Source organism: Apteryx mantelli, chromosome 1, assembly GCF_036417845.1.
Source record: "Apteryx mantelli isolate bAptMan1 chromosome 1, bAptMan1.hap1, whole genome shotgun sequence".
NCBI lineage: Eukaryota > Metazoa > Chordata > Aves > Apterygiformes > Apterygidae > Apteryx > Apteryx mantelli.
The window spans coordinates 215,875,377-216,019,555 of NC_089978.1; the positions used below are offsets into that span (position 1 = coordinate 215,875,377).

General features: G+C 39.4%; 1 protein-coding gene across 2 annotated transcripts; it reads left to right on the plus strand.

Moving 5' to 3' along the window:
• The first annotated feature begins 1,895 nt into the window (after positions 1–1,895).
• On the plus strand, positions 1,896–120,734 carry USP6NL (USP6 N-terminal like). 2 transcript variants are annotated; one of them, XM_013943705.2, is made up of 15 exons: positions 1,896–2,002; positions 6,884–6,973; positions 56,393–56,466; positions 56,992–57,074; positions 75,974–76,013; positions 80,932–81,012; positions 88,917–89,024; positions 91,998–92,107; positions 94,856–94,904; positions 96,404–96,524; positions 101,919–102,013; positions 104,302–104,367; positions 104,457–104,556; positions 106,833–106,985; positions 117,346–120,734. In XM_013943705.2, the coding sequence occupies exons 2-15, from the start codon at positions 6,970–6,972 to the stop codon at positions 118,785–118,787; spliced, it is 2,526 nt and encodes an 841-aa protein (XP_013799159.2). In that variant the 5' UTR covers positions 1,896–2,002; positions 6,884–6,969; the 3' UTR covers positions 118,788–120,734. The 2 variants fall into 2 exon arrangements, with proteins under 2 accessions (XP_013799159.2, XP_067173410.1); XM_067317309.1 differs by lacking the exon at positions 106,833–106,985.
• The last annotated feature ends 23,445 nt before the right edge of the window (positions 120,735–144,179 follow it).

Below are 144,179 nucleotides of genomic sequence, written 5' to 3' on the forward strand. Positions count from 1 at the left end.
TATAAATAACAATGACTGCATGTCCTTTCTTAGGCTAAGAACTGCAATAAAAATGAACCATTGGTAGAAATGTTATTGCAGAATTTGTGTGTAGGAGTAGTGATAAAAAAAGTATGCTGTCACTGTCAGCCACTTGGAAAGCTGTGATTTTAAAACTGTTCCACATCCTAGTTATAGTATTACAACAGAAAACAATGAGCATATGGGACAAAAATGATGATATATGGTTGGAGAATGTATGAAATAGAGAAGAGATGGTTTAGATGAAGTAGAGAGCTCCTTGTGGAAGACATTTATCTTAACTAATTAGCCATTTTGGGAGGGAACAAATCCCTTGCTTGAAGAAAGCTAAGTATGTTTTTATATTCCAGCAGCTTCTAAAATTTTAAAAAAGACAATTAAGACTTTAAACTGGAAGGAGTCAGATCAGACCACAGTATGCCTGTTGGGATTTATGGGGTACTGAGAGCCCAGTTAATCACAATTACTTTATGAAATGTATTGGAAAGCAATAAATGATTTCTGTTTTCTACTATTACACTTCCTCTGTTTGTGCAAGAAGAGAGAAAACATTTAGACAAAACTGATCCAAGCTGCTACTGTCTTACTGCTTTTAGCCATTTCTCCTACATGTCAAATGCGACATGCTCATGCACAGCTATTCAGATTTGCTAGATTCTCAGAAGCTGTGAGATGTGTTGGCATGGGTATTTGCCATGTTAGAGATGCCATCTTCGGTTTTTCCAGAAATAACACTATTCAGGGTCTCTCTCCTGTGGAATGAGAGAACTCTGAGGACAGGAAGTCTATTAAAAAAATGTAGTACCTGAGCAAGATTTACTATCTCAGGTTAACCAGTCAATAATTATTCAGCTCACCTGACCTACCGTTGTAATTCTGGAACACTGCTTTTTCCAAATGGTCAGGAAAAGTCCTTGTATCACAAGATTTATTAAAAATTAATATTGAAAGTTGAGAACCCCACAACTCATAGTCCAAGTAATGTGGAAATACTGATTTTAAAGAGTTTAGTAGAGTGCACTAAACTCCTTTGTTACTATTTGAGAGTATTTAGACAGAATTATTGAATGCAGGATTGTTCAAAACACTCAATACATTTACTGAACATTACACTCTTTTTGTATTATCATTGGATGTCTTTTAGTAAGATATGTTAATTACTGTTTACTATAGTCTGTTTTTAATGTAAAATTGTATTTTATTGCTACTTTAACTTCCCTTTTAACTACGATGGTCTTCTTTGCATACCAAAGTAGCCCCTTCTGCTAGTGACATACATCACTATGGCATCTGAGATGCCCAACAGTCTCAAATGGCCCTTTGCCACGTTTCCACGCTCCTTCCCTTCCAGTTTTGCTCCTAACATGGTTTGCTGCCCCATGCAAAGCACCCATACGCGTGGGTTATGTGTGCACAGGGCGCGGGAGCGCTCCACCACGCGAGGCCGCGTAGGGTAGAGGCAGGGCGGCCATCAAAGCCTCCCTCCTCGAGGCGTGCGTGATGCCAGGAGCGGTGCGATGGGCACTCACCCTGGCCCACTTTATCGATTTTCAAATATCAGCTTGTGACGGTCAACCAAAATGCTGTATTTCAACCTCCCCCCTTCGGCCCCGGGACACCTGCCCGCGCCGCCGGGCACTGGCGCCTCCGCGGGGCTCCCGCGCCTCGTTACGGGCGCAAGATGGCGGCGGCTGGGGCGGCCGGGGCGGCGGGGTCCGCCACCCCCGCGCCTCGTTGTGAGTCCAAGATGGCGGCGGGCGCCGGTTAGCCCTGCGCGACGGCGCCGGGCCGCGGCCGCGGCCGGGGCCGGCGGGGGAGGGGGAGGGGAAGGGGGCGGGGAGGGTTTCCATAGCTGCGGCAGCCGGTGTCACGCCAGGGCACTTCCTGGTTGGAGGCCGCTGGTCCCGGGGCAGCAAGCAGGGAAGCGCCGCTGGGGAGGAGGCGGACGGAGGCCCCGGGAGGAGGAGGAAGCCGAGCAAAGGTAGGGGCGCGCCGGCCATTGTGTGACCCCCCGTTCCCCGGGGTGGGCGCCGCTCGTTGCGGCGGGGTGGCCGGCCGGACCCTTCCATTCCTGGGGCGGGGGGTGGGGCGCGCCGGAGTTCCCCACTGCGGCGGGCGGGGTGGGACGCGCGCCCTGTTCCTAGAGAGCGGAGGGGAGGCGGGTACTACCATCCTCCCCCGGGGGGGAGCGCGGGGCTGGGCACCTCCACCCGCGGGGCTGGGAGGTGGAAGAGGCGGGAGTCGGTTCCCTGAGGGTATTGGGGCGCTTCGGACTGTTCCATTCCAAACGGGGGTGGGGGGACCGGAGGGACCCTACTATCGCTGTCGGGGAGGGGCAGCGTGTGGGGAGCTCGGCGGGGGGAGGCCGCGGCGGAGATGCCCCCGGGTCCCTTCGCGAGGTTTGGGCGCCGTGGGGCAGAGCCCGGGGGCCGGGAGCCCCCGGCAGCAGGGGCCCCCCGGGAGGAGGGGGGGGAGGCGGCGCTTCCCCGGCGGCGCAGCGAGGGGCTGCAGGGCCGTGGCGGTGTCGGGGCCGAGGGTCGCGCGTGGCCCGAGGCCGCTGGGCCCGACCCGCCTGCCGGGGGGGGGCGCGGATCCCCGGGAGGCCGCTGGGAGCGGGGAGGTCTGGGGGCGCCGGGCCCCGCTGCTGGCCGCTCTCGGTACCCGCCGCCCGCTCCGCTTGCGGCGACGCTGCAGGTGCGCGGCGCGGCGGGGCGCTGCCCGGGCCCCTGGGCTCCCCCGGCCCCGCAGCGCGGGCCCGTGGCCGCGTTTGGTGGCTCCGGGGATGCCGCTCTCCTGTGCCGGTCATTCGCCCCGAAGTGCTTCGGAATAACTTTCTCTGCGCGGTTTTCCGCTCGGGGCGGGCAGGCGCCCGGGGAGCGGGCTGCTGGGGTAGCCGGTTCCGCGCTCCCGCGGGGAGTTACAGGGGGAGGCGATCCGCCCTGCGGACAGCAAACCTGTCCTGTGCGGGGCCGGTCTGGCTCCAGTGTTTCGATTAAACCACGGGGCGTGTGCGGTTAGCGAGTCTGATGCGCGCTCTGTAATGCGGAGCGGCTCGGGGACGATCGAAACTCCAACTTCGCCGAGCGGGCGCGTGTCGAGCAGAGCGGCCAATCGGCGGTGCCTGAAACCAAAAGCAATTTGCTGAGCGCTTGGTAGTGCAAATACCCTGCCGTGAACAAAGCGCAGGGTGCGCCGCCGCGCCGGTTTCACCCGTGCTTCCCTGTGCTCCCTCGCCCGTGGCCAGCCAGCGACTCCGTGTAGGTTCCTGAGCAGCAGTAGCCTTATTTTGTTGTGAATTTTATGTTTCCGCTGTCCTGAGCTAGGCCACTGGGAAGCTGGACAGTACGTTGGGAGCTTTTGTTGTGTTCTTCTTAATAGCCGTGCTCTTCGTTGACTTCGTTTAGCTTCTTCGTAACTTCTGCTGTTGCTGGTTATAACTTCAGAGTTAATTCAGCTTGGTTGCACTGTAAAATAAGCCTTTAAAGAAGCTGTTCTTTTGCCCTCTGATTATATAGCGGAGAAACCAATAATTCCGGACTCAATGTTTTGCCAGCCAGCAAAACTTTAAAATGCACGCTTCTGAAATCTCTGCATCTGTTTCCTTTGAGGGGCAATAACATTTTGGTTTAAAGAAGAAAGTAAATGACAGTAAAATACTGCTTTGTGCAAGCAGGCTCTGTTTAGACTATTTTGTCTTCTTGTGTGTGTGTATGTGTCATAAAACAGTGCAGTTGCATGCTGCTTCTGTGATTCCTTATCCTTGGAGACTGGGATCATAAATTCTTAGTGTTAACTTCTTAGCATTGAAGTTAAACAGAAACTAGAATAAGTACAGGCAGAATAGACCTGAATCTTTAATAGTTGTCAACTTCAAGGGATCTCTTTGTCTCTGGATAGAAACATAGTGCAGTGAATTATAATAAGCTGTAATTTACTTGCAAATCTGGTTCATATTCCTTTTAGACAGAAAATTTGGTAAAAAGGAGATCTGGCACTAGGTGTGGAAACATGTAATTGGGTGTATTATCAGCGTGCTTGAATTTGAAGTTGTAAAGAGCTTCTCCCACTTCAGATACTCCTTTCAAACCAAACTTTAACATTTCACAGCTATATGAGTTGAATACCACCGAGGGCTAGTAAATGTGTCTTATTGCTAAGAAAATTCTGGATGGGATAGAAGGGTTAGTGCTTCAGTAAAGAAAAGGGTAAACTGTGTGTGTGTGTGTGTTTTATAACCTTGTTAATTGTAAGAGAAAGCGTAAAGGGCTTCAGCTACTATCTTGAATTAAAAGACAGTTTTTCCAAGATGATATTTGTACAGCAAGACACTCAACAAGTGACATTCTTTCTTTCCTCTGTTGTATAACATGTGGTAATGCTTGTGTGTAGGAGAGAAGAGTACAAGCATTGAAATAAATCAGGTCATTGGTTAAGACAGCTAATGCCAACAATTTAGTTTCCTAACACACATCCTTAGGAAGAGCATCACTATTGCAATGCAACAGTAAACGCAGACTTTCTGATATGTGGCAATATTGACCTTTCCTTGTTTTCCGATACTGCTTGCTATTGCTGTGCTCCAAATTGTAAATACAATATGAAACTTTAACTTTTTTTTAATGGAGGAATAAGTACGCCCTTTTGAAGAGTCCAATTAAACAGCCTTCAGCAAATGTAGTGATAAAGTTATGAACACAGGGAAAAATTATAATCTGCATATGCAGCACTATTTCAAGGAACAAAACCTGAATTTTATCAGAAGTATATACTGACTAGTAAGCAGATATTAGTAATACCCAAACAAAATATTTACATACAGAAAGCAAGATAACAAACAGATTTCATATGTGAAAGTCGAAGTTCAGGTTGCTATGCTGTACTGAAACATTCACTTTTCATTGATATTAAACGTGTTTTAGGTAGTATATAGCTACTATATTCTCCACTACTCATTTCCTTGCTTTTACATGACGAGATTTTATGAATGATATGATGGATAATTATGCTATTATTAGCGTTAAGTGGTTTTCAAAACCAATGCTTGGTTTTTGCCTAATGAGCAGCATTTTCCTGAACATACAAACAGCAAAGTGTCATGTAATGTCTCTGAGGCAAAGTACTGTTAGTTCGTGTTTATGAAAATAAGGAGAGGCTGTACCCTTGGAGAATGCGACAGAGGAGGAGGCTTCAGTCTTCCAGCTGTCTCTGTATAACTTTGTGGAGCGACTGAGGCCTAAAGGTAGCGTGGCGCTGCAGTCCAAAGTGTCTGGACCGGAGCTGCGTGCCGCCCGTATGACTCATTGCATGGTCTAACATAATAACTGTAATTAGTCCAGTAAATGATTAAACATCGTGGAAGTTGCATTTGCTAATTTTGACATTGGTAATCAAAAGAAAACCGACAAGACTGTAGTTCTAATGATACGTTTTAACCAGACTCTTCATTTTTGATTAGGCTGTGTGTGCTTAAATGTTTAATTTAGCAGCCACTCACAGAGAATTGACAGGACCCGCAATTCAAAAAGTGCAGTCAGTGGAAAACAACAATCTAACGGCTTTGTGTTCTTGTGGTTTTTAATATGTTTGCATACATATTTCTGCCGCACAATACCATTTTCTTCACCTATTAAGCCTCTTCTCCACCTTACTCTTTCAATGTAAAAAAGTTCATTGTAATTTTCAGTCTCTACAGTCTGTAGCATCACTGTAGGTTTTCTTTTAGATTTTTTTTTGTTTTGTTTTTTGCTTTTGCAGTTGATTCGGGAGCTGTGCTGCGAATGCAGTGCTATGCTAGTTCCTCTGCTGCTTCAGTGTGTGCTGTAAATCTGGAAATGTTATGCTAAGTCACACTTTAAAGAAAGTTAGATCTCTTGCTTTGCTTCTTTGTCTTCTTTTTAAGCCCTTAGGAGATCAGGAGAGTTGAGGCTTGACATCTGGGTCAGCGCAAGGTATTATCTGGCTCGGCTAGCGCAGGTGGCCGGGTTCAGCACCTTCTAATTGGCTATGAAAAGAGGGCATAAATCACGTTATATTTCTTCCTTTACAGAAGCTCTGTCTTTGTGCAGGTATTCGAAGAAAAATTTACAGCTTTATGTATATTATCTCGGCTATGAGGTGAAGTTACTTTCATTCAACTATCGCAGATTTGTGTAAACTTGCTTATGGCAGCAGGATGGAGATTATATAATAAATGTTCTAAAACGTAGTTGCTGTGCCATCGTTGTTGAAGATTAAGTCCTGTATATTTAGCTTTGGAGAAAGCCAGGCATATTGTTAGTGAATCCACATCTGCCCTGCCTGGATATCTCTTTCTGATGTCAGTCGTGTGTTTGACAGGTCAGATAGATAGTTTACACTCACCAGAAGTTGTAGCTTTTTCAGGTTTTATTTCTGGGAGGAAGTCTTGGCCGTTAGTGCCAACCCATGTTTATTTAGTAAATTTGCTCGTGGTCATAGTGTTTCAAAGAAATATTGTGTTATTGCATCTTCTTGCTAGCTGAGCTTGCTGAAGGAAAGTATTACTCTGATCCTATTTTCAGTTATGATATCCCTATTATAGTCCTGTACTTTTCCTTTCTTAAAGAATGTTTATTACCCTTTGGGAAAAGTTACATTTTATGAACTAGTCTGTGCAAGCAGTTTTATAATATGGATGATAGAAAGTACACGTTTTGAGTTGCTAAGCTTCAAAATATATCCGTAAGCAGTAAAGTCCCTCAGTCATAACAAATACATCCTTGTATTCCTTTTTTTAACAAGGAGGATGAAAAGTTGATAGGAAAAACAATTTATATTAAAAAAAATCAGTTATTTTTAAGTTGAAAAAATGATATATGTATTTTTTTTATCCTATTACCATCAGGACATGTATACCTCTGAGAAACCTTCTCCAACAAGACACCTTGCTTCACGACCTGTCTTGGATTATATGCAAAGAAGTCTCCAGTCATGAGTGAGTAGATTCTTTTATTGTGCCATGTCTTGTAATATTCAGCACCAAAAACAAGAATCTCTTAAAAAAGAAACCCTTAGTTTTCAGTTTAGAAGAAATGTACTTCTGTATTGGGTTTTGGAAGGTTCTTCTTCCTCAAAAATGTTCACACTGAGTTTCGTCTTTCCAGTCCCTTACAACTAACCACATAAAGCCAAGTTTGGCAGATGCTATTCTTTACCTGCAAAATTTTGATGAATGTATGCTCTGTAATACTTCTGTGTTGGTAGTCTTGTATCTTTTTCAAGAAGGTAAGTTCTGAAACAAGTTGATGTTTGTTTTTTTCCATTTAAATAAAACATGCAACTCTGAGGGGAAAATGTCTTGGGTTTGCTAAAGACTCCAAAATATGCGAATGCCCACTAAATTAAAATCGTTGGTAAAAATCCAATAGAAAATGAATGGACTTCATTTTATGGAGAAAAAAATAAATATATTACTTAAATTCCCCTATAGAGGTCTGATCCCAAAGGAATTTTGGCATGTTTTGAAAAGATCTTGAGCTTCAGAATACTGTGACTTTAAGATCTGTTTTCACAAAAAAAAGATGAAAGACACTAGAAGTTTTTTGATTAAGACAGTCTCTTTTCAGAAAACAGTTTTGAGTATATAAACGTCTTTCATAAGTTTTGCTTAATGTGAGTCTTCTGCTTGACAGCAGCATTACTTAGTCTTGCATCATGCAGAAATAACAATATAACTTCTGATGCACAACAACTGTATTTATAATGTAGTTTAGTTTCAACACAACTGTACTAAATCTTTTTAAAAAATGAGCATCTAGTTCATAGGATAATTATATCTTTTGCCAGTAAAATAAGTCCATTTCATTTTCTGAGAGGAAGTGACTAAAGAAAATTGTTGGTTAAATTTCATGTCAAACTAAATGAAAAATGATTGTTCTTTTCATCTAAAAGAAAGAAAATTGGTGGAGGAAATACTTGCTAATTGCAGCAAAAAAGAACTGCACCAAAAAAATAAGATTGAAAGATTTTTCTGAACTTGAAGCTTCATGCTTAATGTCAATGGAACTATTTTAGTATTCATGTACGTTATTTCCCATTTGTTGAGTTTCTGACATTTAAAGTATTTGCAATTTTGAATAACTGCCTGAAAAGTTGTCATTTATTCCATGTACCTGAATATCCTGACTTCTCAAACACTACTGTATTAATCTTCATGTGTTTTATAGAGCATCTCCTGTGCTGTCATTGCCTAATGGATAGTCTTGAACATAACAAATATCTACAAGTCTTGTTAGCTTTTGAATCATAGTTGCTGTGTCTGTGTGACTCACTAAAGTGTTGCTGCGATGATTTTTAAATGTTGTTAGTTTGAGTACAGCAAATGTTGTCATGACTTGAGCAATATACCACTGATTTTGGTGAGAATCTGAAATGATTCCAGACTGGAGGGTTTAGCTTTATATTACAAAGAATGTAGAGGCTTATTCAAATGACAGATAACACTTGGGCAATGTTTTTTGTGGTGCTTAATAATAATGTTACTCAAAGTACAGCCTTGTGTTTGCAGGAAGAACACCACATTCCTGTATTAGACATTGATACTCAAGTCTTTGCTGAGCCATGGGTTTCACGGGCACAATGGAAAAAATCTGCTTTTAAAAAAATATAAATTAGAGAACATTCTGTTTTTATACTGAGTTGCTTTTGGACTTGTTAGTTTACTGTTTGCTTTAGTGAAACGCGAACTACGAGCTTGCTCTATGAAGTTTAGGCAGCTCTGCACTAAATACCTCAGTCTATGAGGTATTTATCATCTTATGCAGATATATTTATTTGTATACTTTTGTATGTGTAAACTTAATCACAAAAGCTTCATGCACCTAGAATAGCTAAATATGTTAATGTGGTCAGGGTTTCTTATATTCTGATATTCCAGACTTGTGCATCTGCTGGTGCCATTCAAAATTAAAATCTAATATAACATGGAGGAAAGTCAGACTAAAAAGGTACCTTCTTGGTTCATAAATTCAGACTGCTGTTCTAAGCAAACTACATTATTTCTTTGTTTACATTAGTTACTATTTTATTGTGGTACATTTGACTCAGTATGTATTTCCGCTACAGTTTGTGAAAGACTGTTCTGGTATCTTAGTCCTAAAATGATTAAATCCCTTTTCTGATGTCTGTCCTAATCTCAGGCAATTCATATCTATTTGTCTCTTTGTCAGCCTTATTCATTAGCTTAAAAAGCCATTTTTTCCTTTCATTGCATTTGTCATTTGAGGAGTTTGTCACATACGGCACATTCTTTTATCAAAACAACTTGCATAAGTAAACCTCTAATATCTTGGTACTTAAACACACACAAGCTTATTTTTAAGGAAGTGATCAGTTGTGTATTTTCAGAAAGCGAGCAGGGGAACTACTGCTGATGTATAGCTTTTAATTATTATCATGTGTGCAAGTAGGGCTTTTGGATCCTGTTCACTCAAGAGGAGAATATTGATAGGGTTGCAAAGTCTGGCTTTCATGGAAAGTTCTCCCCTGCTTGGGTGGTGCAGAGAATCTGTAAACATGTTAAAACGGAGGCAGTTTCTATTAAGGCTTTTATTTCTGTGTAATGCCTTATAAATGTCTGTTTTTGTAAATGTGAATAAGACAAATGGAGATTTCAAATTGTGCTGTGAAATTGCGTGCACCGTAGGACAGTGGGATCATGTGCTTAAAGGGTGGTTAACAGTATACAGTGTAGGTAAGTTACATTGAACTTGATTTATTTTACATTTAAAGATAACTTGTCACAGAAATCGTGGCTATATGCAACCTGCCTAAATGTCACACCATGGAAAAAGTTGGTTTAATCTGTAAAAAAATTTTTTTCAGTTATTGATGTTTAGCTGCTGGAAAATGTGTAGTATCATGAGAAATTCTTATGATTATAAACTGTGCTCTTTATATTTGAGAGTTTTCCTATGATTCCTCCTTTGCAGAAGGAGTAGGTCAGTGCAGTGAACTTATTTAAGCTTCTAGAATAAACTCGGTTGGGAAACAATTTAACTAAATGTTGGTATACACTGTTGTACTAAATACTATCCTTCTTGAAACAAGCTGCTGACATCTTCGGGTTTTTTCTAAAAGCAGAGTATACAGTGCCAACTTTTTTTTTTTTTTTTTTTTTTTAGTTCTGCTGCCGTAATAAATTGTACAAAATAATTCTTTCCTGGCTTTGTCTTTTTGCTTTTAGTTTTGTTTCCCACCCCTTAAAAGCTTATATTGCATGCAGTTGGGAAATTAGCCTGCTGTTCTTCATGCTTCGGTATTATCTGTTTAGATTTTCTTTGTGATCTCCTGAGAGGTTTGGAGTGCATTTTGTGTGTTTGGAGAGATGCTATGCAATGTAATCTTATATTTTGGAATTGTGTGTTGTGGCCTGGTAATGAGGTGGGAAGCTTTTTGCCTCACCGGTTCAAATCAAGACTACTCGGGTGTGATTAAAGGCTGCTTCTGTTTGATGGTTGGTTATTTATCTTGACCTCTCATTACAGCTGGCTTTCTAGTTTGTGTTCAGAGATGAACCTTAGGTTTTGTGATTTCTTTTTTTTTTTTGAGTTCCTGTAGTGTGTATAAAGAAGTAGATTTAGCTATCAGTTTATCTGTTCATGAGCAGTAAACTTGGGAATTAAAAAACCAAGCCAATGTGTTTATATTCTTACATTTGCAACTGAAAAAAAAAGTTTGTTCGGGGCTTTTATAAAGCTTTCTGGGCTTAGAAAGCTCTGTTTTGTTAAGGCTGGCTCAATTTCTCCCCTCACCTCTGATCTGCCCTCCTTGTATGCCAGATTGAATTTATAGTGAATTGAGGACTAAGTCAGTGTGTTCATAAACTTAGTGATAGAAAAATATCTGTTTCCCACAATTTATTTTAGGTTTGTTGTACACTTTTTTGTGTTTTGCGTAGTGTTGCAAATAATTCTAAACATGGTTGATGTAGGTTAAGAGCCTTTATAGTCATTACTGTTGCTTTCAATGAGCTGAAATACAGTATCACAAAAGAAAAAGGCTAAATTCTTCTGATCTATACAGAAAATTGCATGCTGAGGAAGGAAAACTGAAAAGTAAGCGAAATTTCTTTTTAACAAAACATAATAATGATCAGCTAAAGGAGGTCAGGTTTACATTATTATGTGCTGAGTTTTTGTTTTAATTTTTGAACCATGAATTCTTAACACTGAACTTTCTGTATCTTCAAGCCTCTATTTTGTATATGAAATATTTTCTGCGATTTTTCTCCTGATTTCACAGCATAATGTATATTTATCAATGATAGTATTTCTAAGGATTAGAAAGATAAAGAAGCTATTGTGTCCTAGGTCATCTTTACTGAAATTTGAAATAGTAATTCTTTATGAAAAATGTCAATATGAAGGTCTGAATGATAAAGAACTGTTGGAAGACTTGGGATGTGTTCAAAACATTTTTAGAGTTAAATGATAAAAAACACCCTGCACTTCAAAAATCTGGATAAGAATGAAATCGCAAAATACTTTTTATTTAGTAACCTTCTGTGCCTTGCTGACTCCTAAAAGTTATTTAATTGACAGCCTGAGTATTTGTCTTACTTATCCTTGCTCTGCTCTTCTGTGAACCTGGCAGGGGAATTTGCTGGTGTGCGTTACTGTACTGACACATGAGTTCTTGGATTGGAGGAAGAAGAAGAAGAAATAGTGTAGTAACTTTTTTTCGTAGTGGGAAGCTGAAGCGTAAAAAGTGCATGTCCACTAAGTTGATGGGCTCCTGAGCCTAGCCCTGTCAGGAGAAGTGCTGCTGTTCTTCATCGTGCTTCGTCATTACTTTTCTGTATTGTCTTAGTTTTTCACTTCTTCTTTCTTCAGATCGAAATAGTTAATGCTGCGTCAGCTGGCTGTCCTCTCTGCACGGCGTGGTTAGTACTCAAGGGAGGCTGTCGGAAACTGTGCTGGAGGTGGTCTTTGGACTTGAAATGCAGAGCAGGCATTGGGAGGTTGGAGTTAATGAGCTACAGGAGCTTTTATGGACTTGCAGAAAAAGCTTCTGATGAAGCAGAGCTTCGTTAGAAATGTCTCGCATGTAGAGAGCGCCGAGATTGAACTGAGGGTCTTTAAAATGTCATGAGCCACTTAAGTGTTTCCATGTCAGTAGTGGTGGTGGTGTCCTTCTGCAGCCCCTAGCGTTGAGCTCCTGCGCTCTTCATTGTCGCACAAACCTTCGTGAGCCTGGGTGGGTTTCGAACTGGGTGGGTTCCCTGATCTCTTCACCACACAGCTGCCTGAATGGTTGTACTGCTGCAAGGAGGAGAGAGCACACAGCAGCGAGAATAAGCGGCTGGTCGGTGCAACTGTGTTCCTTTCAGTGGTAATGCTGTTTTTCCCTTGCTTGAGGTGTGCATGGATTTTAGTAATCCTAGGTTTCCTTTATAGTAAGTGAGGAGAGACATCTCCAGCGGGCTGATCAGATCTCAGATGATCCAGTTTCTCACCAGTGCTGCGATTAAACCTCCCCTCTAAATACAGAGGGTGCATTAGAATAAAATGTATACCAGAATACTTTACGTACACACCACTGATACATCCCCCTTAGAAAACGTAGGCATGTTTGTAGAAACTTACTTAGCTTTTTCATATTCACATTTTACGATGTTGAACTTCTTATTTACATAAATTGACATAATGACATAACTTCTGAGACCCCATGACTCTTTTCTTTGGATGGTAGTACAGTTTAGGTCATTTATGAAACAGTAAATTAGTAATTATTTTAAATGTGTCAGAACACAAGTGAAAGTGTTTGTTTTGGATTTTTTTTTTTTTGAAATCTGTCTGCATTTAGCTGACTTTTCAGATTAAAATTTTCCTAATTCTTCCTTTATTTTATATCATCTTGGGATATTTAGGGCTGGTAGGTTGTGGCTTTCCTTGCACATAGACTTTATTTTTAGATTGGAAGAGGAAAACAAGTATTTTTGCATTTGCAGGGTTCTCTTGTTCTCGGTCACTTTAAGTGGACAGAATACATGGTGACCTGGATAGACTGAAATGAAGTCTGTTTCTTCTCTGAAACTTTGCAGGAGGTTGCAGCTATCAAAAATACATTTATCATGTTCAGAAACTGTGCTTTCAGGTGACGTATCCAAGTTCAGTAACCTTACTTTTTATAAGACTTTGTTAACAAACAGGTATTCCTTGGTGTTTGCTGTTTTATTTAAATTAGTCAATAAGGTATAGTAAAGCTATGTGTAAAAACCCAAACAGAACAACACCCTTTACATTTATTATTTACAATTATTTTTTTTTGTTAATGTTGCCATTAAACCTGACTTCCTTCAGCTGAGCTTTCTCCCTGTAGCTTAAAATTGGTGGTCAGGTTGATAGGGCTACTGTAAATAAGTTAGTGTAACATGACACCTGCATTTAAACCAATGTAATTTCTGTTTGTAAACCAAGATGTTAGTACTGGCAGAAAGCTGTCGTTAGTTCTGAGCTGACAGGAGAGCTGTGGCAGAAAAGCTACCATTATGCATGTTACTGGAGGACCAGTGTTTTAGTATAGCCCAATTGTTACTCCCTGAACATCTTGTTTTAAGAGGAGGTCATTGCATTTCACATATATCTTCTGTCACGCTTGCAATGAAGATTAAGCATGGGTTATTTAAAAATTATTTATTTTATGGCACTTCAACTCTGTGTGTGTGTTCTAAAAATGGCAATGGTAATTCTTTTAATGCTATATGTGGATATATGTATTTGCAAAAAGAAAAATATATATGTATACACACACACATTCTTTTATGTGTGCATGTATATATAGAGAGAGTCCTCTTTCTAAATCTATCTGCCTCTCATTATTTTGATTTATCAGTAAGGACTGCTGAATCGAGCATTATGTCTGATCACTGTACACAGAAGTACGTGTCTTTGGCAAGGTAATACTCTCCCTGTCACAGGTTTCTTCTTTAAGTCTTAGTTGCTGGGACCATCTCCGTACTCCTCTATATTGAACATTGCACAGTAAAGCCTCTGTTGGGGATTTTTCTACTGCAGGAGAACTTAACAATAAGTAGCGAAGAACAGTTTAACCTTGTTCCCTGGAGCGAATATCAAGTATCCACCACTATGTGAGCTATTCATATTTCTGGGATCCTGTTCATCCTGTGATAAGTTGAATGTGGCATTCAAGTACATTCCAAAGATGAAGGGTGCAGAAACTCGCAGCTAAAATGCCCATGAAAACCAGAAGCCTTTCCTTACCTGTTGGGTTACGTTCTGTGTGCGATTTCTGCGCGATTGAGTAATAGGCACTGCTGTGTTGGAAATGGGAAACTGTTGCTGCTCGGTGGTGGGACGTACCCCAGATAAGAGAAAGAAGTGCGCTGTTCCTTAAAGTTGTGTGTTTTTTCTCCCTTGTTCGTATTCAAGAAACAAAATATCTGATTTACAAGATATGCAGTTATTTTAAGCTAAATTGACTGTGTTTCAAGAAAAACTCCTCTGACATTCTTTATGTGATTTTTTTGATAGGAGACAACTTCTTTGATTTGTAGCGCGGATGGAAAATACTTGGGGTTGTTGCCATAAATGGGGTTATGCAAGTAATCCCAGCAGGATTACTGGCTCCATGGCTGGCTCTGTATTTGTTTAAATTTAAGATCTTTTCTTTACTTAAACTATCCAATCTGTTGTCCCTTCAATGTTTAGAGGATGTTTGCAAATGTTTGTATAAACAAAGTAGCTGTACTTAGGTGATATCCTATCTAGCAGCTGGTTATAAGTGGGGTTTTTTTGTTTGTTTGTTTGTTTTTAATCTGTCATTGCAGACGAACCCCTGTATAAGTAAGAGATTTTCTTTCTCAAAATTGTGTGGGGGACTGACAAGACTGCACTGGAGTTTTTTCAAAGCTATTGATCCTCCTGTACTTACCCTGTTATCCAAAATTTCTAATGTAAGCAGGAGACTCTGCAGGCCTTCAAGGCTAGTTTCGGAAGCTGATGGCATGTTTTTTTTCCTCCTGTTTTATGGCACGCAACATAATCGATTAAGGTCTGCACTAGAAGGCGTACCAGCACACTGTGGAATCGCCCCTGCTTTTGGCCTGTGCAGTCATTAAGCTAATAGATCCCTCATATAAAAGAGCCCTTTGTTTTATTAAAGCACTCCGGTTTGCCATACCAGAGGTTTCTTGAACGCGGTCTTTTTGATTGAGGCTTGAAAAGCCCTTTGAAAATCTGCCTCATTCCCGGGCGGCCTGCTGAAAGGCTCGCGCAGAGCCCCCTCCTTGCACTGCTGTCGGACTGCCCGGGAGTGTGGGAGATGCGGAGAAAGAGGAGGCTCTCGCCAGAATGCCATTTGTTGCGGTCGCGATAAAGCCTTTTCTCTCTCTCTCTTTTTTTTCTTTTTTTGGTAGTAGTAGAATTTTGTATGATGTTTTACGAGCAATATTATTTGTGGCGCTTCTCTTTGGGATATACAAATGGTGCAACACCGTAACCCTCCTTCCCCACCCTCTCCCCAGACTTGCTTTTTGGCAGTGAAACTTGTCAGCTGCAGGGATCTCGCATCAGCGATGCTGTGTGTGCCACAGCTGTACTTTGTAGCCAGATCCTGCTTCCCTTACATCCTTAGGAGAGGTTGCGTTTTATATTACTCCTATCTAGTTGTAAAAACTAGACAAGCTTTTAGCTTCTCTCTTTTTTCTTCCTTTTTTTCCCCCTCTTTCCATTTACATCAAGTCACTGTAAAAAATATTTGAAGAGTATTGGGGTTGGTCTCGGGGGATGGGAAAGAAAGAATTAGGGTTACAGTTAGCCTTGAAAAGATTAGGCTCAAACTGGGAAATGCCACTTTTGTTTTTTATTCTCCATCTCCTCTCCCGCGCTGCTTCCTTCCCCCCTTCCCCCTGCCATGCTCTTTTCTGTGCCAGAAACAGTGACAAAAATGTCCAGAGCCTGCACTTTAAATAAGTGGTAGGAAAATATTTATATTTAGAGCAAAGGCTAATGAGTTACTTTTTAGTAACATTTCAATATTTATTTATGCCCCATGCATTAAAATAAACAAAAAGAAACAATATTTGTGTGACATTCACTGTGAAGCTCTTTGTTTTCTTTCTGTTAAGTGGAGCATCCATTTTGAAGAACTAACCCTTAATTTATGTTTTTCTTTGGTGCTTTATATTCAGTGGACCTACTAGATGGTGTGTGAAGTCCACGTTTGACGTCTGTGTGGTGTCCGATGAAACCTAACAGATGAGGTGCAAGCATAAATCTGCTGCAGATGGAGGACGATGGCACTACTTTTTCTGTTCTTCTAGCGCTGGTATAGTACCACTGGAAGCTATAGGGTATCAAAATACCTGAGTCTGATATTGGGTAGAGTGATGCAGTTCAGTTCCTTCTTGTCCACACCATGGACAATCACTGGCTGAAACTTGGCGTGGTTTTAGATTCTCTAAAGCTGCAGAGAGTTTCTGGAGAATAACAAATATACTGCCGTCTTCTGTCTGCTAAGATGAGACTGAAGCGCTGGGGCACGTCTGATTCCTCCGTCTTTGCTCTGTAACAGGTAGCGAACAGTTCTTCAGTTGGGTGGTTCGGTTGTCTTGAAATAAAGCTGAATGCGGGTGCCTGTTTCACACTGCTGCTGCTCCTGCCTCTGGGTAGCACTAGCGCAGCTCATCTGCAAGCCGTGTGGTAAAGATGCCCGCGTGTTTTCCTCAAGTTTTTTCACTGATGGGGAAATAGGAGAACTCTTTGTTAATAGCTGAGCTGTGTCTGTGCTTCATAGGAAAAAGGTTCGCATTTGAAGCAAGCGAAACACGCTAGTTATAGTGCACTACTACTAAATAAATCCATTCTTAAGACAGAGGCCAAACAGAGATAGCTAGTTGTTATCTTTATGGTTACTTACCAGAATACATATTCCAAACACCACTCTAGGATTAATCATAAGTAATCATGGTTAACATGACTCTCATATTCAACTGTGATACTAAGCTGGGATTTTTAAATACAATAGTTAAAATATGTTTTGAAAAACGATGCTTTTTATGAGTGAAGGACAAGGAACAGAATCTTAGAGCAGAAGCAGAAGTCTGAAAACGAACAGTGAGCGGCGTCTCCCATTAAAACACAACTGCAGTAACTAGACAGACCCAGAAAACACCTTTGCCTACAAAGGAAGGTGGATCGCTTTGGATCTGTGTGACCTTTGAGCTAATTTTATCCAGTTACTTCTGAAGCAGTAAAATCTTTCTTCCCTATCATCTATTTATTTATAACAGTTTTGTCATCAATGGGAAAACTGATTTCCCATGAATAGATATTTCTTTAGGGTGAAGACTAGCTTATTGCAAAGTTTTCAAAAACACCTTTTATTTAAATATTTTGAATTTATTGCCAAGAGAAAGTCGTACCGTAATATTTTTATTCAGCCTACCAATTTGCTTTGTGTAGCGAATAATGTTTGTATTTTGCAATGGACTAATAAAGTCTGATGTTCTTCCTGGTAGCTCTGGACAGCTGCATCTTACTTCTCATCAACACAGAAGTGTTACATGCAATAGAGGATTTAATCCTGCTAACAAATAGCCATGCACCAGAATTGTATAGTTTTTCTTTGCTTCAGGGAGGTCAGAGATTATTAATCGTGTTGATATCCTTTTCCACAGGAAACTAAATAAAGGTTTTAGTTAAAAGCAAACTTTTTTTTTTCCCTTGAATTGAGCACACGCTCATTTTTCTCAGGTTTAGCCAGATGAAATTAATGAATTTGCTTTGACTTCAGCATTGACATCTGTAGGGTAGTAATAATTTTGATTTTTTTTAATATTGTAAAAAATCTATTTTAATCACTAGTATGGTTTCTTTTCATAAATTTAGATTTGACGTAATATTCTTAATATTATCCTTTAGCTTGAAGATACATTTGTAGATGAATATTACAGCTGTGACCCAAATCCAGGAAATGTAAAACATAGAGCAAAAAGCTGCACCTTCTGTTTGGAATAGCCTTTTTGAACTTGTCTGCTACAGTGTTTGCAGTTTCGTAAATGTTTGGTTTCTATTTGAGACTTCTAGTATGGAATTTTTACCTCAAAATTATGATGATATGCAGCTAAAAGTGTGTAAAGATTAGGATATAATGGGAGGGAGACTGTGAAATTCTGTGATGTGTGTATGTTCACTGAGATGAGATCTTTTACTAACTCTTTTTCTTCTTCCCTTTTTAAAAATCAGATTCCATCACATATTTAAAATAGGCTACGTGGATATATCGTTTAGGAAAAACAATTCATTTTGTTGGTGCTTTCCTTAAGTTACTCTACCAAATAACGTGGCCTTTTGCCTCTTGAAGGACATGAGGCTGGGGGAGAGGAGGAAGATATTATGATAATGAGTAACTCTAGAACTGTAGATCCTTATTATGGGTCTCCAAAACATTTGTTGTATTCTTCTATCTTGCTTGTTGAACACAATTGTAATCTCTTAGTTCCAAAATAAGCAAATAAACTTCTGTATCATATCTAATGAGTTCAGCATTACAGCCTAAAATACCCTTTTTGACAAATTTTACACGTTGAATATCCAGGGAGTTTTGGGAGTCTCTTAAACTGTTGTCAAACTGTGTAGTTCAGTTGAGTAAAGATGTTGCACAAGTAATAAATTCACTTGCACGTTTAAATATGATGGTACAGTTTCACAGTACATACATAACCAAAGACGAACTAATGCCCTTATTTTGCTGGGAGAGTTGATAAGTATAAAACATGTCTGTCAAGATTTATTTATTTTTATTTATTTATTTTATGGAGCAGTGCATCAAGACATATTTGAACAGAAAGTTCTGATATAGAGCTCCATTAGTATCTAGTATCATCAGCAGGATGATAAAAGTGATATATGCAGGTGGTTCCCTTGTCTTCATTGTGGTTCTCTGGGAAAGCTGCCGTCTGTCTCGTTGTCTAGATCCACATGCAGAAGATGTGTTGTAGCAAGAGCCGGCGGGGGGAAAAAAGAGCATGAGTAACAGGAAAAAAGTGAGAGTATTATGCAGCTATAGAATTTTGCAATGTGTAGTTTCCTTAAAACTTCAAATAATGTGTAATAATGGCTGTCTAACTTAGCTACATATGTATTTTCTCTCTCCCCTTAGCTCTTACTATTTATCTTTATTTTTCTTTTTTGGCTTGATAATTTTTTGCCTGGAACATGTGGAATGAATGTTATTGACCCTTTGTTGAAGTCTGAGTAATGGTTCTGAATGGAATGAACAGCACTCTTGTATGTTTAAAGTGTAAAGAAAAACAGACATTAAAAAAAGTGAACAAATGCCTCTCATTATCTTTAATCAAACTTTGCTTAGACAGTTTCCTGCTACCATTATTTATTACTTCTCCAGCCTTCTAGATCAAACATCTTTCTGCTCCCAGTAAGACTTCTTCTAAAAGGGGGTCATGTATCTAGATCTGTTTATTTAAAAGCTGTAGCCATTCTTTCATGCTTTAAAAGTGGGGTCAAAAATGCCAGAAATGCAAACGAGAATTGTCTAAGTGAATTACAATGCCGTTGAAATATGCAGTTACTGACTCTGTAGGATCATTCAGAAGACTCTCTGGATTTTTTTTTTTTTTTTAATGGAGGCTGTTTTGAAGTTTGCAAAACACATACCCCAAAGCAGTTTTCTTTAAAAAATGAATACCTTGAATGTTAAACTGGGATATATCACCAGTGCCAACAGTTTCCCAGCAAAGGCTGCCAGAATTCCAGGTATGATTTCTTGAGGGCATTAGGTTTTCTTTTCTTTTATGTTTTTCATCATCCACTTTAATGCATTGCAGCCCAAGAATAGTCTGTGGAAAATACTGAAAATCAGAATTTAAGTTCCAGAGATTTATGGGGTGCTTTAGTTATTGCTGTGCAGCTCCAGAATTCTGCTTTTCCAGCTACAGGGGATTATTTGAAATTTAATGAATGAAAACTGTAGGCTTTGTTTCACAGATTGAAAAATTAATTCAAAATATTAAAGAGAAAAGGTAGATGACCTGCTTTATAGCTGCTTCTAATGGTAATTTGTATCATGATGTATTGCCTGTCTTGGAGCTCAATGCCTGTTTATTTTGAGGCATTCCTTTGAAGACCAATTGTGACAAGAAAAGTCGGAGAGGACTATTGTAAAACAAAATGTTTCTATTGAGACTTAACCTTTTTTCTTTTTTGGCAGTAAGCCAATGACTTCATTGCTAGCTATACTGTATCTGTATTTATATTTCTTTTGCAAGAAAAGGTATAGTATTTACTGTGGACTTGCTATGCAAATGTTTTTACAATATGTTGTTCCTCATATTTCCCATTTAAAGAGTCTTTTCCGAAGTCACGTGCCTCACTTGTGTTTCCTTAATCCTTTAAAACTAACATAATGCTGAAAACTTTTTCCTGCTTGAAAAATACTTATTGCTCCTGGTAAGAACATCTGCTTCATTTTCCAAGTGAAAATCTCTTGCTAAGACAGGAGGGAAGCTGAAGCAGTGCTGCTCTGTGTGGTTTTGGAAACTGGAGCTTTTAAGTCAGACATTCAAATTGGTCATTAAGAACAGCTGCCTCTGCTGTTGCTGGTACTTGACTTTTTATAGCCCTTGTTATGAATAGTCCTACTGGCTTTGTAATGTGTTTAAGCTCTGTCTGCGTTTTATGGATGTAGAAAGAAGAGGCCAAAGAGCAAGTGGAACCGTGCTCTCGTAAATCCCCTTCCGCTGCTCCTAACGTCAGACTTTGCTCTTTCACAGAACTAAACAAATATCAGGAGGAGTCTTGCATACGTGATACTGTACTTACCTGCTTTCTGGATAGTAACGGCGAGACTCGCAGCTTGATCCTGCTTCCCTTGAAATCCCTTGAATTCCCTTGGATCTCTGGCTGATGTCTTGTCGTGGTTGCTTCCCCTGGATTTCTCTTTGGCCATTGCATTCCGGGCTTTCAGTTTCTTTGGGTTTGTCAGGTCTTAAGCTTGGGTGTCCTAACTATTTTTTAGAGTGTAGTAGGTAGGAAAAAGGACATTAATAATTCTGCCCTCTTTTTTGGGGAGCACAAGGTAAAATTATGAAGGTAGATCGGACCTGTGTGTGACCTGAATTCTAGCCAGCTGATGGAAGAAGAATGTCACAATAACTTTGCATCTAAAAAAAATAACTAAAAAGGCTTGAGGGCATTCATTCATATGAACAATAGGCCTGCACAATTTTTTTTATGTCTTCCTTTCTGTAAATGAGGGCGCAACAAACAGGTACTTTTTTGGGTAGCTGTAATGCTGCCTGCGATTACTCTAATGAGGGTTCTTGGTGTTTTTTTTAAAAGCCTGGCTATAGCGTCATGAATATATAAATGTTTCAGATCATAAGAGGAATAAGGAGAAAATATTGCTGAGATTTTCTGAAACTTAAATTCTGATCTCTTTGTTCGTTTGTTTTCTTGCAAGTGGTATTTGACAAATATTCCACTGACCCATAGATCTGCAGTGTCTTTTGTGCTGTATGTTGCCTTCTGGCAATACACTTTATGAAAAATTACTGCTTTCAAAGACGAGCTAATTGTAATTACGTTAATGGAAGCATTCTTGGTTTTGAGTGATGGCAGTTGACTAGTCAGGATAGAAGTCATTTGTTTTATTATGGTTTGGAGAGCTCAAGAGCTGCACGCAATGATCCATAAAATCCCTTACTGGTTAACTGCTTCTTCTCATACCAACTTGTTTCATCGAGCCGATAACCTATGCATGATTTCTGTATTCTCTTCACTCCTGAAGTTAAGGAAGTAAAGCAAAATGCAACAACACCATGAAGTGCATATTCCTTAGCTAACTAGCTAAACTTGCCTGGTGCACACTGAGTATCTAACACTACCTTTCTCCTTGACCAGAATCCCGTTAAACTGTTGCACTTCTAAAGATGCGACTCTTCTTCTTCTTCCTGGTTTTACCTTGTGCATCTGTGTCAGAATCGCTGTGAACTTTTGATCCGTGAATATCCTCGCTCACTGCTTGGGTTTTGTTAGGAGAGTGTGTTCTGGGAGTGGGCAGTTATAGTGCCGGATTACCTGGAAATAGCTATTCGTTTTCATGATTCCAAGGTGAGCAAGTGTAAGCTATACCCATGTTACCGCTCCTGAGGGAAGGATGAAGATGTGTGGTTTGGCTAGTTAGTTGTATTTTGTTTCTTGAAGTTTTTTTTTTTTTTTTTTTTCTGTAGCAAAAATGACAAAATCTAGGGAGCTGTCTTTTAAAGCAGGAGTCATGGGTTAATATTATTGTCCTGGTAGGTGTACAAATGGATTTGAAGAAAATGAAATACAGCCACGAAGCTTGCACTTTGGTTCTTCAAAAGTTGAGTGATTTGTCCAAATTATTCCTTATGGTGTTTATCAAGAACAGAATGGCCCTGCTTCAGACTTGCTCTCTTTTCTTCCTTTACGTGCCCTTTGCAAACAGGGTGTTCAGTGAATGCGGTTTCCTAAGATCACTTTAAAGCTTTGTGTGTTGTGTTCCCCCCCCCCCCCCCACAGTAGAATTCCTCTAATGAAGAAGAGGGGGAAACTATGTTACACCTTTGCAGATTATTGCATGCCGGGGGAGGCAGGTGTAAGTGGAAACGCTTTCTGGTTCTGAAGTTCTTGTGCATCTCCCTTCAGAGCTCAGAGCAGGCTTCAGCTATCTTAAATATTCTTACACTGGTGGAGAGAGGTGGACTGCTGACCATGGGCTAAAAGCCTTTTTAATGGCTTTTCTCCAACTGTAATAAGTACTGCTTTTGCATTCTCTTCATAATCCAGCAAGCCTGCAAATCATCTAAGAATCCTCTTCCAGGTTGTCATTTTTGTTAACAGCAAGACCAGGAATTTCTAAGAAAAGGGAGCAGTTTCTCTTTTTGCAATAGAGAATAACCTTTCCTAGATGTTCATTCATAGCTACTGAAGTGCAACACTTATTTTTTACTATCTGTGTGGCTCATTCGCCAGAGTAGGGAAATAATTTTGAAACAAAAGCAAGCACAAAGCATGCCTTCTATTCCCCTCTGTCTTTGTGTCTTCGCCTATGTTGCTCTTTGACAGTCCACCATCCTCTCCTTATTCCAACATTTGAGAGACTTGGAAATGAGATTAGTTTAATTAAAAATGACCTTCACAATCTGCAAGGTATACTCATGCATTAGTTGGCTAAGTGTGTGTTGTTATTACTGTAGGCTTTATCCTACCTTATTTCTTCCCATTTTTTTTCTTTTCTATCCTAACATTTTTATATAAAAGACCATAAAAATTTTAGTAGTGCTGTAAAAATAGAGTTCTTCTGTGAACCATAAACTTAGTCAACTTTTAGAGTAAATTTCTAATGCAATTAAGCTGTAAATAAAGATGTTCCTTAGAGTTAAGATATAACTTGAAGATAACTTGTTTGATATCCCAGCTTAAAGAAAGAAAGAATGCGTTGTGGAAAGGTAATGGTGAAAGAGCTCTTACAGCAAGAATTCGGAGATCCAAATAATTAACAAGTGAAGAACTTTACTAGACGAGCCTGTATTCTGCATCTTAAATGGTTTGAGTTTATAGTTGGGGGAGGCAGATCACAGAAAATTATATTACATTTCTGATAACTTAAGCGTGTTTTTTTTTTTTTTTTTTAATATAAAGTCATTTGCCTGAAACCTGGAATTTAAGGTTATGTACAGGAGTTAGAAATTACTGTTAATATAGAGGGTTATGAGCTCAATTTCAAACAACTTGAGGAAGCCTTTTTCAGGAAGGGATAAAGTACAGTTGCACAGTAATAACCTCTAAGCTTCCTATTGAGTAAACGCTTGAGTATTTGCTGGGTGGGAGAAGAAATCAGACAGCTTGTCAGAGGTAATGATTTCAGTCATCTCTGTTTTGCCAAGCCAAATATGATCGTACTCTGGAATATTATTACTTCTGGCAGAGGTGGATTAACAGGCAGAGCGGAAATGAGACTAATATAATAAAGCAGTTTGTTGTGCCGACACTGTATGCGTTTCAAGAGACCGATGTGCATGTGGATAAGCACACCAGCAAATCCAGAATCCAAGATGCTTGTGATCTGCAGCTGGAAATGGAAAGAGATGACCTCTCTCCCCCCAGCTAACACTTAAGCGATGGGAACAGAAGGTCTAAAGGCCAGAGAGTGCGTCTTGCTGTGCCTCGGTTGCAGCCTGCGGTTTGCTCTAATGTTATGGTTTTCCTGGAAAATGTAGTTGGCTTCCTAAATTGCGCTCTTTGGGTCGACAAGGCCTCGCCATCCTTTGTAGGAATTCGGTTTCCGAAAGCATTCACAGAAGGTCTTCAGGGCTGACAGTTATTTAACACAACTGGATAAAACACGATTTCTCATGGTTTTTTTTGCTAGCTCTGCAGCATACTTTGACAGAAGGGATTTCTGCAGTGTCTTTGTACATCTTCCAAATGGCATTAAAAATGCTGTTGGGCACATACTGCAATTCGTTTGTTGAAATTACCTGCCAGAGGTAATGATAATACCTGAGTTGAAACTGTTCTCTGCACCTCTGGCGGCGAGCGAGAGAAGAACGCCTGCAACACTCCTAGCGTTTCCGGCATCCATCCCGGGGTGCGAGAATGCTGGGCACGTACAGGAGTGTCGGAGGTGTGTGTTTGAAGGGCAGGAAAAGCAATGAATGCCTCTTTGCAGCAGGTGCTTGCACATGCCTGGTGGAGTTGAGCAGGCTGGATTTATTTTTGGTTCTGCTAGTAGATTTAACAGTCGTTCTGCTCTGCGCCGGCAGCTCTCTTAAAACATTACATAGAAATTCCTCGGTTGATACATGCTTTAAAATAAGATGCAGACATGCTTCTTGAGCCCTAAGCCTAGGGGATGATGTTGTTTCCGTCAACTTGCATTTCAGGAGGTGTTTTCTTCAGTCACTTTGTGGTGCAAATCTTTCCTTTACACTTAGAGAAATCAGTATGCGTTCTCCTCAGTAAACGGTTTGAAAAGGTTCTGTAGAAATACACCTAGGACTGCTTGTGGGTTGTTTTTTTTTGTTTTTTGTCTCCATGTGCTGAAGTCACTTTAAATCCATCACCCTGGTCTGCAGAGTCGCCAGGCAGAAATCTCTCTCTGCAAGGTAGAGGAGTTGTCCTTGCATCAGTTTTGCTCGAGCCTATTGAAGACGGCCATGTAATAACGTGCCGTAATGAAACCTGTTGGAATTTTCGAGGAGGATCTCGTCCCTTTGATCTTGCGACGGAGCAATGATTCAAGTGCTACAGATTGTAAAGGATCTGGTGTCACCAGCGAGACGGAGAGCAGATGCTGCTAAGAAAGGTAGGCGCAGCGCTGGGATGAATTCAGCGTTCCGAGTGACTTGCTGTAAATCAGAAATATTCTGCAGTTTGATTATAGTTCAATTGAGTGCATACTCGATACTTAATGTTCTCTGTTGTGGTGTATACAGCTACCGTAATTGGGCTTTGAACTCTATTGAGCCCAATTATTATCGTTTTGCCACTGCAGCTTTCCTGACGAGGAGCCTGGTGACATTTATTATGCTGAAGCTGGAGTTTGTGTCAGCATTTGTAACTGCTGCGATGCTTCTAAAGATCTTTTTTCTCTCCTTTTCTGCGCTAAAAAGATGTTTCTTGTCTGGGTAGCTGTGGCTGTGAAAGTAGCATCCATACGCTGTGTAATCCCATCAGAATAGTTTTTCAAATCTTTAAGTATTCTGAATGAGAGTAAGAGTAAAAATAGGCTCCTTCAGTACTTATGGAAATGAGAGACTGAAAATACACAGCTGCACTGCTGTTTCGGTTTTACAATTAGATTATTTCTAGATTACAACTAACTTCAGAATCCGAAATGGCTCTTGCATGTGTACGAAACAGTTGAAATACTTGGTCATTGTTTGAAATTAATTGATGTTAAATGCTTTGCTTGTTCTCTTCAGGCTGTTGAATGCTTGTTGTGTTTTCTTCTCTAAAGTAGTGCCCTCCTTTGTGGTATCTGGCATATTTATCTAATTAGGAACTTGTTAAACACTTTCTTTTTTCACAGTTCATTTTTACTTTTAAATATTTTCAGTTGCCGAACATGTAGTTTGTAAGGGGAATAAAATAATTTATTAAGATGTTCTAAAAACTGCATTTATTTCTTACCGGAATTAATTTTTTGGGACCGCTTTCTTTTGTATTGAATAGATCATGAATAATTTAGGACCTGTAGCATCTGTGTCTGCCTGTTACTATGTCAGTGTTCTCTTCTTCCCTTATGTGTCATCTGCGGCAAAAGGCGAGTACCTTTATTTTAAATCGCTCATCTAATAACGTCAGGCTACTGTAATTCGACTGAATCAGTTAACAAAACACCCCTGTAAAAACAAAGGGAGCAAAGGTAGAATTGGGCTCCGCTTTTATCCTCCTATTTTGAAAAGAAGCATGCATTTCATAAAACCAAGCTTCCTAATTGCTTCCTTAGCTTTTGTAATGATTTGGTCGAACATCCCACTTGGCAATTTTATTGCATAACTTCATCAGCGTGAATTTCTTGATTTCAATTCTCCGTTCATTTTCTTTTTTTGATTTGTGCACTTGGGCTTCACTTGTTACACAGAAGAGTTAAGGCGGGGGACAGCAGTTCTGTTTGTCTGTTTTGAGTGTGGCCAGCTAATGAGGCTCGACTTTCATAGAATTAGTATAAGGACTGGTTTTAAATAGATCTTTTTATAGGTTTGGGGTGGTTATCTTTTATTATTGAAACTGATTCCACTGAATTGGAAGTGAAAGCTGGAAAAACATAAGGAAATACTCATTTTCTCAGTTCTAAAGCTTTGAGGTTTTGTTTTTTTTTTCTTCTTTCTCTCTTGTTAAAAGACTAATTTTTGGTTGTCGTTCAGCTGATGTTCTCAAGCTGCTGGTAACCGAGCTAATTAGATGTTGATTCTTATAGAATTTGGTAGTACGTTTTTTATGAGCAATGTTAAGATCTTGACATTTTGTAAATGTTTTCTTCAGAATGTTCTGAATTTTTTTTGAAAGATGCAAAATGCTGACAGACTTCTGCGATAAATACAGCCATCTGAGTAGGCATTAGTTTAATTTCACTGCGGCAGCATTAGGCATCTGGTGTATGTGAAGGACTGTATTCTGGAGAAATGACTCATTCTCATTATTGTTTTCAGTAAATGGAAAAATGTGTTTGTAAAGGAAGAGCTGCTAGGAAGCCCAGTGTGAATGCGAGGTGATTTCACTGAGACGTGATGGATGATATGTGAAGTGTTTACCAACGTGCTTTCAAATAGTTGGTCAGTGTTAAAGGGTTTTAACCTCGTTCTTCAGGTGCATCCTCTTCTTCCCTTTAAAAAGCGTGTTTGTCACGAGAAGGTGATTTATTGGGTAAAAGTCTGAAGTTCATTGTTCTCGACATGTGCGAATAAAACTCGGTGAAAAATCTCTGTCCCTTATCGTGAAAATCAGGAACTCAAGGAACTGAAATTGGAAGTGTCTGAGCAGATGTTCCAGAAGTGGGCACAGCGCAGGGGCAGCGGAGGAGCGTATCCTGCAGCGGGTGCTCAACTCGCGCTCAGGAGCGAGAGGTTACAAACTAAAATAAGGTATTAATTGTGTATTTCATGTGTCGTACCTGGTTTAAACTTTTTCCTCTTTAAAACTGAATGAATGTCTGCCACAACATCATAATTTTTGTAAATACTGTGGGGGGGGGAGGGGAGGGAAGGGAAGGATTTCCCCCTCCCTCCAGTTTCCCCAAAGCTTATTTTCCTGCTGAGGCCTAGAAACGCAGTTATTAGCCAAGAGCCTGTTTCTTGCATCCATGGTTCAGTAATAGGCTTTAAAACAAGCTTCTGCGGTAAGCATAGCTGCTGTAGAGAGGAAGATTTGGTCCTTGCAGAAGGAAGACTTGCAGAATGTTACTTAAAGAGAACCAATTCTTAATGTTTTGTGGCTGAGATGGGGTTTTGGTGGTGTAGCTGAACACTCACCAAAGCTGCTCGGTCTAATTGTTTACTACTAACATAGGCCAGAGTTGGTTTTTGTTCTGGCTGTGACTCATGCCGCTAGTCAGATTAGATTTCATTTGCTCTATCATGAGAGTGTGACTAAAATAAATGGTTTACAAATATAAGATTAAATCCTGCAACTAGTTAAGCAGTGTGAGTATAAGCACCCATCCTGTCTCCCAGTTGCACGTTCTTTGGTTATGGTTTTGTCGTCTTCATGCGTTGAGCAGGCTGGTATCAGAAAATCCTTCTGTAGCCCTGTTGGGTTTTTGCCTAGTGATGCATGCAGTGAACTAAATAATAAGTTTTCTAATGTCTAATATAATGTTTTCATACTTTTTTCCATAATGTTCTGCTTAAAACCTGAATCCCAAGATTTAAAAAAAAGAGAGAGAAAAAAAAAAACAAGAGACAAAGAATTGTTACTGTGTTTCATGATCTTCCAGTTTCAATGAAAAGGGTTTTTTAGCAGTATTTGGAAACTCCAAACCCTTACTGCATTTATATAATGTTAAGTCAGTTAAAAATGAAATTGCCTCTAGGTGTGACACTTTATGCTCACTTCCAAATTTACAGAACGTGTAGAGTTGTGAAGAAGGCAAGGAGATTTTATAAGGTTGTCATTATTTTAATTCATAAAGCTTGACTTTCTTAAACAATTTATAACCATGAAAGACTGGCTTTGAATCAAGTCCCAAATTATGCCAGTATAAAAAACTCTCTTGATAAGCATTCTAATTCCAGGCCAGGTATTTCACAAGATATGAAACATTTCTGAATTTTTAAAAATAGTTCTAATGTTATTTCTCTTAGAGAAATCCTTGTAGAGTATGAATCTATTAATTATTTTCCTTTTTCCATCACTGAAGTTCTGGGTTGAAATCCAAATTGTCAAAATAATAATGAAATATTCTTTCTAACCTCTTTCCCACTCCTTCCTTTTACAGATGGCCACGGCAAGGCATAATTGGCAACATCACTTTGATGTTAGAATATGAAAAGGATGTTTTGTCAAAATGCTTCTAAGGCTAGACAACTAAACTCAAAATCACAGAATTGCAAAGGCATGCAGTGTTTGAGCGTAAGACACGTCTTAATACCTAAGAGAAAATTCTTTGACTTTTTTACAGTTTGCAAGAGAGAACTTATATTTGGTTGCTGCAGTGTTTGGGCCATAAGTCAAAGACGATGGTTTTCAGGAAAGCCCTATAGTTCTTTGGGCATTTTACTGTATCTCAGCCATTGATATTTCAAACAAAGCTTACGAGTATCTTCAGTTTCAGAGAGAGTTTTCCTTCTGGAAATGTGGGCTTATAAGGTACGTAAAAGTTGGGCCAGGCGAAGATAACCATGTTTAGACGCGCCAGTAATAGCTCATGCTTCAGAAGTTGCTGCCTGAATTCACTTGCAGATGGTATGGTGGTAGAGCCTTATATTCCAGACTTAGACTTGGCAGGAAATCTGCAGTCTTTCTGTTGGTCCATTTTCTTTTGGAGAACATGGAATAACTTGTGGAAAAAAACAAACTTGTGAAGGGGAAAAAAAAAAAGTTCCCACAGGTGGTACACATGGTATTTTCTTGTTAACCTTTGGTGATGGTACAGGAAAAGTATAATGAAATGTTACCTCAAGGTAACTAGTGAAACAGCAGAAACTCTCTTGATAGCCTTCTGTTTTTTCCTATTTGTCATAATTTCCTTGATGCACAAGATGCTGAGAGTTTTGCCTCTTATGGGGTCTTCAGGGTTAAATGAATTTCTGGTTTTTTTTCCTTCCTGCTTTTCTTCAGAAAGCATTATATACTTTTGCTTCCCTTTCTACTTCTTAGTCAATACTTCTTTTTATTTAGGATTGTATTCTTAACTGGACTATCTATTTTACATTTGGGATAATGTGTTGTAGTAGTGTGTTTGTTTTTACTTTTCTGTGTCTGCTCGTATTAAATTTGCTTCACCGCTTTAGGATTTCCCTTCTTTTAAATACTCTGCAATGAACGCTGTATAGGAAATGTCTGTATTAAAAAAAAAAAAAAAAAAAAAAAAAAAAAAGGACATCCTGATTTTTGCGTTGGAATCTTTTAGAGCAGTTCTGTTTGCCAGTGCAGTTTGCTTTCAAGTAATATTTCGTAGGACTACACAGGAACTGATTCGATGCAGCATGCGTCCTAAAGGTTAAAAAATTCATGAGAAATTTCTGGGACAAATACCTGTCCATCATTGCCCAACATCTGCTCGGTGCTAAGATTGGCCAAATGTTTGTGGTTTTGGTGTACATCATAGGCCATTGTAAATCTTCCTCAAATCAAAGTGATAAAAGATCCCGATTACATTGAATTTACAAGAGAATCTCTTGTTCTTTTCGCTGAGCTCTGGGTCAGTCCCACAGAGGACTGCTGAATGTAATAACTTGTATAACTGTAATGATAACTGATATTCTTATATAGTTGGATTGAAAAATGACACCATGAAAGCACACTTTCTGATACAAACCAACAAGTAGCAGCCTTTTTTATTTTTTTTTGAAGAAAACTTTCTTGTACCTCTTTTCTCTGTGCCAGAACCTAAATATTAAATGAATCAGTAACATTTCCTAAGGTTAGGTTTCTTCAGGAATATAAAAAAATACACTGGCTTTTCACCTGTCTCTCTTCAGTGCCAACTTCTTATATCAGATTTTTTTTTTTTCTTGTAGTCTTGATCTTGCACCTTTCTTCATAGGCTTGTCATCTGCTGTATTCCAGTGGGCTTGATACCTTTGACCGTACACACAAGCCTGTGCGCATAAATAAAACAAAAGTAACAGCAAGATTGTGGATAGCGTCTTAAGACTATTTCTTTTTAAATTTGTTAATGAAACCTGAATATGTTCTACATAAAAAGGGTAGGTGGAAATGGTTCCTTCGTGTGTTTTTAAAAAGCATCAGATAGAATTCAGATTTTTTTAAACATTTTTTTTCCCTGGATCTGCTTCAAGAATCCTTCCAGTTCCTATGATTTCATTATACAAAGAGTCTTTCTCAATCTTTTGTTTGAAAAACAAACACTTCTCATACCCTGCAGTATCTTCTGACTGACAAAAATATTGATTAGTGGTATTTTAGCCTGAAAAGACTGTCACGCCATCATTCTGCAGTCCTGTTAACTCTTCACTCGCTCGTCAAGGACCCTAAGAGAAACCTGAGCTTCTTCAAACCATATCTACGGGATATAAAATAAATCTTCTCATTCAAGTGTAATGTTAAGTTCCTGAAAAAGCTGGTGTGAAAAATTGACCATATGTAAAGAATAGAAGAGACTATGATAATGTAGTATGACCTCTTGCCTTAAGACAAACTATTGGGAATAGCAGTTCCTCCATCAAACTTCTAACCTGTGGATGACCTTATATCCAGTGATGACACAGCTGACGTGGATGTGAATGAAAATCGAGGAGTCATAGGCATCATATTGTTGAAGAAATACTGTTGCAAGTCAGGATGGGTTTAACTGAGTAATGCTGGATAGAGCTAGAGGTCTTCTACACCTGTACACCTGCTTTCTAATTATTATGGTTTTTAGAGGTAGCATGGACGGGGAGAAGGAAGAGGATCTCGTAAGGTCAGAAGGTGGACTAATATAAATTTTAATTTGATTTTTTTTTTTTAAATAAAAATGAATGCGGCAATTTGTTCGATGACCAGATAAGCAGTTTGTTTCTTTGTTTTTGTCATTAGCTATGAAATCTGCCCAAAGCAGTCCAGGTAGTTTTTCTGCAGCTCACCAATACACATACACAACTTTTATTTGTCATAGCTAAGGTTCTGCCAATAGGACAAAATTTAACTGTATTTCAGCAGGCTTACTGACATTATTGAATTTGTACTGAAGATAGGCCTTTAGGCTGGGGCTTTATGGATGTTTAATGCCAGCATAAATGGCTCCTCTGAAGAAGCCGTCCTGCCTCGCTTCTGCTGCTCGTTCAGTCGCTTCGTCCCTTCCTTCCCCGTGCTTCACCAGCATTTTTATAGGCACATAGAGGTTTGAATTGGGAAACTTCTGAGTTAAACTATAATTTTCTTCCTTGCTGAGTTGGTTTTAATCTTGATCAGCTTTCCCAGGCTGGTTTCTGATGCAGCTTCATAAACATGCACGCCAGCTCAACGGAGGAGACAGCACTGAAGTGTGAATAAATATGAGGGGGTGGGCTGCTTCTGGTGGAAATGCTGGCTTGTGCTCGGTTAAAGTGCTCCTGAAATTTAGCACACAAGTGCAGGAGCTTGAGGGATTTCACCACAGAACAATACATACACGAGCAAGCAATTAATAATAAGATTGGGTCATGGAACAACTGGCCGCATTGCCACTCATCGTTAGTATTTTTATCTAAAAGTGTTTTATTTTTCTGCAGCTGGCATTTACTATCTCTCACTTTAAATAGTGATAACTCTTATGCGATATGCGTGCATTACTGCTTTGCTATGGCATTTCTTATCCTCCCAATTTAGTTCCATTTTATTAAAAAAAAAAAAAAGAATGTTGCTTAAAATATTTCATTCTTGTCACTTGTGTAGTGCCAGGTGCAGTCATTTAAGAAAGGTCATAGTGCTGCTTAGCCGTATGTAGCTGTTAATGACCGACTTTAGTGGCTTGTTTACTTGGTATTTGATTATTAGGTATGTAGCATCATTTAACAAAGTACTTAGATGTTGTGTCTTGGGAATGGATCTGTGGCTTAACATCATTGATTCATATATCTTGAATTTGATTTTAGCTATAAAGGAACTGCAGAAAAATGAGGTACTTTGTGTTCTTTATTTATGCAATAACGTTAGTCAACTGAAATGAGCTAATTTACGGGAAGAAAATCACAATAAAGAAAACTGCTCTTCAGATTCATGTCATGATGTGTTATTCCAGTGTTGTTTTTTGTGGGGGGAGACTCCAAACCCATGAATGGCTAACTACAGTAAATTGGTTACTTAATTTAAATCTCTGCAGGCAACATGCAAACTATGTTTTCATGTAGGTCTTACCGTAGGCAAAGCGGGAAAATAAATATAAATTCAGCTGATAATCCTCCTTGTGCTTATTCAGTAGACTCTTCATTTGAAAAACAGTTTACCCCTTCTTACTTTTACACAGATCCTCTGATATGGTCAATGTTACCAAATAAAAACAAATAGAGTGGGAACTTGGAAACTGCAGAATAGTTGTGAGTGTAAATGCATTTTATTCGTTATCCTTTCTCTATCCTTTCTTTCACCTCTTGCTTAACTTGTTTCAAAGAGGTGTTTTGTACTGTTTACTTCCCAGCTCCTAGCATAACAGGCAATCCGAATGAGGAAGGGAATTTAGTCCCTACTGCCGTAAGAATAACTGTAATAGCCTAAATAATCTGGAAATACCACTGTAGGTTTCTTCTTATATCATATGGGAAACATGATTTAACATAAAATATTCCCATGGTGCTATAAGAAAGGAGGTTTGGAAAACAGTGAAGAGTAAGGAATGGTGCAGTGGGAAAAACACAACAGGTTCCCAATGATGATTGTACTAGATGGGACAGAAACTCAGGCTGGTATAATTCAGCACAACTGCGTTGGCTTCAGTGAAGCTACTCTGACTTGCTGTCTTAAAAAAAAAAAAAAAAAAAAAAAAAAAGCCAGAAAAAAGAATTGTTTCTTTAGAGTGAGTGTGTGTGTGTGTATATATAACTTCAGAGTTTGTATTCTTGTCCTGTAGCTTCAGTATCCCTTGAAAGTATTAGAAAGGAGTTAAAAAAGCCCTATTACTTGTTATACATTTAGTTCAGTGCTTACAACAAGATGCTTGACCCTGCTTTTAGAGCAACATATACTACATATAATTATTTTTGGCTTGAGACGCTAGCAAAAGCTAGTGTCTGTGCAGGCTGCACGGCTGTGCTCCCTTTTCTTCCTTTATTCCCCCAAAGATGCGTGAAGGCTGTTTGAGGGTTAAGTTCCACAGCTCTCGATGCACATGAAGAAATATAATCTTTCTGTAGCTGTAAGGCCACGAGATGGGAGAAAAAAACCCAACCCCTATTATTTTGCTGACAAGCAATATTATAATCTTGCATGAGTTTAATTCTAGTCCTTTTTGGAGTGAGCTGCAGGAAGCTGACTTCTGCGGTTGCGCTGGCTGCTCTTGGGCTTGGAACAAGTTTCACCAATGATTAAAACTGGCTACTGTGACAAGCAGACAAACTGCATTCAGAGTTTTGATAATGGTTCACTTGCTGTCATTGCTGACTGCTCTGATTTTCCAATTTGTTGTTCTGTAATATATCTAGGGCAATCACATGTAAAGTAATAGTGAGCTGCGAGCCTTGAACTGTTTTCGTTTAAGTAGCAAGAGTCCAAATGAACCTCTTTCAGCTAATGTCAAAATTCTTGCATGTAAATATAGCTTTGGTTAAAAGCTTTACTGACACAAAACTATGGAGGAAAAAAAAGCAAGCAACATGCAAGCTATGAAGAATGCATGATTATATATTACTGTAAACTGCTATTTATCCTCTTCTGATAACAGGCCATCTTGCGGTTTTAAGTGATGTGGGCCGTGGGATGCTTGTCTGTGTCCTTCAGAGCTTTTTGCAGTTCAAACTCATTGGTTTGGTCCTAGCTGCTGGCTGAGCTGAAAAAGGCAAGTGAAGCCCTCTTAAATCTTTTAATATTGAGAATCAGTTTAATCTTTACCTGCTGAAGTATGGATGTATGCAATTAAATCTGCCCAACTAGGCTTTTTTGGTTGTGTGGAGCATGGGACTGTTAGTGCCCCACGGCAGCAGTACTTGCACAAACCCTCCTCCGTGATTTTGGCACGGCAGAGGGAACCTGGCAGCCGGGTGCAAGCACCAGCTGAAAACAAGGTGGCTTTCTTGGGTTTCTTGCAAGAAGAGGGCAGCTGTGTTTGGGGAGTTAGTGATTTATTCAAGTATTTGCTTAACATTTTGGAAGGTTAATGGGTTGCATAGTTCTGAGCTGGAGCTGGTTGGATGAATGTGTTTGGATTCCTGGTTTTAGTGATCCTGCAGCTGGGCCCGGAGCTCTGTTTCGCCTGTTTATTCAGTACAAGTCTGTATGTTTTAGTCTTGAAGTGTGGAGAAGGCTGTGAAATCTGTGTCAGGTCCTCCCTCTGCATGAAGAATCTAGGAAAAACAAACTTAATTTTGCTGACTTATATTTTTATATTTTGGGTGAACGTATCTTTCCCAAACCAAGGTCAGAAAAAATCATGGCAATTGTGCATGTGTTATTTTAATGTATGTGCAGTTTTTCTTGTGGACCCTCAAAATATAATGATGTAATAAACATTTTTCTTTTTATTTGACCCTCTAAAGCATGTAATTTTTTCTTAAAGAAAAACTTGTGCTGTTGAGATGTGTACACTTAAAACACCTGGAGATGACCTAATTTTTTTACCTTAAATTGTTCAGTTTCCAGTATTTTAGACTTGTGCTTATGAAGTTTGGAATCTGATGTTAAATATCAATACTAGCTTCCACCTTTATTAATAGTGAAATTTATACAGAATTTGTTTTATCCATTTATAGCTGAAGAAGGTGACAATTCTATTTGTTAAATTGCTGTGGGCAGGAATAAGCAATAGTGCAGAAATAAATGCTAATAAGTTTGCCTGTTTGTTTTTAATAACTTAAAATGTGGTGAATGTTTCAAAGTGATAAGGTCTCAGCCGGACACTTTCTACAGCAGATAATTGTAGCAGTCTGATGGCTTAGATAATGTTTTAGTGTATAGCCACAACTTACAGCTTTCCTAGACGTTTTATCTAGTTTCTCCAAAGTATTTTTATATGTTCTCTTGGGTTTCTATATTTTTTGGTATAGCTCATAAGCAAAATATCCAGACTTCTCAAACCAGATGGCCATAACTTACTGAAAAAATGGGTATGTTAACAGTAAATAAAAATACAGCTTTTTCATTGGAATAGGTTCCCCTCCTTCGTCCCTCTCATTGCAAGTCCAAGCAGCTTCTTCTGACAGATTTTACCAGTGTTAGCATTAAACTATCCATAAAAATGTTAATTTGAACTGAATTTCCAGATCAAACAGAAAACTTTAATTAATGTCAGTTAATTAAATTCTTGGTGGAAATGAGAAAATCAGTACACAGATGTCCAAGACTGCTGCTGTCTCTGCTAATAAAGCATCTAACGAAGCAGTTTGTAGCTGTACCTGGAGGGGGCCGGTCCTCGGTGGGAATGATTTCCTCAAGGAACAAGTCCTGCCACCTCCTGCATCAAATCCCAAGTGAGGCAGGTTTCTTTTTGCTACTGTTATCTTCCTGAAATTTTATATGGCAACTTATTCCCAAACAAATAAAACAAAAGCGTATGTGAGGCCACTTGATTGCACACTCGCCTCTCCAGGAGGGGAGGAGGAGACCCTGTTACCAGACGTCGTGGTGGTTAGTTGCGGTCACTCAGCTCTTCACTGGAGGCCATAGGGATGAGTGTGGTGTAAATCTTAAAACCTGTCAGCTACCAGGGTGCTGCGTGGGCTTCATTTGTCGGTAAGATCAGACTCGCTACCCACGGCTCGTGGGCATAGGCTCCGTCCGTATGGAGAAGCTCATCGACATTCAGCCTGTTGAGCTCTTTCAACGCTCTTGTTGGCCAAGCGCCGCTGCGGTACCTCCGCTGGATTGCAGCTGGTTTCTGCTGCCACTTGGAAGTAGCTTGGGTGTATGCTTGCAGGTTGAGCAAAGACTGTGCAAGCCTTGTTTTTTTTTTTTTTAAAGTCATATAAGATTTTTATTGTGCCCTTATTCTCAAGAGCTAGCAAACCCCAATGTCTTCAGAACACCCTGAGACAGGCGTGATCTTCATGCATGAAGTTGAGACCAGTTGTCCTTGGGGTGTTAAAATTGCAGGCAGGAGTCAATATTTCCCCCTCCCTTCTCACTGACTTACTTGTGGCAGGGTGTTATTTTTTTATTTTTTTTTAAACCACTTAAAACATTTCTCATACTTTACATGGCGTTGTTTTGCTTTTCAGAGGGCCGCATTATCAAAATACAGATACTCCATTACTATTGCACCTTAGCAGAGAGTCTTGACTATATATAATAGTAGTCTAGTGTCAGTTTAAATGAAACATTATAAATGGGTTGGTAGGAAATGAAATCTCTTCGTTACTCTGTTTTAATTCTTTGTTGAAAAATAGCTTGCTGTATAAGAATATCAAAATCTGTTTTCTCTCCGAATTTATGTCATAGTGCTTTAAATGATATCTTTATCTTCATTTTATTGCACCCATACAGACATCAGTTATCTGAACATAGTGATCAAACTTCAAAAAAAAATTGAACTATGTTTACAAAATTCTTGTACAAACGTGCTGATTGTGGTGCTAGCACTACTTGGTCTTGCCTTTGATTCATATAGTCCTGTTCCTCAGAGGAATCTGTAATTCCTGGTGCAGCTCGTGGGAAGAACGCCTGCCATCGGCAGTGGCTCTATGTTTTTGTATGAGGAGAGGAAATCTGTGTAACAGTAAATCTCAAGAACTGTAGTTCCTGTCAGTCGCCTCTTATTTTTAGTACTTCAGCAGAACAGAAATCTATAAATACATAATACAATGCTATTGGTATGTTGTGTGCTTATCCGTTCTGGGAACGGAAAAATATCATTAACAGAAAAAGGTGTTATCTAAATCTACAGGGTGCTTTATATAATCGTGTAACTTATATCTGTACCTAAATCTTATTTTATATAAATTTATCAATATATAGCTAAAGAACATATATTCACACCATAATGGTTGATAATTGGCTACACTGCCGGTCATCAGCTTTTGGGATTTGAAGTGTATATACTTACCCTGAATCATAGTGCTGCTTTACTTTCTTTGAAAGCCTCTTTGTGACAATTCTCAATTCTTACAGTATCTCAAGACTGGAATTATTGCAAGAGAACTGCAGATGGCAACATGACCGTAGCGTCCTCCAGCTGAGCCTTGTGAATTGTGCGTCTGCGTACGTCGTCGCTCCCCACGGACGCAAGCAGGGAGAGGGGCCGGTGTGTGTGTGGCAGGGGTGGGAAGGGGAAAGGGGCTCCCAGGGCTCCCCACTGTGGCATATGCAGTTGATTTTAGGGGTTGCACTTTGCTACCTGATAGATGAATGGCTGCACAGTTGGTCTGCATGCTCATTTTTCTCCCTTAAAAAAAAGAATGTCCTTTTTTTCTTGATGACAGCTGTACACTGAAAGGACTTTAACATGTTTTGAAAAATTTCCTCATCTATGCTGCAGCTGCATCAAGTCATGGAGACATAATATCTCCTCAGTCAATAGAAGAAGGTGTTATGTTCACAGACCATTGTGTGGAATATGTCTTAGACAAGATCAGTAAAAATATGTTTTTATTGCTTCTGTGCTGTGAATTAGTACCATGCTTAGGTTTTAAAATATATGGGATGAATGCTATTTCAGAGTTTGCCAAGTCTCTATGTAACTCCAAGCAACTTCATACTAAACAGCCCCACACAGATTCACGTTCTCATTACTACTTACAGGCGTTGGAATGACCTTCTAAAATGTGCAGTGATAATTGCCTATTTTACATTATGTATAAAGCTGCACGGGAGAATCTTCATAGTGATGGAACATGTATTAAAAATCGGTGTCGGGAAACTAATAGGAATGTAAAGCCATCCTATAAATAGTTCAGCTAGGCTCCGAAGGGAATAATGAGAGATGGATATAGAGAGGAAAAGAAGTGGTGCTGAGGCCCTAACATCTGCAGTATGTTTCAAAACCTTGTTTTCAGACTAGCCGAAACCTTGTCCTTGTTCTTTGGGCAGGGCATCCATTGGAGTTAGGAGTGCATCTTGCAGATGAGTTTCATCTCAAGGGAATCAAGTCTGCATACTTCTGTACTGCTCCCTAGCCCAAAGTGAAGGGCAATAAATAGGGATGATCCGGAGACTTGCTCCAAAAGCATGCTTCTGAGCTAAACTAAAACACTATTTACAGAATTGCATGGAACATCAGTAGTTTTTTTACTTCATATTTATGAACTTGACATTGGGTAAAATATGTTAATGAGTTCTTTAGGAATAAGTAGAAGGTCTAATAAGGTTGATGTTTCAGGAGCAGGAAGGCGATCAAGAAATTGTCCATTAATGTATCGAAGACCATAATTTATAACTTGTTTATACACACTGTCTCAAGATTAAGTGCAAAATTCATGGAAAAATTCTTAGTTGGCTACCCTGAGGGTGTGAGCAAACTTAAACTTTGCTGATGTGTGTGTTCCTGTGAGTTCTCTCCAGAGAGAGAACTGTCAATGATGGTGGCGTGAACTAATTTACCAGTTGTGTTTTTGTGCTGAGGACTGCGGTGCGGTGCATTCGCCTGATCCTGTTTGCGAACCCAGCTGAGATGAGTGCTGAAGAAATGGAGCGTTGACGTGTTCAACCAACACTGTAAATCCAGAATGGGATGCCTCAATCATGTCCTGCTACATTTTCTTTTATACTTAGTATGCTACTACATTCAAGCGGTTCATGTTTAAAAAAAAAAAAAAAAAAGGCTTGTCCAAAAACCTTAAAATTTCCAACTACCAGTCTGTAGCAATTAGTTTTGAAACAGTATTTATTGATATTCCAGCTCATTTTTGAGCAATTTTTAGCTAGTAAGTGGTAAAACTATTGAAGTCATTAGTGCCATCAGGAAATACAACAGATGATATCTCTAGCATCCTAGCTACAAAAATGACGTGATGTAGGAAGCTTTCAGAAGAGATGATGGGATTAGGATTAATGGGAATGTACTCAAATGTGACTTTTTGACAAAGTTTGAGATACACATCTCAAATTCCTGCTGCTGTAGAACTGTTACTTAATAGTGATTTGTTTTTGGCTCTAAGATGCCATTCTCTTCAATCTCTGATTCCTTTTTAATGTAGAATATCTTTCCTGCATTTTTTTTTATTTTGCATTAGTTTCTCCTCCCCAACCTCTCATTTGCCTTCCTTTTATCTGCCATGCAGCTTTTGTCAGTTGAGTTTATAGGTTTCTTATTAGCAGGAAAACAGTTGTTCCCAATTAAAAAATTTCCTTGAGTTTTGCTTTAAGCTTTTGATTACTTCATTTCAGCACTGTTTATGTGTGCAAGGAGATATAGAGCACTTCTGATCTAATATGCAGGTGTAGATGATGAAAATGGGTGCAAGGCAATAGGAAATTGGTACTCAAAGCTGATGGAATTAGTTGTAGAACAAGATGGTAAAAATGTAGAGCAGCTCATTAATTTATTAGTGTATTCAATTTAATTTGTAGGTTGCTTGCCTGTAGTTTTGTGCATTAAAATGCCTGTGATGCATGGTATAATTTTAAAATCCCTTTCTGTTTGCTTTAAGTTCCTTATTCCTTAGTGATGTCCTCTGCATACCTTAACTTAACAGCCAGTTGTGTCCCGGTAGTTTTGTACCTCATCCACTTAAACTACATTTTCCTAAATAACACATAACATTCTGGGGCTTTTTGTGCACTTCTCTTTTTCACTTCACGTCTCTTTTCATATCTCTCACATTTGTGCTTTTCATTAGGCATGACTTTTAAATTGTCAGCTCTTCTGCTTTTCTAGTCTTGCAATGTGTTGTATTACCAGAAAGTAATTATACAGGTCATTGACTATTTACAGAGCGTTGGGCCTCGGCGTGCTGATTGCAGCATCTGAGCCAAGCCGCAGCGCGTAGGTTGTGCTTCCATCAGCCCTGGAAGTCTGGCTGCTGTGGCTCTGTTATATAGCCTTCGCTCGCGTCCGGATCATCCGAACGGATTTGGATCATTAGGAATAGTAGCAGTGCTTTATTACATTCTTCCCAGGAGTTTCTGACTTAGTAAAACCTGATTAGTTGGGTTGCAAATCCATGTGCTTGTCTTACACGTTCTCTTAAACTCCTCGAAGATAGGTTCATTTATCTGAACAAAATATCATTTAGTTTGTTTTCAAATCACTGTGATTCAGTGAACCGCCACCTCGGCTCAGGAGAAGCTGGGGAATAATAGCTGTTTGCGATACTGTTTTAATAAGAGAGTATAACTTCCCCCAGGATGTGCGCTCCGTTCATTTTTCAGAGAAAAGTGTAAACAATGTGTTTCTGAGATGGCTTGAATGTTAGCCGGGGATCAAACAACCTATTGTACTTTCAGGTATATAGTACTCAGACGCTTGATATTTTTTTCTACTTTTTCGTAGCGCATATTATCACAAAAATGTGAACTGTTGGTCCTTATTGTTGATTTTTAGGCTTGATATGCACTTCTGAAAAACAGCTGGCGTTAGCAAATAAAGACTGTATGGGAGTAACTTAATAATGTTGATTGGTTTTATTCATATATATGTATATATATATAATATATATATTTTTCTCTGTACTGTTGAAGAAAGCAAAGTAGGGAAGGAGAGCTCTCTTAAAAAGTGAACTAACATTCTAGAATAAATGCAGTGAAGTCTGTACTTGCAGCTCCTATGAGCCAAGAAGTGATCTTTTTTTAGTGTGGATTATATTAAAATAAATTTCCCTCCCTCTTCTCCCAGCGTTAAATTAGACCGAGTTCTTTGTAAATTCCCTCAAGAACTTTCGCTCATAACAAAAAGTTTGCAAAAAGTTACCCAGTTTGGGAAAATATTCTGAAACAGAAGAAACATGGCAATTTTCACTCATGTTCGGACCTCTCTCTCTGTTTGAAGGCACATGACAGCTTTGCTTTTGCTGAAGAGGGAAAAATTGAGGAAAGGCTTTTCATCAAGTTTGGAGCTGCTGAGGTGGTAACTCTTAATCCTTTCAAAGTGCTATAAGCAGAACACAGCACATATTGTTTAACCTGTTCATTTCCTGCCCTGTTGTTGCATCTCTTGGGAATAGCTTTACAGAGCTGATGCCTTGGCTTACTGCGTTACGGTTACCTCTTTCAAGGAGAGACTTTGACTGTATTTATAGTAACATCAGAAATGCACAGCTTGGAGTTTAATGTGCACTGAAGGAATGTCTTCAGTGGTAAGACTAGAAGGGAACCAAAGTTTATAACCAAAATATTTTAACCCTCCCCCGATTATTTTGGATTTGTTTAACTTTACTGATGAAAAATTCAGACTTGAACTTGTTTAACATTCACGTGACATTAATGAATTTCAAAATAAGTGTTAAGGCTCGGGGGAAGTTTTCTGACCTCCTTGACTAAGTCTATCTTAGGAGTCAAAAAGAGGATTTGAAAGCAATTTAGGCATACCAAGTGCTTTGACCAGCATGCTTGCTTCTTGCAGCTGCTGGCTGTGGTTGGAGCTCAGAGCTCTGTTCTTAGGAGTAGTTGAGTGCTGGTATTTTGTCGGTGTCTGGGCCACCATTCAGCCCTGTTGTGCCTGGTTTGTCCAGGCTGCATAAATGAGAGCTTGAGCCCTTGTTGAACTGCTGAATATCCTGATGTGGGTGAATCTGCACTTGGACTTGTTCTTTGCAAGATGCAGACCTGCTCTTCCCCTACTTCTCTGAGTGAGAGGACTACCTGTGTACGCTTTTCTTTTTAGGAGGATTTGCAGTTTGTTTTTTCCCTTTAGACTCTGCTCTTGCCAGGTTCCCAAATATTTGTTTGCCAGACGCAACTGAACAGGTTTGGCCAAGTCCTGAGTCTTGCTATAGGTTTTGATTCTTTGAGAGAGATGAAACTTCCAGAGGCTGAGAGCAATCTGTTTGGAGTGAAATAGCTTACAGAGCAGGATTGAAATGTGTAAAAGGCTTTATTTATGTATTATCTTAGCTAATCCTTGCAAATCTGAATAGAGTTGCCTAAATAGTGCATCGTTTTGGGACTGGGTGAAGAAGACTTTCTTCTCTTTACTGAGTTCCAAAATCCTTTGTACCCATTTCAGGTCCTTCTCTGCTCAGATATAAGAGTCCACAAAAAATGGTCAGATTTTTGTGATTTTTTTTTTTAATTTTATTTATTTATTTATTTATTTATAGAGAATAGTGGTAAGAGATGGATCTTCGTTACTAGATTTACTGCATCATTGACTTCAAAACTAACAAGTAAACTGATTCTTTGCTTGATATCTGTGCACAAGGCCTGAAATAAAATTAACCTCTTGTTTGTGGTGTAACAAAGTTATTAAGGTTTTTGCAGTTTCTGTTTGTAGCTCTTCGTCTTGCAGCAGTACTGAGATAGAAGTATTGATTTTGAGGGAAATAGTATTAAAAACTTGATGGTAAATTTATAAGTATCATAAAGTGTGTCACTGTTTATAATCTTCCTGTAAACCAGTGAAAAGAAAGTATTAATGTTATAGATAAATCTTTGTGCACTGATTATTAAAGTAATTGTTTCTGTGAGACAGAAGAATAAATTAATAATTGGCTTCTTAAATGAACACCAGGCCTTTGTAAAATGTTTTCAGAATATCCAAAGAATTAATCAGTGATACATCTGGCTGTGTTCTTTGATCTGTATGGTACTTCCTTGAAGAAGTAGGAGAGATGTATAATCTCTGTGGAGAATGCTGTTCTGATTCACCTGTGTTATCCTTCAAATGCTTTTGGAAATCCTTATTTCATTTTAGTTTTGTGGTCCTGCATCACTTCAGCTCCATGCTTGCCTCTGAGTAAAAGCACACTGGTATGGGAGCTCGTTGGCTGTGCTTACCTGATGTCTCTTTGATGGTTCCTTAGACATATGTTGGGGAAAAAATAGCTTTTTTCTTTTTGTTTTTGTTTTTTGTTTTGTTTTGCCAGGCTGTCCTAAGGTGTATTCAATCTAAAATCTAATCAAGTGTCATATGTAACAAAACTCAAATCAAAACTGAACTGAAATAAAGGCGATGGATCGAATGCAGCAGGAAGGTTTGCCTTACTGGTGCTGTATTTCATGGATAAACAGCTACAAAGTTTCTGAGGGATTAATCAAATGTTCCTTTGTGCTGATTTAACCAAACTGTGCAATTGTCCTATAACAATTAAACCTGTTAGCTGATGCATGCCGAATGGCTGCAAACAAAGTTATGGTAGTGTTACTAACTACCAGCGTCAATGCCATCTTCAGTTTGGTAGGTAGGCAGCGCAGGCTTTCTTGCAGTCGGTCTGCTATGTTTGCCTTAAGCTTGATGCTGGGACCCAAAGATTATAAGCCAGCTTTCAAGGACTGCCTTCGTGCCTTGAATGGGAAATTCCCTGGCCGGGTGGTTAGTTTGTTTACCAGTCCTCCATAAGCGAGTGTGGAAACAACAGAAACTTGATGGCTGTCGCTGACTTCCTTTTCTTGTATCCAGGATGAAGAAACTGGTCACGTTTTCTTTCCCAATTCTGCTGCTGTTTAACAAACTTGTTTACCCCTCATTCGGCTGTCTTGTTATTCTTCTAGCCCTTCCTATACCACTTTATAAACGTAAAAAGCGTGAATCTAGTACTGCATGACACTTGAGATAATTTCAACTGTTTAAAGAGGATTTTAATCCCTTTTGCGCCCCCAAATCTCATTTTAATTTTTAATTAAGTGGACGACAGATTTTAAGTATCTGATTACTCAGATTTTCAAAGCAACTTGGTGCTGTGTAGACACGACTGATTTATAAGCAGGCAGTTATCTAAATTTGCCTTGATGTCTTTCTGCAGACTTATCCAAACTTATCTTGAAGTCGCCAAGAGTAGATTTAGTGTCATAGAAGCTTCTTGATGCCATTCAAACTTTTCCATAGGATTTACTTAAAGGATCCTAGCTGTACTTCGGGTATTACTGCAGTTAAAATGTTTATCTACTCAAAGATGAATAGGTCAGAAGCAGAGTTGCTAAAGAAAGCTGTTCAGCTATGGTGAAGAGCCGTTATAACGGCAGCGTGCAACTCTCTCAATTTTAACTTGGTGATTTTATGGAAACACTTTTAATGTGTTGAGGATGATCATAATCACAGTTGCATCCAGAAGGGCCTTGCAGCTCCCGTGTAACCAGCGCTGTGATTGCTAACGGTTCCATTGGTATATTATAGGAGGTGGAGGACCGCTTTAAATTGACACCATATGGCTGTGGGTCACAACAGGCTGCCCAAGAGCCTACAGTAACTGGAGTGTGATGTGCTCTTGCTGAAATTCAGCAAGAGATTGCTTTCCATCTTGCCAAATCTCTTACCGTATTTAAGGCTTTATTTTCCTGTTGCATATTGGTGTGAAACAACCTAAAGCAACAGCGAAACAAATCCTGAGATGCCGACATGCAAAGGTCTGCCCTGAATAGGCAGAGCACTTGTTCAGTACATGGCAGACGGAAGTTCAAGTATTTGCAGGGACTGAAAGTTGCGTTTCTCATGCTTTTGGGGAAGGATAAATCACTAGAAACCTTGTGATGTCTTTTTTTCCTCCCTTCTCCTGGAACTGACATGTGCAATCAGTAAGTGAAAGCGGAGATGCAGTAACATCAGGAACTGCTCTGCTGTAATTGTGTGAATGCTTCCCGTTCTGCGTAGTGCGAGGTCAAACAAGGTTTCAGCTGCTGGGTGTAATGGGGAGTGAGAATGTAACTTCAGCTATGAGGTAAAGTCAGGTGTCAAAGCAGAAGTGCTTGTGGTCCCTGGGCAGCTTGGGAGGAGTTCCCTCTTCTGCCCCATGATCCGGCTAACGTCTTGCTCCTGCCACCTTGGGCCAACCCTGGTGCTTGTCTGAGCTGGCTTTGAGCCTGTTAGAATAGTATGTACTACATCAACCAAACCAACCAACCCTTTTTCTTCTTGTTTTAATAAGTTAAATTGTATGTGTAATCAAATGATGAGGTGGGCTGTATTTCAGAGAATACTCAAAGATCGTCTTTGTAGAGGAACAAAACTTTATATTTTAGCCAGCAAAATGATACAAATACAGATGAAACTTTTTTCTACAACTACAGCCACCTCTCGTGAAGAAATCGAGCATAGCTTCTTGTAATAGCCCCCTTCAAAAATTCCTTCCAGAGTATTCGTGAGCGTTGTTTTGATCGTGTTTTAAGCTAGGAATAGACTTCTCATCATTAACAATGAATGTTAAAATGGTATTATTGTTTGCTCCATTAATTTTGACTAATGTTGAGATAAAAATGATTAATTGAGAGATTTAACATAATTAGTGCAGTGTGGCATCTGACTGCTTCTATTTAAGTTTGTTAATGTGGTAAGATAACTCTTATGAAATGTTCAGGCTTGTGTCAGAAACTAAAATATTATAACCATTTTACAGTTACTGTTTAAACTGATTACTGCAAATCTCAATGCTGTTAAAACATTCACAGTCTATTACTATTTAAATGTACAATACAGGAAATCTGAAATTATATCAGCTAGAAAAATTAGATAAATTATTTAAAATGTTCTATTGATTTTTATTAGTGGGGAAGATGATTTTTATATGTCAACCTAATGTATGGCATTGGGAAAACCAAGAGGAAATATATTGTGGAGAACTGTTCTACTTCACCTTGCTGAAAGGTCATTTTGCTTTTATATTTAGTAACCTATCAAGGGTTAAAATAGTTTCAATAATAGTTGAATGAATAGTTTCAATGTGCAGAAGGGATGTTTTGGTTTTCAAAAAACTCTGGGGATTGAAGACATAATATGCTTTTATCTTAAGGTGTGAGGGATCAAAACAGTTGGAATTTCCAGCTATATTTCTTTATAAAGTCATAACTGATACCTGAAAAGAAATTAGTGGGGAAAGGATGACTTGACTTACACAAAGTTGAGGGTGAAATTCCTGAAATATTCTGCTATTCTATCTGTCAATACTACTTCTGTAGAAATGTGTCTGATCTCACCGTCTAACAGCAGTTGACTTGCAGAATGTTTTATTAAAACATGAGTTATAAAGACTAGGAGTAGAGCTGGGAAAGGTCATGAATTTCAATTGTATGTGTGGGGTATGCGAATAATCTGCATGGCTTGTAGCTGAAGCAGAATACATGTTATAACTGCGTCAATTCTAGCTGGAGCAGGAGTTGCAGGAAATTTAATCCTTCGTGAAAGACTGTAAAATGTCAGCCATGTCGCCGAAAACCTCCTATGTTCTTCCACAAAGACTCTATCTTTCTAGTTTTGCTGCTGCTGGTCAAAACGTGTTAGAGGAACAAGGCTTTCTCTGTGTTACTGAGCAGTGAGAATGCAGATGTGCTTTGATCACCACTCGCACAGCTGCTCGTAGGGTTGACGTTCCTTTAGGCAGAGTAGCATCTACGTCTCCTTGAAGATGAAACGCGTAAGTGATACTTGACCGTTTCATCGCAATCCTAATGCCATCCTTTCAGAGCAGCGAGGAAAGAGAAGAATAACAGTGTGCTGTTGAAAAGGCCAGATACCAACTACACGCTTGGGAAGAAGGAGAACAAAAGATGACTTAATCTTAGACATAAGACACTAGCTGGTTGTTGCACAGGTCAAACCAGTCTGTCACTGGCAAGCCCAAAATTACACCCAGCCCAGGTCTTGAAGTTTCTGTCTCTTAAGAGTTGCCATGAAATGTGTCAGGCTGTATTGACAGAGTCCTGGGCAGGAGGGTGGTTTTTTCTTTTCTTCCTTTTTTTTTTTTTTTTCCTTTCAAGAAGAGAGTATTGTTCAAAACTTGGCTTCCTCTTTTCAGTGTAGCTTGTTACAAATTAGCAATTATGGTTTCTTTTGGCTTTGCAGCTGACTGTGTTGGCCTTTAGCAAATTAATTATCTTGTGCTCATGAGTGCACATACAACACTGCATAAATTGGAATTGCAATTGAACCTTGCCGGTTCCTGTCACTCCACTTTGCACCCCATGTGGCGACATTCATAAAATTTAATAGTAAGGTGACGTAGTGAGCATTCAAACTACACCTTCAAACTGGATTAGCTACTTGTAGCCATGGTTGATGGAGGTGATGTAATTTTAAGGTGTACTTATTTATGTGAAACAAAAATAATTGCAAGTTAAGACCAAATAAATGACCAAGATTCATTTTGCTAGATCATATTCTTTTTCTTTTTCTGTTTTCTTGTTTGTTTGTTCTGAATTTTTTCTTTCAACGCTCTTTTAACTATATGTATTAGCAGGGATTTGTTAGTAAAAACTTAGCCCTGGACATATTGCAATAATTGATTAATATCTGTAGAGCTCCTGTAAGTCTTTCATTAAATTGCTGCTTAAAAACAAGATAGTAATAATAGTTGATTTAAATTCTTGACAATATAAATCAGACTCTTAAATTCTAATTTTAGCTTTGACACAGGCTGCCTTTGTGGAATATCGTTCAACAGCGCTGCCTTGGTTTCCCTGCTCTTGCTTTGACTCCTTTGAGGATTGTTTTTAAAATTGCTTTGAGATGGCTTGTAGTAGCAGTTAATTCTGTTGCTCATGAAGCCTCATTTCCAAAGTGACCATCTGCCACTGGTGACTGTGCAGAAGCTCGTAGGGGATCTTGCAGAATTGCAAATACTCTACTGTGATGGAACTTGTTCTTTTATTGAGAAGAGTTCACTCTTGTTCCTTCAGACAAGTTAAATCCTTCCTTTCATATCTTCCCCTTGTTCCTCCTCATACGGTACAGCTAAAATCCTACTCTGAAGAAGTGATTTTGGGGTGGTGGTGGGGCATGTCATTTTCTGCAGTTGGAAGGTGTTTTCAGTGCAGAACATAGCTGCATAGTTTGACTCTTAAAATAATTTTACTCCATGTTTAGTTTTTGTTTGTTTTTTTTTTTTGCCTCTGAATAGAGAAAACTTCTTTCTAGCCAAAAAGTTTAAGTCTTTACTTTAAAACACACACAACAATATACATACTAAACTTAAAAAAAACTCAAACAAATCCCCCCCCCCAAAACCCCAGAAGAATACAACTCTTAAACTATTGCTACCTGAGAGTAGGGTGTGGTAGAAGAGTACCAGGATTATTAAGAACAGCCGTGTTACCAGTGATTAATGTATCTGTTGAAACAGCGTTGCTCTGGATTGAGAGCATGTGGCCATTGTGGGCAAGTTCGTTTCCCCACAAAAATGCTCATAAAAATGCTTCATAAAAATGAAAGACAATTCTTGTATAGCAAGAGGATTGCTACTATGTGTGTGAGCGTGTCGGCAACAAGAAAACGTAGCTTTTGAGACAAATGTGCTCAGCAGTAGAGACCACACTAAATTCCCGCTATATCAGTAGATGAAAACATAAGTGGCTTCAGTTTGGGTAGGAGTCGTATGTAGTAACCGATGTTAAAGACAAGGAGCTATTGCTTGTTTCCAGGTGCAGTGCTCTGCTGACCAACACGAGGAGGAAGCTTAAAACAATTGAAGAAACTTTTTTTTAGTGGGAGCTGTCCCTTGGGGGGGGAAAAAACAGTCCAGTGCACTTGATCTGGTCTACTATCCCTTGCATTTGAGCGCTTGTCAAGGAAACCAGTGGTGGTGTTTCTGTTGGCTCCATGAGGAGCTAGGTAAGGTGCCCAGAAGTCCTCTGAGGCAGGTTGCAGAGGGCGTGCAGGGATTGCGGAGGTCCAGGAGTGGAAGCTGGTGCCCCAGGCAGGGTCCTGGCTGTAACCATTGCATGGGAACTGACATTTTGCTTGAGAAGACAAAGGTATAAAGACTAAAATCTATGTAGAAGAACTGCTTGATGTGCGTGTCCTTGAGTATTTGACATGGAGAATTTTTTTTTCCAGTTTTGAGGATGCTGACTGTGTTCCAGCTTTCAGAAAGCAGACAAGTTCTGCTCATATTTAATCTTGAATTTTTACTACTTTTAGGAAAAGATTCCTATCAACTCCTAACATCCTAGATATTTCAGGTTCTGAAGGTATCCTTAACCATAAAGTAGATCTAAATAGAAAATATGCAAAGTCTGGGTCCTGTTACTAGGGAACCCTGCACAGTTATGGAAATCTAAATCATATTTTCACAGGGTGTCTTCATTTCATGGTTTCTTAAGCAGTAAGTCAGATATAGGGTACTTTAAGCCATGTTTCTAGTAAGTTTTTTTTTTTTTTTTTTAAAGATGCTTTTGATCCAGTCCTTGGTAAATACGGATGCGAATTCTTACCCAAGAGCGCAGCAGGGCTGGGGGACAGGAGCAGCGTCTTGTGAGGCTGCTTGTTCAAATCCTCTTGTTCATTATAAGCAGGAATGCTGGGCTGGAGGCTGCTGTGGGTCACGCTAGCGTGTCGCCTGGATGACACTTCCCGCTAACAAATGGCATCTTTGTCCGAACATTTGTAGTTCGTGTGGCCGTAGAGCGGCCATTGCTTGAAAAAGAAAGAGCCCATGTCGAGCAGCTTGGTTACGTGGACGGTTTTTCCAAGCGGAGGAGGAGAACTTTCCCCCGTTGTTTCTGATTAAAGCGATTTAGAATATGAGCTAGAAGTAAACAGGCTTACTTCATGAAGACTAAAACTGACTTTTACAAGGACCGGGCAGAAAATCAAAACCTAAATACTGGTAAAATGTTTTTTAAATGTATATATTCACCTTTTAATTGTTAAGCTTTCTGGATATATTGTTTGCTATTTTACTTTTTGTTTTCACTTATCAGAAATTAAAGCTTTAAATATGTAACACTATTAAGTTATATTATTACATTTAATGGTGGAAGAAATGTAGATCACTTAACTTCTGATAATATTGATTCCTGAAAAAGTATTGTTATGTAAAAGGGATCGTTTTTCTTACTGTAACTGTTTAATGTTTGTTTTCACTGCCTAAAAATGACCTGCATGAAGAGGAAAAATAGATTGAAATATAGTAAGTGATGTTTAGTCTTTTTTGTTTGGAGCGAGTTTAATATCTGGGTGCAAGTATTTAGGAGTTTTTTTTCCTTTTAAACATCAGCTGCCCACACCAAAATACTATTTAAATGTACACGATGGCTTTTATTTCATTGTCTGTGGGAGTGGGGTGGAAGGGAGAATGAATAGCGTTGATATTAAAGGGACTTTCTGATATGCCCAGAGATGTTTTAAAAAAAAAAAAAAGAAAAAGGTTTGTTTATTGCTGGGAAATGTGCTTTGGACGCGCAGCTGCGGAGCAGCTGTTGGTAGCGCCTGCAGCCGGGACTCTGCGCCGGGGCGGCTCTGTGCACTGGGACGCGTAATGTGCAAACCGGCAGGAATCGCAGTGAAGTAATGGGAAATAAATCGGCACGTTCCGAGGCTTTTTGGGTTTTAGGTTCCTCTGCGGTTGAGGAGGCAGTGATGATGCCGCAAATAACCAAACGGAGAGAAACCCCCTTTCCAAAATTTGCGATCAGTTTGCACTGCACGGTAATAGTATATTGGCTGTTGTCCAAACAGAAAGAGGCATTGCTTAAATTTATGGCACATCTGTAAGAAACCGTTCATCGTGCCACTGATAACACTTAAGCGCTGTAACGTACCTTGTATCTACATGTCCCCTGAAACGTATGGGATGTTGCGAGGCTCTAGGTGGGGTGGCTCGTTTTGTGCTGCCTCGATGGCGTGGTTCGTGCTCTGCTGTTAGTTACCTTGTCACAGGTGAGATGCGGTGGCTGACAGAGCGTTTTCAGCCTGCTTGCGGGAGAAGTCTAACGAGCGAGTGTGGATCGCCTCGGAGATCGTTCACCTTGGCTTGGTTGATTTCTTGTGCATGGAGATGGGTGGAGATGTGTGCTCAGCAGAGCACAGGTGAAAACTGCTTTTTAAGATGCTGTGCTTTGGGTTTTTTTTGGTTTTTTTTTGATTGTTTGTTTTACAGTCCCATAGCTTACAGTTTATTTTCTTTAAACTTTGGAAGGGCACATCATTTCCCTGTCCCGCAGCAGCTCAGCTGCTCCAGGCTGCAGGCCAAGAAGCAGCGGTACCTGCGGGCCCTCAGCATTACAGTCACCGCCGAGCCGCTGCCAGGCTGCTGCAGGCTGCTCGGCAGCTCCTTGACGGCTGGGAACGTGCAAGATTGTGCTGCCTCTTTTCACTCCTGTATTTTGGAGAACGGAGTTACTGCTGGGAGCCCAAGAGAGACCTGCAATGTTTAGCTTTGTCATTTGAATGAATGCAAGACCACATTATTGCAAATTTTAGTTCTTCTTTTCTTTTTTGCCCTTTTGCCCCTTTTAAAAAAGTTACGTTTTAGGTGGGTGATGGTGGGACATCATATTGAGGGTTCTCTGCTCTCTGCAGACAAATTAGGATCGTGTACTTTTGGTAGGGCTAGCTTATTTTTTTGTCCTTGCCATTGACGACTTTACACTTTTTGCATACCATCGCCTTGCCCTGTTCCTGAAGAAATTCTGTTTTTATAAATTCCTGGAAAATTGGTGAGGTAAGGAGATACTCTTACTAGGGTGACAAAGGAGTAAAGCTTGTACTTGATGCTAAGTCATGGTGTTTTGTTTTTTTTTTTTCTTGCTCTGTAGGGTTGATAGCAACCCACCAATGTCTAATTTATCAAGCCTGACACATCATCAGTTTAAACTCAGTTGCAGAAGGAGACCACCTCTAGTCCTATTCTGAATTATCACCGCAGATTGTTTCTCTACTAACCACAAAATTTAGGTCACAACTGTATCCAATTTTGAAGCTTTTATAATAACAATAAAACTACCAGAGGAAATGGAAGATGAATAATTGATATTGAATGTGAAGGGTTTTGATTACCTTTATTAGTTCAGATGTGGTACAGTCAATTATGTTGTACCTTGAAGCCGTCTACAACAGACTGGCATTTCAGAACTTTAGAAACACTGTAATCATACCTGATCTATTGAAATGACAAATACTGATTAAACTATATATATATATATATTTAATGAATACGTGCCAAGTTTTTTACTTGCTTATGTGTTTGCTATGGTAAACAGAAAAATGACTGTTTAAAGAAAATTTCTTTAATGACAATAGAATATATTCTAATCAGAAAAATTGGGTGACTGTAAGAAATTTAACAATGCAGTATAGCAACTTTTATCTAAACTGTAGGCACTTTGCAGCACCAGGTGTAAAATTAGCTGGGGTTTGGAGGCCAGGGTCTGATGGATAAACAAACACACCTGAATGCTTTGAACCTGTACCAGCACTGTTAGGTTTGGTAAAGAATTAGAATTTTTTCAACTTCCATTCCATTATTACAGATAATCTTCTATTGCACACAAAAGTGACTTCTTTTTTAAATAATACAATTAGTGAGAGACCATGAGGGATGGTGAAGAAAAATAATCCCCTATATATATGGGGGGCTGAGAGGTCAGCGTGATGTATAGGAGTAAGGAGGGGAAGATGCTCTAACGGGGAGTGTTATGTAGCGTATCAGGCCACTCGACTCTGAATAATTTGTTCCTGGCCTTCCTTTTTATGACTTACCTTTTCGTCTTATGATGTACCTTTGCGTGACGCTGCTGGTGGTGTTGTTTTAGGTGCAGGCATTTACTTGTGCTCATCGTTCCCGGGAATTGTGACCAGTTATGTTAGGGACTTAAACGCACTGTTTATTGTACCATCATCTGCAGATTTTGTCACCATTGATTATATCATTTCTGGCTTGCTGGTAATATATTTGCTCATTTTTTAGTCAGAAACAGATCTGTCTAATAGTTCATTGACTATATATTTTCAGCCTTGTCTGAGATTGTATTGTTTGCTTTATAATGGGATGTTGATCATCTGTAATGCCAATCTTTAATTAGAAAATCTAATCATATCTGTTTTCATTCAGATAAGACAGTATTTAGAGTATCTATTACTTGTTCCTAATTTCATGTAATGTGGAAATGTTTTTTTCTGCCTAGGGAGATATGTCACAAAGAATTCTTTCTGTTTCCTTACTTAGTTTTTACCTGATCGTGAATCATTGTGTAACTTCTAACTTGGAGATACTTAAATAATTCCTTTTATAAGAAAAATCGTATTTTATTCTTATCTCCTGAAATATAATGTCTTGTCCCCATTTCAAGCTGTTTTCTGAGTTTTCAGCATGGATGGATTAACATAACGTTAAACTATCCCAGTGCAGCTAGAAGGTTAAGATGATTCTGGCGGGAAGTGAAGAGGATTACTTTAAAGGCAATGAATATGATAATTTCCACACTGAATGTGATTGAATTGTCATGAGGCATAGAACATGCCAAACTTTGATTCATATGTTACTTATGTAGAGGAAAAGAAGGTAAGCCATGGACATAAATGGTTTCAGCATAAATCAGGACATAGTTTCTAGCGCAAATACAGTTTTTAATTCCTTTAATCAAAGGTTTAAACTGTGTTTCAATTTCTGCTACTTTTTCCATCCATGGTGTCGTTGAACAGTCTATGTCCTTTTCAGTACGTTTTCCCTAAATACAAGTAGCAATGTACTTACGAGTTCTATTAATTGAAAAATATTGCCGTATCTACCGTTTACTAGCTGATCTGATGCATTCTCATATCAAATCTAATCCCTCTTTGACTTGAAAAATAGCGATAGGAATTTTTCCCCCTTCCTTCAAGCCCAGTAGGAATCATATTTCAAACCTGTAGGCTTTCCCCAAACATATCCATTGGAGAAGTAAAGATTAAGATTGCCTGGTGCTTGGGTTGTCTCGTCCCGTGCAACGTCAGATTTCTAAGCAAGCATCAAGTTTACTTTTAAAGTCGTATGGTTGGTCTTCCGTAAGGAGTTATAGTAAACACAGACCTGTTTGTGTCTTGAAAAAGAAAACGCAATTTAATTTTGCTTATGGTCATTTTAGCTTCTCGCTTTTGAAGTAACACTAGGCTTCGTGTGCTGCTTCATGGTGTACATTTGCTAGGCTTTAGTGGCTGTTGTCAGTTTAGGAGGCACAGCACGTCCACTGGTGAAGGAGGAACAAAAAGGATTGTTATGATTGTATAGGCAACATCTAGTTCTTAAATATGCTCGGGGTAGCTTAGGATTCAGTTTGTGCCCTCACTGTGTGACAACGTGAGGGAGGCGATGCTCAGGTGATGGTGTGTAAGAGAAGTGGTCCCCTGGTCAGCATTCAGACTGGTAGTTAGGGTACCAGGGTCCCCAATAACTGTAAATCTGTGTCAAACAAAAACAGACTTGCAACCAAGCTGCTTTGCGTCTTGCAGTCCTCTTTAAGCAAAGGCAGACCCCAGTGGACTAGAAACTAGGAATCGAGGTGGATATGGCACCTAAAGAGCCAGCGCAACAGCATGCTGCATGGGCAGCACCAAGGGCTGGGCAATAGGGAATGAATCCACTCCCCTCTTCCCTTACAAAGAGTAAATTGTTTATCAGTGCCGCAGCACAGAGCTGCGTAGCTTCAAAATGAAGCAGATGCAGTTCTTAAATTACTTTTTCTCCTCAAATAATTGCATAAATACATGACTGCTGGTTCTTGGCACGCACTGGCAAAAATGACAAAGACCTGTGTCCTCACTAATGAACGGGAGTAGCATGGTTGGCAAACAGTGGTGACAAGCAGAAGGGAACCAGAATGGGACGAACAAAGAATAGCTTCAGGAGATGGTAAGTGAAAGCTCCAAAGAAGGAGTTGCAGTTTCCCTTAGGGGAAATTTGGGACAAGCATTTTGCTGCCATGGTGCTTGCATCTCTGCGAGGACGTTCCTGGCTTCCATGTGTGCTCTCCTGGAGAAACTGTGAGGAAAGCATGGACAAGAACAGACTAAGTCTAGTCTAGCAGGCAGATGAGAAGGCCACCTTAGCACAACTACTTTTTTAAGTATCTGAGAAATATGTTAGTAAATTTTTATTAAAGAAATACTGTGTTTGCACAAATAAGCATGTTAATAATTTCATACAACAGAAAACTATGATACCAGCTCTATTTTTCTCTTTCTCAACCCGAATGCTTGAAATGTTGTCATATTCTGACACTTACTCCGTCTCTGGGTTGCCCAAGCTGCAGTTCTGTTATACCATCGCCTCCTCTGTTTTCTCAGAAATAAGCTGAGAAGTTGACTAAAAGTTAAGTCATGCAGTGTTTCTTGGACAGTCCTCAGTCTTCTAATCCCTCTATGTGAATCTTGTAAATAGTTGAAACTTTTGTTTTAAACTAGTAGTGTATATTTCAGATTTCTTTGCTATTTATGAATGTTTGTTGAATTAGCAATGAGTAGACTTTACTGCTTTGTTCAGGTTTCTAGTTTGTGGGTTGTGGAATTGTGGTTTGTTTTTTTTTTAACTTTCAATAGTTATTTTGATAGAAAATGGGGAACACTCTAAATTCAGCAGTTAGGATATTATCCAATAATTATATTTTACTCTAAACATTATTAAGATGTCACTTCCGTGTGCGAAGGTCATATTTTGCTTTACTATGATTACTTTGGCATTTCTGCACCAAACAGTCTCTCTTGAGATTTATTTTCCAAGTACTTAGCTGCTGTTCAGTGTTCACAAGGGAGGGAATCTCAGTAGCTTTATTTTAATCCTCAACAGGTGCAGATGCCGAGCAGGATGCTGCTATCAAACTTGCCCAAGAACGAGCAGAGATAGTTGCCAAGTATGACAGAGTAAGTAAACCCACTAATAATTTAAAGACATTTTGTAATTAATCTTAGTAACGTTTCTGTTCTAAAAAATAAACTATGGTTTTCCACTAGCTTTTGTTTAAAATATTGCGTAGAACTCATCTGGTGGTTTCATTATACAGTGGCCTGTAGGTCAGTAAATCCCTCAGTGGGAGTATTCTGGGTAACATCTCAATCAACTCATTTTTTGGTGTGGAGGACTTTGCTGCACTGCTGGGGAGAAAGAGGAAAAGCGTGAGATTATTACAAATCTATGGGTGAAATCTGTTGTTGAAATCTACTCTGTGTTAGCAGTGACCAAAAGTTGTTTCCTGTGATTAAAATACTTTTCCTAGTGGGTGGGAGAGGTGTGCTACTTTTCCTGTTCTTGGCTGGTAAGCTTAGGACCCCTGTCTCTGCCCCCCAGAGTACCCCAAAGATTACGCTTGAAGTGGCTGAATCATGCCTTTATTTTTTAGCTTACTGTGTCGTTAAACTTCACTGGCTCTTTTTTCCCCTCCCTTTTAGGGACGAGAGGGTGCACAGATTGAACCATGGGAAGATGCTGACTATCGTCTTTACAAAGTCACAGATAGATTTGGGTTTCTACAGTAAGTAGCTAGCTTGAAAAGAAAATAAAATTAAGCATTTGCTTTAATTATGCTTTTTTTTTTTTTAATTGGATTGCCTGCTTGGTGAAAGCATTGATTGTTTCTTTTAATAGATCTCTTGGGAGTTCTGTTTGCTGTGTAAATTTTGAATGGTCTTTAATTGTGCTTTTCAGTTCTATTTCTAGCTTTTTTTTAGTTCTGTAGCTTAATCTAGTGTCAGGAGTGAAATGTTTTTGAAAATTTTACTTGGGATGATAATTGATGATATAAAAACCTGATTTTTTTGAGCTGAGTTAAAAGGCAGATAAATTTTTATGTATAACAAATACTTAAACAAAAACTTCAGTCTCCTCAAAACAATTTTTAAAAATTTTATTATAATATTGATCTTTTAAAAACTGTAGGATTACACACTAGCTGTATGTGAACAATTACGTGACTCAATCCTTTAAAGTTAAATCTCATTTGACTTCATGTATTTAGTAACCCTATTGAAGTCTCTACAGATTTAGGATGTAATATTGCATCAATATGTAAAGCCAGAAAATGCCAGAATCCAGAACAAGTTCACAAATACCTCTTGGTAGGAAACAGTCTCTGTCATTTTGGCAAATAAAAGGTAATAGTATTAAATTGTGTTAGAAGTTCTGTGGTCGGCAAATAGAAATACTTCGGAAATACCAACTTGCAGAAATGGAATACAAGCTGAATTGCTACTTCTTATAATGTCCAGTCAAGACTCTTAATATATTCAAACATAAATGTCAAATACTAAAAATGGTGAAGTGTAGTTAGGCTATCCAGAAAAGTCTGTGATTAGTGGAGAAATGTACTTTTGTAGTGTTCAGGATTTTTGGTTTTTTGAGTTTTTTTTTTTCCTTCCTCCTATAATGTAATGTCATTGTTTTCATAACCTGTTAATTAAACAGTCATCTTTACCTGTGAACTGGCTTCACTTCATTAGGAGTCAGAACAGTCCAGAAGTCTTGCACAAAACTGTTTTACACATAGAAATCTTTGTACTGGTAACCTGCAGCTCTAGCACGTTGTGTTTGGGTTACGGGGAAGAAAACAAAAGCATTCTTAATGGAGGATGGATGTCAGGATTATTTCTTGTGCAAAAATAATTGAAGCCACTGCTGAGTTCGCCACTGACTTCAGTGGGAACTGAGTCAAGCTCCCTCAGGGTTGCGAGGGAATTCTTGATTTAGGTACCTATATGAACTTCTGAACTTTTCTTGTTACTTGAATTGTGATCTTTGCTTTTTTTGATATATTGAGCATGGAAGAATGTTTTTAATGTCTGCTACAGCTGCTATTGCAGTCAGTCAGTTCTGGGGAATCTCGGATGCTGTAGCTCCAGTGCCACCGCCTGTCTGAGGTGCAGCTCTGGAGGTGCTTCTTGGCAAGTTGGCCTGTGCCAGCTTCCAGGCTGCTGCAGCTGGACTGCTGTAGCTGCTAAGGCAGTTAGCTTAAAGCTACTGTGGGCATCCGTATATGACACTAAGGTCATTTCTGCAGTGTGGCAGGGGAGGTGTAGCCTGATCATTGGGCTGCACTTCCTTTCTAGTAATGCCGTTAGTCACTGATGCAAAGTCCATGCAGGGTTTGTGCTCTGTAGAGTCAACTTCAAGGGATGAAATCTGAAAGATATGTAAAACATGAGCACTGCATAAGTTAACAATGTTTGTAGATGCTCCATCTCGTCATTACTTGTGTGGTACTCTCTGCTTATATGCTAATCTGTGTCTCTCTGTAAGGCAGAGTTCGCTTGAGAGTATCATCCAGGCTGCTTTATGGTTCTTCAAAGGAAATTCATTGTAAATGACACTTTCATTTTCATGAGAAGGAAAATCTCTCCTGATGTAAGAACTGTAATTAGAATAGGCATATCAAATGTCTTTTCAGGGAGAGACAATTTATATTGCACTACAGATTATAATTATGGTCTGGGATTCACTTATGCTGCAATACTGAGCCTACAGAATCTACTCTTCCTGAAAGAAAGAAACTCCTGTTTCTAAGATGATTTAAAAAGGTAAACAGCACAAATGCAATGTGTACGAAAAGCCTCAAACGGTGGCTTGAATGGGTATGATCCACCCCGTTCACTGAAACCTTCAAGGTGGTAGGTCAGCATGGCAATGAGCAATCAGTGACAGAGTTAAAATCTTCAGTCCTTGTTGCTGCATCTTGCCAGCTATTCCTTTCTGAGCTGCCAAGGCCAGTAATTCCCCGTGACCGATCCGTCGTGTATTTACAGTGTGAATTAACAATCTAACGCACATTGAAAACTAAAAATGCGGGGACAGTATCAAGCTTACTGTAATCTCGTTAAGATGTCTGCGATGATTAGGTAATTGTTCTGTTTACATCCACAGCTTAAAATACGGAATAACTGGAAAATGTCTTTTGTATCAGAATGCTGCTAGATGTGGGGAACCTGTCAAAAATTCAAGTCTTGCTTGCTCAAGTACAGTAGGCTTTGATTGCCATCAGTAGTTTATAGTTTTAAACTTCTCTTTCACCTTGGCTGTGTCCTGTTTGCAGCTTTCCTTGGCTCTGTGAACATGTTTAGGACCATCTTTATCTAATGCACTGTCTTAATTTTAATAGCTACTGCCTTAGGAAAACGAATTGTTTGCCATGGTACCATTTTCTATTTTGTAAATCAGCAAATGAATCTGGAAGTTCTATTTGGCTTCAGGTATTAAAAGGAATTTGGTGTGGCCAGGTTATTTTAATAACTTTGCAAAGTGCAAAAGCATTATAATAGTGAGGATTAATTGTTTGAAATGAATAATGGGAGATTTTAAAGTTGGATATGAGAAACTTAGCAAACATGCTAAGCTATGAAGTAACTCCCTGGGGAGCCGAAGGGAATCTCTGTCTTGGCATGCTTAAGACCAGACTGGAGAAAACAGAACAAAATATAGGAGCATTGTCAGTGGGATGGGCGAAATCGTAAAAGGATTGTTTTCAGTAGCTTATAATTTATAAGCTGAGCCCTGCACGAACCAGCAGGAGTTAAAATCTTATTATTGGATAAAATGTAAAAAACTTGTCCTTACCGATTGCCTTTGTTGCAAGGCTGCAAAGAAGTGATAGTGATTGTGCTTTATTTAAGCTATATAGTGTTGGGGGCAAAGCAGTCTTGACTCGGGGAATTTTTGTCATTTAGTTTACTGGCAATTAGCACAAACTTTTGATTGCTGATTTGGATACCTGTGTGTGTGTTTGTATGTATATGTGTATATATATAGTATATATCTCTGTGTGTGTATGTATATCTCAATATATTTGGATATCTGTGTGTGTGTATCTCTCTCTCATCCACCCACCCACCCCAGGGGTGGGGAGGAGAAGACAATTCAGCAGACACTTAGGGAAGCACCTTTCCTCGCCCTTCCCAGGCGCAGCCTCAGTCGAACATCTCACACCTGCTATACGCCAGGAAACCTGTCCCCTCTGCATGCAGAGTCAACCAGTGGCAACTCAGTTGTGAGGATGATGACTGAGACAGTCCTAGGAGGAAATTCTGTTGGTTATTTTTGTCCTTTATTATCTTGGGGATAGCCTTAGTTCTGCTTAGCTCGTTGCCAAGAGGACAAAAAAAAAAAAAAAAAGCAGCCCTCAGTCTTGGTTTCTAGATATGTTGGTACTTTCAGTGCACTTTTTTCCCCAAGGGAGAAAGGCTTGTTCAGAGTCCAGCGTTCTCACGTGATTGTAAGGGCACAGATGGCGTCTGAAGCAGCTGAACTTGGGATGCTGATGTGCCTTCTTAAAGCAGAGAAAATGCTGCGTGCCTGCGCTTCGACTCAGTTGACAGCGGTTCGTGCTTTACAGTGCAGCATTTCCAATCCTGTTACACTAATTTCAACTTCATCTGGTGCATGTGGAGTAGTGCCTATTAAAGTTTTACTCTTCTAGCAGAAGTCCTTCTTAGGGAGCTCATCTTGCTCACGAACACAAGAGTCTTGAGAGGACAGATCAGTACATTTCTCAGGTGCAAGATGGTTACCTATAATCTCATAACTAACTGTTTCAGCCCTTTTTGGAAAGGGATAAGGTAGAATGTGTTTGGTGTTCATAGCAAAAGTATGGCTGTTCTTGTGTCCTGGATATGTTCTGTCCTTTGCTTCAACCATGCGTCAAGAGACACATGATTTAATCAAAAATTCTAATTTCATATTGAAAGTACACAAAAGAGAAGGGCCAGTATGTTGCCAAAAACAAACAAAAAACAAACTCCAAACACCCTGCATCCAGGAAAAAAGGAGTTTCTCTCTTTTATGTTGAGACCTGGCTAAATTTTCAAGTAAGGGTTCTAAAACTTTTCACTGTGGTCTGCACTTTCCTGGGATCTTTGCATTGTGGATGCTGCTGGTTGCAGTTTTTCTTGCAGCAATCATTTACAAGGGAATAACTTTAGGAAAGAACATAAGTGAACTTCTGAATGCCTTGAAGTTCATAGCAGGCATTCCAATAATGCCTTGGGATCTAGGATTTCCCCACTTGAATTCTTCAGTTGATTTGTTACTGCTTTGGATGGTTTAAAAAAAACTAGGAGAACTAATCTGGTATTCCCTGAGGCAACTGCAAGTCCTCTGCTACTCCTTGGAACATCTTGAAAGATTTTTTCATTTCTTTTTAAGCCTATGTAGTTTTTATGTTGAAAAGTGGCCATTTAGTGATTTTTTTAAATAAAAATAACCAGTTTTAAAAAGTTGGAAATCAGTAAAAGAATTAAACAAATCTAAGTCAAATTTTTGTAGAGAAATATGCATTTAAGTTTTCACGAAGATTACGAAGGTGAATGTTTAAAGATATATGTTGGTGACTATTCTTTTGTCTAGCTAGAAGGACAGATAGCTTTAGTCTGCTGCTTTTTCCTGTATAATGTCAAGGTTGAATGGTCACGTGTGCATTAGCTGACTTGGGTTTGCAAAACAGCCTAAACTTTGTACGCGCTCCCAAAATAGGATCGAAGCTGGAAGCGTGTTGCAGCTCTAAAGGTCAGCACCGGTTTCAGGCGGTGGCTTGTTCTCTTTTGGGCCTTTTCAGCATGAGGCCAGAAGTCAGCGAGCAGGATGAGCGTGACAGCCTCAGCGGCTTCCTAGGATGCCATGGGAAACTCCTGCTCCCTGTTTGTGGGCAAATCCCACCTGCCAGAAGGCACCTTCCTTGGCCGGGGGCTCCGCACGGGTGATGCCCTGCTTAGGCTGCCAGGTTCCGGGATCCTTTGCCCTGGAGTCACTAAGTCATCGGGCAACGTTCCCCTCGCAGGAGCGGACTGGATCACACAGCAGCTTGGATCGCTCCTTTGATACCCATTGGAAGTAATGGTTTCTATCCTTCCTCAGATTGTGACAAAGCAAAATGTGTAAAAAAGGTTCCTTGGCTTTCCTTTTTAACTAGCAATTATGATTTATATCATCCACTCTTTTATTAGCAGTGCTCGTGTGCATGTTCTCTTTGGATTCTTTTATCTATCTGTATAGCACTGTCAGCTGCGAGGGAGGTATACCATTTCCCTTTGTAAAAAAAAAAAGCTCTTTAAAATTAGGGTTGTGCAAAGAAAAATAATTGTAGTTATTTTTTTGAATTTGGGGCAGACACAACTCAAGGCTGTTTTTGACTAATCTGTGCTGGAAAACTTAATGACTAATACACATTGACTAATATATTGTGAAAAGCACAATAGTTGATTAGGCCTTAATACACATGGAATGCAAATAATAAACAGAAAACTCACAGAATCACAGAATCACTGAGGTTGGAAGGGACCTCTGGAGATCATCTAGTCCAACCCCCCTGCTCAAGCAGGGTCACCTAGAGCACATTGCACAGGATTGCATCCAGGTGCGTTTTGAATATCTCCAGAGAAGGAGACTCCACAACCTCTCGGGGCAACCTGTTCCAGTGCTCTGTCACCCTCACAGTGAAAAAGTTTTTCCTCATGTTCAGATGGAAGTGTCTGTGTTTCAGTTTGTGCCCGTTGCCTCGCGTCCTGTCGCTCGGCACCACTGAAGAGAGTCTGGTCCCATCCTCTCGACATCCTCCCTTCAGATACTTGTACACGTTGATAAGATCTCCTCTCAGCCTTCTCTTCTCCAAGCTAAACAGGCCAAGCTCTCTCAGCCTTTCCTCATAAGAGAGATGCTCCAGTCCCCTAATCATCTTTGTAGCCCTTCGCTGGACTTGCTCCAGTAGTGCCACATCCCTCTTGTACTGGGGAGCCCAGAACTGGACGCAGTACTCCAGATGTGGCCTCACCAGGGCTGAGTAGAGGGGGAGGATCACCTCCCTCGACCTGCTGGCAACACTCTTCCTGATGCAGCCCAGGATACCATTGGCCTTCTTGGCCACAAGGGCACATTGCTGCCTCATGCTTAACTTGGTGTCCACCAGCACTCCCAGGTCCTTCTCTGCAGAGCTGCTTTCCAGCAGGTCAACCCCCAACCTGTCCTGGTGCATGGGGTTATTCCTGCCCAGGTGCAGGACCCTGCACTTGCCTTTGTTGAACTTCATGAGGTTCCTCTCTGCCCACCTCTCCAGCCTGTCCAAGTCTCTTTGAATGGCAGCACAGCCCTCTGGCGTATCAGCCACTCCTCCCAGTTTGGTATCGTCAGCAAACTTGCTGAGGGTGCACTCTGTCCCTTCATGCAGGTCATTGATGAAGAAGTTGAACAAGACTGGACCCAGTACTGACCCCTGGGGGACACCGCTAGCTACAGGCCTCCAACTAGACTCTGTGCCACTGATCACAACCCTCTGAGCTCTGCCATTCAGCCAGGTCTCAATCCACCTCACTGTCCACTCATCTAACCCACACTTCCCGAGCTTGTCTATGAGGATGTTATGGGAGACAGTGTCAAAAGCCTTGCTGAAGTCTAGGTAGACAACATCCACTGCTCTCCCCTCATCTACCCAGGCAGTCATTCCATCATAGAAGGCTATCAGATTGGTTAAGCATGATTTCCCCTTGGTGAAGCCATGCTGACTACTCCTGATCACCTTCTTTTCCTCCACATGCTTGGAGATGGCTTCCAGGATGAGCTGCTCCATCACCTTTCCAGGGATGGAGGTGAGGCTGACTGGCCTGTAGTTCCCTGGGTCCTCCTTCTTGCCCTTTTTGAAGACTGGGGTGACATTGGCTTTCTTCCAGTCCTCAGGCACCTCTCCTGTCCTCCATGACCTTTCAAAGATGATGGAGAGTGGCTTAGCAATAATGTCCGCCAGCTCCCTCAGCACTCGTGGGTGCATCCCATCAGGGCCCATGGATTTGCGGGTGTCAAGTTTGCTTAAATGATCTCTAACCCACTCCTCCTCCACCAAGGGAAAGTCTTCCTCTCTCCAGACTTGCCTCCAGGATCTGGGGTTCCTGAGGGCTGGCCTGAGCAGTAAAGACTGAAGCAAAGAAGGCATTCAGTAACTCTGCCTTCTCTGCATCCTTCGTCACCAGGGCACCCACCCCATTCAGCAAAGGGCCCACATTTTCCCTAGTCTTCCTCTTGCTGCTGATGTATTTGAAGAAGCCCTTCTTGCTGTCCTTGACATGCCTTGCCAGATTTAATTCCAAACGGGCCTTAGCCTTCCTCGTTGCATCCCTGCATACTCTGACAACGTTCCTATATTCCTCCCAAGTGGCCTGTCCCCCTTTCCACTTTCTGTATACTTCCTTCTTCTGGTTGAGTTTTGCCAGGAGCTCCTTGCTCATCCATGCAGGTCTCCTGCCTCCTTTGCTTGACTTCCTACTCATAGGGATGCATTGCTCTTGAGCCTGGAGGAAGTGATGTTTGAATATTAACCAGCTCTCTTGAACACTCCTTCCTTCCAGGGCCCTCACCCATGGGATTCCTCCAAGTAGGTCCCTGAAGAGGCCAAAGTTTGCTCTCTTCACAATTTACTTTTGTAGCTTTTCAGTAGCTTTTTTTCTTTCCGCCACTTGTTGATGGATGCCATCAACTGAATTGTCCTGAGCTGTGAAAAGCATAAGCTGCCTTGAGACAATTAAAAAAAAAATTTTTTTTTCAAGACTATTGTATTTTTCTCCACCCACACAATTTGAATTCTTTTCAGATATTAACTTGTTAACAAGTTTTGTGTTAACTTGTATTAATAACAATGTATTATTGTCTTGTGCTGTTCTTATCTTGAGTACAGGTTCTGTGGTCTAACTTGGGTGATTCAACTTGAACATTTTTCTTATTTTTGTTTATTTTTATTATCTCTTCAGGAAAGAGAAACTGAGGATGTACATGCATCCTGATGGACACTGCAGTGTTGATATCCAGGAATCAGCATAGGGAGGCTGGGCAGATTTGATGGTTATTCTGCAAGCTTTTTGTTGTTGTTTTTTTGTTTTTTTCCAAGGAAAAATATGTACAATCAAACTACCAGTGGTAGAAAATACAATTTATTTATTTTATTTTTTTTCAGCAGCCCTGAGTTTCTTTAAAAAGTTGGATTAGGTTCTCGCACTCTAACTTTTAGAGTAGTTCCACACTGATTTTGATGGAATTGTACTGATTTACAGCAGCTGAGAGTCTGACTCATACTTTTATTCTCTTTATCCCATCAGTATTAGAGTAGTGAACATGCTTTTTGAATAGCTTGCTAATGCTGGAGATTACTGTGTTGCCTGAAGCATATTTCAAATAGTAGAGTTTTATTCTTCAGTTTGCTAAGATACTGTGGCTTACCTGCTCTTTTTTCTGTCGAACTTTATTCTTTAGATGCATAGCATTTTTATTAGCTCTGCAATGCATTTTTACAGTGTGCTGCAAAAATGAAAATACTGGAGCAAAGGAACGGAGAGCTCAGGCAAGAATTGTGAGATACTTCGTGAAGCTTTTCTATTTATTTATTTTACCCCTAACTTTTTGAATAGGGAGCAATATGATAACAAGTTATTCTTGCATTCTTTCTCTTGCTTTGTAATTTATAGTGTATCTTGCTGGAAAACAGTCCTTAATTTCTAAAATATTCTTTTGTGCATTCCTTAACACTTTTTACAATACACCTGCGGAGTCGCATCTTCAAGGACACTAGTTCTTACTTAAGCAGCTAACCTGCCTGATTTGAGTAGGTACTCAGGTGAAGTCTGCTCAGGTAAGAGGTTTAAAGACCAGTCTCTGTTCTTGGGAGCGAAAGAAGTTACACTGAGACAGACAAAGATTTAGTAATAGAAATTAAAGAGAAGCAAGGTGGCTGTGATTTTTGTAATAATCAAAATAAAAATCCCTGTTTCTTGACTAATTTTAATTTCAAATTTCTATTAGAAAAAGTCTACACAGCAAAGCTTAAGGAAAGAACACTAAGGTTACTAAGGAAGTTGAAAAGCTATTGTTCGTGGTGACACCCAGCTAATATCCTTATTTTTCTAGGCACAGTAAGTATTCCCAAACTCATTAAGTGACAGGAAGATGTGCTAAAAGATCAGTGAAATGTTTATTCTTAACACGCTAGCTCTAAATGTAAATCGTATTACATTTTGGATATCGCGGTCATTCGTAGAGATTTGCTGTCATTTTCTCCTCCCCATCCTTTCCGCTCAGCTTTGGGAGACAGGGTCAGCACTCTCTGTCGGGAGAGTGGCCTTACTCTTCCCTCCCTCGGGAAGCAAGTGTGCTAGTTTCAGCCTCTTCCAGCTGCCAAAGATCAGTCTTTTAAAAAAAACAAACAAAAAAACCCACCCCAAAACAGATCTCAGATGTTAGAGACTTGTGTTTCTCTTATTTCCCTTCTGTACCAAATACATGAATATGCCTCATTTTGACTGGGTAGGTTTTTTTTTGTTTGTTTTGTTTTTCAAATGTGGTATTTCTTGCTCCTGAGAATAAAGATTTACTATGAAAATGCTGCTGTAGTCTTCCATAGTGTACTATAGAGTCTGTCCTATAATGTGTGATGCATTTCCCTAGACTGATTTTGCTCTGAAATATTCATTGCTAATCAACATATTGAGGAACTGCTGTTTAAAAAAAACCAAATCTCAACTCTAATTAACCTTCTTTCCTTCTGCCCTAATGTACACTGAGGATATTATTATTTTTATTTAAGTGAAGAAATGGAAGTTTTCTTGGATTAGTGATTGAGATTCAAAGTGCTTTCTTAGATTCGTCTTACTAGCATTAGACAACACCCTTTTTTTTCTTGCTTGCTGTCACAGAGAGCTGCTTTGAAAATAATATTTTTATTGCATTACAAAGCATGGTATGAAAATGTGACAGCAATGTAGTAATTACTAATGGGGAGGCTGTCAAAATTTTGGGGACCTGAAATCATCCATCAGTGTAAGAACTCCTGATAAGCTGAAAGTGATGGGGCTAAGTTTCAGGCACCTTGGTAAATAGTTTTATTTAAACATAACTGACACCAGAACAATATATTTGAGCTGTCTGTAAATTTTATTTAGTTGTTATCCAGTCTAACCCTTCAGTTTACAACCCTGCTTCCACAATAGAGAATGAACTTTGATCCCTGCATTCGTGTCCATTTACGGTGGTGGGTGCCTTGTAGTCCTTTTCTTTGCATTGATGCATTTGAACTTATTTCTAGAAGTATGGGGTGTGTATAGCATTTTGCAATGGCAATGCATTGACTCCTAAAATTGGTGTTTTGTTCTGCAGTAACATATGCGGTCAGAAATGTTGCTTTAGAACGTGCTTTAGTTTTGGGGTACTCTGAGGAACTCTTCAATGCTTTTGCTGTTTACTTTTTCCTCAAACTTATTTTTTAAACTTTGAGTCTTTTTTGCTCAAGTATCTAGTCATCTATTCGATAACAGTCCAGTGAAAAATATATATAACAGACCTGGGGAATAGGAGGGGAAAGCAGACTTTCTCTCTCAGCTCATCACCTGTGAGCTACAGAACCGTGTATGATCTTCGGTAGTCACACACCACTTGTGTTCTCAGTGATATAACTTCAGTCGGAGAAGCAGGAAGTGCCCTACTCCAGGTTGACTTCTGGTTTTGGCCAAATCATTGTCCTCAACAGAGAGAGCTGATTTTGAACCTCATCAAACAAAGGAAGATATTTGAACCCTAAATCAACTCATTATATCAAAGGCTCTTTAGGTCCTGTTTGAAGAGAAGAGGAGCCAACCACCCATAATTTGAACAACAGCTAAAGCGACTAACTTCTGGATTGGTATTTGTAGCCCCAAAAGCAGAACAGTGGGATTTCAGATGTATCCTTCTCAGCTGTATTTTTGTTGTCTAGTTAATTTTGGTTTCCATTGGAAAATAAGGAACTTTGTCTATGCACTGGGCTCTCATGATTTCAACTATTTCTCAATCTGAGTCTAGAAGTTACCAATCAATTCTTCTGTGGTTTTGGACTACTGTTTTCATTTCTTTTACAAAAGCATTTAAAATGTTCTTCTTTTTTTTAAATTGTTTTGTTCATTTTAGTGAAAGGTTTTTGTTGTTTTTTTCCTTCTCTTACACTAGATTATCACCATGATAATGTATGGTTCTTCTACTACTTTTCTTTCATGTGGGTTCCTCCCATGCAAGAAAGGAAAGGTTTGCAGTTGTTCTGGCTTTCAGAATTTCTTAAGCTTACTCTTAGTACTAGAATTGAAACTTGAATTTTAAATCCATTCTTTCAATTGAGTTAGTTCAGGCTGTCAATTCTTGGTGTATCTGCAGAGGACTGTTGAAGTGAGGTGAATCCAGTTGTGCAGATCTGATTGCAAACACAAAAGTAAGCTGGGGAATAATTATGCTAATTGGGGGCAAATACTGTGTTTTTGTTAACAGCTGCAATTTCTTGATGCAGGTTGTAGATCACCCACAGTGTGCTAGGAGTTCATGAGCCATTTCCTTTCATGAAAAGAGCTATTAGGTAGCAGAACAGAGCAAATGACTGAATATGGTAAAAATATGATTTAATTAGTACAATACAGATATAATAAACTGATACACATCAGCTTTCTTGAGTCTGGTTTTAGGTTACTGCTTAAGCTCTAAAATGTAAAGATTTAACAAAATCATTATTTCCTACTATATTTAGCATTTATAGAAGATTAAAGTAGTTGAATGTAAGGAGTGATCAGAGTAAGCTTTGCTGACACTGATTAGTAAGAGTGCTGAAAGAGGGCTCGGGGGACAATTTTGGAAACACAAAGGTGCTTCTGCTATGGACTGGACCCAAGTGAAAGACCCACCAAATTAGAATTTTAGCCTGCGGAAGATTATTTCATAAAAGAAGCAGTTGTAGGTAGATAAAGCATTGCACTTCAGCAGTTAACAAATTTGTTGCTGAAACATTTTATCCTAGTTAATTTATGTTGGAATATACTTTGTGTAGGACATGAATTTTTATACAGATGAAGCTACCAGCGTATAAATCCAGGATTGCTGCTATTGTACAGTGCAAATGATCTGTACAGTATCTACTCTTTAAGCACTACTTAAAAGCAATCTATATGTATGGTTAAGAAAAAAAATCTTCTTTAGACTTTTATGTATTGAAAGTAAATCAGAAGCAAGGCAAAGAGGTTCATTCTTCTTAGTTTGTCTCTTTGCTGCTTTAGGGTTTTAAGGTAGCTTGGGCACATAACTGATTTTTTTTTTTCCCTTTCTTTTTAAAAGATACTTGGATACTTTTTAACCTTGATGTTTGTGTATATTCAGTCAAAGTGACTTCAGAAATCATTAGAAATGCTGCTGTGCTTATTTATGCAGATTATAGATTTCCTCAATGGTCTTCTGATTCCAGTCTAGAAAAACTTTAAAGTTTGCATACAGATCATGTGTTTTGCTAAAAATGCAAGGAAGCTTGTATTTCGGTATGTGGCAGTGGAAATACAAGTATACTTTGCTATGAATTTCTCAATCTTTGTTTATATCAGAAGTAAAAACGTTATGGTTAAGTCATCTTCTCCAAAGCAGGAAAGTACTCACCACTTTGATATTTAATTGAATTTGATAAGTCTTTTAATTTTGTTTCCTCTCTGACAGTGTGTATTACTTCAAGTTCTTTGGGCAGGGACCATATATTCATGGAATTGTGCTGTGCATATTGGCAGCAACAGGATCCACAAATAGTTGTAACTAAAAATCTAGTCATAAAATCACATATGATCCAATCCTTTGCCAGTACTAAATTTTTTCTTGCAACATATTTCCTGATAATTATTTTGTGGAATATCACATTGGCTTATCCTGTATGTTAATTAATTGGCTTTGGCTTGCTTATGAATTTTAACAAAACTTCTGAAAGCTGTTTTTTAATCTGCTGTAGTCACTACCCACATACTGTGCAAAGGTTATTTGGTGAAATTCAAAGTGGATGATTACAGGAGCAGAGCCTCAATTATTTTGATAGGCACACAATCAAAATTGTGAGTTATATAGATAAAATATGCAAGGGAAGGAAGAAGGAAATGATCAGTGGAATTTTATTTCTGGAAAATCCATCGTTTAGTTTAAAAACCAGTTTTCTTATTTGCTCCTTAATATTCTCAAAAAGCTTTTCCATGTATCATTAGTTTTGAAAAGGACACTGTAGCCTTTAATTGCCATTCAAAGGTTGGAAGATAAAGCAAGAGCTCATAATCAGGATTCTTCAGAAAATTAATTTGTTTGGACTGAAAGATCTGAATTCAACACTGTCTGAACACTTAGATTTGTGCTTTAAAAAGTAGAGCATAAAATTGAAATATTGTTTTGCTTGTACTTATGGTTAATTAGGTTCTTTCAGTTGACTTCAGAAAACAGTTTGCTTTGTGGTGCATTTTCTGACAGTAGTTTAACGCAAACATAAAAATAATCATTGCAAGTAACAACGTTGTGTGTCCTGTGAATTATGGAATTAGTTTATCTTCCCTCCTGTAAGACTGTGATACGGTTGCTAGCTAACTTTTGAACAGAGATCATTAGCTATATTAGATGAAATGAGGCAACAAAAGCTCTCTGGAAATGGTATGGATATATACAAAATAGAGTTGTATTCTGTTGCAAGTGTTAGTGTATCTATGCATAATATCACTTATTGCTTTGACAGTTTTATCTGCCCTGTATCACTAGCTGAAAGGGAGACAGACCTAAGGGAACAAAAGCTACAAGAGACTGCATTTATTTTAAATTCTTAACCATGGAAGCAATTGCTTCTATTATTATGCATACTTAGTCAAGTAACTAAATCATGGTGTAACACGTGGCGAAAAGAGCAAAAATAAGGGCTTAAATATACATATATATATTTTTAAGAATGTATTCCTTGAAAATATTTTTCCTAGGAGTAGCAAGTGTGCTTTCCTCTTGTATCTTAAACACTTAATCATGCATCACAACTGAAAAAGTGGATGTGCTGCGTCTATTTCTTCATGATTGAGTGAATGAAACTGTGAAGATGTGTTCTGCAAGAAACATTTCCCACATCGCGTTTAATATGTGATGCTAAATATATGGTTCCAGAATACTTTTCATTAACAAGTACATGCATTGATACAAAATGATGCTCATGTGCTTATTGAGGATGGTATGAGAAAATAGTTTGAGAAAGTATTCTGTTTAGGGGCTGCATCATAGGTTTTTAAGAGGATCAGAGTTTTTTAGTGAACTTATTGTAGTGGGTTCCACAAACTCCACAATTATTGCTGCAACGTTTTTCAGGATGAAAGACCCCACCGTTCTTCACAGTACGCTGACTGGTTCTCGCTGGGGGAGAAAAGGCTACAGCCAGAAGAGCAAAGAGAGAAGGGGTTTTAAGGAAGTGGTGCATTCTGGACTAGAAGTTAAGAGAGTAAAACTCCAGCTCGCAAAGAAATGTGAATGTAATCATAAATCGTAGTTGCCAGAAATTCTGTAAGGATTTTTAGTGTATTGTGGCCAAGTTTTGCCTTTTTTTCTTTTTTTCCTACTAGCAATGAAAAACTCTGACTGTCAGAGTTTATGCAATTTGGAAATGTGAAGAATTGAATTGATCTTCTGGATTTTACAGTTCTAGGGTTTGTAAACATATCAAGACTGATGTTTGTTGCACTAAACATCTTTCCAGATTGGTAGTTCTTACTTAAAATCCTCAGAACTGAAGCTGCAGATGATAGAGGAGCCTTTACATTTCTTAAATACATTTGAGCTGAACTGGAAGCAGGAAAATGTTCTGATTTGAGCCAGCAGGGAACTCGCTCTGTGCTTAAATACAAATGTGGGAAAAGAATAAATGTGATGAGTGACTAATGTGAGGAAGTCTTTCCTTGTGTTTATATTGAACAAATATATCAAAGCGCTGTTTAAAGAAAACTGATTTAAACACCAGCAGTAGGTAGGTGACTGTAAGCTTGTTAAGTCTGAGACTCTTTTCCATTTATTTAGACTACCACTGTCACTAGAGTAGGAGAATTACAATATATAGCTTCATGTAATAATGGTCAAAACCATTTTTAATGCATTCATTTTAATGCATTTAATGCACGTTTTTAATGTTCTGAGGTGTCAGATATTTATGCATTAAGACTAGTATTTCTTTTAACAGTTATCTTGAAAAACGTGTGAAAACCTGTATTAGTCATCATGGTGGATTTAGAGATGAAAAATCCATTCATTTATAATCTAATTAAAAATATACTTTCCCAATAAAACCCATATTCTTCAAAGTGAAATCCTTGTTTCTTTGAACTAATAGGCTGCTTTTCCTTTGCATGAAATCCTTGCAGGAAGGTGGTAGTATCCCAGATTAAAAATGGGAAGAAGTCTTTTGGCCAGGGCTGTGGATAGGTGTTGGGTTGCCGCGTCGCCCACACCCCGGCTTACGCCTGGGGCTTGGACACATACCAGGTGTAATGAGTCTTAATTCCTGCCTGATTATCGGGTGGATTTGTCTAGTTTGGATCTCTTATAATTATGGGCAGAGGAATGTTAAGATTTCCTTTCTGCTAAATGAGACCTTATTTACGTGAGTTCAGTTGTCCGTGGTTAAAAGCTCCGTGACTCCTTTTTTTTGGATATCGGGTGCTGTATGGTTCCAAGCTAATTGCATTAATCAGGCCTGTTCCTCCCCTCTGTATCCCCTACATGAATGTTACTAGAGCTATTAAAGGAAAGCGGTCGTCTTATGGCAGGATGTGGCTGTATTATGTTAATATTATTTACTACTTCACATTATTGCTTGGTGGAGTATGCAGATAAAAATATTGAAAAATACAGGTTTACATAGACTGGGGAAGGAGGGAAGGATTCAACATTACAAAGAAATAATGAAGATATAATAAAGTTAAGTTGGCTAGGCTGGGGAAGGAGGAGGAAGATTCAACATTATAAAGAAAAAAGGCAGGCATAATAAAACCAGATTGGCTAATAGGCTTTAACTGTTTTTGTACCTGCTCCGGTCTGATCTTTTTCTTTGAAACAAAGTCCAACAGTGCTTCTGAGTAGAAAGCAAATTCAGTAAATGGAAACGTGCTTATTTAAAACACCATTAAGGGTTTGGAGAGTTTGTTTGCCCGCTGTGCCTTTGCTTCGCCCCTGGTTGGGTAGATCTGAATATCGCGTGCGGGAGCACAGATGCAGTCAGGGCAATCGAGGCAGCCGAGTGCGAGGTCTCCAGCAGCTCCTGTGTTCCCGGCCGGGGAGCTATGGAGTAGCCCCGGGCAGATCCCTCCGCTTCTGGGCCGTGTTTTCCTCTCGGTCAACTGGAAGCAGCATCTGGGTGAATAAGATCATGTGGGGCTTACTGAGGACGTTCCTGTGGATTTGGGTGCTTCAAATATATAGGTACGCGGTCGTGAGTTTGCTGCTGGAGTGATTTAGGAGGAGGGGGGGGTCCAGCGCGTGCTTCCCGGGACAGAGGAGCCTTTCGCTCCGCGTGGGATTATCCGGCTCTGCCTTTCGCTTGCCCGTCCAGCGGCAGCTCGCAAAGCTAGCAAAGAAGGGTCGCCGCTCAGCCCCGCTTCGACGAGGCGGTGAGGTTTGACTAATCCTGCGCGCGATTAGCTTCCGCGGCAGCCTCGGAAGCGCGAGGCTGAGCCTGGGCGGCGGCGGCGGCCTGCGCGGATACGCCGGCCCCGGCGAGCTCGCGTTGCGGCCTGACGCCTTGCCGCCAGCAACGTGCCAGGGCACGGGGCACGGGGTGGGGGGAAAGGGCCTTGGGCGGGCGGGCGGGCGGGCGGCCGCCGGGAGCTCGCTCTGCCCCAGGGCCCGGCCGAATGGGTTACGCTCCAGGAAAGCCGAGGTCACGAAAGAACTGAGCGTTTCTAAGTGGAAAAACTAAAAGCGTAGCAAGCTTTGGAGCTTGAAAACAGAACAAGCAACCCCCGAGCAGGTTCTCGTCCCCCCCCCCCCTTCTTCCCCCACTCCAGCCCCCTACCCCAACCTGCTTTCTTCTTTTTAACTTTTTTTTCAAATAAGTTTAATTTCTAGGTTACGTTACCTAAACTGAAAGCAGGCCCTTTGCAGACGTTAATTGGGTTATATGGGGAGTGTGTGCAATACCGTAATTCTGTATCATTTCCAGCTTTGGGTTGCAATGACTGTAGCCAGCCTTTTTCTAGTAGGTCGGACCCTGAGACTCTGATCAGGTTTTGGGGGGTTTTGAGCTTGTTTTCTTTTTTCTCAGGAAAACTTTCAGGTACTTTGAAAATATTTCCAGAGGAGCCGATTATGCCTGTTCCAGTGCTGTTCAGAAGATGAGCTCGCTTGGTTTCTGAACTGGTTTCTAGGACGTTTTGGTGCATTTCTTTAAATGGGTGTGGGTGGGAATATTTATTTGCATTATAACAAGGCTCATCAGGAACACCTTCAAAAAAAACAAAAAACAAAAAACCAAAAACAAAAAAAGAAAGATTGATTTCATACAGTGCCTTTTTGATCCCTTATAAGCAGTTACTTTCTTTTTGTCTGTTATTTATCGGATCTGTAGAGCAAAAAAAGGGAGCCTTGCTACTTGCAGGTGAGCTGCTGTGCTTTCGGAAGCTGCAGATGCTGCCCTCCAAGGACGGAGATCTCCTTTTGGCGTCAAGCCAGGCTAGTTAGTTTTTGATAAGAAAAGCAACAAGTTTCTGTGATAAAAAGAACATAAGTTAGAGCCCTCAAAATGAAACGAAGCTAAAATTCTGAAAATATATCCTTTAAAAGGCTGCTCTTCATGCTTTCAATTAATAACCTGCCTATTTATATTTAGGAAAAGAAGTGAAAGAACTGTAATTTTGAATTTTAACTAAATACCTACTAACCCCCCCCTTTTTTTTTAAATTTACTTCCTCCCTGTTAATCAGAGTGAGTTTTCTAAGCCTTTGAGAAAATGTAATTTTACTCTCTGAAATCAAGCAAGATCATGTGATTTTCACCGGGCGTAGTGGTAAAAGAAGAAAAACCTTTTTTAGGGATGTTTCAGTTAACAGGACTATGGTCTAATAAGCAAAATTGATTTTGACATTAAAACCGCACCGAGTGGCATAAGTGTCTTATGTTCAGAAATAGCTGGATTTATAAAACAAAGCTGCATAAAAACATTTGGGTATGAAAAGTTTTCATTAGAAAGTCTTTTCTTATTTAAAACTGTGCTGACAAAATTTCACTTCAGCTTCAGTTGAGGAATACAGCATAGTGTGTTTTTACTAAAGAAAAAGTAAGTTTTCGGATAACACATTGTATTTTGAAGCTGCGCAAACGGTTTTGATTTAGAAGGTTTAATATCTAACTAATTCTGTTTCCTTACTTAATGTCATGAGGTTTACTGTATTTAAAAAAAAATAAATAATTTTTTTTTCCACAGTGCTCCTATGTCTCGTTGTCATAACTCTCAGGAAAGCTCATAATAATTCTTGTTTACTATTTAGTTGTTGCATATTGCTGCTGTAAATGACTACTCGTAAGAACCTATAAAAAAAATGATTTTGTGCCAAGATTTACCAGGACTGATATGAACTTTGTCTTTGTTTTCAGTCCAGAGGAGCTTCCTGTTCATGATGCAGCAATAGAAAAGGTAAGTCCAGTGTCTTCCAGCTCTTCAAAGAGGAAGCAAACATGTACAGATTTATGACTTTTTAAATATAAATTGTTACGAAATTAGGAGATGAAGTGTTTTAGTGGTTTGCATTCCCAAAGAGCTATGTTCCTAAGTCCCATAAGGGCTGTGGTACTTGAGGCCATGCTAACTAGCTGACACATCTGGTGGGGCCTGCTTGATGTTATAATTACTAGTTGCAAGGAGACATTGTTTTTTCTCGCCCATCGTATGACCTAGCAAAGTAAACAGAGCAACTTGGTGGATCATGCCCGGCTCTGCCCTGGAAGAGCCCCAGCTGGCAGGCGCATGGCAGGCCAGAACTGTTTGATCTCTCCCATGAGCCATGATCAGCTGCACTGAGCAGGTGGATCATCTAAGTGAGGTCAGGCTCTACTGACATGGGAGATGGTGGCAATATCCTGGCTGCAACTCACTGCAACCTGGTGACCTCCCTTGTCATGCTGAGTTGATGAGCCAGATGTGCTCGAGACATGTAAGACCTGTCCCCAGCTCTAGTGCAAAATAAAAAGCTCTACAGCTGGAGGATGCTGGAGGAGAAGTTTGCAAACCAATGGTTTGAGAATGTGGAAGGTTTTTATTAAAATTGCTTAGAGCTGTATTTCTACTTGTGGGAGCCTAGGTGTGTTCCTGTTAGTACTAGTGGCATTTTCCCTGGGTCTGTCAGGCCCGTTTCTGTCTCCAAATTCATTCTGACATTGATCGTTTGATCAAAGACCAGTTCGAATCCTTATTGACTTACTCTATCATCAGAAAACTCATGGCAGAACATTTAAAGCTATAAGTTTCAAGTTACCCTCTTGGCTGCCCGAATCAGGAGAACGCGTGGATGAGGGCTGGAATGACTTGTTTTAAGGAAGCTTAGTTCTCACAGTGTTAAGGGCAGTGTTTCTAAAAATGAGTTATTTTGAGCTTCTGTAGAGGTGTCAGTAGGGATCAGAATAGGGCTGGAAAGAGCTCTTCTCATGAAAAAAGTGAGCTTCAGAGTCCCTTTTGTTTTGCATTGGTTCAGGTGTGTTTCTGCATATGTGGCCTGGAATCGTTGCATTTTTCTGCCATGTTCCAGCACATTTAATAACCTTCTGAGTGTATATATAATTTCATTACCATCAGAAGGACACAGCAGGGTGGTGAGCCTATGAGCATAAACATTAGACAGCTTGCAATTATTGTGGTAGATGTGTTTTGAAGCTTTGATTCACAGTAGCTGTGTAGCTTAGCCTTAAATTATTGGGTGGAAATACTGTCTCAGTTCAGTGTCCCATATTTTATTCATGCTGTCTCAGACAAAATGTCAGCATAGCAACTGTATTTATTGAAGCAGTGTTAAATTGCACATCTAGTTTCTTTTCATAATCATGCAGTAACGCTCCTGTATGAGACTCCTGGTTATACTCCTGATGGTATCCTGACCTCTGCTGGTTTGAGGCTTTTCGCAGCAGCATTTGGATCTTTGCAATTTGCAAGATGCCGTTCATAGGATAATTAATGTGCCATTTTAATGGTGGCTAACACTAAAAGCTTTCTGTGCAATATCTTTTAAAATCACTTATTTGATAGGACCATTTGTGGTTGCTTTCTACCTTACATGTGAATTTTAAAAAATATATTTGTAAGTGATATTTTGATGTGGTTTGTGACTTCTGTAAAGGGTTGTACATACTTGTGAATTGAATCCCTGTTCTTCGTATACATTCTAGTGTAAACCTTAAACTGGGATTTTTCTGTATGCATTTGCATGCATAATACTTCCAGGATAAGAATTATTACTATGAATGCACAGTAATTTTCATGCTTCATTACCTTGCTGGACATTTGGCTACTTAAATAAAACAAATCATTGTCCTACATTATGAACTACTTAACCTTCAGATGAATCGTGCAGCACTTCTGAGATAAAACTAGGGAGGAAGGGTTATCTAGAAAAGAAAAGTGAACAGGGACTACTGACCGCAGGAAATCTGGAGTCTCTATCTGACTCTGTTGTTGAAAGACTGCAAAATGTTCTGTAGGTCATTTTTATTTTCTTTTTTCTGTCGTTGGTTAACTTGATTATAAATTCTCCAGGGAAGGGACTCGGTGTTTTATAGCTCACAGTGACTTTTGATTTTGTCTGAGGCCTCTGCTAAAGCATTGCTTTAAGCCTCGGCTCTAGCCCACTTGCTCCCTGAGAAGGTAGGGTGCTACGCAGAAGATGGATGCTTGCCAACTTAACTTCATGCTTTTTGCTCTCAACAGTGTATTATTTACTGACTACTAAGAAACCTCCTCTTCTTCAGTTAGGGATTCTGTTATTTTCAGTGGCGAAAATGCTTCAAAGTGTAAAATGTACTCAGAAGACAGATAAATGGATTTTTTTTCCTTTTTTTTGGAGGCTGCTACATGGAACTTGCCTAAAAGAGGCATCTGCAAAGCAGCAGCCATCTACTCTGCAGTGAGCTGCTTCAGATCTATCCACGTTTTCAATGCCGCATCTGTTAGACATGAAAGTGAACATAATTCAGACAAAGAAAAAGATAGCTATAACTTTTCAACAACTGAACACAGAAATAATTGCTATTTTGATTACAGTAGGATCACTTGAGAACTGGGATAAATTGACACAGAAGACATAAAAGCGTGAACAAACTTACAACTGAAGTGAGCTGCTGGCTCAAAAGACCGAACATCTTGAAAGCACATCAAACATACAAACACAAAGACTGTGGGAGCAGATAGGTTTTTATTTTTCTTATCAATTACCTGAACAACCTGTTGAGGGCAGAGACCTTTCCTGACTTGATAGTGATGTTATTCCTGCAGTCTAAACTATGGCTAAAAAAATCTGCTTCTGAGATGTTAAAAATGCTTACTTCTTAAAGAGGTTTTGGGTGCAGAGGAGAATCAGAAGCAATTTTGTGAAATCTGTGAAATTTAGGAAGCAGAATTTTTTTCTACATTTCCTTTCTAAACCATCTCTTGCATGTTTTGAAAATAAAAAAAAATGCAAGTGGTTGAGAAATTATCAAACACAGCATGGAACCTGAACAAGAATATGAGCATTTAATTGCAACATGAAAAGTAAGGCTGAGAGAGTAAAAGTGCCCCCCCCCAATAACTTACTTTTACTTGCATCAGGCCCAGGTCAGTTGGATTGAAATAAAAGTAACTTTAAAAATAGGTTGTTTCTAGGATAGTTCATGGACAGGATCATGGTTGAGGTGGACCTGTATGTATTAAATCGTATTTTTGGCAGTGCAAGGCTTTGGGCTGCTGGACTGAAGAAATCCTTTGCCCATCTTGTCCCATTGATAGGCAAGAAAGAATGCGTAAAATCTGATAAGGAATAAAAGGCAGAAGTAAAATTAGAATTCTACTGTGCTAATAAGTAATAGTTTTCATTTATATTTTCTCCAACATTTCAGATACAGTTAATGAAAGTATTAATCAGTTTTCAGTATCCTGCAGAGCTTTGAAATTAAACTCTTAGGTTGTTACATCGTTGTATCAGTAAACATATAAAATAGGCTATCCTTCCTATCTTTTTCAAGCCCTGGCTTTGAAGTTGGAGGTGGAGGGCTGTCCTTTCCCAAAAAACTAAATATTTTTTTTACATTCATGTTTGAAGAGAAAGCAATACCCAACACACTTAAGTCTTCTGCTTTAACTGTTTCAGTGCGGATCCTAAGCTCTAAAGCATTACGGAGCAGTTGAAATAGCGTTTCATAAAAGAGATTAAATATTGCAAAGTTAATAGTTAACATTGTAGTGTAAACGGAGAGACCCAGGCTACTTCACAGCGAGGAAAACTGGGCTGTAAAAATACCCCCTTATGAATCTTGTTACCATTGGAGCCAACAGATCATGGATTTTTGACTGTGAAGAACCAAAGTGACAGGAAATACCAGGGTCTAAAAAGTCTAATTTTGAGGGCTTGCTTTGTTCCCAAATTCAAGAAGTTGACGGCACCAATAGCGAGGTTTTCTTGGGCAAAATGGCAGCCTTCCATATATAATATTACTATTCATATTTGAGAAGTTAGGGACTTGGGGTTTTTTTTTTTTTTGATTTTCATTATGTCGCCTCATTACCGAAATATCCTTGCCAGTAATCTGGAATTTAAGCAAGCAGACCTTACCTTTGGAAGAAATCATTGATGTGAAGATATAGGGTCTTTTAGGTAAAAGCATACCAAGCCCAGGATGAGAATTATAGCAAGGGTTTCTAGCTTTTAATGTCCAGAATCAGAACGTACTTCCATTTCCGCTACTGCCGTGTCACTCTTGCATGCACTTATGCATTGCTTTATTTAAAGCTTGTGAATAGTTAAGCTCAACGTATATTGGTTGGCTCTATCATTACCTTAAATACGCTAGTTCATTTTTGTTAATGCACTTTGTGCCTAGCATAAGCAAAAGTTTTTATTTATTAATTAGAAGGGATAGTTTGTAGCATTGTTGAAAAGTAGTAAATTGTGTCGAGGGCAAGTCAAGGTAAGGAAGGTCATCACTTCAGAGTCGACTTTTAAAAAGCTTGCAGCAGAAGTTTTTTGCCTGAATGTTTACTTAATATAAAAAGGTCAAAGCTTTTTGGTGCTTGCCAGAAATGTGTAGAGAAGAAACTTCTATAATTCTTGCACTGAAAGCCTCCTAAACACCAATGAACCAAAAAACAAATGAAAAAACCCTGATTGTCAGCACTATATGAAGAATTGTATTTATAAGAGCAGTTCAAGTTAAATGATGTTACTCTTTGTTGCTTTTCTTAGACCAACAAGTGGACCAGAAATTGAAGATACTGTGTTAAAATTGTTCTCAATACTTTAAAAAATACCTAAAATAAATAATTTTAAATGTGTTCAGCTTGAAAAGATTAAAAAATTGTAATTTCATTTCAGCAAAAGCACCTTGAAATTGAAAGAACTACAAAATGGCTTAAGATGCTGAAAAGCTGGGAAAAATACAAGAATAGCGAAAAGGTAAAGTTATTCCTGCTTTTTCATTAACTATCGCTACTGACTGAATGTATAATCTTAATTCAAGTTGTGTTATTTTCTGTTTCTTTAATGAGAAGAACACACAGGGAAAGAAGAAGGCTTTTTTATTCTTCCACAGTGCAATAATACATTAAAAAAAAAAAAAACAAAGCTGAAGTTCAAATGCAAGGAATTTCTCAGCAGGCTCGGTAACATATTTGGAGCAATTACTGTGCGTTGTACTGCACGGTACCTGCACGGTGGGTTTGGGACTAGGACCGCACTGCACACCGTGTTCACGTCTGTGGAATAAACAGCGGCGCTAATGAAGCGCCGTACCTGTGAGTCTTGTCTCGTAGGTAGTGAGCCAAGCAAAATTGTTTGATTCCGATTTTGAGACGGGGAGGAAGAGGGAGGTGGGGAAAAAAAAAAAGAAACCTTTCTAAACTTGAAAAGAGAAGACACCTTTAAATGGGAGTACCTCAATTCTTCAGGAATCGTAAATCCCTTTCCAAGGGTTATGAATTTTAACTTTACTTTTCATTTGTATGCTGGATACCATAGTAATTCATATTTAAATTTAAAGTTACTCTTTTGAGGCACAGGTGGCGTCTTACTAAGATCCGCGAGTTCTTTGTTATGATTCTCACCTGTGGGTTTTTATTTTTTTATTTTTTGCTCCCCAGATTTACTGAACCGCCTAGGAGAGCTTTCAGCCATGGTTCAGTGAATACTGCCTTAAATAACTCTCCAAGGAAACTGATTAGTCATAAAATGGGGCATGTAGTCTGATGTTTAAATTATCTGTGCTGGCAAGCATGATATTTTGGGATACTTCAAGATACGTGGCTGATTTGTTAAAAGGAGAGTTACAATGAGTAAGTTTTCAAGTAAAAGGTATGGGAAGTCTTTTCTGGTTGATTTTCCCCTCCTCCCTCCCTGGAATAGTTCTGTTATACTGTGAATAATATGCCATGAAGCATTCATAATCTTCAGAGACGTGAAATTTTTGATGATATGAATGGGATCTACTTTTGAATAAGATGCTTCATATCTTGATTGGCTTCTTTTTTTGAATCAATAGGGAAGAACTGTTTAACTCTATTTATCCCTGAAATATATTGGCAGCTGTTTCAAGTACCTTGGAGTGCTACAACGTTGTTTGGTTTAGAAAAGCGAAATAAAATTATTTTTCATTGTGAAACTATAGGTGGATTTTAAGTAGATGAATTAGTATTAATGATCTTAAAGTTGCTGTTGGGATCTTTTGTTACAGAACTTTTTTTCTTATCCTGTTCAAAAAAAACAACAAATGATGGTATGTGGGTAAATGTAGAAGATGGGTTTTATTAGGTATGTCAGTGAGCGCTAAGTGTGTTCACTTGCTTTAAAAGGTAGATGGGGTTTTTCACGTGAATAGTTTATTTGCTGGAAATGTAGTCTTGATAGTCTTAAAACTGGTAGTGAATATATTGAATAATTTCAGTCGGGGAAAGATTTGCTAGAGAGGCTAGATTCCCTGCACCATATTTGGAGGAGGTTTTCTTAACTGTTCCTGGTCTGGCTATTCAGTGCTTAATGCATAGGATGTGAGGTTCCCGGATTCAAGTAATAGGGCTTAAAACTTGTATCTTTCCCTGGGGTTTTTGTTGATATTGTCTGGTGGTGCTGGTCCACCTTTGTTTGGATGAGGACTGGAAGACACATGTTATGCATCTCAGGTCGCTGCCTTAATGACCAGCCCGTAAAGCCAGCTTACTCCCTCACTGTCCTTCTGTTTCAGTGGATTATTCTGTGTAAAGTGTAAAAGCTTCAAAGGGAGAGATGGAGACCAGAATACTTGTTAGCCTGATAAGCAGGATATTTTCCTGAGAAGTAAGAGATGCTACAGTTCAAGTAGAGGGAGAAATTTGCTCGTCATCTCTCATACTTGTGTCATCTGAATACTGCCTTTGCTTTTGAGACTTTTAACTGTCTTGCGCTTTGCTTTTGTTAAAAATGCCAAAAACAGTGTTTGATGTTTTTCTTGGTGTTCCTGAGAAACTAGTGAATTCGTGTTTTTTAAATATGAAGTGAATGCATGGAAAAAATAATAATTTATTACCCAAGTTTTTCTTACAGTCCTACTTTCTGTCCTGTCATCTTTTATGAAAGTAGAAGTTAGAGGTTATAACACTTCTGGCTGGCTGTCTTATTGTGGTGATGGGCTGATTTGAAGATCACTTATCTTCTCAGACCAAAGGGATGTTCAGACAACTGTGTAACGGTATTAGGTATTATCACGTACGACCTTTCGGGTAACACAATAGCTCTGCATTGTTTAAAGAGCAAAGGTGGTCTTCCCCACCCATCAGTCACATCAGTCCATTATACACTGATTTAAACTGAATCATCCTCAGTTCACCAAGCAAGCAGAAGGTATAGCAGATCAGCTGAGCAGAAAGAGCTTCAGTTAATGCAACAAATTATAGACCAGACTATAAATAGTGGCAGAAATAATTCAGCATGTTTGTAAACAGGATGAAGTTTGCTGGGGGCTAGGAAAAACCTTTACTGGTTGTTGAACTCTGGTAGAGCACTCAGAGACTTTAAAAACAAGGGTGATTTCCCTATTCTTTCTTGCATCTTATGTGGTAAGTGAACCAGAACATAGAGAGTAAAGCATCAGCCCCTTCCTCCTCCCAGTGGAAAACGAGACGATATTTTTCACTGCTATTTATGGAGAGCCTGATGATGCTGCTCAGGGTTGTACAAAACTCACAAATAAAGAGGTTTTTATCTCAAAATGCTGGCAGCACCAGCTTCTCAACCCAACTTTTCTGAAGCACAGAAGCAGTAGGCAGCAGTAGGCTATAAGAGCTATTCCTGCCTCTTGCTTTCTGTTTTCACTTGATTGGATAAAGTAGTTAACACCGGGGCAGCAAATTGTTAAAGAAAATGTACAGCCTGTATCTTGGAGGATTCGCCCCACCTGACATTCATGTGGCTTCTGCGCAGTCCCGCTGCTCCGGAAACCAGCAGCGTTTAGCAACAGCACAGAAGGGAACACTGCAACAGCAAGAGTGATGACGTTGAGTCGTAGATTATAATTGTAGTGATGGCTTAGTTTTGGAAAATGGCATGCCGGAGAGAATTCAGAGTTAAAATGGGAGAGGGAGAGGGAGAGAAACGAGCCAAGGATGGAGCAAGTACAAACTACGGGTCTTCAGACAGCCCTTTTGTAATGAGCCTAAATAACATACAGCTGAGGTAGTTTGGGCTTGAAGAAATCTGTTCATACTGTGCATATACAGTAAATGAATCAGTATATTATTACATTTATCCAAAACTGTCATATTCCTAATAGTAAAATACATTTTTTTAATCCTGTTTTGCAGAACTGCTTATGGGCTGCTTCCTTAATTCTTTCCTCCTCAACTTTTCAAGGAGAATTAACAAGAAAACCGTCATCACGTGTGTGATTCTGTGTGCAAGGGATGGAACCATTTGTAGCTTCAACTAGGTCTGAATGATTTGTGGAGATATTCTAGAGGTCATGAAATGCAGAAGGCTAATTGGTCAAGGACACTATATTTTATTTATTTATTTATTTATTTATTAAGAAAAGGCTTAGTGAAAGTAGATACATCATAGAATATCAGTGTGCTTCAGTTTACATCTTCCCCTAATCTTTGTTACAGAAGAATATCTCCGAGAGAGACAGGGTGTTTTTGCTGTTTTCCTGTTAGAAGTTTTCTGCATAAGCAAGCAAACAGCTCTGTGAGCACGTGACCGTGAGGAACTGGAGAACGGCTGAACTGTCGTCAGATTATGACTTGAAACTGTGACAGTCTATCAGAACTGAGTAACGATTTGTAGATAATGAAAGATGCCATAATGAAAATCAACTTAGGTGCAACTCTATAGACATGTGTAAAACCCCATGATTCCGATGATAGCATTTAAGCATCTTTTCAGCGGGGTCGTCATTGCTCTTACAGACACCAGTTTCTGAAGGGTATCAGCTGCCTGCGTGTCTTGGCCTGACTGATATTTGTCAAAACAAAGCTTTCATCTCCCCATCAGTCATTGCTTATGCAGGAAGCATCACAGAGCAGCAAAGTTGCTGTGCTTCAGCACGGTCTTTCTCTAGCTTATGCTTTTATTTCCTAATTATAGTCTACTACATAATAATCCAGGGTACAATTGACAACCAGAGACAATAAATCTTTCCTATCTTAGTATGGTCATAACTTTCAGGAAAGATTATATAAACTGTTATATCTTATATTCCCACTAGAGTATTTCCACCAAAGTATTTGTCTTTCACTGTCATCCTTCATCTACCTGTGACTGAAGTTGCCTAAGTTAAGAGGGGAAGAAAAGACGAGAAACGATCAGGGTACCTGGCAGTTGCCAGCTGTTCTGACATGCACATAGGAGGTAATAGCTAAGTCCCTATTTAGCTTGGAGTCCGAACACAGAGCCTTAACAACGAACCCTCTTCACGTTCCTGAGATTTTTTGAATGAGTTTGTTGAACAGCTCTTGTATTTGCATGTTCTCTTCCTCTTATGCAGTCCGCAGGTGGTGAAGAACCTCGAAATGCAGCAGCCTTTATAAATATACTTTGCTTTTCCTTATAAACATACTTTCTTGTACAACTTCAGATTTTAATTCTTAGGCTTCTCATCACTGATTCTTTTTGAGGTGGCAAACTCCTGCTCGTGTGCAGTTCTTGATATACCAGAAAGCTTTGCTTAAAAGAAAGCCAGTTTTGCAGCTTGCAGTGGGTAGAACGCCAGTGCCCACTCTTCAGCCTAGGGCTATGTGATAGTGGCCTCGTTTCTTGGCTGTGAACCAGTTGGGCTTGAGAGACTGGGGAAGGGGAGGTCCTATATCTTCCAGATTTTTGCGTAGAGGCCACACTGAATGTTGGGATGTAATGGACTTTGTTGTTTGAGACGGTGACTAATATTTATTTGGAATATTCCCAATCTGAGAGGTTTTTTTGCTTTGTAAGCTTTTTTAATTCATTCCTTATAGGGTCTTGTTTGGTTATGGGGTAGTCCAATTTGCACGTCCAATTTCTTTTTGAGTGAGTAGCTCCTTTTGAATTTGCAGAAGGGCACATCTTCATCTAGTATGTGCTTCTCATATCTTCAAAATCAGTAGTTTTAGTAATAACAGCAAGGGTTTATGACCCCTATCCTTAGCTGAAGATCTGCTTAGCAGGATGTACTAGATGTGATACAGAACTTGAACCTGTATTTTAAATTTGTGTTATATAATTATATATACCAAGGGTGTCTTTTTTGACTGTGTCTTATGCTAATGGAAACATCCCAGATTGCATAACACCATTCTCTAAATGGCACATGTTTTTGTACAACAATTGTTTGAATTATGGATTTATGGATTTGTATTTTGTTTTTGAGCTAGTATCTTAACAAAGCCTTAATTTTAAAGAATTTGTTGAAGATTGACTCATTGCTTTTTCTTCTGTTTCTGGGGAGGTGACATAAAGTATCTTGTGGAAATTTGTATTTGTATTCAATTATTATTCTAGAGAAAATGCGAGAATAGACTAGGGTTGTGCAAGTCATGGTTAAAGTATATAGACACAACCCAGACATTTCCAATATATATTTTCAACTGTACATTACATATGGAAGTAAAAGACAGCAGAAGGCTGTAGCATGGTACTTAAAGTAAAGATGTTCAATTAGCTAATATTTCCTTTGCTCATTTCTATGTTTCTTAACTATTTGGTAACTGAATATTTCTCAGAAATGATTTTTGCTCAGAAACATGCCCTACACCCCCGATGCAGTGCAGCCACATCATTTTCCATTGTATAAAAATTATTCATATTTGTTTTTCCATGTTATTGTTTGCATGATAGTCTGTGCCATGAAAGACTGTTCTTGAGTTGTGTTTCACTGTCTGCCAACTATATAGGAGATGAAGTCCTTAATTTAGTGTTCTGCTGACTCTAGCCAGGATCTTGTAATGTCTTGTAATGACCCCGACCTTGGTATCGGGATACACTGTTGCTATCCTGTGGTTCTGAAGAATACAGTTAAATGCCATGGGAGACTTATAATCGTTTAGGACCCCTCTCTCTCCGGTTACCAGCTAAGGTTTGGAAAACTTGGCTCATTCCAGTTTCCAGGAGACACAATTTCTTTGCAGAATGACACTACTGCAACTGGTGTTCCATGGCTTTCAAAAGACAGAATTATCTTCTCTCTCACAAGCAGTTATCGGTGTATTTGGGTTGAAAAAGCCCGATATTCTCTGTGTGAGCTGAAGTCTGGATATACATCTATAGAAGGGTGCTTTATAGCACTCCTGGACAGGAGAAAACTATACTGATATAACTGTGTACATACTAAAACTGCTGAAGTCTTAGTACTTAAGCGATCTTAATAGTATTAAAGGCAGCAAAGTTTTCTTAAACAAGTGGTACCTCACAACATTGTCTTTCTGTGGATAAGCACCATAACAGCCTCCGGGATTGCTGTAGCATCTTATACAAGTTCAAAATTTTAGCTTGAAAAGGGGACAGAAAAATATCATGATTCTTCTGTGGCCTTTATTTATATGCTTCTCTACATTCTGTTTCCATTAAAGAGCCATCAAAATATTTGCGTAAAGGTCACACATTCTAAAATCTGGTCTTTGAAGACACCTTCAAAGATCTAATGTATCCCAAACAGCATGAGGTTTACAAATACACTGTTACGGAGTGTTCATTAATCTTCCAAAACTGGAGAACTGATCTATCTAATGATCTCTCTGTGCCATCATTAAAATAATGGTAAAAACAGAGCTTCCGAAAGGTTCTTATTCTTTGTTAGAGTTCTTCTCTGCTTTTCCCTTTCCTAGTCATGTCCTCAGAATATTTTTTGCACTTTTAAAGTTTATATGGTTGGTTGACCTGAGGTTTTTCTTGCCTTGAGTCTCTCCTGGCTGTCTAAAGCCAAGACTAAGACAACGAGTCTATCTTTCTCTGTTTAGATGGTCTACATGCTCCTAGATGCTGCAGCATAGAGATGCAAATTGGAGAAGAACCAAGGAAGACAATTGTTGTGTTTGTTTATTTATTGTTGTGATTATTTATTTATTTATTTATCTTTTCAAGTAAGCCCAGTGAGCACCAAACCACTGAATCAGAGTACGAGAGCGGTGACATGTCGGAGGCAGTACTCACATGTATAGATAGATACACAACTACTCCCTCCAGTTATGCACAGGTCCTGAGTTGTCCCCTTCTGACCCATTTCTAATACCAGCTTTGCGTGTCAGAATACAATGTGTCATGAATGGGGAATTTAATTTTCTATTTCACAGCTAAAAATTACGTACGGTGTTGTTAGGTTATTCAGTAATTTTAGAAACCATAGCTATAAAATCTTTTAAGAATTGTTTTTATACAAATATATTCTAATGTGCATCTAGGAAAATATTTGATTATTAGTTTAGAAATCTGATCTGAAGTCTGTTAGCCTGAGACACGGCATTTCCTTATTTGTGGTGGCACAGTGTTGCAGTTTTACAAGAATTCAATTTTGTTGTTGTTGTTGTTACTGTTAAGCTCCAAAAGCTTTGTGTGATATTGCTGATTGCCTTTTACCGTCCCCATATATAGTTCATAATTATAGTGAGCTATCTGTGGCTTGTTCTGGAACTTTGTGCTGTTATGAAATTTTTTTTTTTTTAATGTGAAGTATCAAATTCGAAGCTCTCTTTCATCTGTTTGTAGAACCAGTATTACGTAGCAGAGATGATACAACTTTGATATGCCGTCCTGCCAGGACAACTAATATAATTGCCTTTTTCTCTTTATCATATTGTAGGTCACTGTTCCTTTAGTTCAGAACTTGGTAGCTTGTACTGCAATTATCTTTTCTTTTCTTTTTACAGTTTCATAGGAGAATTTATAAAGGCATCCCACTGCAGTTCAGAGGGCAAGTCTGGTCTTTACTACTTGATGTTCCTAAAATGAAAGAAGAAACAAAAGACCTTTATAATGTGAGTTTGCAGAATTTCCATTTAATATTAAAATTAAGAATTTCAGATACTAAGACTGTAGGTTTTATTAAGCTTTTGTTGTTATATGGTGTAAAAAAGGATTAGAAATTACATTTAACTCGACTGTTTTACCTAGAAAAAAGGCCATGGCTTGGAAAGTACTTTACCAGCTTATTTTTCAGTCTGTAATTCATTTAATTAATTTCATCTTTTTTTCTGTTTCTTCTCCCACCCTCAAATTCTTGCAAAAGCCCTCTTAAAAGCAAAGCAAAACCAAATAAGACAAAACCCCTCTCCCAGCAAGAAGGCAGAAACCTCTGAAACTACAGCTGCTCTTTGAGAAATTTCTATTAAGGAAGCACCATGTTAGCTGAAAATCAGTAAGAGAAGTTCTAGTATTTTGGGGGGGGGGGGGGGATTGATGCCTTGTTAATCTTGTAAAAGCCAAGATGGCCCTGCTGGAACAAGCTGGCTGTCTTTCTGGCATCTCATCTCCAAAAGCAACTTAGATATTCATTGCAAAGTGCTGTCTGTTCAGTTTATAGTATTCTCAGAGGTGTAACTGGTGACGGGATGTTAACCCCGCAAAATGCTACAGGCCTAAATTGACCACTTAAGTAGATCTCCTACTTAGAAAATTTTTGTGCATATTCTCCCCACACCTGCAATGCCCTGGGCAGTAAATCCCCCTTGGAATTATTCTGTTCCTTTATGATCCTTTAAATTTTTTCCCCACTAACTCTTGTGTTTCTGTGGGTGTCAATAGAGCTGACTGCCATCGGAGCTCAACTTCACATCCATAAATGTAGAATAAGGTTCATGTGCAGGCTAGTAAGCTAGGTAGAAGAGGAATTAAATCCTTTAAAATTCTGTTTTTTCTTTCTCTCCCTCTGTGCTAAGGGATAAGGGTTTGGGTTTGGGAGAGGGTTTGGGTAACAGAAAGGTAACTTAGTATTGTAGAGTGTCTGAATTTTTCCCCACTGGAATTTCAATGCTTGCTGGTTTTTAAGAAATGATGCCCAGAGTTTCAAAGAAATGCATTGCTGGTTTGGTTTTGACATTTTTAATAGCATTTTTTAGGAGCTGAGAATTTGGGTCTGAGAAGGCAAGGGAGCTTGTACAGTTGTGAAAGAAGATGGATGTTGGCAGTGATGCTATCTAAATTTTTTGTCTCTGTGATCTTCCTCTTGAATTATTTATCACTCTTTAGTCTGACAGGCTGCTCTTTCTGACTGTTATATTTTGTTTAACTTCGTAAGTAAGACTAGAGGCTGATCCAAAAGGGATAAAATGGAGTTCATGCTGAATAATGTAGTTGTGGCAAAGAATATTGAGTAAAACTACAAGCCTTTAAAAATATGTAAATTCATCTTCAGATATTATTAATGCCATCTAGTGCTCAATGCAAAAAAAAAAAAAAAAAGTGTCTTCGTAGTACCAATATGGAAGTAGAAGGAGTTTTGTCCATCATTATCCCAGCTTGTTTATTTGCAATAAGCTCATTTAACTGCTCTCTGTTGTTCCCATTTCCTGAAGTGGTGTTAAAACTCCTAGTTATGAATCTCACTTACAAATTGTACATGTTAAAGTGAGAAGAAAGATAGGTGCTTTTGCTGCAGGTCAAACTCACTGTACGTGTCAAGAGCTGCTTGCGGTTCTCTATGCAGGGCAATTACTTACCTGTTCTTAATCTTCTGTCCCTTCTGGTGCAGGGACTCTCGGGTCCCTTTCTCTTCCCCCACCCTGGCAGCCCAGTTTTTTCCCCCGTCATTTTTTCCCATCATGGCAAGGATTTAGGGTGCTTCTCTTCCTATGTAAAACAGTTCAGAGGCTCTGGGTCCTTGCGGCACCTTAAAGCTATCAGTTTTCCGATCCCTTCTTCTTTTCTGTCTATCTGCGGGACAAATCATTCTGGATGTTAGGACTTTAAATTATACCAAAGGTGCATGAAGTGGAGATTGTGGCTGCTACCAGTTGGATCTTTGGTTTGCAGGTAATTCCAGACATGCCTAAAGGTGCTGGTTCTGCTCACCAGACTTCATCGTTCCCTATTTGTCCCTTTGTTTTTCTTATTTTTGTCTTTAAATCTTTTTGTTTGCTTTAAACCAGGTTCTGTAGAGCTTATCAATTGTATGGTATTCTCTAATAATGCCTACTCAGATGTAGTGTTTTGAAAATACCATGTTGCACCTGGTTAGGAATGCCTTGCAAATCCAACTTTTAGGGACAGAAATGAGAATAAATGTATGAATGTGAAGGTAAAATTATTGCAAGTGTAAAAAGAATAAGGTGGCAGTCCAGCCTATGCAGGCTTTCTAAAGTATTCAATGGCAAAATTAGATTTAATTATAGAACTTCAGAAAAGTGATAAAATAGAGTTATCCTACCACTGAATTGGATTAGACCAGAAAGTCAGAGGAAATGACTAGAGAAATGTCCAGTTATTATCTAGGCTTAGGAAGAAAATACAAAAATACAAAAGAAAAGAGCAGCTAAGTAAATATTACTTCTGCTTAGGAAAAGCAGGCAAAAAAAATGCCAACGTCACACTAATAACTTGTTAAAAGTCCAGTCTGGTGCAATTGCATCTTAGATGCTTGTTCCCGAGTAGCGAAATTCCCCTTTTACCTTCCTGTTGTCATGTGCCTACCTGAGAAATGGCAATTAAAAATTTGAAATGCTGAAATGTAGCCTTGAATGTGGACAGTGAATGGTGCGACACAAAAATGTATACTACGGGGTTGTTTTTTAACATCTCTGCTGTGTGAATGTGTGTCTGATTCTACAACATTTGTGTATGTATGTGCACATCTTGGAAATGAAAATTGTTGTGTTTTTAGTTGCCATTCTGTAGTAAGCATTCTAAATCATGAGATGGCAGGTGCTTTAGTCTAGGTATAAAGTCAGGTGGGTTTCTCCTATTTTAGAGCTCATAATTGTAAACTTAATTTCTCTTCTTTACTGTTTTCCTAGAAATTGAAGTGTGAAGCACGAGGATCTTCGCCAGATATTAGACAAATTGATCTTGATGTAAATCGAACGTATAGAGACCATATCATGTTTAGAGACAGATACGGTGTTAAGTAAGTAAACTAAAAGGGGTTTTTTTTGTTTTCTTACAATTGGCTTCTGACCTGCTTGAAGCCTCTTTGTCCAAGAATATTGAATGTACACTTCAAATTTTCAAAGCAAAATTGCCTATGTGTAATAATGTGATTACGTTTGTTACTGCAAAACCAGATGTTCATTTCCAACCAACCAGTTTTCCCTTACTATATGGTAGTCAGTAGCATTCTAAAGCAAAACATTTCTAAAGTGTTCTCCTCTTGCTGTCATATTTATTAAAGCCAACAAAGTCTCAGATATTGTAAATACAACAAAAGCATGGAAATGCCAAGTTAATTAATTTGAGATCAATTACATGATTTCTGTATTTAACTGTCTATTTTTAGAAACAAAACAACTTTTTACATCTCTGATACCTTTTACCTTCCCAGATATTTTAGTCTTCCTTTGGGTTTTATATTCCTTCTTTCCTAGTTTCTAATTAGGAACCGAATAGAACAATATTTTTAGATGGGAGCACTTAATTATTTACAAATGTAAGCCTTAATGCTTTCGGATTTTTTCAAAATATTATTTTTTACTGTCATTGCATGAGGAATGTTAGGCAGCTATCATTTTTTAAAATGCTTAATAGTGAAATAAGCGGCAATACAAACATCAGCATTATTGCTAGCTTGCAGCATCGGCACCCTGCTGAGATGAATAGGGCGTTTCTTTCCCATCTCTGAGTGTATTCAGTTTTTAATCTCCTTTTCTTTCCAAGGCAGATTCTACTGTAGTCTGCTGTTTTCCAAAAGCTATACTCAGAGAGCTGTGGACTTTAATGTGATAATAAACCAAACATTTTCTTATATCATTCTTCTAGGAAGTTTGCTCACAAATTATAAGTACAGGGAATTTGTGTGATGCCTGCAACACAGGATGGAGTGCGAAGCAGAAATTCCTAAGCTGAGAGCGCTATACGCCAAAATTCTGTGCAGCCACTGAATTTGGATGCATTTGTGCAGTGCTGCACCTGAGCTGATATGCCTTGCCTCTCGGTAGCACGTACGCAGTGCCTCAGGTGTTTTGTTTGCACGCGTTTTTGCACACATCAGGTGTTAGCAGAAGCTCACCACCCTCGCCAGCTTGGCATCAACGCAGGCAGCGGCAGCTCCGGTCCCTGTAGCCATGGCGTATGCACGCCCCCAGAGTCCTCGTGAAAGCCTTTGGCTGCACAAAGCAATTTTGCCCTTGGAATAGTTATTGGAATTACTGTTCATGTACTGCGCATTTCTAGTGATGCCTTGCTGAAAATTCAGAAGTCATTTTGCATATCAATGAAAAAGTCTAGTTATTTTTGTCCCCCAGGATAATCAATAGCTTGTTTGACTTTTCAGGAGACTATGCTTTTAAAGGCTCATTCTTTTCTAGGTCTTTAGGGGTATCACCAAGTGTAAATAGTACTGAAATTGCCATTACTTTATAAAGCTTAATGTGAACGAGATTGCACTGTTTAGTTTCACGTGCTCAGCATTCCCCTATCGGATGATATCAAAGGTTCCTGTGTATGCTGTTCGGACCTTATACTTGTGTCTCAGTTTGTCTTTGCAAAATAAGACTCGAGCTTAACATGCTGTACTTTACGTTACACTTTGGTTACTGAAGGATGATTAAACTCCAGTTTCTGCAAAAGCATAGAGGAAAATGCCAGAATCTAGACTTTTCGGTAAAATTCTCCAAGGATGCTTCCTCTTCCCAATAGAAAATATGCAGCTTTTTGCTTATGCTTTCTTTTTTAACCTGCTACTAGCTATTTCTGTACATTTGGATTAGTGATAGGCAGGGGGAATTTCATGGGCCACAAGGGATGGTATGCAAAACTCAGCAGTTAAATTTTAGCAGTTTCAGCTGTGGTCCACACTAGCATTCACATCTCCAAATTCTCTCCCCCAGCAAACCACAGAAAGCCATGAGTTCAAAAATTCATTATGAGAGCTCTCCAGGAGCAAATCGTTGTCATTACTTAGGTGTCCCAACCTGGGAGGAGCAGAGTTGATACGTTTAGTCCCACTGCCTTCACAATCTAGGATTTGTACAAGATGACGTAGACGCTTTTTACAGGAAGCAGAGGACCCATACTCTTTGAATCTTTAAAGCTGTTTAAATCTAATAACTCTGAAGTACATACAGAGGTCAGTATATTCTGAAGCACTGAGCGTAGGATGGAGACTCAGAGTTGATATTGCTTTTCTTCAGCTTGACAGCAGCAGTCACTTAGGGTATTAAAAGCTGACTTTAATTTGGATGCCCAGATTAAGACACCTTTGAGGATGCTTTGTGTATGTTAACTCTTCTACATCTCTCTTTAAAATTAATAACAACTGTTAGTGTTCTGCGAACTCAGACATCAGGTCTGTGGTATGTAGAGCTTTTCACTCCGAATAGATCAGTTTGAAATGTGGCCTATCCTGTGTTTCACTTTCTTTATCTGTAAAAATGATGGTCTGTCAGTGTTGCCTTCTCACAGTGTGTAAGTATTTTTTTTGAATCCTTTCAACATGTGAAACATCAGAAAGTGCTAAATATCATTAGTCAATTTGAAGTCAGAAGCGCAACATCAATATAAAGTGTTTTTCCTACTTAGTAATAGACAAGTTAAATTGGAGAAATAGGTTTCCAAAACATTGCTCAGTGCGTTTATGCTTTTCCGATTTTCTTTTTTTTTAAAAAAAAAAAATATATATATATAACATTATACTCTTTTTCTAATGTTATTTCTCCAGGCAACAATCTTTATTCCATGTTTTAGCTGCATATTCCATGTATAATACGGTAAGTTGTATACTTTTTTACTGAAACATGTTTTATCTGAACACGCTGTAAGATAACTTTGCAATTCTGTGTCCTCTTTCTTCCTCAAAACTCATTTCATAGACCTTTTGAGGTACAGAGAAATAAATGATTTGCTATTGCCATGTTTTGAACCACCAAAGTTTAAAAAAAAAAAAGTATCTTGATTATGAGTTTCTAATTTTATTGGACAGACTGAACTGTGCATACAGTTCAACAGAAACTAAGTATAGTGTCTAATGAGAATAAGGAATTTGTGCTGTGCTTGAGTTTTATACTGCTGGTGTTTTTTCCCTGTTTATTTTGTGCCTCCCACTAAGATCATTTGTATGATGGGGGGAAAAACACAAAGCAGAAAGATGCACATTGGAGTAAACGGGCATATTTCATAACCTGGAGGGTTCTAACAAATGGAAAATGGTTTTAAAGGTTGTGTCTTTTCTACTTAAGCCCTCATTTAGGAATGCTCCTGTGTATGTATTTAAGTATATTCCAGTAATAAACTTGGTCTCGGGTGCAGTCCTGAATGAGGATTTCTTGAAGTGGAGTTTCTAGACTTCATCCTGGGGGTTAGAAACTTCTGCAGTTTCTAATGTCTCTTGGCTGATGGCTAAAAATAGAAGAAACAGAAAAGCTATCATGTCTGCATCTAACTATGTTTTTATGCACTATCCTCTCACTTCTTTTGCCCACTTAGATAATTTTTGTACATCTTTCATTTTGCCTTCATCAGCAGCTCCACAGAATTCGGTATAAAAATATGTGAAGTTAAGAAGGGGAGGGTGAACTATTTACAGATTGAGGGCTAAGTAATTATTCAAATTAGACAGTGCTTTGCTTCATTTTCAGCATTCTAGAAAGTGTAGCTGAAATTCTTCCTCTTTTAGTTTGTCTCCTCACAGTTGTTTGGCCCATGAGAGAGCTTACACTTCTATTTTTAATGCTGGAATATGTTTTCTTTCACTTAATATGTTGTCTTACACTTTTTTTTATTGTAAGCTGCCTTGAGACATATTGAGAAATAAAACTCTGGAAGGAGGAACTTTCTTTATATATCTTCTGTAGTACATTGTCTGCACTAACTAAACTTCAAATTGCATGAAAAATATTGTTTAGAATCAACTGTTACTGTACAGGTGATGGGAAGATTGAAGGGAGTTGAATGGTGGAGAAATGCCACCATTCTGAGACTAAGATGATGTAATTATTTGACATTATTTATATCAGCAAAGATGATGTGTATCAGTAGAGAGTTATAATGAACAATCCAAACTTCCAGTTTACTTTTCAGCTGGAGAATAGTGCATCATCTGTTCTGTCTATGAATATTTAAATTTTTTAAAACGTGTGTCTAATGGTGTCATAATTAGAGAGCTTATGCTGTCAGGACAGGCCTCCTCTTTTCCCAGAAAAAACTAACAGCTCGTGGGCGTGAGGTTCTTCTTCTCAGCATTTTAATATTTTCATTGTCTAATTTGCAGGAAGTTGGATACTGTCAGGGAATGAGCCAGATCACAGCTTTGCTCCTTATGTACATGAATGAAGAAGATGCCTTCTGGGCCTTGGTGAAACTCCTCTCCAGTCCGAAGCATGCTATGCATGGTATGGAACTTCAGCTCACTTAGTACCTGTTAGGTTTCAGCCTGCCCTATTTAAATTGTAAATTATTTGAAAACAGGACTATGCTGTTCTGTGTGTATGTCCAAAATAAAACATATCAGGAGCTTTATAGCTCCCATTTATAGTGGGGGCCATTGGATGTTACTGGAACTCAACCATAATTGTAAGTAATTGTTTTCAAATAGTTCTTAGTGAAAATCAAATGTTTCCTTTCCTCTTAATCCGTCATATATAACCAGTTGAAAGCTGCTTATGTAGACGTCTATATAGCAAGTGGAAACCTAATGCAGAATGTGTTAAATAATGTTGTGGCTGCGCTATCATTTGGCAGGAAAGGAGTCCAGAGTAAACAATTGACATTATATCGAGGCATTAGCCTTGAGTTTCTTAGTTTTATCTCTTCCTCAGACAGAATTTCCTTCTCTCAAAGTCTTGTTACTTTTATATTGTTGGCTGTTCTCTCTTTCCATTTTAAATTTAGTGTGATCTATGCGTATTCCACACCCGTAGGGATGGAACAACTCCAGAAATTCCAGCATCTTCTGTAGATGTTAATGATGTGGTGATTCAGAAAAGCTGTAGTTCTTGGAACCCAAAAAAGTAAATATTATCTAGAACTTACTTGATTTTTAAGGCTTTTCAGCAAATTTCCAGCAGATTCTGGCTCTTTTTCCTTGCTTCAGACTTTCTCATACCATGATAGCTCCCTGCCCTGATTTTTCAATCTTTCTGGACGTTCTCTGCCCCCAACACAGTGTGCTAGTTGGTTATTTTTCTGCTTGTACTTCCTCAAAGCTATCAATTTTTTGACAAAACAGTTATATCTGACAGGGCAATAAGTACCATAAATGAAATTTGAATTCATCAAGAGTCAGAGACCTCCGTGGAGCTTTACACAATGGTAATGCAGACTGTCTAAGAGAATCTTATAAAAATCTGCATCTATAGATTCATCAGTAATCAAGAACTACAAAAATACAACTGGAGAATGCTGAGCTCCTCAAAGATCATGGAAAATTTTTGCTGTTTTGAGAAATGAGTCTAAATCAACTCATTGTTATTATATTCAAAATCCGCTGACCTGGTTTTGATATATGGAGCACCATATATATCCATAGCTGTCTTTCTGAGATGCCATAGACTCTTACACAGGATTTTAAAACTTTCTACAGATTTTAAGTATTAGTCTTTTGTCCATATCACTTTTTTTTTTTTTTTAAATAGAAAGAGTCATAATGTTGGAATGTGATGCTAATGGAGAAGAAAAGTCTAACATGAATTTCTAAGGCTTATTTTTGTAGTCATCATTTGAACTTGCTGGGGTGAACAAAAGGAGGTTCATCTGGCAGCTGTATATGTATATGTAAAAAAAAAAAATTACTTCTCAAGATTTTGCCTTTCTAAGACCTTTTGAGTACTTTAAACCATCAGTGCTCAATCTTGCTGGCTGATCATGTCACTTTTCTTCTAGTAGAAACGATTATATGCCACAGCCCCAGTCAGTTCATCTGACCAGACCAGCACCAAGTACGATTTAAGGTGCTTGATTTATACAGGCACTGGTAGCTCTGCTGCATCAGTTTGCATTCCCTTCTTGTGTCTTTTTTTGTGCCAGGGTCTGAGCAGCAGCCAGAAAGAGGACAGCTGAAAGTAGGTTGCTCCAACCATGGTGCTCTGTGCCATTCACGTACAGGCATTCTTTTTCCCAAGAAACTGGTGCCCTTTTTCTTCCTGCCCCCATTCAGCCTGCCCTGCCTCCCTTGTTCCTTCCCTTCTTCTCTCCACCCCCAGTTTCAGGACACACAACAACCAGGTGATGAAAGTGGGAAGGAGGGAGCCTTGAGTGGCCCAAGAGGCTTGGTTAGTCGCTCTACAGGCCATATGAACCATCGTGCCATGGGTCCATACACACGTCGAAGCTGGCCTGGCAGCATCCTTTAAGGAAGTTTTGCTTTTATAGATAATGCTGACAACCTTAATTATAATGCAAATGAATGCTGCTTCCCAACTGATTATTTATTAAATGTTACTAACCTAACCTAAGGCCCTACTTTCAACAGAAGGTTGAGCCAGATAATCTCCAGAAGTCCCTTCTAACCTAGACTTCCCTGTGATTCTATGAAAGTATATACCTTAAAGAAGTTTGTGGCACAACGCAGCATTACTGTAAATATCACTGCAGATTGTGGAAGGGAAACTTAAAAATTGACTTATCTGGTGCACATATAACTGCACTTTTTTGTGTTCTACTGTTTACCTACTCTTTAAAGCCTAAACCATTTCAATTCCAAATTGCTGATATTCCTAAAGAAAAACTTTTATTATCACACTTGATGCCATGCAATATCAGACTGCTCTCTGAAATGAATGTCTGCCCATAAAAATTGTAGGGATGGGCCAAATATATAAATAAGAAGGGTACTGACAAGAATAGGATAGTTAAAAGTTCCTCCCTGTAAATGAAGTTTTTCATCTGTTTTTTCTCCTCTACCTGTGATCTGGGGACCTAGAATGTTTTTTTGGGGGCAAACACACGTATCTCGAATACATACATAGTCAGACTAATCTCTGCTATAGCACCACTTGAAATCAAGGGGTGAATTTGGCCTTTGGATGTTTCATATTTTATGTATGAGATGAAGTCTCTAAATGTCAAAATACACATAGCTGACCCTGAAAATGATCTAGGTTTTTGAAAGCTCTTTCCTTTGGGGTTTTTATAATCTTACAAATTAAAGATAATGAGGTGGCATATAGGAATTGAAAGAGCTACTTTTTGTGGAGAAAGCACCTTTGAATGTTGTTAATGATGGCTGATTAACTGTGAAGTAGTCATCACAGTTTACATTATAAAAAAAAAAAAATTGCCTATATTAGTAAAATTTTCTAATATGCAACCTGGCACTTCTTTTTCAATATGACAGAATGAGCATTCATATTTATGAAACTAAGCCTGGATGAATCTGAGCTAGTAAGTCTTGCAGTGCAGTGACCATGCACTAAATTATAGAATTGGAAACCAGACAGTTATCTTCTGTTTTGGCTTTAAAAAAAATTTTTTTTTTTAAGGGTCACTTGTGTGCTGTGGGTGCATACTTGTTGTTCCAGTTTCCATACTGCTTATCATTTACAAGTAAAAAAATATTTTTGGTGGGTTTTTTTGGTAATTTTTTATCCTACAAATATAGAACTGCTGTACTAGACCCATTTAGCTCAGTGTCCTGTCTCTGAGAGTGACCAGATGCTCAGGGAAGTGTCAAAGAATAGAGCAACCGAGGAGCAACGCTTCCTGCCATATGTATTATTAGAGGCTGGGAGAATTTCTGGAGAACTTCTTGAGATGGAGATGTTTTGCCTTTAATAGATCTCATTAGAATTTTCTTCCTTAAATCATTAATTGCATTTGACTGTGTATTGCATACCTCCATTTTTGTTCTGGATCCATCTCATGATGGTTTCTCTGGTGCTTTCTGGATTTTGTGCTAGAGAAGACATTGAAGTTTATGCCCTGTTCGTTACTATGTTGCTTGTCGTTTTATAGATACCTCACATTTGCCCTTGCTTGTTTCTTTTCTTCAGGCCCATCAGACCTGTTGTAATCTGTTTCGCTGTTCTTCTCGCAGAAGCTGTTGTATACTTTGATAATTTCTGTCACCTCTCTTACTTTTTCTAGATTTTCTATTATTCTTTCAGGATGACTAGCATTTCACCAAATGTCCACAATGTGAACACGTGGCATGTGTCAAACAACTGAGGTCCCAGCACAAACTCCCGTGAAGCCTCACGGGTGATCTCCCTCTGTTGTAATGCTTTTTGGTCTTTGACCTTTTACTATCTTTTAACTTGCTGGTTTAGCTGCTTTAGGAGATGGACTGAAGAGATGGAGCTGCTTTGGTGATGCAACGTAACAAATACCTTTGATACAGCCAAGTAGGCCATACCCACTGGATCCCCATGCTTACATGCTCACTGATTTCTTCAAGGAACCCCAGTAGGTCTATGAGACGTGACTTCTCTTTATAAAAGCCATGTTGAGTCTTCCCCGATGCACTGTACCCATCTGTATGTCCGCTAACCACATCCTCCTTCATTATAATTTCTGTCTGTTTCTTCTTAACAGATATCGAACTGAAAAGCCTTTAAAAACAAAAACAAAAACAAAACAAAAAAAACCCCTGACAACATGTTAGCTGCTTTCCTGTCCTCTGGTATTTTAAGCAAGAGGTTTCAAGTAATAGATGTTTTGCTATTTCATCCTTCACTTCCTTTGGAGCTGTTTAGCGTTCTGGCTTGGGAGCCTCCCTGATCTCTTCCATGCAAAAATTAACTCTCTTTTAGTATGAGCTTATCTTCTCTGAGCACTTTAAAAACAAAAACAAAAAAACAAAAACAAAAACAAACCCCCACAGAACAATCCCCCCCCCCTCAAACTTGATCAATTGTTGGCCCTACAAAATCACCATCAAATTCACTGTTTTCTGCTTCTGAGGTGTTTGAATGTAGGTTTATTAGTATTTCTTATGTCTTTCACAAGTTGTTGTTTTTAGGGGGAGATTTGCTTTTTTGCATTTTGATACTTAATCTGCCAGTGTTTGATCACTTCTGTTTTTCTCATCTGAACACAGCTTAAGCTTTTTGAAAGATCTTTGAATGATCTCTTATCCTGCTGTGTAGCTATGCTTGCTTGCTTTCACATTTCTCACGCTTTTTTTGACCGGTATTATGCATCTGCTCTGAGCCTTTTTTTTTCCTTAAAACTCTGCTGAAAACTCAAGTGGAAGGGGATCTTAGTGCTTTCCTTCTCAAGCATATTATCCATAAAACTACTGAAGATTTTATATATGCCCTTAATTTCAATTCTGTAAGCTCGCTGTTTTTACGTTGTATCGTCTATTCATGATAGTTGGTCTTGGTAGAATAATCCTCTTATTTGTCTTTCTTCATGGTCTTTTCTTCAGTGCAGATGGTTCTAGTAGCTGTCTGTGTTGTCTGCCTTTCTGTCATGAATTTGCAGGGCATAATCTTGATTAATGTTTTTTTGCTTTAAAAAGTGTTTAATTAAAAATGAATAATTTAAAATTTGGTTTCCACATGCTCTTATAGTGAGGTAGGCTAATGTAGGATTGATGTAGCTGGTGTCATCTACTATTACTAATCTAAAGATAGACAATAAGGGAAGGTATTGAAGTTTTATTGAGTCATTAGGGCAGGAGAATATGCATATTCTTACATGAGCATAGCAACATTGTTATGAAAATCTGTTCAGTTCCAGGGGTCTTTAGAAGAATAATGTTCTTAGTGCTCTGAAAGCCTTTTTGAAAATTACTGTTATTTTATGGTACATACACCTGTTACACGGTCAACTTCTTTTCTTAGGTTTTTTTATTCCTGGTTTTCCAAAACTGTTGAGGTTTCAAGAACATCATGACAAAATACTGAAAAAATTTTTGTCAAAACTTAAGCAACATTTGGTAAGTATTTATAACAGGATAAAAGCAATACTAACTTAGTTTGCTACCTTGTTTCAGTTTAGGTTACCCCACTAGGTTAAGAATACCTGAATCCTCAGGTAAGCTCTGAAAGGCAGAAGTGCTATTGCTCTCATTGCAGACAAAGTCATGGAGCATCCTGGCTGAGTTATGCTAAAATCAATTGATTGCATCCTTAAAGTAATTAAATGGTGTGTCTCACTTTGACCTCTGAATTAAGGCAAATATATGGGTCTTCTACTTGGCGTTGTGCAAACTGCTGCATAAAAAGCTGCTTTTAAAACATTTTATCAAAAATTTGTCATGTGTAGACCCCTCTACCTTGTGAGTGGACAGAGGTGACTTTGCAACCAACCAGTTTTAATCTCTGTTTAAAATGTAACTCTTATAGGAGCAGTGGAGGGTCTTTCTGAAATTTGAACATACTAAATAGCATTTTCTCAAAGGTAAAATGTTGAGCGTTATTTCTTATAATGCTCTTAAATGAGAAATAATGCATTTTTTTGTTAATTTTGGTGCATTTATCCTAAGCAACAAATAACAGCCATATTTTAGTTTTCTAATGGTAGTAGAATGCCCTTCTAACATAGTCCACAAGAATTTTCTTTAAAAATCATGTTGGTTCTGCCAGAATCCCTATTTCCATGTCTTAAATAGTAGTTAAGAGATGCTTAGGTGCAGCAACACCTTGTAAGAGCTACACCTTGTAGCTGCTTACAAACATTATTTTCTCAGGAATATATTATTTTCTGTTTAGTATGTTTATCTCCCTAGCAAAAACAAAGCAACTGAGGAGCAAACTAGCACCTTGACAATGATGAATCGTTTCTAATGTGTACCCGTTGTATTATAAACTAGAATTTAATGTCTTTTTTAACAACATGCTGTGAGACTTGCACAAAACATAGAATTAGGCATATCTGGTTAGGAAAAAAAATCTTATATTAAAAGGTCAAGTCAAAATTAGTCATATAAAACTATCTTGTCACATTAAAAAAAAAAAAAAAGTTTATTAAATCAAGACCAGTTCTGTAACTGACTTGGCTCTGAAAAGAAAGTTGTAGATTCACTTTTTACAGTAGATGCAAGATGAAAAGACTTGAAAAAGATCTGCAAAAAAGTTGCTTAAGTAATTGAAAAACCTAATTGAAATTAAATGCTTTGATAACTCCCTTCTTAGAGAGTTCTTGGCCACTTTTATTGGGAGTGGTCTGGGAAAAATTACTTATATATATTTATTATATCTTTTTCTTTTCAGTTTTAAATCAGGAAGTATTACTATTTTTTTGTGAATTAGTTCAGTGTCACTAAATTTAATAGAACTGTATCAAGTGTCCATTATGTCTTTTTCTTTCAGTAGGCTGATGATCATTCTTATAGGTTAGAAAATCTCAAAGTAAGGTTTTTGTTCTTTTTTTTTTTTTTAGGACTCAAAATGAAAATAGCTCATAAATATTATTTCAGTTGTATTAATATTAGAAATTATTTTTCATCATTTCTCACTGTGGATACTTTAAATCTGTGGTAAAGCCAAATGTCACAAGCATGGAATGTTACGTTATCCAGTAGTTAAAATTTAGAATTTCTTAACTTTTGAACTTTTACTTTCTTCTTTCCTCTAACTGCACAAACACCTTAAAAGGGCTACTATGGAGCAATGAGGCTGGAGCCATATCTGAAAAGACTGGCATGCCATATGGGCCATGTGGAAACTGAGCCCCGTAGTTAAGCAATGAAATCCAGTATCAGTCTAGGTGCTATTTTGAGGTCTTGTGTTTAAACAAATTGATTGTCTTAGACTGGTTTCTGGTAGATAAGTGTCTTTGTCACAAAATCGTTTCAACGTTTGGCATGAATTGGCAGCCTTATTAGCAGAGAAGTGAAGGACCAAAGAGACCCAGAGACCCAGACTCTGGCTGCTCCAGAACATAGTTGATTTATTTTATTGAGAGAGGATTTAATTCTCTTCTATCCCTGTCCCAAGAATAAGATGAAGGTCTAAGATATGTTTGTACCCCTCTGCATCTTCAAGCACGTGTTTCTTAAGATGAAGTTGATGAAGAGAAACTATAAAGGAGAGAAATAGTATTTGTTAGAGTGAAGCAACAGTGCTTAATGTAGTTGAATTAATTCTGTACGAAGAACAGAACATTAGGGTACTTTAGCCAGAAGACCATTTGATCAGTGAGCAAAATATCTTTTCATGGACAGTGCAAGGTATTTCTAGATTCTTGTGAGTGTTTTTGAACTCTTTTTTTTTTTTCCAACAGGACTCCCAGGAGGTTTCCACTAGCTTTTACTCAACAAAGTGGTTTTTCCAATGTTTCCTTGATCGTGTGAGTATGTTTTCCATTTTCTATTTCTGTTTTTAATTGTGGGTTGGGACAGACTGTGTTCACACTGTTGGCTGATTCTGTTGTTGCAGACTCCCTTTACATTAAGCCTCAGGATATGGGATATCTACATACTTGAAGGAGAGCGGGTTCTCACTGCTATGTCTTACACAATTATGAAACTACACAGAAGTAAGAAATCTCTCAAACACTTCAATACTAAACAGGGATTCAGCTGGTTATGCTCTTATTTTGAGTAGCCTGATCTTTTGTGAAAATCTTAGTTTCCCTTATTTGCTTATGCTATTTATAATGAGTATTTTTCTCTCCCTATGCACAAAAAGATCAAAATCTTTGTGTTATTACTGTGTATGATTGCCAAAAGAAAACTATGGTACAATCATGGCAATGAGCTTTTAGATGGTGTTACAGTTGGCCCAAAAATCATACTTCTGTTAAATGATTAGACAAGTACAGTTACAGCACAGGACTTTAAAAATTTTTATATTTTCACTAATTGTGTCTAGTGAATGTAAGCAACTCATAGAGAAATATAAGATTTATTACAGTAAGCTAGTTATTTTAAACATCAATGTAAGGTGAGCTGTGTGGCTGTTTCTAGAAAATGAGGAAAAAATATTTTGGTTCCATGGTTTGGAAATGGTTTGTTAGCCACAACAGGATTTATATGAATGAAAAAATGCACACAGAATCCAGAGACTAAAGCCTATGTCTTGTGCCACTAAATACCTGGAGGTCTATCAACAAACAAACCAGCAGCCAGGAATCAGCAGTGTATATATCTCATTTTATACATTGTTTATCCGAGAATGTAATTCAAATTCAAAATTTTCATAGACTGCCCGGATGGCCTTTTCTTCCATCTCTTTCATACAGAGAAACTAGGATTTAGAATTGTGAAGAGAAGAGAGAATTGTCCAAAGCTTCGATGCCTGGTGCTCCGAAGTGATTTAGTGCCATAAATTCCAAAGGACTCCAAAAGTTTTTGAGAATGGATGTTAGCTTCTAAATTACTTGGGCATTTCTCAGTAAATTACCTTGTAGCTTGAGTTTGATAAAATTTTCCTCTGTGACTTTGGCTTTCTCAGTGAAGTCATTTAACTCTGTGTAAATTCAGAGGTCTGCATGGAGCTTTTTGCACAATTGATGTCTTAATTTACTTGCTAGTTTACCCTTATTGAACTGTGGTGATAGTACATCACCGTCTCACCGGGGTGCGTTCATTAGTTTGTAAATGGCTTTGAAAAATGAAAAATGTTGTCACTTGTAGTTATTGTACTTAAGAAAGCTGAACATTTGGAGGCAAGTTGGTAGGCTTAGCATTTTGGTTCATCTTCTTTGTTTACGGATAGACATCTACTTGAAAAATTTTTTTGATCACTCCTGGTTTTTATGGGGAAAAAATGAGCAAAAAGTCCTAGTGCAGCTTTGCTTGCGTTGTAGTACCTAGCAACTTTCTGCATAATCAAAACACTAAGCCTAGCTTATGTTAACAGAGACTAGACTAGAGGCAGTAGGGACTGGCAGAGATGATGACAGAAGAAAAATCAAATTCCAATTTGTTTTCCAGTCTCTGCTCGCATTGGTGTCTACCCTTAAAAGCGTTGATAGTATAGCTATCCAAACAAAATGTCATTGTGCAATACTTGCCAAGAGCATTTTTATTACAGCGGTAAAAAAGTTTTGGTGGTTTAAGTATAAAATGTTTACATTCTGGAACTTTTGATAGCATACATACGCTTAAAGAAACCGTATAAGTACATAGTTACAGCCTTGCAAGCAAAATACATTTGTGTGGAAATTGTGGTCTTATTGCTCTGTAAAAAAGGGAAAGAAAAATAAATCTGTAACTGATAACTGTAAAATGACTTTCAAAATGTGACCTGAATTAACTGAAGCAGCAAAAAGTACCTGAATTTTCAGAGAGCCTAAAGCAGTGGCTCTAAGCTGAGAACTGCCATACTCTTTTCATTGGAAGTTCATTCAGTTATGAATGAAGATACTTTAAATGTCAATTTTTGGACTCTTTCACTGCTTTTAAACAGAGGGAGGATGAACTTCTTGTAGATCTTCAACAGTGTTTTGTAAGTTGAGGATGCAGGCTGAAAAATAAAGACCTGTAAAACTGTTGAACATAACATAGGAAGGCTGAAAGAGGGTGACTTTGATTTATTTTTTGTGAAGATGCTCCGTTTTAGAAAACTTTGTCTTAAGCAGAGAATAAGTGGAAAGCGTTTTCATGTGAATTTGCAAGTGATTTTTTAATGTATTTTATAGATTTTATTTAGTGTAGAATTCTATTTCCTGCTTAATTAATAGGTGTTTTTCATTCCACCCTGAAAGTTATTGGAGAATTTATAAAAACATCTAATGTCTTAAGTACATCTTCTAAATTTAATGTTCATCCTCAAGATATTTTTAATCTCTAATATTTTCTTCTTACCTAGAGCATTTGATGAAATTACAAATGGAAGAGCTTGTAGAATTTCTGCAGGAGACTCTAGCCAAGGATTTCTTCTATGAAGATGACTTTGTAATAGAGCAGCTCCAAAATTCTATGTCAGAATTGAAACGAGCAAAGTTGGATTTACCAGCAGCTGGTAAGAGACTTGAACACATGCAGATTTAGAAGCCCAGAGCTGTTCACACATGGTCCATTTTTAAAGTGTTAATTCATGCTGCTAAAAATTATGCAAATGTTTGTTTTTTCATCAGTGCATAGTGTTTTTTTTTTCCCCAAAATATTTTACAGTTGAAAAACAGCATACTTCATTTCATGAGTTTGCTCTTTTTTGGTATTTTATTTACTGGTTGCAAGCTAATGACGAAGTACTTTATGTGCAGGGTACTTTAAAGCATCCCATGTTCTGATAATTTTATTAACTTGGATGGAAATACGTGCAAGACAGAAGATTAAAAATCAAGGTTCCCAATTATTGGAAGCAGCATGTTTTCTGAGACTCTAAATTGTTCTGCAGCGTGATTAGCTGTGAAATAAACCAGGTCAAATACTTTCTCCTGTTAGCCAAATCCAGCTTTGGAATTCTTTGCGGGTGATGGATCTTCTGGGTGTTTAACTGGATTGCTTTCTTCATTTGTTCTCAGCCTTTGTGTGTGCTTTTCAGTTGCAGAGCAGGGACAGTTATTTCTCTGAATGCTGCTTTTGAGATGTGTGATGGATCTCTTCTTCCTGTATTGAGATTCTATTATCTTTTCTATCCCTATGGCCAATATCTTTAATTTTTTTCTTGTAATTATTCACAGTTCTTCTTATGCCTGTTAATTTATAAAATAATTTATAAAATAAACTTATAAAGTTACAAAAATATGGCAGAAATGACCTTAAAATAAAGTTGTTAAGGTTAGCTTTCAGAAAGTAAGAAATGTCGGAATAAAGGTTGACTATGTAGCCTTGTTGTGATATGTTCTTGAAGTTATTTGAAGTTGTAGTTTTGTTACAGAGCTTAATTTTTCTGTAGCCCTTATTTATTGCATGCAGTATTGAGCTGTTTCAGGGCCACTCATCACTAATAGATATGCATTTCTTCAGGTTCTTCAGCAGACTTGTCTGTCTGGCCTAGTCAGACACTTTCTGTACGTTTGCTTCCCATCATTTTGGCTTCTTGTCCCATGTTTCTAGCTGCTTTTGTTCCCTGTTGTTAGTTTTTTCCCTCATTGTGACTTTCTGTAACATTTCTCCCATCATACTTTCTCCCACCCCTCGTAGGTCCCAGCAAGCCTAGTTCCTGCTCCTTCTTGTCTTCTCGTTCCTTCCAATCCGTAGACTCCCTGATCAGTGACTCCACAGGTCCTCCCCATATCCCTGCTCTCACTGTTTCTCCCCCTTTCTAATCACAGCCTCTCCATCCTGCCTTCTCTCCATCCTGCCTTCTCTCCATCCTCTTTTCCAAGCTAGGTTTTGGTCCTTTCTCATTCTTCAGTGTAAGTTGCTCCCTTCAGCACTACTCCTCAGTTGCCTTCTTTGTCAGACATCTTTTTCGCCTGATGCTTGATCATGGTGACTGGATTTGAGCAAATATGTCACTGACCAACTTTGTCTTTTAGCGTCAATTCCACTCTATCATGCTAAAGGAAGATAGGGTCGTTGGAGTGTTTTCTGTTAAATTTTAAATACAGAGTTCTTCATGATTTTGTGTGAACAGTGAGGGTTCCCCCCACCTCCCTCTCAGAAGCTGAACTTGTTTGTGGTTGGGTGGATTTTTCATGGAAGTGATAAAAGAAATTCACCAATGAGAAGTTTCTGGTTTCCACTTGGAGATGTGGTAGCTGTGGAGTAAGGAGAGGTTTGCTATGAATTGCTAGATTGCTATGTGATTGAGGTAGTGTTTTTTTTCAGTCTAGCAAATCACATATGGGTAACTTTTGTTAAGAATTGCTGGGAAAAATAGAGAATTTACTGGAAATTTGCTTGATGGAAAAAACGAAGGCAGGAAGTTTGTTCCTAACTTACTTGGTTTTAAGGCTTCTCTTTTGGGAGAATGTGAAACACATTCACGTGAACCAACCTCCACCTTGCTGTGCAGTAACATAGTGTGAGACATAAAGAATCTTCTTGTAGAGGCCCAAAGCAAAAGGTAGCAAATACAGCTCCTTGCTGAGACGTTCTGGCAATGGGATGCAAGTTGCTGGGTTTCATACCTTGTATGCTTAAGAAGTGACTTTTGATGTGAGTACCTGATAAGGCAGCAATTATTTTGAGCCATATTGGGTCTTTCTTTTGGATAGCTAAAGCAACATCAGTGTCAATAAAATGCCTCTTTTTCATCCTGAATGGTTTAATTTTAAAATAAAAATAAGGAAAGCTAAGCTAAAGTGAAATATATTTCAGTGCTGGATGAGGAAGTGAGCTTTTTTCTTTTTCATTTCAAGGTAGCCTGGGAAAGTCTTTCTGCGTGGTATATTTTTGCCGGGGTAAATGGGAACATTACTTAACCTTTCACAAAATAAATATAAAATGCCTTTCTCCTAATCTTTGGAAATCTAACTGATTTGTCTGCTGTTATCTGTAGTTGAGTGAGACTGCCTCATTTGTTCTTCATATGAATTTCACAAGCCGTTGATTTTTTTTTTTTTTCTCAACTCTGATGTTCATTTTGGTTTTACTAATCACTGTCTTCAGGCAATAATATTTTTCTACAGGTTCTCAGCATTCTCTAGACATTCAGCCTTGCTCACGTGTGTGTCTGACTCTACTATCTGTGCTACCTTCAGTCTGTCTTTACAATTTTTCTTTCAGTTCTACATAGAACTTAGGAAATCATTATATGTCATGCAGAAATACACACAAAAATACCAGACTCTTGGCTTGTGTATTTGTTGTAGTCTGAGGAAAATAATGTTTATTTTCATTTTCTCGGCTGAAATTGGAGCGCCGCTTCATGTCTTGTATATTTTACGTTGAGCAACAATTACACCTTTAATTACTGAGAACTAAAATAAAAATGAGTGTTAAAAAAAAAAAAAATCTCCAGCAGACAGTTGCATCAGTATCTGTCATCCAGGAATAGCAGCGAGCTAATTAAACTCTGTGGAATTTTCCATCTGGCATCCTTTGTTAGGCTGTATAGATTTTCCTGCCCTACTAGGGTAAACTGTGGTAGGATATTAAGAGATATTAACTTTTGCATTACCTTAAAGTGGATGTCTGGCTATGTCTGAGGTGGCTTTCTCTGGCTTGCTGCTCCTGTGGTTTCTCCCACTGAATTAGAGAGTTCCTTTTTCTCTCCGGAAGAGAGAGGAGGGGAAATTCTTTGCTTTCTCACCGATAAAACCCTTGAAATGCTCAACTGGAACATTGATGTTCTGGGGCGCAGCTGAATGGATCATGCTAATTTAGGGACCTCAGCTGAATGCCTTTGCCACTGCCAGGGCTATTTTGCATAAAGCAGAGTGCAGATTTTCATCCCTTTTCCTGGTAAATTCCAGTCTACGTGCTGGTCAGTATAGGATAGCCTGTACTTTGCAGGGACGACCATCAGAGGATGGCTCCTAAGCTACAGGCTGTTCAAAAACCCAAGGTAGGTGTCTACATGGCAGGGACTGTGTGGTGACAGTAGACAATATGGAGAAATACACTGCTTCTTGGCAAGCCACTTGCTTATCAAGCCCTCAGAGGACGAGCTGCAATAGTTATACAGCATAAACGGTCCGTTAAGGTACTTCTTCTGACGTATTCTCAGTCAGACTTAGTAGGAAAGGATGGCCTAATATTTTCTGGGTTGCCTGGAAGGGTCTCCACCCCACAGCAGGTTCTCGAGTAGCACCCTCCTCTAAATCCGTGTGACTCCTGTTTACATCTTCTTAAGGAGCCAGATCTGAAGCAGGGTGGGCAAATCTATTCCTTGTTTTAAGGACAATGTCTAGAGCATAGCGGAAGGAACTTCCTTGGGAGCTGCTGTTGATTTCCAAAATTTCTTGACGCAGTTTCTTTCCTTTCTTTTCTCCTTCTTTCATGTCTTTTATTTAAAACAACAGCAAAAAAATGCTTGAAATGCTCACAAAATATGGATGAAATTTCCTGCTTTACCATAAGTTATTCCTGTAGGACTGCTATTAATAAATAATGTAGTTTAATGAACAATATATTGATTGGGTGTTTATATGTAGTGTCTGACTGTAATAAATGAAAGTACTTACTAATGAAAGTTCTATGTTCTACATAAAAGTACATGAATGAAATAGTTCAATAATCTACTGTTTCATAGCTAAGTCAGTCAGGCCCAAGATCAAGACTGGAGGCCCTCAGGTCTACTCTTGAGACAATTTCTGACCCATGTTTTGATGCAAGATGCCCTGAAAAGGGAGGAGAGGTGGATCCTGGGACTTTCAGTTTTTTATGACTGAAAGTTTAGTAGACCTTAATTCAGAGAAAAAGGTCTTGAACCTTAAGTTTAAAGAAATACTGCCTAATTTAGAGTCTGCTGTTGTCCTCTTGATCATTTTAGTTATCTCTGTGTGGGGTAACACCTGCTTTAAACTCCATCTGACATAGTTGCCTCTCCCAGTCTTTTCTATATTCAGGGACAACAAGCAAAGAAGTTTGAATCTTATGGTTGCCACAGATTTATAAATGTTTATCTGCTGTTTGTCTTTAAATTTAAATTTTAATGACAGTTATTATCAATATCTTAGTCATATATTTGTCTATTCTAAATAATCTGTGGCAGTCCAGAAATATATACTAAACTAATAGTCTATTAAATAATGTCTTATCTCTGCTGTTAATCTTATGATAGCCAAAATGATAGTGATATGTAGCTCAGCTTGACTTTACTGTTTCTAATGCTGTGTCTCTTTTGATTTTGTTTTGTTTCAGAGGAATTTTGGATTTTTCGCTTATGTGTCAGGAATACACAAGTAGCTATTTCATACAATGCACTTCACATTTTAATCAACTAATTTTTCTGCCTTGTTTCTGGTGTGATATGAGTGTTTTACAGTACTATGAAGGAAATTGGAATATGGAATGGTATTATTTTGAGCAGTTTTAGACATTGGCTTTGCATCATTTAAAAATCTTTGCTGTTTAAAACTTACATATTTTTGTTAAATATGATCCAGGTAGTTATCATGGTTATTGTTCGTAGTCCTTTGACAGACCTTTTCAAGAAGTCAGAGTTCCCAGGAAAAAGAAAGTGGAATTAGTGATGTAAAATTAATTGACTGAATTTAGAATTTTTTATTTTTAAGATACTTTGCAGACATAAAGCTAGCCACATGTAGCTTCGGATTGACCAGCAAGTTTGTTAATCTTTCCCCTACTTATCTAAACGCAGAGGTTTATAAAGTAAGTTCTTTGTTAGTGTCAGTGCTACAGAATTGGCATAGCTGCAGAGGGGCAAACTGTGTATTTGGTTCCACCGCCATCAAGTTGTCAGCCAAGATTTCATTTCAGCATCTCCTTTGCCGATGATGGCATATAAAGGAGGAGGAACAGAGTTTGACTTTCAGACAGCAGTCGGAGCTTCTGGTGCAAGCACTTAAATTTCTTTAAAATTCTCTTGGACTTGTAAACTGAGCAAGCAAGCTGGGAAGTCGATGGTGCAAAATAAACACAAAATATCCAGATGTCATTTTAAGAGTTGTTTTTATGACCATTACCATCCTTGAAAACTGTGTTAGAACAGTCAAAGTGCATGTATTCTGGTGCTGAAAATTAAGGACTAGACTGTTGTTCACCAGAGAGAGCACTTAAAGCACTTTACTCCAATTATATGTCTGCTATTCAATGCATGAGGCTGTTAGTGCCTCCTAAAGCAATTATCTGTAAAGTCCTGTAGTTGAGATCGACTTCCACTGGGTGGTGACCAAGACTTGTTAGAGCAGGAATAAATCAGTAGAATAAAACTTTCTTTAATATGACTTGAATTTTTATCTTTTGGGAAATAGACAGATCTGCTCATATTTGTTTTGCTCCTTTTCATGTCAGGTATTATGTTTCCCTGCAGCAAACAAACACTTGACTGTTCTTGTTTTGTTTAAATTCTCTCCCTCTACTTCCTCTTCTCTCATTCTTTGCCCTCTCCACCCATTTTTCTTTGTTCGTTTATTTTTCACTGTTGCTACAAACAGGGCAACTAAATCACTACCTTTCTTTTCAAGGAAGAATAGAAAATCCCGTAGGACCAGCTCTGTAAATTATGATATAAGCTATCACATTTGTCTTTGGGAAAACCCAATAAACAAACTGTCTAGAAATCTGTTTTGTTGAAGGAAGTGGGGAGAGAAGAATGAGAATTATCCAGTTCTACATCTCGTGCAAATCCTGGCGGCCCAGGACACACCTGATTGCCCGCTTAGCTCCAGAAGACATAGGCACAGTGTGCCCGCATGTTTGATGATGATAGAGGTTGCTGCTGAACTGGACAGCTCTGCTCTTAAATTCTTATTTTAAAATGTCTGTAAACCTTGTGTGTAAAAATCATAGTTTGCCCAGAAAAGCACTTGCCCCAGAAATACTTTTTGTGGAATTCAGAAGTGCTTCTATTCTTATTTCTTTGGTCAGACAGGTATGGCCAGATAACGAATTAACTCAGGTTCAACAGCACAAGCAGATTCAATTTAAGGTCCTTGAAAACATCCAAACAAAATTTCTGCACACTGAGATCTGAGGGATTTGAACAACGAGTTTAGCTGAAGTGGTGCAGCTGAGGGCTGAAGCTGCATGTAAGGTTTTAGGCAGATTTGGAAAAGAAAATGGATAGATAGATAAAAGATATGTAGCTCTTAAGAAGATATGCACTCTTAAGTGCTTTTTGCATGCTTCTCTGGCAAGATCTTACCAGCAGAGGTATTTGTTGTGACTTAGTTTCTTCTGTTTGCTTTTGCATTGCGGTTTCTTTTACTCAGCTTTTTGCTTTTATTTCCTTTTTTTCCTCTCATTCTTGCCAGCATGCAACATCATTGTTTTGTTGCTATTCTTGATGACAGTGGCCTGCCTGAAACATTCATAGGCATAGTTTGCATGCTGTTCTGTGCATTTGAGGAATGTCTCCTTGTATGAACATGCATGGTGATAGATTTAGTTATTCTCTTCCTGTTTAATTTTGTCATTTAAAAAAAAAAACTTTAGGAGTTTTTGTTTGTTTTCAAGAATGAAATGTGTGTATGTATGTATTTTATATGTATTTTTTTAAATTAGAATTAAATACATGTTTTCAGTTTAAAACAACTTAGTTTACCTTTCGAAGGTGACCACTTTGGTGGATGTCTTTGTGCTGCAGCATCGTGAATCCTGGTAGAGCTCCTTTCCTTTGGATGTTTGGTATGACAGGAGGCAGATGATAGCTCAGGCATTTTTGAAACCTAGGCATGTGCTTTTTATCTTTGATTTCTAAATTGAGTGTCTCCAGCAATAAGGCCTTTCCTAAAGTTTGAGATGCAAATGCTGTTGGCTAAGCAGTCTATGTCTGTTCAGTGTGAGCTAAGTTCATGCAAATTCTTTGGAGGCCTTGTAGCTGAGATATAAAACCATATTTCTTTTTTTCCCCATTACTCCCACTGACCCCTCCCTTCCACACATACACATTGTTCCATATTTTTGCTTCCTCTGCAAGTGCTAAGCTCCAGTATTACCAACATATAAAAAGCTAAAAGCCTAGTGTCATGCTGTTAGCATGCAACCGTTTTCTTCTAAATGAGCTATTGTTGTCTTTGAACACTTTGACCGTTACTCAGTATGTGAATTAATTTCCAGGTTTTAACAGTTTCACAACAGACATGGTAAGACTGCTCTGATATTCATTGTACAGCTATAATTCCTGTTACAGCATGGCACATCTAAACAGTGTGGACCATATGTACCTAGTTGTAATGTGGTCTTTTACCTGAAATATGAAGGAAAGATGACAGAATGTGATCTTCAAAGCAGTGTTGATAGAATTCAGTAAAAATATCTGCAGTTTTCTCACTTAAGTTTTATTAGAGCTTAATGGTAATAAGAACCTTAAGTGTGTGAAATTAAAAAAAAAGAAAAAGAAAAGAAAACACCCCTTTTTTGTACAAGCAAGTGTATTTCAAAGGATCCCATATTGCTCTGTCTGCATTTCTTGAAGAGTAGAAGCTGGAAGAAAGGAAAATGTTTGATGCTTTTAACATCTTTGTACAAACAAAGGAAGCATTGCAGTTACTAGATGAACTTGTCTTCAGGTTTTTTATGTAGCTTGAATGGTTGAACTTCAAGAATGGAAGAAAAATCATTTTGCTAAAGAATTTATTCTAAAATATTCTAAAGAATTTATTGCATACAAAAACATAAATTATCTTTGTGTAATCAAGTAATTTACAGAGATTGAGGGGTCGTTTTCTTATAGTATCCCATAACTCCTATGTGTGCCAGTTGTACAATCCTGTAAGGTGATTTAACACGTGGGGGACAAGTCATTGCGGCGGGTGCTCAGCATGTGCAACTTCTTAAGGTAATAGGTAGACGCTGACCACTTTCCCTGGAAGAGAGTAGGTTTGCGTAGCTAAATAATTGTATGATCCTAACTGATTAGAGGATAACTAGGAGAAAATAAGTGGAGGGCGTTTCTACAGCAAACCCAAGGAGGCTGGAGTGCAAGTGGAAGTTTTGCTGTTGTGCATTTCTGAAGGAAAGGGTCAGGTTCTGACCATTGGCCTCGTGCGAAGACTTTGGAAATTGAGAAAAAGCTAATTTAATTGTTTGGCAAAACCAGACTTCTGTTAAGTACTTTTTATTTAGTGATTTTTGTCAGCGCACGTGGCCTCATTGTATTTTTCTCTCCTGTCCTCCTGTTATGTTCTAGCTGGCCCAAACTGTAAGTTTTCTTTTAGTTTATATGGCAACTGATTCTTGCTGGTAGTTCATTGATGCTGTTATAATACTGACTTTGGCTGCTGGCTTTCTCTTGTCTACCTCTACCATGAACCAGTCATCAAAGATGGAACTCATAATGTTGATTGTAAAAATTAATGTGGTTCTCTTAATGCTTCTAACCACTGCACTCATATTAGAGATAGACACATTTATGTGTTTACTCATGTGAACCCGTATAGACATATGAATTTATTCGTAAATAACTAGTAAGAGTGAGAAACAAACTTTAACTTTAAGATCTTTGATGATGGAGAGAGGTTCTGTATTTCTTGTCTCTTGGGAAGAAGCAAGAATTAAACAAAATTATTTCACTGACAGCCTTTTTGTATAATTTCTTTGCATAACAAAGCAGTTATTTCTTTTTTTCCTCTCCTTTCAGTAGAGTTTTACTTAATAAATGGATACACAGTGGGATTTGTTTGGTTATGCTGACTTTAAAAGTCTATTTTTTGATAAATTGAACATTAAATAAATTAATAAATTTAACAATAAGTATTTGACCTTTACTTATAATGGGAAAGAAATGTATTACACATAGTTAAAGAAGTTATATGTAAGTGGATACAATAAAAGACTTTATCATATGAATGTCACTGAGGATGAGAAGGGTGTGGACTGCTAGGGAGAAAGACTTCAGTGAAAGCTTGATGTAAATTGTTATATCAACAATGTCAAACAATGAAACATTTCTTTATTCTCTGCGTAGTTCCAACCTGAACTATTTTGAGTCCTTACACAGTGCTGGTGTTTGCCAGTGGCTGTTGCGATATGTTGAGCTCCAAAATGAGACAACTCTCCGTTTGCGTCCTCACACTGTAAATGATGTCCTTGGTAATAGTGTTTGGCAAAACTTGCCCATTGAACTTTGAACTACAATCGTCATGTAGACGATATCAGTATTAGCTACTTAGATTGTTTTATACCTGATAAAAAACTGAATTGAAAAAAATAATAAATCTGTCTGGAGTCTCTTAGATATACTGTGGCTTTTTAATACAGAAAATGAGATTTCTAACCAGGGGTTGAAGCAAAACAAGGACGTAACTGTGCAGATGTTAAGGGGAGCTTCAGGCAAACACAAGAAGTGAGAGGAGGTTCAAGGATGTCTGTTAGGAAGGTAGTGCCTGTGAGGGAGGAGCTGACAGTGTAGCATACCAAAGGTAAATATGAAGAGATGAGTGAATGGAAGATGATAGATGGGGAGAGAGATCTCAGAAAGGATCCTGAAAGTGAAGAAAGTAGTTTTTATTTAGTGTGATGATGGGGCAGTGGGAGGAGGGGTGCATACAGGGTAGGTAAAGTAGCTGAAGTATCATCTCTGAAAATGATTTTTTTGCAGCAGTGTCATGAATGAACAAAAGCTTGTCGAGATTGCATCAGCTGCAGAAAGGAAGACTAGAGTAACTGGTTGAGAGATGAGAGCCTGAACAAAGTCTGTGTTATGTGGATATACAGAAAAACCTTTGAGGTGTTTAGCAGAATGGTGACATAGAGAGAGGCTTGGATAACTGAGTCGGTAGTTATTTTTAGTTTGCTCTAGAAGTCACACAAGCAAACTTCTGTACAAAGGTGAATTTACATTATTACTGTTCTTATTTTAGGTAAAGAAGATGAATTTCCAAAGAAGCCATTGGGGCAAATTCCACCAGGACCTCAGCCTGCTGTGCTTAACTTCACTCCAATGCTCAATGGACAGAACAACACTGGTACACAAACAACAAGAAGGACAGAGAGGAGACCACCTCCTGGAGAAGGATTGGAAAGTTCACCAAATAACCGAAAAAGAGTTAATTCACTGGAAAAAAAGCCTTCTTTAAAACAGCAGAAGCCTCGACCAATAGAGACACAGAGCGATCAGTCTAAGAATGAGGTAGATATCAGAAGAAAACCTCAGCAAACAGGGCAAGACAACTCAAGACAATATAATAATGCAGCTGCTAACCAAAATTCTAATGCTACTTCAAATACAAGAAGGGAATTTGTACCGAAGTGGAATAAACCATCTGATATCAAAATAATTGAAAAGACTATGAAACTTGCTGCAGAGGTGAAAGGAAGGCCAATAAACCATTCTATTTCAGCCTCACCACCAAGTCCTGGAGAAACACAGCCTTTGAATGTAAAGCAAAAGATGAGGGTTTTGGATGCTGATGAAGGTAAGCGAGGGTCTAATGCATCACAGTATGACAATGTTCCAGAAGTTGATCATGAAAATGAGAATCTTGTTGAAGAGATGCTGGAGAGAGCTCATCCACAAAGTCCTAGGCATGTAACATACTCTAACAGTCCAAGAAAGCAAACTGAAAAAATACCGACTCCGCTAAAAATATCCAATAACTACACCTTCACTTCACAACCCAGATCTCCAAAATATTCGTCCCAATTTGATGGATCACCTCATGGATTGAATGTAAAGCATCCACTGCCATCTTACAGTAACCCACCTACTTACCATGGAAATCCTCCAAAGCATGTCTCCAGCATAGGCAATACAAGCTCTATTCCCCTGCATTACCCTGGGAATCGAACCAGCCCTTCTGGTAGGCCATATGGTTCTTTTGTTTCCATAGATTATTCTCCGGATAAATCACAAATGAATTCTTACCCTGCCAGTCGCCAAAATTCTTTTTTACCAAGCCCTGGTCAGATAGAAGTAGCCCCTATTGATGCTTATCCCAGCAATTCAAGGTCCCCCACAGGGGTCAAATTCATAATCCCACCAGTGGATTACTTACCAGAAGATAGAGAGTGGCCAGATGCTGCATATATATATAGACATGAGCCATATAGGCAGCCCTGGAGCCAAGATGTTAACAAGGGCCACTTGGATAATTTCCAGAAATATCAGCATTTTCAGTCAACACCTTTTCAAGACAACAGTCTTCCTGCCGTTTCTGTTGATAGTCCAATAAGATACAGGACTTCACCAGCCTTTGAAGAGCGTGGTTCACCGCCATACCAGTACTCAAACCCATCAGCTCAAACTCAACACTACCGAAACAGAAATGATGGATTGTCCGTGCATGAATCCGTGCTCCTCTGAGAACCTGTCTCTACTTACTAAAATGACAAGAACCAAAACCAGTTTGTGTCACTAGTAGTCCACCTCGGTTCTTCTATGAAATGTGGACAGTTCATGCAACTCTGAAAAATAACAACACTATTTGAAAGATGTTTCAGACTTTCCCTAAAGGCTAGTTGAGTTCATAGACTTGCATTGCAGCGGTTGAAAGTGATCTGATGCACATAAACATAGCAATAGCAATAAGATCATATACACAACGTGGCTAGTACTCTCATTGTACCTTAAATTTAAATAACGTGTGTTATGATCTTTCTGCCTAAAACCTGTAACACATTTACAAGTTTTATTTTAACTGACATTTTAATGCACTGTATGAATGTGTGTGTGTGTGCGCATGTGAGTGCGCTTATATACACAAACGCATATGGAAAAGAGCTAAAGAATTTAAATGTAAATGCATTTAACTTTGGGCAAAGCTTGTGAAGTACTTTTATTTCATATTAATTTTTCTTTATAATTTATTTGATAAGCCATTCACTATGAATGGGAATCTCTGTCATTTTTATACAACTGCCTCAGTATCCCAGTATCTGTTCTGGGCAGGAGAGACGCTTTGGGATTATTAATTTAATCTTATGTGAGAGTTAATTTCCTGTCCTTTAACTACTGTTTTGTCTTTTTCCTCAGCAAGAAGGAGCAGGCTGGCAAAACCAGAAAGCCAAAAACGTCTCTATAATCTGGCTAAGAAATGGTGCTTACAATCAGGGCAGTCTGAGTGTAGCATGTCTCTGGGTTTTGAGGTGCCTTGGAAGTGGGGAGTTTTTACCTTTGCACCCAAATCTTCTTTCAGAATGCCGTCCTATATGCAAAACATTTGAGCACAGTGTAGGTAATGCCAGATACAGAAATGGTGCTGCACCCTTCGCGTTTTGCCATGCTGTGCTGTGCAACTAAAATTAGTCGCAGGGCCACATCTCAGGGGTAGGGGGAAATTACCAGCTCCTTGACACTTTTGTGCAGTATATGCAGGAGTTTGAGAGCTGGTGGAGACGTGATATTCCCTGAGCTGTGCGCATATGCGGTGTCCCTTCTCCGAAGCTTCGTCATGTCAAGTTCATGTTATGTTTTGCCCTTTTTTTCCCAAAGAGCCGGTAGCTTCGTGCCTGCGATTGGGCATGTGCTGCTGTGCTTTTAGGCTGCTGAGAGACTGTATGTTGTTTTACACTAAAATGATCCTGACTGTTAATAGGAAGCTCAGTAGACTGCTGGTAATATAAGTATTTTTAATGAGTGTTTGCAGCCTTTTGTGCTTCATGTTTTCCTTTCCTTTCATTGACTGTGAAATGGGGGTGAAAAAATTTGCCGGCTAAGTGGCGTGTGTGGGATGCAGTCCTGTAAGTGCCGAATGCACCGAACTCTGGTTGAAACCAATGGGAGTTGAGGCCGACAAGGATCCTGCCAGAAGAGGTCCTTGGAGCGCTTAGCAGAGAGGTTCTCTAATGCTTTAGTACCAAACGTTGGTATCAACGTCAGGTTTGGATGGTTTGGGAGGCTGTCCTGTTTGTGTTTTGTTTTGTAAGATTTGTTAACTGAAGACATAGAAATGGATAACTTCTTTTTTTTTTTTTTTTTTTCCTTTAAAGAATGAGCTTTAGTGCCTATTATTGCTGCAGGTTGGCTCTGTAAGTTTTAAGGTACAGAAGTAAAACAATTTTTACAAACAGAATTAACATTTACTTAGTGTATTTCAGAAAACTCTTTTGTGTATATAATGTGTCTGATGTAATTTTTAATGAATGGGGCAATTTTGTATTTTAAAAATTGCAAACTGCAGCGAAGTAACAGTAGCAAAGCACTACACTGAAACTCTGAACTAAAATTGTGAAGATAAATATGACTTGGGCTTACCTTAGTTCTGATTGCTTACAGCAGCTTAGAAATGTATGTATATAATATTGTGGCTAAGTGTAATAATCCCAGTGTTTAACAATCGTTCTGTAATTCATAACAAAGCTGTACAATTTATTTGTGCAAGACTCCAAAATATGTATCAGCATTAGTAAATACTGTAGATTTTTATATATAAAATATATACACACTATTTTCTTATGTCATCTGCAACAGTTTTATAACTGTGTATCTATTTTGATGTGACTGTATTTTTAACATGTTAAAATAATAATAATTAAGCTTATGTTGTTCTGTCTTTATTTTTTAATCATGTTTGATTAGCTCAAAACTGCGCTTCTGCTCTTAGCACAAATGATGCTCTTCAGAAATGAATGGTGTATCTATATTTGATGTACATCCTTTTTAATTTGTTTGTGCATGTTTATTTTTAGCCTAAGCAATATGGGTACGATCTTTATAGTGCTTTTGCATTATTACAGAAGCAGCAAGACTATTGATTTCAGTTTTCCACACTGCTGAACCTAAGCTATCATTTGTGAAAGTTAGGAGTATAAACTGCGGGGATAATTTTCTGATTTTGTCCTAATAATCTCATCCAATGCCAGTACACAAAAGAAGAAAGTTCATTTAACTGGAAAAAAAAACAAACTAAAGATATTGCCAGATTCAAATCTATCATTAACGCTAGTAACAAAAAAACCCTCAACAGAATAAGGCGAGAGACAGCTGTGCCGGTGTCTTGCTGGAAGAGGGAATCATCCCAGCATAATGGATCAGATATCCTCATTTGATCTGAAAACATTCAAGCAGTAAGTGTAAATGTAAAATACTAGAGACCTTTTCTTCTCGCGGTTTCATAATTTTAGAAAATCGGCCTGTCTTGAGCCGTATAAACTAGGTTTCTGGTCGGAGTTTTCTGTCACGACTCTCCTTGCTGTAAGCGGGAGAATTTTGAGGTTCAAGAGGTTTGGAGAGGAATTAAAGCCACGGTGTGTCTCTGCTAACACAAAGGAACATGGAAGACTAGGTAAGGTAATGTCTAACTTCTGCATGGCAAAAATTAAATGAAATTAAACTAAATAGAATTCAAGAGGAAAAGGAAGTCACTGAGTTGTATGCTTTGATCTTCTGTGTGTTTGCTTTTCCTGTGACCCTAATGCCACACTGTATTAAATCTGAAGACTTCAGTGCTGAACTGAAGTGTGTCAGTCTTTCAGAGTACAAATTGTTGTGGCCGTGGCAAAAAGACAGGGAAGATCACAGTATCACTGGTGCTCTCCACCTTTTCAATGAATGCCATTTGATAGTTTGAGAGAGAACCAAACTGGTTATCTCTATAATCAAGCCACGTTATACACCACGAGTGAAAACAAAAGCTCCTTGCTCATCTGACCCGAGGGAGAATTCTTTAGACTTCAAGTTTGGTGATGAATTTGAACCCAAGCATCGGCTTAGTTGGGCATCTAAAGAAGAGAAGGTGACCTTGGGAAATAGCTTTGCCCTCTTCCTTCTCCTAGATCCATCTGTGCCTCTCTGTAATGCTTCAGGGAAGGCGATACAGAGGAAAGAGATAAAAACCCATCTAGCTGGGAGTCTATTAAGGGAAGTATTCCCTCCTTATCCCTGCCTGAAGCCTCGAAGCAGGGTATTTTTTGCAATGGTTTGAGACTGTTCAGATCACCGTGGGAAATCCTGTTTTTCCCAAGGACCATGAAGGAATGTCTTTAACGCATGTAAACATTGGTTGCATCCCTAATACTTGAGAGCAATATTAATGCCTTCTTGTAAAAGTAACACACAGCGTATCCTTGCTACCAGGAAAAGTTCCCACACTAATGCCGAGGGATTTTAGAAATCTTGAAGGTTGCAGAAGAGCACTGTCAAAGATGCACCTTTGTAATAAACTGCTCGATAGTTCCAAAATTAGGTGCAAAGAGTAAACAACGTTGAAATGTCAAAAGACAGAACAGCCTTCCAGTGTGGAGAAGCAAATCCAAAGATTCCCTGCGGTACGTGCACGTTTTCCAAGGAGATTTCTCTAAAGAATCCTACCCTGAGTTTCACATCATCCTCAATATGACTTTGAAATGGACTTGCAAATTACAGACTTTTTTTTAAATCTCCCCCTTGGGTGGCATTACACTGCACGTACAAAGAGGAATACTATTTAAAATATGCCATCAGACGCCCACCATTTCATTTCCAGCAGAGTGCGTTCTGCTTTCAATACTTAGCGAGAGGAAAATATCTTTTCTTGTAGTCCTTTTGAAAACTGCATTTTTGCAATGCTGTAAATGTAGCACAGTTACAGTTTAACAGTTATTTAACCAAATACGGGTAGTTTCCTTTTCAGATGACATGAAGTTACTGCATAGTTTGCTGCAGCATTTTTTCTGTTGGGGATATTAAGACAATTCAAATGCTTTTAACTGCACAGTTGCAATGAGGCAACGACTAGGCCAACGACTCACATTGGAAGTATCATTGCAGTTATTTGAGTATGGTCCTTAAATGGTTGCCAGATTGGTTGAGCGGGAAATGCACCATTTTCTGGCATGTTTGTGCTGAGAGGAGCTCTTCCTGCAACAGCGAATGCATCAGGCCCTCTCCCGCGTAGTTTGCTTCTCTCAGCTAATAGTGACTGCCGTTCCTTGTGCTTATGGAGTTACTATGTCCATAGGAAATCACTGATACTTTTAGAAGATCCAGAAACATGCATTCTGAATAATCAGGAACCTATCGTGTTCTGTCTTTTCAGTTTTTTTGTGGTAGTAGATTTATCTTCCTCGATTTTATTGCCGTTTTTGTGAAAGTGAGCTCTGCTTCGTTCCTCTGTCTCCCTGCTTACTCCGATGACGTGACAGCTCTTGGTTTTCTGCATTTTTGGGATACCCTCTTGCTGCTGGTTCTGCTGCTCATTGGCAACATGATAAAGCAGTTAATAACAGAGGTACAGTTTGCCTTTTCAGCTTTTCCTCTCTCCAGACATTGTGCAAATTAAAAAACAAAAGAACAAAAAAAACCCTCTTATGTCCTCAGTATTACAGTTGCTCAAAAATTCTCCAGGAAGATGTTTCTAACAGAAAGCAATTTATTTGGCAATTGATGAAGGACACTGTAGTGTGGAAGCACTTGAACCGGCTCCACAAACCAAAGTCATAGGTTGCTTCTGCTCAATATCAAGCAACAAGCGCTATATTACACGCAGGACCAATCAAGCATCTGGGCAAGATGTGATGGTGTGCCACAAAAACGTGCCAGCTCAGACTGGCAGTGGCTCAAATGTAGCTACAACATGCTTGATGTGGTTAGGTAAGTACTCCCTCGTTGTTCCCTGATACGCTTTTTGTCAGGTTTTCTGCTAGAAATGAGATGGGACAGTGAACTGAAGCCTGTGCTTCAAATTGGATGTCTGCGCTCCTGCCCTTACGAGGAAGCCTAGAAATGAAACTTTCTGGTTGTAGCCGTCCACATCCAGCACTGCATTTGCCAGCTCAGTAGTATCTTCTGTGGACATTCGCATTATTGTTCCGTAGGAAAACAGCTTTGCGATTTCTGCTTTGGCTCTGAACATAGTCAAGATAAATTATTTTATTCATTAAAGAAGCTCCATTAGATGATATCATCCAATCTAAGCCTTCTTTTTAAGCTTATCTGTTCCCAGACTTTTTTCCCTAAAGATAACTCAATTGACAACGTGGGCTCTGTGTCGCTGAGAGTGACACCAACCGTTGCTAAAGGTAACGAGTGATCTGCATTACTACCACCAGGTAGGTTGTAGGGCATTTCTAGGCCAGTTTGCAACCCAGTTATGAAACCCGGATTTTGCAAGTATGGATCAGCGGCAAACTTCGCTTGCTGAAGAGCGTGCTTGAATTCTACAGTAACGTGTGTTTTTTATATTGAAACTCGAAGCTGTAAAGCGAGGGGGCTGGATTTTCAAAGGTGGAAATGCTTAGCTGCCTTGATGTTTGGGAATTGAATTGGAGTTCTGTATAAAGCCGGTTTCTAATAACCCTCTGGGCTTTCTTGCTCTGAAAGCCGAGCAATGGCCTGGCTGAAGCGCATTGCGGGGAATCGCTACTCACGGGAAAGGAGCGGGTCCGTTCTGCAAGGCAGCAATTCTCAAATTACTAGGCACATGCTAAGTAAAGGTTTCCTGGAGCAAACTAGATATCATTGCCTTTTTAAAAAGTTGGTTTAGACCAGTCCTCTTGGCCTCGGTCTTCCTCAGAAGCAACACCCCGATCAACCCTCCACTCTCCAAAGAGAGCAACTGTGTTACAAGATCTTTATTTGATGGCACCTGATTAGGTAGGTGCTCTAGGCATCAGATAGCCTTCATTTGTTCAAACCTTTTGTCTGACCTCCTGGTAGCCTCCACAGCTCTGTCCCCGTTCTGCTCCACAGGGTTTGCTGTGTCGGCTTCTTTCCCTCACGGGCATTTCAGTCCCAGCAGGCACGTCCACCTGTTTGCTACCGGCGAATGCGTTTTCTTTCCACTTCTTGTGTCACCTTGTCATGGGCTACCTGACCTCTATTGATCCACTGCATTCTCCAGTCCTTTTTGAAGTCTACTTTCAAGTTGCACTGCTATCACTTCATTTATGATGGTTGGGGTGAGGATAAAGTAAATGATTTTGAGACTATAAAACAGCAAATGAGTATATGAGTTAAAAATATTTATGATTGGCTTTTAAAAAGGATATCTGATGGTTGGGCTGTGCTTTACAGTATGCATCGCCTATGTCATAAAAAGTGGTATCTATTTAATCTGAAGGACTGAGCAGTTAAGTGGCTTGCTGGGTTTTTTTTTCCCCTCAGGCAATAATACCTTGCTTGAGTGGGAAGTTATGCCTGTGCTTTGAGACCTTTCTGCTGCCCAACACAAAGGAGCAAGCCAAGCTTTACTGGGTGGCTGGGCTCACTGCTCTTTGTAAATATTTAATCATATAGTGAGCGAAGAAAGAGATAATAGCCTCTCTTAGCCATAGGATTAGTATGCTCACAGCTACAGAAAGTCATTAATTTGTAACTGCTGGAGTTCATCCGTTGTTCAGAACTATGTCGCAACCTTCTTGATGCTGTAAATTGTAATTTTGCTATGTAATGTGTAAAAATGTAGCATTAACCTCAGCTGTTCTCTTTTTGGTACAGTTCTGCAGCATACGTTCTGCCTCCGGCAAGGGTTTTACTGATGTGCTTAATTGCTATCGAGCATGCCCCGTCTTGCTGAATGAAACGAGCCCCTGGTCTCCTGTCAGTATTCATGGCTCCTCCTAGGTGGAGGCTGGTTTTTTGTTTGTTTGGGGTTTTTTTCAGCAATGCTCACAGAAATATTCAATTTTCACAACAGCTTCCTCTCCCAGTCCTGCTTGCTCTATCCAAATTATGCCCAACACCAATGGGGAAGGGTCAGATCACTGTTGCGTACTGCAGAAATCCTCCTTGGCTTTATCACTGGCAGACTCAACCTGCTGTAAGTTGAACCATTCAGGCTGCTCCCCATGGAGAAAAGTTCTGAAGGCAAAACTTCAGACAAGGGAGAAAATATTTTTGCTTTTTAAATAGCATTATAAAAGAGCATGAATTTGGTGAACGGCTGGGGTGCCGTGCTGTGTGCACATTTATCGTTGTAAATGTTATGCCTGAAATGCTTTCAAGACTTGTGATTTTGGGGCACATAAGCAGATCACTTTTAATGTAACCCTCTTGTTATACTCAATAGGGTTAGTCAGGTGGTGTTTTTTCCTGTTTGCCTAAGTGGTTTCTTACAGAGGCCTTCAAGCTCTGGAATAGCCTTTTGTGCAACCCTGATAATTGCTTTATTATTAACTCTAAGGGTAGACTCCCTTGTCTACCTCCCCTTTTAGACATGAATCATATTCTGGTATTTAGAGTGACTCTAAGCAGAGACCTCAAATTTCTGTGCCAGCTGGATTAATGGGACTTGTAGGAGGGAAGTCAAACCTTCCATAACTTCTAATCATCATCAGATAGGATTAATAAAGGAAAATTACTTAACTATGAGACCAAAGATGGAGAGAGAATTAGCTATTCCTTTGAAAAGACTTGCATGTCACAAACCTTTTGAAGCACTTGAATTTGACTTGCTTATTTTTTAAATCTGCTTTGGTATATAGTTATCTTAGTACTTTATGCAGAAGGGTTCCTCCCTGTGGGCACCATTTGGGTGGGTCAATAAGTTGGTCACCTCGGTGTACATCTCCGGAGGTGAACCTAAGATGATGTTTCCACCGTCATCTACAAGCCTAAGACGCAGGCTGTGGAGGTCAGTGAGTGTCTCTGAGTAATTTTCAGGAGTTTTATATTCAGGATGAGGAAGGCAAACTGCCTGATCTCCTGTCTTGTGCTGCTTTTCTCTTTGAACCGTTCGGTAGCAGTCAGTTGTCGTGCGGTTAGAGCTGCTCCCAGGCATGAAGCAAACACTTGACATTTATGCAGCGCTGCAGGAGCGCTCTCCATGCCAATGCTCTTGTGAGCAAGTTGGGTCTAATTGTTTGAAATGACTAAAGCAGGTCGAAGAATTTGTGTACAACTTTTCAAGTGACTTAGCACCCACCGTTCTTTACAGAATTTGAGGCACCAAGGTCCAAATTACTTACTAATACAAGGAAGAAATCCTGTCCTCATGTCCTTGGCATTTCACAGGTGCTCAGTTCTACCATTAGCCCACAGCTGAACTGCTTTACAAAGACTCTTCTGTCTGCAACCTCTTTTCTAGTGTTGTTTATACCAAAAACCTGCTGCCTTTTTATTTGTAACTCCATCAGCTAATGATAACTCTTAGGGAGAATTTCCCTCTTGCTTTTCTCATCTTTGCTGGAAACAATAATAAACACTTGTCAGCCCAACAGGACTTTAAAAAGATGTACGGTATCTCCCAGAAATGTTTTGAAACATTTCGTTCCCAAAACATTGCTGCTGCACTTTGTTCTGCTGAACAGAATTTCTCAAATACTTTTCGTCTGGTCGTTTTTTGAAAAGTCTATTCTGATCTTTCTGGCTCTTATTTTCAGCTTGCGGCATTATTTTCTGGTCACTAGCTGCTTTGTTTCTTTACCAGCTGGGACCTGGATTTGACTTACGGGATGCCGTCCGCACTTTGAGGCGGATATGCCCGAACCTCTCGCTACGGTGAGCTCGCAGAAGAAAATGGCTTTTAAACTCCAAAAGCCAGGCTTTAGCGGAATGTCAACTCGCATACTTAATTATTTTAATTAGAAATCAAAGTGAGGAAGTAAAGCGGAATTCTTAAAATATTTAAGCGCGCTCTGCCCCTGCCCATCGTGTCTCTCCAGGTGCAGCTTCTCCCCTCCGGGGCTGAAGTCAACCCAGCCCGGGGGAAGAAAGCCGTCCCCGGGAAAAGGGGATACAGTCCTCCAGGCCTAAATGCAGTGTGTGGGAACCCCCTGAGCTCCACGGGCTCAAAGTTAAGAAAAAGCTTTACAATGTACGAGTGAAGTTTTCATAAGCAAAATGAAAAACCTATCAGTCTTTGCATGTTTGGTGCCTGAGATTAAAAACTTCAGGGAGATCCTCATACCTGTTAGTAATGCATTTCACGCAGGGCTGGCACTGTACAAACAACTCGTCTTGCATCTGTTTTCCATTTTTCTTTTAAATTACATTTCTTTAATCTTTAATTTCATTCAGGAGTTGTTGTTTGTTGTTTTTTTGGGGGGGTTCTTTGCACTCACATATGTGGATTGAAGCTTTTATGTTTGTTCAGAAGTACTGAACTAAGTGTTGGTTCTCTCTGTGCATGTTACCAGATATTTTTGTCTCTTCAAGTTAGACAAACCTGTCTGTCTGCAACATTTGTTAATTCACCCTGAAAACAACTATTTTTTTTTAAAGGAGTTTTTGTAAAGATGTTGTTTAAAAGGATGTATTTGAAATGAGATTTTATTGTAACTACTCCAGGAGGCTCAAAAACCTCCTAGCCTTGACATCTGAAGCCTTCCAGAACGAGTTAAGTGGGCTCTGTGTTTGAAGTGGCAGTGCAACGCAAAGATGTAGCGGAAGGGAAATGAATCATATTAATTCTGACAGACTTCAAGAAACTTATTATATCTCTGAAAGTTCTTTACAGCTTTGATTCAGAGGTTTTGGATATAAAGGAGTGTTGAAATCAAGGACGAAGATGCAGACAAAGATGTATGGAAGATGGAGGACCCAGAGCTCCTGTGGAAGTGAGGCTCCTTCACTCAGGCTTCTCGCAGGGTAATAATAATAAAAAACACTCAGCAACATCTCTGAACACAAAGATTGAAAAAGTGTCACCGTCTCTGGCCTCTGAGACTGAATCGATTTCTTTATTGATAGTTAAATGTAGTCATAGACAGTTGCCGTACCAGGTACAATCTGTATTTATGACTTTGGTAGCCAAGTGAAGTCATAAATTACTGCTCTACAGGTAGGCTCGGGCTGTGCCTGCCAATTATATATGCATGCATAGAAATTATTGGCCTGTCTTGTATAATAATTTTTTCTTAGCAGTATTTGATAGGATTTTTATAGCTAAAGAAAACTTTTATCCAGAGTAAATCTATTATTTGGCTGTAAAAAAGGGAATAAATCAATGGAACCCAGACATCTCCCATTTCTCTGCTTCTGACTGGCTCCTCCTAAAACTTACAGCTGAAGGTCTTAAATATTGCCTGAGAGAGTAAATTCCCAGAGTCGAGGGTGGATTTACAAATGCACTGACTTCCAAAGAGTCGCTCCCCCCTTGCAGGTAAGTATATGGAGGCTTATTCCTTCTTTAAAACGATATAAATAGTTTTATATATATATGTAAATAATAGAGAAGTGGTATCTTCTAGCTGTGGGGTTAACAAGCTCGTTGCTATAGTTTGGGGAACCGCAAATCGACAATTCGCATCCGCTTCTTGTTTAAATGTTTAAACATTTCAGAAGGGAGCGAACGGGCAATAGGCACCAGGAGGGCCCTGGGCAAGCTCTTTGGGAGCAGCTCGGTGTGGACGCTTATTCGGGCACACGTCCTTTGCTGTCCTGTATTGCTACGTATCCCAGACTCCTTTTTTGTGTTTTATCCCCAATTTGAATCCTTAGGCTCAATAAGCGCATTAATATAAAGCGCTTGGAAAGCTAAACTCTGGTTTGCCAGCAAAGAGCAGATGAAACTGTACTGAAACCCCACGAACAGAAGTGAATTCATAATGTTTTAGTTTCTAATTCTTTGCTGATAAAATCCCAGAGTCGCCCTTCCTGGTTCCCCGAAGGATTTCCTTGCATTTGGTTATGTTCAAACTGATTAGATTTTACTGTGATCTTTTGGAAAAAAAAAAAAAACCAACAGTTTATTTTGTAACAGTAAGTTATTATTATTTACCACCATCCAATCTATTTGTCATCTACAGAGACTTTTATATAAACATCCAGAACATTGGTAAAATACTAAATAATATTGAGCCAAGAGTCGGTCCCTGGGGGAGTCTGCTAGAAAAAGCCCCACTGATTCATATCTCCCACTAATGCTATTAAATACAGTTGCCTTTTTATATCCCTGCTTACAATTTTAACAACAGCATCTAACAGCAAAGCTCTACCTGACACTTGGGATTTTTTTTGTTTCAAGTTGCCTTCTTTATTATGCTTAATTCTGGTAGTTTATCAAGTTTTCATTGGATTCTTTAGTCTCCATTATTACTTGTCTATATTTTAAACCTGAGACTTTTTGCCGCTTCCTCCTCTTCTTTTCACCACTTCTCCTTATTGAAGTATTTGTTCTCTTTAACCAGACGCGGGTTTTGCCCAGCAGAACTTTTTGCATATTTGCTGGGGTTTTTTGCTGCCTGCTGGAAGACCTTGAACAATTTACTGTTTTTTGTTTGTTTGTTTGTTTGTTTTTAACGTCTCCCACTCTAAATGTAATGTTCCCGGTTAGGTATGCCAACAATTCCCTTATACTTTGAGAAATTTGCCCTTTTAAAGTTCCCAATAAACATGCGCTGGCAGCATGTCTGGCTGCACCAAGTGAGCAGCGCTAAGTCACAGTTTCTAGTACCTAGGCCAAGGCGAATTGCTAGATGAGAATGTAATCTCATCAAACTGTCCCTTGCTTTTGCATGTCGTAGAACTTATTTCTTCCACAGAAACTCTAAATTTTGTTAGGTAGCCACAGGCTATATCCGACAACGCTTGCCTGTGACAGACTAGCTTTTCTTTCTCCATGTTATAGACCAATTTTTAAAAAATAATTCATCCTGTTCTCCCTTGACGCTTGGTTCTGTTACAGATGCCACTCTTTTATTGCTTATAACATTTATTTTTCAAATGCCTATGATTCTGATTGCCTCAGAGGAGCTAGCTATAGGGCGTATGCTTGCCCACGAGGAACTGAATTAAAATTTGGTAACTATTTTTGAGGTGAAAAGGTTAAAAAAATTTCTAACCTCCCCAGCATTCCAGACCTGAGCAGAAGATGATTTCTTACCGGTGGTGTACGGCTGAAAAATGTGAAACAAGAGGAAAGAAGAAAAAGGTATTTTTCTATATCTACTATAGATATATTTTGGAAACAGTCTGTTGCTACGTGGCTGCGCTAACATTTATCAGCAGCGTTGTGCATAATAATTGCTGGGCTTAATATTTGCATTTTCCTCCTCCCAAACTGCAAAAACCCTTGCAGACAGCAGCGTCTGAAGCAGCCGTGGGTGCGCGGGAGCGCTGTGCCTTCCTGCCCCGGGGGCAGTGGTGTCTACGCGCAGGAACTTTAACCGTAATCAACGGTTCAGTGAAGACTGCAGCCAGCAGCGTATCGTCCAGCTGGGCCTCTGGGCACTTTGCAGGCGTCCCTCCTCCTAGGTGAACGCTGCTGAGAGCCCCGAGGGTTAATTCGCTGCTGTATTTATTGCTGTGGTTACCCATAAACAATACCAATCCTGTACTTTGATTTAGAGACTCGTATTCTTTCTTCTTTCGGACAGTTCGGGGAACACTCAGCGTTTCTGCCGAGTGGGCTGCGAGTGCTTGACCTTTCCGCGTTGTCACAAAACGCCCTGCGTTGTTTTTTGGTATTTTCCCTTTCTATAAACCCTTTCTCTAAAGTGTTGTGCTGTATTTGCTAAGCAGAGCTGTGTTAGTTTACCGCTTTAATAAAGATACAGAGTTGACGATATTAAGTACCAGGATTGTTTTCCTACCCTCCTCATATTGCCAAAGGATTTATTATCTCCTACAGTCAAAAGTTTATAAACTTGTATTATGAGTGTTTGTTGTTTAGAGTTTGTCACCCAGAAAAGGGTAATTCCGACTGTAGCTTTGTAGCTTTGCTATTTGGTGCAAAGCGTTAATTATTTTTCAGAATTATTAATATTGCTTTGGCCACAGACCAAAGATGAGTTGTTTTTGCTCGCCTCGAAACTACCTCGTGAAGACGAGCAGGAGAGCTTCCTCCTTCCAACACTGGCAATGAGTTTGCTCAGTGCTTCCTAACTGCTTTAAGTCATTCCTTAGACCAGCCAAGGGATTTACATTTCCATAAACACATACCAACCTCCAACAGAAAGCATCTGAGCATGAGGGATTTGGAAGAACTGTATGTCCCCACTGCCGCGTCCAAGATTTCCCAGTTCAGGCATCAGTACAGACCTGGCTGAGAGCAGAAGTACTCAACGTATCGAAGGGTAACGAGGACGCGGAGCCTGCCCTTTCTTTCAGGTCACCTCTCTCTCCTGCTAGTGTTGGGTGAGGTGTTACAAGTGGTTTGTGTTTGAAAAACAAACAAACAAAACATGGGCTTGGTCAGAAGTTAATCCTGAAATTGTTTTGTTGGATGTCTTTGGCCAAATAGATTGAAAAAAGAAATTTTCTAGGGCCACCGGAGCAAGCACTATGTACTCCTCTTTCTTTTTCTTGAAAAGGAAAATTTTGTTTCCTTTGCTTTTGCTTATGAAAATAAAAACCTGGGAGATTTAGGGTGGATGGGAGGGGGGAAGAAAACTCAGAGGATTTTCATTTTTAATGTTAACCTTAATATAGACCAAGTCTAACAAAAACTTTTAAATGGGGTCCGCAGAATTTGTATAGGGTTTGCAGACCTGAAGCTGAGCCTTCACCTGTGCTGATGGGAACAACTGTGGTCTGCTCCCATTCCTAAATGCACCCTGAATGGTAAATATTTACCATAATAGGGATTTTTTTTGGAGAGAAGCTATTCTAGATGCTCATTTAGGAAGGCTGGGTGATAATTTAGCCACTGGAAAACTAAACCACTAGGAATCAATAGCAAGTCCTGACCACCTTTGGAGAGCCATCTGTGTCGCGCTGACTTGGCCTCCTTACTCGCTTTGCCTTTTCTCCAAGCATTTTTTTTTTTGTGTGTTAGCAAGCAGCAAGGTCATACAGTGTGTGCTGTTTTTGAAGTATCTGGTAGACAGCCCAGAGGTCCTGCAGAGGGGAGGCAGATGGAGAACATGTGGCATTTGTGGCATGGGAAGCAAAGCAGGTGTTGATGCTGGTCTTATGGTGGAAGACATATCTGAAAGAGTGTCTTCGGGGTGCCCCAGGGACTCCGGAGGTGGTCTATAAAGTAATCAGAAGTCAAAGACTAGCATGTGGTTGAGGAGTAATGGCTCTTATTAGGTTTAGAGAACATTTAAAGCTTCATACTATCGCCAGCTCCTGGCATTTGCCGTCTTGCATGAGAAAGTCCTGAGAAAAAATATTCTGTAATACTGCCAAGATAAGGCAAGATACCCGGGCAGTTGCGTAGGGATCTACCCATGGGGACAAGCCAGGTGGTTACGTTAGCAAAGTAAGGCCTCTGCTGTTGGAGCAGAGTGGTGGAGACCCCCAGGAGTCAACGCTGGTGCTGGTTTTCCAGCTGGGAGAAATAGGACTATTTGTAGCACGTATGCTTCATGCATGCAGCAAAATGGAAGTGGCTCAGCAGAGCTGGGCTACGTATCACGAGCTGCTTGTAATGCATACTGCTCCAAGAAGGCATCTCTCTTCCCAGCAAGCACAAAAGCCCTGTCACTCCCGTCAGGAGCTAGATGAGAGCAAAAGCAGGTAGGACTAGAGACGTCCGTCCAATAACGAGAAGAAAGAGTCTTGACCTGGACATGACTGACTGCCAATGCAGCAAATGGGGGAGCTCTGATCCCCCAGCGCTTTATTTTCCCTGGTGAAATATATTGACTCTATTTGACATTTAAATTGTTATCCAAATTAACCTTCCATTGAGACAAGAGGAGAGGGGCAGGTAGCGTTCTCCTGCAGCTTTTTGCATGAACCTTTTCTGCCCCTGGATATTCCTCCACGGAACCAAGCTGCTTCCCTGTACCCGTCTCCTTCTCCAACTTTGCAGCGAGCTGGACCAAAAGAGCAATGTTTTCTCTATGAACATTCAATTAGTTACATATTTAAATCTTGCCACCGTGACCTGGTGAATTATGCAAGGGCCTGGATACGAGAAATCAATTGAGCTCTAATTCCCAGCCCTGGCATCGGCTTACTGTGCACATTGCTACGGGCAAGTTATTTCAACAGATTCTTTCTCTCTCCACTTCTTGTCTATAAATCGCACAGGCTAACATTAGGTGACGCAGCAACATCACAGATGTAGCGAGATATTTGGGTGGAAATGCACAGAATTACAGCAAGCATATCCCACTCTAACTCTGCGAACCGGAATTTTTGAATAAGCGGTTTATTTAGAAATGCATCCATAGCAAAGCATTTACCAAACTTACTTACAGGCTTTGTCTCACTTTTATTCAAGATAGAAGGTCTAGGGAAAATATTACAAATTATCATATGAAAGGTAGTTTAAGATGAAGAGAAGGTTTTGAGAGAGTAGCAGAGACAGTAATTTTCCATCCCAAAATACTGGGATGAAATTATCACTGACGCTCAGTCCACCGCGGTGGCAATTCAGCGCTCCTGTGGTCCTTAACTCCTGGTGCTCGTGCAGAAATCAGTGCAGGCGTTGTCCTCAGGAGCAGACCAAATGCAGACGGAGAGGCCGTGCTCATTGCATCGACTGGAAGGTGCTATCAAGTGTAGGTGTCAGAAGGGCTCGTGATTTTTCTGTTAGTGTTTGTTTTTTTTCTTCTCCTTTTTACCTTGAATGAACTGTTTTTAAGAATGGCTTTGTAAAACCAGAAGCAACTCTGCAGCGTTCTTTAGCAATGGAGTTGTAATACAAAGTAAATGATGGAAGGAAAAATAAGTATTGCAACAGCTTACAAGCCTTTCAGGTTTCTTTCTTAGAAACATCGGTTGAGTACTTCATCTCCTATTGTTATCTCTCACTTGGTGCTTCCCGTCACGTAGCACTTTAAAGGCAATTATTACACTTTGGAACCATTATCCACTAACGGATAAACTTGGAACATGAAGCAATCTGTGGCAGAAACAGAGGTTTTTTTTTTTTTAAATTTAAAAGAATACTGGAAAAATCTAGTTGGAATCAGTGTCTCCTGAGCGGTTTGAAATGTCAGCCGAGACAAAGTCCGGCTCAGCTGTTCTCCAGCATGATATTTTCATGGTGCAACATTTGTAGCGCGCGGGAGAGCCAAAATGTGAGCTCATGAGAGGCAGAGTCTGCGAGCTGCTCCGCTGGCTGCACGGCCCATCCTGAAAAAAGTACAGGGCAGGAAGGGAAGGATAAAGTAGGCGTTTTAAATACCCTTAATTTTAATTAAAGATGGTGGCACTGAAATCTGAAATGCATTTAGCCTGATAGCTTTGCTCTAATGAAGCCGCCTTGGCGTGGAGTCGGGAGCTCTGAGTTCATTTCCTGAGCTGCTGAAACCTCTCTGTGTCGCAGAGGGCTCGACTGAGATCAACAGCTTTTTTTTTTTTCTTCTTTATTGGCTTCCACAACTTTTGGATCGAATCCGTAATTCCTCTGTGACTCAGTCACTCGCCTGTAAAAGAGAGAATGCTTCTCCGCTTCCTAGATGCCTAGATGTGAGGATAAAGTCCTTGGAGATGGGGATGGACGCGCTGCGATGATTCATGAGCCAGACTGATGGATACGCGCTAGCATCTGTGGAAATCAGGTACTTAGGTGACTTTTCAGGTTGGAGAACTTCTTCGAATTAGGGTCTAGGCAAGCTGCTGCCCATAGAAGCCCATAGAGGAGACGATAATAATTGCTGTGTCCCAAATCTGCCGTCTTTCTCCAGCTGCTGGACCATGGGGCCTCTCGGGGCTGTCTTGGTTAAGTCACGCTCTGCCTCCTTCCCCTCTGTCCCTTAGAGGAAATGTCACTTGTACGTATATGCGAACGTAAAATTGTTTGCCGTAAGGTGATTCATCGGCTAGGATATACAATGCTCTCTTGGTCTCCGAACGTTTCAGCCGCCTGATAAATAATCGAGAACCTTGACTGGTCCTTTCCGTCCATCTTTCTCCCCCGAGCGCTTTGTTTGAATAGGGGTAATTTATTGGTGAGTGCATTAAAAGCCAATCACTGTAATGTCACGAGCATGAATTACCACAGTGCGTACTGTCATTCGGTGGCTTTTCAATGCCAGGCATCAGGCTAATCCTAGGGTGGGTGGAGAGGATGAGGGTTTTTTGTTGTTTTGCTCCTCTATATCTGTAAATGTGCTAATTAAATGTTGAGATTGGCAAGAAAAAATTTTTTAAACCTTCTTCAAAAATCGAAGAAGCTGTTTATGATGAGGGCTCCTTGGGCTGGGGGAAAGGGTGGGAATAACCCTTTTTTTCCTTGCTCTACCTTATAGACTCACGTCCAGACTTTTCAACCTCGATGCGTTTGATGATGTTATTTTCGGATTGCCTGGGTGATGGCTAGCGGAGCCAGGTCCTTGAAGGATAGCTCTGCAAATTGGGATTTTCTCTTGGAAGGTCAGAGTCGCAGAGTCTCTGCCTAGGTTGGCCTCCGCTCCTCTTCCCTCCTGGCAATGAGTGCGTGTCAAATGACTGCACTCTTGAACCGTGAACTCCAAGGCCTGGGCTCCCACTGCCTGCTTGGCAGGAGGAAGAAAGTGATTTTTCTGTATGGAATTAAATAGCTTTCTCTCTTCCTCTGATTTTAAAAATCTGTCTTTTAAAGATTTTCCCCTCCACATCTTTTGGAGCTAGCACTGCAAGCTGCCAGGCTGGCATCCTCTGGAAACAATTAGAAAGAGCCCCTTGAAGGCAGGAATTTGACAGACTTGCAAGAGATATAATTTTAATCTCATAGCCTGTCTTGGCACACTGGGTGAAAACTGGCTTTGTCCCTGGGATGAAAAATGATGCGTTTAAAGCCAAATTCTATCTCGCAGTGATTATGGAGCAAGCTAAAGTGCAATGGAAGGCATGCCTAAATTGGCTGTCTTAATCTGCCATCTAATCAACTCTAAAATGCTGGGGAGAGGAGAAATCCTCAGTTTGCATGTCATCCGCATGCACGTCCCGATCACCATGACCTGGCCTATGTCTTTGCAGAAGCAAAGCTGGGTACTGGGGATTGCAAAGGCTCGTCTCGCTGGCCGCCTCGCCTTCCTCCTGCCTGACCTTGGCCCGCCGCCCTTCCTGGCATCTGCAGACACCAGCACCTGCTCCTACCTCCTGCATGCACACACGCACACACGCATGCACACAAAACACACACGGATATCTTCGCTGCCCACTTGCTTCTAACATGCAGCCTTTTCTCAGGTGGACGTCTTTAGGTTTGACATCCCTTTCTGCCTGAAGTGCTGTCACCCCACTGTCTAAGGTACCTCATACCACCATATATGCACACAAGCTTTCTGGTGCAGGTCTCTGCTCTTGCCTCTATTGGCAGTGTTTTGAAAAAGCTCTTCAAAAGCAAAACTGAGAGAGCTCCAAAAGTGCAGGAGACAAGCCCTAAGTAGAAGAAAAAAACGACCTTCCAGTGCATCCTTCTCATACACCGGAGAATGTGCACATCAGTGTAGAAGGACTTCTAACCTCTGCTTAATTTCTGGCAAGCCTCATTCATTTTAGCTGGCCAGACCCCAGAGGTGGGATGCTGTTTAGACTCCAGCGAAGAACTCATGCAAATCTGGCCAGTATATGGTTTGTAAAACCAACATACAGTTTGTAAAACTGTAAATCACTTCTGAGTTAAAAAGGGGGACGAGGGGATGCTTTTCCTAGGGGAGAGTCGTCTCCACTTGCAGAATATCATCCAGCCGAAAGGTCTCTCCTTGGTGCCCAGTTCACTCTTTGTAAAATAGGAGGAGAAGTGGGAACTGAGCCATGTGGGCGTACCTCTAGGTGTTTTATCTAACACATGCCGCTTGCTTACCAATGACTTAGATTTAGTCCAAATTTCCTGTTGTCTGTCTTTTTTGCTTTTAATATAAAAGATAAATTGGCACATATATCTTTGTCCTTGAAACCGTAGCAGCAACTAAATGGGGACAAACGTAATTCAGAGCGTCGTGGTTGTGGCTAGACCAGCTGTATGTGGTCCGGTACCCTGATTTAGGACCTGTTATGCTTAGAAATAACTTGGCAAACAGTGGGTAGTTTTCCTGCTGCATGCAGCAGCCTGACCTGAGCCAAAGACATGTTCAGGAGGTGAGAGATGTTACACTGAGATAAGGGTAAAGTTTTAATTCATTTCAGCTGTGACCTAAATTCAGGCCTTCTGGCCATCATGTCAATCCCATGGTCTTGTCTGCTAGATCACTGACGTAAGTAGTAGTGACACATGTATATATTGAATGTCCTTCTCTGGGGCTTCGAGAAGGATATCTCAGAAAAAAAGTTACTTGGAGACCTCATTATACTCATAAATTCTGTTTTCCAAATCCACGAACTCTGGTTTGTCCTGATGTTCAGAGAGCAAATGACAGTGCACCTCACAAAAATATAATGTGTTTTTCCTACCAGGGCAGCTTTTGTGGTTGGAAATTACACACCTTTTCCACTGGTGAGGCAAGAAAGGATCAGTGCATGTCTTCCTGAAAATAATGCAAAATGCAAGGATGGTTTTTGTAAAAGCAACTAGAAAACCTAAGTCCTCTGTGCAGCATACGAGCTTTTATCAGTGGGCTACACAGTTTTGCTCTCTCTGAGGGGCTTTGGGTTTCCTCCTGTGCCGAGGCAGAGTTGCAGGAGGCAGAGTGGGGTGTCCTGTCTCTGAAAGGGGTGTCCCAGCTTCTAGGTCAGGAGAGAAGAGCCGGGCAGCGACTCCTCCCCTCTGCTTTGTACTTAAGAAAAAGCTGAGACTGCTCAGGGAACTTAAGCACCGAAAGACCTAATTTTCAGATCCCAATAGGCGTATACATGACATAGATGCTAACCCACACAGTCCTGCTGAGATGACAGCATTTCTGAGTGCAGTAGCAAAACTCTAGACAGCTGGGTAATTACAGTGGCAAAACTTATGTGCTTATGGCCCTTCAGGAGCCTCAAGTGATAAATGTTTTGTGGATTGCACTCCTACAACTGAGTGCCTAAATTCAGTCCAGGTCTCCTGTAGCTCCTCACGCCTTCAGTGGGTCCAGACCTCGGTCACTGCCTGCACAGGCTGCTTTAGTTTTGAATTAACTTCTCCAAAGTAATCCCAGTTTTCTTGTATCCTTTTCATAGGTCGGCCCAAACTCAGCGTGACGGAGTCTGTGCAAGCAGCGGCTCAGCGGCGTGCCTGCCCCCGAGTACCTGGCTGAGCAGCTCATGCTGGGCGTTTCATCTCAAGGATTGCTGCATACTAAAGTTAAAAGAAATAAAAGTCATGCTTCACGGAAAATAAACCCTTATAGTGCTGATCTCCAGCACCACCTGGTCTTCCATCCTTTCCCTAACCTCTTTCAGGATAACATTTCCCATGCTGATTGGATTAGTGTAGTATGGAGAGAAGTACAGTCAAAGGCTAATCTTTTTGTGACTGAATATTAGATTCTTCATTTCAAGAGGCTCTTACGAACAGCTTTGTGTCAGACTGATGGAAGATGGTGAGGATAGAAAAGAATGTCTATTCTTCCCAACAGTTTTATTCTTTTTCTTCATAGCTTTTAGATAATGGCAAATGGCATAAGTTTGGGTTGTAATTTCAAGAAAAATTTCATGACTGAGCAGCCAATTTGACTAGATCTTCCTCAGTAGGAAACTGACTGTGTTTAGAGTTGACAAGTTATGTGAAAAGGGCCACCAGAAGCTCAAGCCTTGGAGCAGACAAACAGAAAAAAAACTAAAAGCACTTAGAGCAGCAGGATCTAAAATGGAGGGAATCTGCAAATGAATAATACTGAATCTGCGCCTGTTGTGGCATCTTTACAAGTTTGTAAAGTTGCATGTTAAAAGCCATTTATTGATATTTATTGCAGGATGGAGATCTAGGACAAGCACATCTGCTCCTCCAGCAAAATCAGTTCTTCCCTCCTTATGCAGAAAATGGTACCTTTTCTGGTTCCACGCTGCTGTATGCATTATTACAGGACCTCAAAATCAGTTCAAACCTCAGTACTTCCTGTCCTTTCTGAAGACAACCTTCTGCTGTTTCTTCTCTTAATCAATTTAAACCTGTATGAATTGACCTCCCTGCCCAAAAAAGAGAACTAACTGAGCCAGATGTTAGCCCTGTTTGCATGCAAGGCAGTAAAGGTGAAGTCCAGAAGGGACCTAGCAGTCAAAGACAGGATAAAATGACGTGGAAGCAAATAAAATATAAAATGACAACACACCATACCCGTGTCTGACCACCACCCCATTCTGGAGGTTCTTACTTTGTGTGTCCCCTTATGTCACTTGAGAGAGTCCTTCATGCCTATGGCTTTGCTGCTGTTCAGTCTCCCTGGTCACCACTTTCTAAGTTCAGTAAAAGCATGATAAGTTACAATTTGAAGCCTCTTTCTTTTGTTTATGTGAGGACTGTTAATGCAGGATGTCAGCATCGACCTTCAGGCGAGGGGGAGGAGGATTCTGGCTGAAGATCCTGAGGAACTGGAGATGCTTCTCTACAGCCCTGAGTAAGGAGCCTCCGAGAGCGGTGAGATTGCATGACTCTGCACAGCATCTTCTACCCGGCTGGGCTAAAGCAACTTCCTGCTCTGACTGTGTGTGGTGGGTATTTTTCATTCCCTCTCTGAAGAGCCCTGCTCTCCCTCTGACGGCTGTAGGCGAAGCAGGTTCTGGATTCTTTCCTGAGGTTCAAAAGCCGCAAAAGAAGCACGATGCCACCTAATTGTGAGAGCTGAAATTATTTATGGGCCTGGCCTTCACAGTCCAAGCCTCAAAGGTCTTCGAGCACCTTTGGGGATCTGTGTGCAGAATACCATGGTGATGAGAATAATATTTGGAATTCACGTCTCGTCTACTGTGCTTTAGCAGCTGGAATGGACAAGCAGCTGCTTATGACCATAACAGAAATCATGCGCACTGTTTGGAGTGCTGGCTTTCTAATCAGACATATAAAACTCTTGTTATCTTTCTTAAGCCCTGCTGGAAACAAAATTTGGAAGGAAAGCTCCTCTGTTCAATATTCAACATCCCTGTGCAATCCGAATCTTTACCTGTGCAGCTGCTTTTCTGAGAACATCCTTACCAAAGGAGGAAAGACTAGAATTTAAATTATCTTCTTGATACTTCTAACTGGGCATTCATATACCTCCACCAAGACACAAAAACAACTGAAAATGCAAATGATTCCCACTACAGATCCATACTAACGTTGTTGGAATTAGACTGAATCTGCCATTGGTTGAGTCAGACTTTGTAAAATAAGAGCTTTGAGGAAAGTGTAGAAGTTCAGGGTGATTTGTTTTTCAAATGAAACCATCCAGGTTCATTAGCAGATCATGCTAATTGTCAACACAACACCATTACTGCAGTGCTGATGATATCTGGGGACGGCTCTTACTTTTCAAGCTTTCCTCTAAGCACAGTTGTATTCTTCACCATGGACTGGGACTGCAGTTGTTTCAAGAGGAACATGAGGTCCAGAGGCTCCTGAAGAAGTCTCATAGCTCATCTGCTCTTAAAACATGAAGGGCCAGGTTTTCCAAAGATGGTGAAAGATCAGTATTTAGAAGGAATGACCAAAGTTCCAGCTGATGAATAACTATCTCGGCAGAAAGGGCGCTGACATTGGAGAAGTGGCTTCTAGTCCTTATTCATGATGCTTCCAGTATGACTTTGGGCAAGTTGCTTCTGCACTTGCTATTTCTTTTGCTTCTTGCAGCTCTTCCCATTGGCATGGGGCTGAAGCAATGAGAGTCTTCTCCTTACAGTGAAGGTATGTGAACAGGTAGGTATGTGCAAATTTGGTTTCCTCCACCTAATTTTCTAGCTGGCCAGATGCAAGACAGCCCCAGCGCTGGTGGTATATAATGGAATTAGTGCACGGCTACCCAAGCTAATATATCCTACTCTCAGTAGGATGATATCAGACTTGGGACCAGAGACAGTTCACATCCAGCCAGATCATAGCAGCAGTCTATCAGCTGCAGCCACGTGGGATTCATGTGAGCAAATAAACTAGTTGTCTCGTCTTGCTTTGGCACTGCAGGGGAATTGGCACATTCAAGGCATGATTCATCTTGCCCTAGAGCTGATATCTGAAATAGGTCAGCTGTGCATGCTGTAAAAGTGCCTGTTTCTCTTCATGATTACAAAGGACGGGCAGCTAAGCGAGACACAGATGTCTCCAATGTGGATGTTTTGAAATAGCCAAGATGAATCCTGTCTACTCTGTCTTTTTGAAAAATGCTTTGTGTGATGGATATCCAGCCTCACTTGAGGTCTCAAATTTTAAGTACAGGTCCAATTAAAAAACAGAGTGTCCTCAAGCACCCCCAAAGAACCATGCCAGAGCTGAGCTCAAGTCTGACCCAAAGCTCTGATGTGCCTTTCCCTAATATTTACTGGTTGTAAGTCTGGATGCTTCAATGTTGGGTCTTTTGTTCACCAACTGTATTCAGAAAGATTTGGTGAATATTCTTAGAGATTTCTCAGGTAACTTAAAATCATTGGGATCAGGTAGCACACACATTTCCCCTCCTCCTCCACAAAGATCTATAGGACTTGTAACAATGAAAATATGACTTTGCCCCAAATTCCTATTTTCTTCCTTCTTTTTAACCCTTTTCTTGTACCAGTTCATGATGCTGTGATTGAGCCATGGCTAGGGAGAGAAGATCTTTTGAGAAGTTTGCAATGCCTTGAGCTTACATTTCTAATCCTTTTGCACGAACAGCTATGGAAATGAATATAACGAGCTGGGCGTTTTCTGCCTGACTCTTTCTCTCTCTTACATTTGGAAGAATAAATCTGAAGAGCAACATAAGTGAGTCTTGTATAATTACTCTTCCATTTATATTTCTAGACTTGTCAGTCTGGTAAGCATCATATAGCAGGATTAAAAGCTTTCTCCTTCTCTTTCAATCAGCAATTTCGTCTGTGGCAGTATCTTACAGTAAATATAATCCGTTGGGCAGGAGATGGTTTTGTTTTATGAAATGGTGTCTTCCCAGTCAAGGGCGTTCTTATTAACATCCTCGATAGGAAGTTAGCTGAAAGGAGCCTCTGGTGCTGTTATAGCCGTGGGCAGAGCACTGCGGGTTGGAATCGGAAAGGGATGCCTGGCAATCTCCGTCTCCAGTGGGAAGCCCGGGTGTCTCTCCTCTACTTGCTGCATGGGGATGTGGGGGCTCAGAGCGAGACTGAGATTCAACCAGCCTCTAAGCGGGAGCAGGATGATGCCAAAAGCTGGCCGGGTGGTTTCAGGGCGGGCATACTGAACACGCAGGTCCCCGTTAGCTCCCTTTTCACCCCAGATATGGGATCTCTGGGAAACTCCTCCAAGCATGCACAAGGGGTGGCCGGGCTTGCGGAGCAGAGGACTGGCTGCTGAGGGCTCACCTGCAAGAACCAGCCATGGCTGCGGGCACCTTGGCGGGGAGGGGAGGAATAAGGGAATTTTCGGATAAGGAAATGTGCTTTGGGAGCAGAGACATCTGCAAGGTTAGAGAGCAGCAGAACAGGGAGTTTTAAAATGTTTTCCATGGATTTAAGCACCTAAATTCCCCTTACATCTCATTTCAGTTGTCTTCATCCTTTATTTCACCCTGGCTCCAACTTGCGGGCTGTGCAAGCCTCAATTTACAAAATACAAACACTCTGAGAAATACAGTAAAAGGGGATTGGAAACACTTTGGTTAACCCCTGATAACAGCTGTCATGTAAGTGCAAAGCTTTATACAGCCTCTCGATATAGAACAACCCATAGTGCTTAACCGTTAGTAACATTAAACGCTTAGCCCCATAGATATGCCAACACGCCAGTGCTTTCACTGGTTGTTCTGCTTCCTCCTTCGCCATATGAATCAAAGATAAATGTGTCCAGTTTCAAGCAATTTAAGTCCTTTGCCAATCCTTCACTGAACAAAAAGCAAACCTGCCCCTAGCCACCGCGGAAGTTTTTTAATAGCTTTCCCAACAACTTTAATTGCTTTATGAGGACGAGGGGCGAATTTTTTACCCACTGACTTTGCAGAAGTCAGCCTAGGAGTTGGT

What these genes read in the sequence shown, in the direction of transcription:
- USP6NL (XM_013943705.2), top strand. An exon ending in AATACAAGAATAGCGAAAAG is followed by an intron (nt 81,013 to 88,916) that starts GTAAAGTTATTC and finishes TTCTTTTTACAG; the next exon opens with TTTCATAGGAGAATTTATAA. An exon ending in CATATTCCATGTATAATACG is followed by an intron (nt 94,905 to 96,403) that starts GTAAGTTGTATA and finishes TCTAATTTGCAG; the next exon opens with GAAGTTGGATACTGTCAGGG.